The sequence below is a fragment of the Diplotaxodon limnothrissa genome, linkage group LG16, assembly GCF_057381915.1.
Source record: "Diplotaxodon limnothrissa isolate DT_005_m linkage group LG16, D_limnothrissa_male_GT1.1, whole genome shotgun sequence".
Taxonomy (NCBI): domain Eukaryota; kingdom Metazoa; phylum Chordata; class Actinopteri; order Cichliformes; family Cichlidae; genus Diplotaxodon; species Diplotaxodon limnothrissa.
The window spans coordinates 2,695,807-2,839,985 of record NC_140611.1 but is presented as its reverse complement, the minus strand read 5'-3'; the positions used below and the strand labels follow the sequence as shown (position 1 = coordinate 2,839,985).

Below are 144,179 nucleotides of genomic sequence, written 5' to 3'. Positions count from 1 at the left end.
TGGATGCAAGGGTGTGTGCCTGGAGTGTAGCTGCAGAATACCTAGCACAGAGACAAGCTGTCGAGCAGTGTAATGTTTTGGGCAATGCTCTACCATCAATTTGGATGTGACATTTCATGGGAATGGTATTCCCTGATGGATACCAACAGGATAATGTTCCCTGCCACAAAGCAAAAATAGTTCAGGAATGGTTGAAGGTGTGACCTGGCAGTGAAATTCCCCAGATCTTAATCCAGTTGAGCAGCTGTGGGATGTGCTGGACACACAAGCTCATCCTAGACAAGGCTTTTGTCCCGTCTTCCTTCTCTCACCCCAACCAATCACAGCAGATGGCCCCGCCCCTCCCTGAGCCTGGTTCTGCTGGAGGTTTCTTCCTGTTAAAAGGGAGTTTTTCCTTCCCACTGTCACCAAAGTGCTGCTCATAGGGGGTCATATGATTGTGGGTTTTTTCTCTGTATCTATTATTGTAGGGTCTACCTTACAATATAAAAGCACCTTGAGGCGACTGTTGTTGTGATTCAATGTATAAATAACATTGAATTGAACTGAATCCTTGGATGTTGGGTGTGGTTGTACCCGTAACACTCCAAAGACAGGAAGCAGAATATCTGTACTGAGGATGATGAGGGAATAAAGTAAACGACTCCTGCCACTTAGGGAAATCTTCTAAAGGAGAGGAAGTTAGAATAGAATAGAATAGAATAGAATAGAATTATCCTTTATTGTCCCTCACTGGGGACATTCAGGTGTTCCAGCAGTGACAGGCAGATGGAGCATGCAGATTCACCCAAAAGTAAAGACTAGAAAATTAAAAACAATAAAATAAGAGACTGTGCAGGGGACAATTACAGCATAAGAAACATTTATTAAAAAGAGCAAAGAGCATCCTTGCTCCTTTGTGCACCGAGGATGCAGCAGTGTGTCACTGAAGGAGCTTCATGTGTGGGCTGGGAGACATCGTCCATGACTGATGCTATGTTTGTTCTTCTGTCTTCTTCCACCTGCAGTGGGTCGACGGGGCATCCCAGAGCTGGCCTTCCTGATGAGTCTGCTCTGACCTTTCTTGTAAAGAGCATCAGTGTTGTAAGTTAAGGAGATTTTGGATCTCAAGCCCGTCATGTTCTGGCAATTGCGAGGTACACTCATCATAAGTTGATGAGAGGATGACCAGAGCGTGCTGAGGTGCATGAGATACTTTGCTGTTAATGGTGCCAAATAACACGCTGGGATTATTCTTCTCAAGATTGTTGAGATAAGAAGATCTAGCCTCTTTCTCTTTCTCACTGTAGGAATGGATGAGTCCTTTACAATATTTTCAATGGACAACCAAACGTGTGATCTTCCATAATCGTTCTGCTCTTCGACACTGAAGATATTTAAGAAGGGTGAACAAGAAACAACAGAGCAATGGCTAATTTTGTCCTTATTTGTCCTTTCCATAGATCAGGACAAGTACTACTATCAGAAGAAGATGGAAAATGAACGGAAGAAAAAACTCAGTAAAGTCAGAACTGATTTAAACAGCAGCCCTGACATCAGGCTGTCAAACACTGAGCATAAACTCTGACCCCTCTCAAAGTGCTTATAGTCAAGGTTCACCTGGCTCGAAGCTTCATTCACCCATGTAATGCATCTGTATCACACACACACACACACACACACACACACACACACACACACACACACACAGTGTCTTTTCATTCTTAAATTTGTTACGGATCAAAAACATCTATTATAACTATTACGATGTTACACCTTAACGTTAGCCCTTTAACTATCAGGTTATGCGTGTAGCTTTAGCTCACTGGGTGAGCAGGCGCCCACGTGCCACATGGCCAGCAGGGTGGCAGGTTTGAGTCTGACCCACGGACAATTTGTTGTCCAATAAAGGCAAAATGCCAAAAAAGAGTATTTTAAAAAATAAACGAGCTGATTAGTGGTCTGATATTATTAAGGTAGTTGCTAGTAATAATACCACAGCATAAAAGCCTGAAATAGACAGCATCAGTTATGCCCATCTATAATGTTAAACAGTTTGTAGTGTCTATAATTTTCTTGGCGTGGTTTATTATGCCTTGGTGGCGGCTCCACAGTTATCACTGATGATATCACTGTTAGGTAAAGGCTGCTTGCAACAAGTGGAAATGATCATGACGCACAAACTGTGAAGTGTGTCTATTAAAACAAAGAAACTTCCCGTTTCCTGGCATTACACACAATTCTGTGTGTACACTTCCAGCTCAACACTGAAAGGAACCATCTTGGTGCCGAGCAATTGTGCTAAAATGAATAATTTACTGAGATGCTCTCAAGGAGCAGACCAGTAAACTGGCAGAATCACACTGGAAGAGCTGAGGGAACCGTGTGGCTGTGAGGTGACAAAGCTAACCGCTGCTACATTATGCTATCTGTGATCTTACTGAAATTTCCAAGTGAACTTTGTTTGGAGCAGCTGCCACCCTTTATCGTTTCTAAACGTCTCCATGGCTACAGACAGATTAGCTGAGAAAATTAACTCTAATTACCTTCTCATGCATACAAGTGCTCGCTCGACTCCTCGCTTCTGGAATATGAGGAGCATAGTGGGAATGGGTCTGGTGTGAATAGGTAGAGTGTGTCAGCATGAAGAAGCAGACTTGACATAAAAACTGTCATTCAGCAAGAATGTTGTGCTGCTGCTTTTAACAACGTAGCTACAGAAGCTGGTCTTCATGTGCTTCATGTGTTTGTAAAACAAAGAGCAGAATGACGTCACAAGTTCTGCTGTTATGTTAATAAATACATACAAAGTTGCTATTATTCTGGTAGCATAGCAACAGTAGCAGCTATTGAGAGACAGCTGGCGTCAGATATCTGATAAACACTCAGACACTGCTCTCTGATTGCATGTGTGTAGGTATGAATGCATCTGTGTTACTTCCTGTTTCCGTCTGATAATTGAGCATCCTATTTATAAACTGCTGATTAGCATAACATTCCACTGTACTGTACGGCTGTGCCTTAGACTGTTAAAGATTCTTAATTCTTCATAATATTATTTTCTTTTTGTCCAGATACAAAGTTTAAGTCTCACAAAAACTATTTTCAAGCTATTTTCATATATGACATTTTTCTCTGTAAAAGCCAATGAATAGAAAAGCACCACAACACAACAGTGGACCGAGCTAGAAGCGGCATGGAACGGTAGTAGAAGTATGGCATGGTGGAAATAACCATGAGACAATGAAGAGTTAAATAGAAAATTAAACACACAGGACAAATAATCAGCAATGAAGCAAAGCAGAAGAAGCTGAGACCCACATGGAACAGGTAGAGGGGCTGAAGAGGGCCAAGCAACACAACCTTACTGATATAGTCAAGAAGAAACAGCACGTGTATTTTTGGAGCAGAGGAGGGGAGGTGGGAAACTTGGTGCTACAGTTCATTGAGACTTTCTTGAGCACTGAGCTCCAGCTACCACAGGACCCTGACCTAAAAATAAAATACCTCATGGTTTGTCCCCAGTAAACAAACCATGACCCAGTGCTCCCCCAAGAACAGTGTTAACCTTCAAGAGCTTACAGCCAAACACATGGTTCTGAAAGCAGCTTGGAATAAGGAGAAGATTCACGTGGGCAACTTCAGTCACGACTGCAAATCCCAAACTGTAGAAGACAGCAGAGAACACTCTGGTATAGAGAGAGCATTAAAGGAGGATCTGTTTCCAAATGCTGTGGAAAAATATGCACCGGTGCGCAGGAAGCATGCAAAGACGTGGGGTCCAGGTCAAGGAGCCACCGACGACTGCGCAAACAGAGAAGACCTCGAACGGCCACTTTGACTTCCTCTTCTCTTAACTTTGACGTGTTTAAGGAAACGTGAGGCAGGAAAAGTAGGACTGTCGACAGCTTGCATAGGCTCGTCACAGCTGTCAGAAAGTGACAGACAATCTTGGTCCTTCATTGACGAGCATGTTTCATTTTGGAGGCATGCTTTAGAAAAAAACTCCACTTGTTACTTAACTGAGTTCACTCAGAGTAAAGGGCCGCTCGTTTATGTAACGATTCATCCGAATAACATAAATAAAGGAGGCCTAATATTAGTATCCGAAACAACAAATTAGCTATAAAGGAAATCAAAGGTGGCATTAGGGAGAGTGAAATGGACAATATGTCCAAGTCTTGTGTGGGATACAGACAAAGCCACTAAGAGAAAAGAGCCTACACAGGAAGGTGAGGAGAGCAAAATATGACAAGCTGGTGAAAACATTAAGCAAAGTCACGAAAAAAAAGAGAAATTTAAAACAAATACTGGATTTTGAAACTGAGATTTGCAAAACAAACCTAGAAATCTGATCAAGATCCCAACGCAGACCAACAAGTAAGATTAGAGATGCTTTATTTAATCCATGAACCACAGGAAGTCGAATAAACCTTCAAAGATTATTCTGAAACATTATGAAGACAGCATTAAACACTTGTTACGTCCATCAGACCTCCCATCGATAGGATAGAAACAAAACAAAGGACCGATTATTATTATTGCCTCATTATGAGGAAAGAAGAGCTCCAGAATCCCAGTTCTGCCCATTAACTTTACACCCTACAAGGTTATCAGACCAGTGAAGTGAATCTAAATCAATACGATGGCCGGGTATCCTAATCACCCAAAAACTGAACTGAAATAAACTTCAAGTGAGTAAACAGAAATAAGCAGGAACTCTGTCATTGTTTACAGGGAGGAGATGATGTCTCGGTTCCTTTGGGCAGGAGGCAGACCTGGGGTCACATTTAACACACAGTGGGTTAGCTTTGCCTAATTTCACAGTTTATTATTATTCTGCCTAAATGAGACACGTGGCCTGCTGATGCTCTCCAGAGTATATGACTAGATGGAACAATAAGAAACTACATTTGGGAAAGGCTCAACCTCACACAAGATTAAAACCTGTGAGACCCCAAAGAGAGTCAGAGTGATTGGCACGTAGGAGACACAGCAATCATCAGATCATTACAAATGATGGACAGAATCACCTAATCTGCCTCCTTATTACACTGCACGGGAAAACTATTAGCTACGACCCGGCACAGGTAGAGACGGCGTGGGCGGACGTCAGGCGCTCTCACCTGCTTTGGTCATTTACAAAACTACAAAGACTCCGGGACAATGTTCTCTTAGAGGATGTATTTAGCTTCATATGTACTAGTACACATGCTTCATGGAAAAATGGCTTCATTCCTTGAGAACTCATTTTTGTCACAAACACAGACACACACAGTACAACCGGCAGCGAAATGCTTTTTCCAACCAGATACAAGAAAAGACTAAAGTTAAAAATCACATTTAAAACCTGTGAACGGTCAAAACAGTCATGAGTATTTTATTAAAGTACATTATTTTGTTATTAGCAGCGTGTACAGTGATGTGTAGAGATATGAGTTCAGCCTAGGTTGCTACTATGACATGCTCCATTTTCTCCTCCCTGTTTTGTTTCCGTCCCAAAGGAAAAATAATAAAACTGTCAATAAGTAACAGAAATGAGCCACTTTTCACATTTTTCTAATAATTTTGATGATCTCTAAATAGGAAGAGTTGCTAACTGGACTAATTATCTCCATAATTATATTTCCTGTGTGGTTTGTGACACATAATAGTACAATTATATTACAATTATTATTATACAATGTATAGAAACAGAAATACCCAATGGTGCTTCGGTGGTAATATCAGACCTTATATTTGGTCTTTAACTGAATGATGTTAACGTGAGAGCAGATGAATGTGTAATCTGACGTCAGTATTAATGTTTGCAAACAAAGCAGTCGTGTTTGTGCTGTTGCAGTTATCCCTGTGACAAGCTGTGCGCCCTGCAGCTCAGCCTGCGTACGACAGGCTCCAGCCGCCCTGCAACCCTGAGGTGTGCGTGTAACCGTTACACGTTACACTGTCGGGAACGGATGGACGGATGGACGAGTGCAGATGCAGCAAAGCCTCACATCACATCAGTGCAGCCGCACTTCTAATCTTTATAACAACACAAGCACTTACACTGTTTGTAATATGACTGGAAACTGTGTTGAACTTTCCCACTGGTGGATAATCATTCTCACTGTGGAGTGGTTTGGAAGCGACCGCACGAGCCCTCCCTGACTGATGGGCAGCTGTTGCACACCCTCTTAGTAAACTTTTATTTTTGTTTCCATTTTTGTTCAATAACAGCAGGATGTAATATGTCACTTGTTGTAAGAACTGGTCGTGTCAGGTGATTTTATTAAGTCTTGATACATAAAAACAGAATTTATTGAGGGTTTGTTTCATACTGTTCCCTCATTCAATAAACTAAACAAAGAAAAGCTGTAGAATCACCGTGAGGCTCACATGTCTGACAGCAGACTGAATCCAGCCCCCAACACGAAGCCATCATGGATGCAAAGGACATTTTAGACACGCGCCAGGTTTAAAGGATAATTTCTTGTTTTTTAGAGACAGAAACATGATGTACGAGCAGTTTACTGGTAGAATAAGAAGTGGAACTGGATTTAGAAATGAAGTGGAACAGCGCCATCTCTGATTTCGTCCTTGTCAGTCTAACAGTCTAACACCTACAGGACAAGGATCTTCACAACTGTTCAGACACAGAGATGCAGTTTAGCCCAAATACTTGTTTTTTATTGCTCACAAAAGAAAGGATGACTACGCTCTGATGTTTAAATAGTAAAAGCTAAATGAGTATCTAAGCAGTTTTAACTTTGTTGAGAAGTTAAACTGAGAAACCAATTTTTTAATTTTTCCCAAACTATTCCAGAAACGAGCCAATAAGGATCAGCGAGAGAGCCTCAACATCACGAAGAAGAAGGTTGTTCTGGCTCTGCCTGTGACCGTTTACACTTCACAACACAACATGCTGTATTATAGAAACAGGGATTTGAATCCAACACTGACAAAACACCAGGGCATCAGAAACAGCAGCTACTCAGTTTGTCAGCATCCAGAGTCCCAAACTCCTAAATTACACAATAAACTGTTTTAGTGCTTTTAGATTTTTACATCAGCCTCTTGTGTCGCCATGTGAGAAATGACATGTCGTGCTGTACAGCGGTGTCCTCCGTGGCTATGATGACTATGGATAATACAGAAAGCGGCACAGCACTATGCCTCTGGGGGCTCCGGTGCTCAGAGGGAGGATGGAGGATATGTACTTGCTCAGCCTGACAGTCTGAGGGCAGATGGTGAGAAAATCTAATATCCAGTGATGTATGGAGGGGGTCAGCCAGGAGTTTCGTTGGCATGCTGAACTGTAAACGAGCGCTCTGACATACGTGTTGTCTCTGTAAATAAGGCCAGTGTTGCCGCACAGCTGGCATCTTTACATGACTTGTTCTCTTGGTACCAAAACTGGTGTTCATTGAGTGCACCCCAGCATGTGTCACATCCCAGTGTGGGAAACTGTGTCACGCACCTGAAGCCACACAGTACTGTGCAAAAGTCTCAGCCAGCCCTCAGTTTACTTCCAAGACTTTCATTTTATAAAGTGGTCTGGAGCAATTATTGTCCGGGCTTTATGGATGTCTTTCAAACGTTTTCTTCGGACAGTCGCTCACAAAAATCCCATAATTGATTCCCATTTCTTTAATTGAATCTATAAAATATTCCAAAGATAACCCAGTTTGACAAGCACAAACTGCACACCAGGCAGATAAAAAAGGAAACAATAATGGTTGTTTCCTTCCTGTGCACTTCTAAAACAATCAGCTGAATTTAGTCCAGGTGCAGGAGAAGGAAAACTGTGGAGCGATACAGCTTTTCAGGAGCAGACATGAGCATTGGTTGGATTTCTATTGCATTAAAGGACAGGAGCACTATAGTAAATGCAATCTGCATCCAGGATGGAAACAACTGCATCATACTGCTAACAGAAGTTCAGCTCTTTGTGAGATTCTCCACAAACAGCATGCTAAGCGCCTTGTTGTGATTTGTTTGGTATAAAACTGAGTTCATGCAAAGCTAGCCAAGAAATTCAGAGTGATGAAAGCTGAGTTAATGGCCCAAACCCAGCAACCAGCACCTGAACTTTAACAGGTAACAAACGCAGCCTCCGTCAACAAGTCATTCTTTAGGAAAAGAAACAAGAAGAAAAGACTGCCACGGCAGCAGATCTCATGAAGGTTTAAATCCAGCGTGTTCGGCGTACAACAGCAAGTGTCTAACAACTAACTAAAACATGGTGGAGGGCTTGGAGCTGCAGTTCAGCCAGTGGTGTTGGAGATCTTGTCAAAGCTGAGCAGAGATCAGGATCAGGATCCACTATGTAATAATCAGAGGTGGCCATGGCGCTCTGCTAATATCTGCTTCAGCCTTTAGCGTCATAAAAGATACCAGAAATGATCTGCTGTCTGCTTTTGTAATGATCTTAAAACGCTTTGGAAGTATAATGTAATGACACCGTAATGAGCTGTCTCCATGATGACAGCATGTGCTTGCAGACCAGTGATTTGGACTCAGTCATCTTGTGCCTTCTGTCCATGTATCAGCACAAACACACAGTCTTCTCCCACAAACTGCCATTTGTAGCATGCTGGACATTTTTTCCTGAGCCTTTCAGCTGCTGATCTGATGTGATCCCACCATGATTCTTCCTTCTTTTGTAGACCCACAGCATCAGCTAACACACGCACGGAAATCAACACGACACTGTAGATCCGCGTAAAAGCCTCAAACAGCGCAACGTTTCTGCTTATTTGAAGCAGAATGTTTGCAGCTGCCTCCCATCTGCTAGTGCAGCTTCCAGCTGATTTTCTGCACATTTCTGCTCTCGCTCTCTTGCTTTCGTGCGCTTGCTCGGGCGGCTCTGGCTCAAATTGATCTCGGGTGTGATGCTTTTGTCTTAGATTTGGAGAGATCAGCTCCGATTCCTACCTGTTTTGTAGAAGGCATCAGTGTCGGGGTCGCTGGGCGCCTCCTCGGCCGCTTCTGCTGGGTTCATACCGGAATCCGTTTTACTATCCAGTGACAAAGAAAGACGGGAATAAAGCCCACCGCTCGGGAAAGATCCTCGCGTCTTTATTCCTCACATGTCCTTCGCTTAGCTCGCTTTCCCTCCATCACCCGATGTGGTTTGCTTTCTTTTTGTCGCCCTCTCGGTTTGTTTGGTGTTCAGGGTAGGCTTCGTTTCTCTCTATTGTTCCCGGTCCAACCTCCCTCTCTGCTTCTGTCCGCCAGGGTCTCTCTGCCTCCCTCCCTCTCCCCGTACGTCCCCTCCCTCCCTCCCTCTGTCTCTCCAGTTCAGTTCATTGACCTTTATTAACGGGTTCGTCTGCGCGTTCAAATGATTGAAATTAACACGGCGTGATCTATAAATCAAAAATCACATTTTCACTATTTTCCAAATAGCAGTGCGATGGTGATGCAGTAGTTCTAAACATATATGCTGCATTTTACATTATATACATGGAGCACGCAGGAGGAGGCGTGCACTGTTCACAAACACGCAGAGCGAGGGGTCGAAGTAATGGGCCACCCGCTGGACCTCCAGAGCCACAGCAGTAAAAGCAGCAATGAGCCAGCGGTGACCACTGTGGACCATTTCTAGCCTTAATGGCCAGTCTGAGCATTTATCCAGGCAATCGCGTGTTTACCAACGACACATCGTTGCATTGTGCCTGGCTGTCACTGACAGGAGAAGCAACTTTCCAGCATAAAGACACCGTATGTGTCTCTGCTGCATGTGTCAGACTCTTGCTGCACGCATCGTCTGCCTCACCCTCCATCTTCATCAGTTATATTTCACACCCTGTCTTCTGTTTGAATGGTCACTTCCATTGAAACTTACAAACACGTTTCTTTCTAAGTGATGAAATCAACAGCAGTATGTATATTTCTGATATATGTCTACAATTCTTCCATGAACAAAATTATATATTTGGGCTAAATTTCATTACATTTCAGACAGTGGAGACGGAGAGCACTGTGTAACATGCTGATAGATTTGGAATTATTTATAAAGATTTGTATGGGAACAGGTATGTGCAGGTCGAGCTCAACCACAGCATTACAGAGCCTGTGGATCCCCTCTCTGTCACGTGTTTCCCCCATACATATATAGAACTAATGAACATACGTGTAACAAACATGTACTGTAAGGCTTCTGGGGATAATATTCAGTGTAAAGCATGAGGAAGGCATACACTTCATGATCGTGCACAGATCTTTAACCACTTTGCCTCGTCCACCATCAATTCTTATGTTCCTGCCAATCTCTGCCTCTCATCCTCAAACACATCACATTAACAGTCCCAGCTGCTGGGAACTCTCACTGTGAGATAGCACCATCTAGTGGACAAAACCGTGTGTAACAGCTAGGCTGTTGTTTAATAGTCCTGTGGCATGAGTTGTGGTTACACTTGATTTCCCCAGAGGGGCCCTGACCGACCTCAGCCTTTTCCAAATAAGCAACTACAGCATATTGTGTTCAGTGACATCTCTGGTTGTTGGTAGGTCTGTATGAACATGTGAAAGCCTGTGGGTGAGTGTGAGTGAGCAGAGAGGTAGATAACTGCAGGAGTTTGAAGTCCACGGTGTCGTTTCAAGACCCTGTGATGATTTAGGGTGACATGACATATGCTGGTGTGTGTGTGTGTGTGTGTGTGTGTGTGTGTGTGTGTGTGTGTGTGTGTGTGTGTGTGTGTGTGTCCAGGATATTTTAGAGAACTTCATGCTTCCATCTGCTGACAAGCTTTTGGAGATGATTTCCTTTCCCAGTAGGACTTGCAGCACCTGGCTGCAGCCAATGTTCTGACCGTCCACCTTAAGAGAATCTGTGGAGTGTTTTCAGGAAGGAGACCACAAACAACTGACATAAGTCTGATTTCCAAGTAACCTTTGAAATGGTGCCACAATGCTTTGCCAACACCAGGCAGAATGTAATGAATCCATTTACTTGAGTACTTTATTCAAATAAAGGTTTAATGCGCTATATTATGCAAATTTCAGTCTTTATTATATTATATTTGAGTTTTTCAGATTTTGCAGATTCGTTGCATCATTAGCTCAAACTACTCTTTGAACATAAAGGAGTGTTGTAAATTATGTTATAATGTGAAAAAATGCACTGTCATTTATTGTATTTATTTATTTATTTTGACAAAGGAAACATGTTATAAGATAAAGACAAACAAAGAAGAAGACAGGACAGACAGCTGGGTAATGGGATGAAGTCAAAAGGCATAAAAAAGAATAATGGAAAATCTCTAGTAACAAACATTATCTTGATGTATATATCTACATTTATACATATGTGTGCCTGTGCATACACACACATCCATGTACTCATTAACAATCTGAAAATAAAAGAAATGAATGGGTGACTTCCAACACCTCAGACCCTGATCAGCTGGCTCCACAGTGGCATCAGACCCACAGACTGTGACAGAAAAATGTCATTTAATAGGAGTTATCTTCAGTTAGAACAGTAATAATGACTTTAATTACAAGTATTCCAGGATTTGAGAATTTTCCATGTGAAACTCTTGGATTTAATGTTGAAAAGTATCAAAAACATCATGTTGAAATAAATGTGGAAGCTTGGTTAATGGTTGTTAATGATGATAAGATCTGGGTTGTTGGCGACCTCGGGGATAGAGCGATTAGTCATTTGCACTGATTTCCACAAAGCTGTCAGAGGTGCAGTCGCTGGAAGCACTGATGTAGCAGCACTATGGTATATGACAACATCCCACATTAGATATGTTGATCTGAATTTTGGATGGGGGCATTACTGTTTTCTGATTAAGACAGATGTTACAGATGTTAACGCATTCTGGGTATTAGAAACAGTCTTTGGACACTTTGCGTTTGCAGCTTCCTGTTTTCCTTTTAAAACTACAATTTAATGCTAAGTGATCTGGAGGTCTCATGAGAGGAGAGAAAGTACACAAGTGTGACACACAAGGCAAGTCCTCAGGTAAGAGGTTGCTATGTGTTTGTTGCTAACACTAACAGATATGACCCAGGTCATAATGTTGTGTGTTGTATTAGTTCCTCCACAGCCTGAGGGGATGGTCTTCATTTCTCCTGCCGTTTTTTGCAGATGGAAGCTGACCATTGGTTGGAGACTGAATGGGACAGCTTTAAATTGGGACTTAAATTAGGAGAATAGAGCTGTTTTGGCTGCGCCCACTCAGATGTTTTCTACCCAAAATGAAAATAAACTATTCAGCTTTTGAAACTGCAAATCCTGCTGTGGCACTGGCCATTCTGTGGTCCCTTTGTTGGCCACGGTTCAAAATCAAATCAAATCAAATCACTTTTATTGTCACATCACATGTGCAGGTACATTGGTACAGCACATGTGAGTGAAATTCTTGTGTGCGAGCTTCACAAGCAACAGAGTTGTGCAAAATACAATAATGTAAACAAGCAAAATACAAGAATGGCTACATCTGAAACTAATAAATATATGTACAATATATAATAGTGTATGCATTTCTGGATGTGTATACTAAATATTTTTCTACGTGTGTGTGTGTGTGTGTACACATATTTTAAAAATTAAATAGAGTAAACAATAAATAGAATATATAAAATATACAGAGTGAGACATGTGCAAAACAGTGGCGTTACTGTACAGTATGGAGTGCATAATGTTGAAGTTCCAGTAGTGAAGCTGAGGTGTCTGTGACGTGTTCAGCAGTCTGATGGCCTGGTGGAAGAAGCTGTCTCTCAGTCTGCTGGTACGGGACCGGATGCTGCAGAACCTCCTTCCTGATGGAAGCAGTCTGAACAGTTTATGCTGGGGTGACTGGAGTCCTTGATGATCCTCCCCGCTTTCCTCAGGCAGCGCTTCCTGTAGATGTCTTGGAGGGAGGGAAGCTCACCTCCAATTATCCGTTCAGAGCACCGCACTACTCGCTGGAGAGCTTTGCAGTTGTAGGCGGTGCTGTTGCCATACCAGGTGGTGATGCATCCAGTGAGGATGCTCTCAATGGCACAGTGATAGAAGGTCCTGAGGATGCAGGGGCTCATGCCGAATCTTTTCAGTCTCCTGAGAAAGAAGAGGCGCTGCTGCGCCTTCTTCACTGTTTTGTTTGTGTGTACTGACCAGAGGTGTGGACTCGAGTCACATGACTTGGACTCGAGTCACATGACTTGGACTCGAGTCATTAATTTTATGACTTTAGACTTGACTTGAAAAAATGTTCTAAGACTTGTGACTTGACTTGGACTTTTACACCAATGACCTGGGACTTGAATTGGACTTGAACCGGTTTACTTGAAAAGACTTGATATTTCACCCCAAATATAAAATTTAACATGCATATTATATAGAGATTGAAAATGTGACGTCATTCAGGGGTAAAACCGCAAAGGATTCTGGGAACTCGTGGCAAGAGGTACTAGCGCACGCAGGCTTTCAATTGAACTCAGTCACACAGCGATAATAAGAAACCCAAAAAATGGCAAGAAGCTGTTGTATTATTAACTGCAATAGCCGGTCGCATGACAGCCACGGGAAGCCGACGGGTAAAGAGATCGGTTGTTATCGGATTACGTCGTTGAAGAGAAATTGTTCAGCCATGTTTCCGAAGTAACAAAGAGGCAACTGGATTGCAGCCATTCAAAGATCAAATATAACGTCCTAGAACACTCCAGCTCACAGGTTAATGCTCCAAGCATTTACACGAAGGTCAGTGTTTTTTAGTAGTTAATGCGTCATTTTCATAACATAATTGGTGATATAGGTTACAAGCAAGTCTGGCGCTGAACAGAAATTGTCGCGCTATGCTCCTTTGTTTATTGTGCATAAATAGTGAATTGTCCTGACACAATATTGTGTTTCGCTTCTGTTATTATGGTACATTGACAAAAACATATACTTTTATTCACAGGATAAAACAGTTTTTTGTATCACCAATTGCCCAGTACGATTACAGCATACAATATTATTGTCACTGCTACATTTCTGTGATGCTACCAGAAATTATTTCCACTGCTAATTAATTACCGTTGAGCTCAAAGGTCCTATTAATAAACGGTTAAGGAATGTGTATTTATGAAGACGATTTGTGAGACTGGTAAACTTATGATATGTACGATGGTCTTTCGTTCTACACGGTGCATTTCAAGGTCCTGCACCCATCCGTCGGTAAACTGTACCTGGGCTTGTTGCAGTGACCTGAAGTTACTAAACTTCATGAGTGTATGCACTCACTCCAAGAACCGTATGATTATAAATATGCATATAAATATGCTAAGATGAGATAGCTGACTTCATCTAACTAGCAAATGTTTTCCAGGCTACGTTAGTGATGCAGTTTTTTTAATATGTATGATATTTTTGTCATGCGATTTTAAAGCCGGTCCTACAACCGCATCCAAGAATAACATGCAGCTTATCTCAGAACTGTCGGTGGAAATTATTCTTGGAGCTAGGTTTAATTGAGCTGCATTTTAAAGAGGTGCAATTTCACAATTTGTGTATATTTTCTAAGTTCACTATTTTGTCATGTGTTGAGAAAAACACAGATTTAAAAATTACATGGTCTAACATTTACATTTAGCATAACTGCAACATTATTTTTTCGTTTTTGTTTTTTTTAAAGACTCGAAAGGACTTGAAATTCAAAATTTCAGACTTGTGACTTGACTCGGACTTTTACACCAGTGACTTGAGACTCGACTCTGACTTGCCTGACATTACTTGAGACTTGACTTGAGACTTGAGGATAAAGACTTGAGACTTACTTGAGACTTACTTGAGACTTGCAAAACAATGACTTGGTCCCACCTCTGGTACTGACCACGTAAGATCCTCAGCCAGATGTACACCAAGGAACCGGAAGCTGCTCACTCTCTCCACAGCAGCGCCGTTGATGGTGATGGGGGTGTGTACTTCTCTGCACCTCCGGAAGTCCACTATCAACTCCTTTGTCTTTGCGACGTTGAGGGTGAGATGGTTGTCTTGACACCAGTGGGTCAGGGCGCTGACCTCCTCCCTGTAAGCCGTCTCATCACCATTGGTGATAAGACCCACCACTGTAGTGTCGTCCGCAAACTTCACAATGATGTTGGAGTTGTTCAGGACATTTTGGATTGTCCTGTGCCGAGGAAATATCAACAACTCCGTGGGTTTCTGAGTATGTGTGGCTACTTCTCTGGCTTCTTTGTGGTAGCTAAGTTAGTTATTTCTGATGTAGAATTGGCTGTGCTCACCCTGATGTTTTCTAGTTTCTAGTTTCAACAGCAAATTAAACTATTTTGCTGTTGAAACTGCAAATCCTGCTGTGGCACTGGTCCTTCCTTGGGAGCAGGGAGCATGGGAGTCAATGGGCAATGGAAGAACATTTTTTTTTTTTTAAGAATAAACAACATTCCAGTCTCAAAATGAATCCAACAACTGGTCTCCTCAGCTCGCAAACCTGTACGAACTGTAGTTAAGAGGAGAGATGCTAAGCAGCAAAGGACATTTTTTGAGACATTCTGTTTCCATCAAATTCAAAATGACCTTGTGTTTATTAAAGGTTTAAACATTTTGTATGCTTTCTGTGTTCTATTGTGTATAAAACACGAGTTTATGAGATCTGCAGACCATCACATTCTGTTATTTCCATTTTACACAGCAGACTAACTTTATTTGAACTAGAGTTGTATCTACTGCATCATTCATCCAAGAAATGACACGTATCTCCACATAAAGGACAATCGACTAACCCTCCACCAGAGATTGTCCAACGCTGTCAGAGCACTAAGATCACAGTGAAGAACATAACATGCACAATGAGCTTTTTCCTTGTTTGCTCCATGTTATTTCATAATTCTGATGTCATCAGTTTGGATCTCCACTGTAGCAGTAATAATGGTTAAAATGGTGTTTTCCAACTTTGAACTGATTCTGCATTTGTATATTGAAAAATGTGTATAGAGGCATTTCAGTGTGTAAATGATTTCAGATACTCATACGTGTGAATTCATGGAAGATCTACAAAAGGTGTACATATTCTTGTCTTTACTGATTTTCCTGGTTTATTTTTGTGGCAGTGGTGGGGACAAAAATGTATTCTTAAATCCATCCATCCATCCATCCATCCATCCATCCAGCTTCTTCTGCATTATCCGGGGCCGGGTCGCGGGGGCAGCAGTCCAAGCAGAGAAGCCCAGACCTCCCTCTCCCCAGCCACCTCCTCCAGCTTATCCGGGGGAACACCAAGGCATTCCCAGGCCAGCCGAGAGATATAATCTCTCCAGCGTGTCCTGGGTCTGCCCCGGGGCCTCCTCCCAGTGGGACACGCCCAGAAAACCTCACCCAGGAGGCACCAAGGAGGCATCCTTGTCAGATGCCTGAACCACCTCAGCTGGCTCCTTTCGATGTGGAGGAACAGCGGCTCTACTTTGAGCCCCTCCCGGATGGCCGAACTTCTCACCCTATCTCTAAGGGAGAGGCCAGCCACCCTTCGGAGGAAGCTCATTTCCGCCGCTTGTATCCGCGATCTCGTTCTTTCGGTCACTACCCACAGCTCGTGACCATAGGTGAGGGTAGATGGGTAAATTGAGAGCTTTGCTTTTACACTCGTCTCTCTCTTCACCACAACAGACAGGTACAGCGTCCGCATCACTGCGGCCACAGCACCAATCCGTCTGTCGATCTCCCGCTCCCTTCTCCCGTCACTCATGAACAAGACCCGAGATACTTGAACTCCTCCACTTGGGGCAGAAACTCGTCACCGACCCGGAGTGGGCACTCCACCCTTTTCCGGCTGATGACCATGGCCTCAGATTCCTTCAATCCATGAAAAATGAATTATTAGATTTCAAGTGACCTTCACAAAAGGTTCTCAGTCCTCCAGGCCATCGTAGTCTAAGGGGTTTGGAAAGATCACTACTCTCCTCAGTGACAACAATACCTACGAAGCCTTAAAGCGAGACCCCACAAGGAGCTACAAAAAGAAAGTTATAGCTTGCCTTCAAGACTTTGAAAAGGACAAAATTATTGACCGCCTTACATATCACCGCCTTTACCCAGCGGATGCCATACCCTGCATCTATGGACTTCCTAAAATCCACAAGGAAGCTGTCCCACTCAGACCCATAGTCAGCAGCATAAACTCAGCCACTTATAACATTGCTAAACACCTTGCTACCATCCTTGCTCCTCTCGTGGGGAACACCCCACACCACATCAAGAACTCCACCGACTTCACCGACAAGGTCCAGAAACTTACCCTGGATCCAGATGAAACCATGGTGTCCTTTGATGTAGTCTCTCTCTTCACTTGCATACCCACCACGGAGGCCGTGGAGACTGTCAGAAAACGACTACAAGAAGACAGCTCCTTGGAGGAAAGGACCAACTTCACACCCGATCAGATCTGCACACTGTTAGACCTCTGCCTCACCACTACATATTTCAAATACAACGAAGGCTTTTACAGACAAAAGCATGGCTGTGCCATGGGCTCCCCCGTGTCACCTATAGGGCTTTGGAGTTGACGTCACGCCGCAATGCATTGTGGGAGCGCAGCTCCATTTTCGGGGTCTACGAATCAAAACAAACACACTGTGTTGGAACGACGACGACAAGAAACATGCTTAAAAGCAGCTCAAAAGAAAACGGACGGTATAGAGACCGATTGCGTCCAGAGGCGAAGCAGCGGTACTTGAAAAAAAATAGAGTGCATCGCAAATCTGGACCCATTTGAAATACGGCAGTGGAGTAAAGACCCAGACGACTTACCGCCACTGTCCTACCCCGATATCTTCACGTATCTTGTTTGTGGAGTAAGCGCTTACACAGCGAACCAGTTTCGTAATTACAGGTCACTGGAGGCGCACATCCAATTTACAAATGGCTGGGTGCAAGATTTGGCTATTTTCAAGCCGCCAAACTCTGAGTACGTCGTCAAAGTAAGTCAGCTGGAGTGCACCGAGTGAAATAGCCATTTTCCACCCCCCACCATAATTAATGTTACACATTTATCATTTAACTGCTAAAATATCGTTATCATATTATATGCCCATAATTGTAAAGTACATGCAAATTAACACATTGATAATCGGGTAAATTATTAACGCCAATTTGTGTCCTTCCTGTCTCATTTCATTTATTGTCTTTACATCAACCAATCAAGTCACTCCATTCTATGTTTGATCGCAATTTCTATAACTTCTGAGACCACCAACGATGATATTATTCAGCTATAAAGTGTGATGTGAACATATTTAGAACTTACCGGAATGAAAATGTCTTGAGCACACCAACTGATATCTGGAGACGTAACAGAACTTGATATCAGCTCGTCTCACGGCTGCTATCCAGGCTAGACGCCTTCGTTTGGTAATATCCGATACATGAGCTCCTTCATGTTGCTTCCAGGTTGGGAAAGCATAAAAAGACAATCCAAACTTATTCCCGTGCCGGTCGTAAGATCGAACATTGCAGCCGACCGCACAGCAAGTACGAACCATGGCTATGCTTTCGCTCCTTACTTAGACCCCCAAAATGGCGGATCGGGCCAAAATCCTTTCCACGCCCACCCCCGTGACATCACGCTCCAAAGCCCTATTGTAGCCAACCTTTACATGGAGGAAGTGGAAAGGAAGGCTCTTGTCTCTTTCAAAGTAAGAGTACCCAGCCACTGGTACAGATATGTGGACGACACCTGGGTCAAAATCAAGACACAAGAAGTGGAATCCTTCACTGCGCACATTAACGCTGTGGATAAGAACATCAAGTTCACCAGGGAAGACACAAAGGACAACTGTCTGCCTTTCCTGGACTGCGCTGTGCACATTGAAGAGAACGGCAACCTCAACATCGAAGTTTACCGGAAGCCCACACACACGGACCAGTACCTCCTCTTTGACTCCCATCACCCTCTGGAACACAAACTTGGAGTAATTAGGACCCTACACCACCGGGCAGAACATGTTCCCTCTAAGCCTTAAGGAAAAAAGAAGGAACACACACATGTAAAGGAAGCACTCATAACATGCGGCTATCCTAAATGGGCGTTCTTAAAGTCAGCAAAGAGGCACAGAAAAGAAGACCAGACACCAGCGAGGGAGGATAAGAAGGACAGACGCAACAACATTGTCATCCCCTATGTAGCCGGTGTATCAGAGAAACTCAGGAGGGTTTTCTCCAAGCATGACATCCCAGTGTATTTCAGACCCAGCAACACGCTCAGACAGAAACTGGTTCACCCGAAAGACAAAACACCAAAACACAAACTTAACAATGTGGTGTATGCTGTACAGTGCAGCGAGGAATGCTCAGACCTCTACATTGGAGAGACCAAACAGCCACTTCACAAGCGCATGGCACAACACAGAAGAGCCACCTCCACAGGACAAGACTCAGCAGTCCATCTGTATCTTAAGGATAAAGGACACTCTTTCGAGGATGCCAATGTTCACATTTTGGACAGAGAAGACAGATGGTTTGAAAGAGGAGTGAAAGAAGCATCTATGTCCACTGTGAGCGACCATCTTTGAACAGAGGCGGGGTTTACGACACCAACTCTCTGCCATCTATAATCCAGTTTTGAGATCCCTTCCCAGACGCCTTAACGCCCACTCACATCCTGGGCCATCTGACCTCAGGAATTCGCATGATAAGGTGGGGCCAGGTTTCACAATGAACTCACCCGAAACTCTGGCTGATTGGGACCCACGCCCAGTTTCACACCTTGGCTCAGGCGATTAGAGGATCATCAGGGGGTCCTTTGGTCCCTCTGTGGGGGGTCACTCCCACTAGGTTTATATCTGGGACTCTCCACCATTTGACCTTAGAACTGAAGAAGCTTCTCGGATGAGAGGTGAAACGTCTTCAAGCAACTTAAAGAAGTCCAGACGCTTTTCTTTGCAAGCTCCTTTGACTACGATGACCTGGATGACTGAGAACCTTCACAGACACTTGGAAAGAAGAGTGTCTGCTTAACTTAGCAGCCTGATCATCTACATCTAGGTGTTGATATTACAAAGCCTCGATGAGTCATCTCTGACGACATGCTATGCTGTTAGCTTTGGAGTTGAAGGAGCTGCTGTTATGAAAAGCTCAAACATAATCACAGCTAATCACTGAGTGCCTTAGCTGTCACATGATTAATGAGATGTTTGTGTAACTATGGTTGTCAATAAAAGGACTGTGAGGGGAGGCTGGAACTCGGAGTTGGCTGAGATCAGGTGAAGAGCTTACAACTCTAAGACCCTGACCGGACTCCCCTTGCAGCAAGTAAACGACAAAGAGCGCTGTGTGGTCTTGCTTTGTTCACAGTGATTGGTCTCTGAGTCAGTGGTAAATGGCCTGTATTTGTATAGCGCTTTTCTAGTCCCTAAGGACCCCAAAGCGCTTCACACTACATTCAGTCATTCACCCATTCACACACTGGTGATGGCAAGCTACATTGTAGCCACAGCTGCCCTGGGGCGCACTGACAGTGGGGTCTAATGTCTTTAAGGCCCAACAATTACTTAACTAAATCGGGGGAGGAGATGGCTCAGTAGGTAGAGCATTCGCCCCATGATTGGAAGAGTGGAGGTTCAAACGGCCACTCTGATGTACCCCTGAGCAAGGTACTGTGCATATGCACTGCTCCCCGGGCGCTGGACTGGCGGCTGTCCACTGCCTCACTGAGTGAATGGGTTACATGCAGAGAGGAATTTCCCTACAGGAGATTAATAAAGTATATAATTTCATTTTAAAAATAGAGAAATATGTTTGCAAATACAGTGGTTAAGTTCCAGCTATAAACTCCATTAGCTGTCATTCATAATAATTTCATAAACTTTTCAATGACGTTGTTTGTTTGAGGCGTAAGTAAGATGGTTTTTTAAATAAGATGTTCATACAATGTTCCTATGCTCTGATTATTTTTTTAAATGCACTTCTTTTAAGTATGCGAAATTAGGAGGATGGCCAGTGTTACCTGTAGAGAAATAAAATGTATTTATAGTAGAAAAAAATCAAAAAGACCAACATTTCCACATTCAGAATGAAAACATACATATAATGGTACCATTTAGTCTTGTGTTCGATTTGCCATGAAAATCCTGCTCCTCACATACAAGGTCTTAAATAATCAGGCCCCATCTTATCTCAATGACCTTGTAGTACCATATCACCCTATTAGAGCACTTCGCTCTCGCTCTGCAGGCCTACTTGTTGTTCCTAGAGTATTTAAAAGTAGAATGGGAGGCAGAGCCTTCAGTTTGCAGGCCCCTCTTCTGTGGAACCAGCTTCCAGTTTGGATTCAGGAGACAGACACTATCTCTACTTTCAAGATTAGGCTTCAAACTTTCCTTTTTGCTAAAGCATATAGTTAGGGCTGGACCAGGTGACCCTGAATCCTCCCTTAGTTATGCTGCAATAGACGTAGGCTGCCGGGGATTCCCATGATGCATTGAGTTTTTCCTTTCCAGTCACCTTTCTCACTCACTATGTATTAACAGACCTCTCTGCATTGAATCATATCTGTTATTAACCTCTGTCTCTCTTCCACAGCATGTCTTTATCCTGTCTTCCTTCTCTCACCCCAACCAATCACAGCAGATGGCCCCGCCCCTCCCTGAGCCTGGTTCTGCCGGAGGTTTCTTCCTGTTAAAAGGGAGTTTTTCCTTCCCACTGTCGCCAAAGTGCTTGCTCATGGTAAATGGTAAATGGCCTGCATTTGTATAGCGCTTTTCTAGTCCCTAAGGACCCCAAAGCGCTTCACACTACATTCAGTCATTCACCCATTCACACACACATTCACACACTGGCGATGGCAAGCTACATTGTAGCCACAGCTGCCCTGGGGCGCACTGCTCATAGGGGGTCATATGATTGTTGGGTTTTTCTCTGTATCTATGAAGCGCCTTGAGGCGACTTTTGTTGTGATTTGGCGATATATGAATAAAAATTGAAATTGAATTGAATTGAAAAGCACACTGAGCACTGAGAGGAGGGCCGCAGAGGGACCGGCACGATGCTGCCGTCTCACACTGAACATTATGTCCTGTAAGCACACACCACCCTGGTGTTCTTTCATTTCAATCCGGTCTTGAAGTGATGATGTGACGAATCCTGCTTCCAGGCCCGAACTACTCTGCGTTTAATGTTTAATAAATCAAAAAAATCAAATCAAAATGTATTTATATAGCACATATTAAAACAACAGTGTTGACCATAGTGCTTCACAGTCAGTAAAAACACGAGACAATTAAAACAAACAATAAAACAGGACAAACAATAGGTAACAACACAACAAGCTAGAACAGCCAACTAGTTAGAATCAAAAACCAAAGTAAAAAGATAAGTTGTAAGACGTGATTTAAAAGACTGGATCGACTCGGCAGTACGAACATGAACAGGGAGGTTATTCCAGAGTCTGGGTGCCACGGTTGCAAAGGCCCGGTCACCGCTCGACTTCATTCGAGACCAGGGTTGTGCTAGGAGCCTGTGATTGGACGATCTAAGTGCTCTGTTGGGATTGTATAAGTGGAGTAGTTCAGAGAGATAGCTGGGCGCTAAATTATTCAGAATTTTAAAAGTGAACAAAAGAATTTTAAAATCTATGCGATATTTAACAGGGAGCCAATGTAGATTGGCTAAAGTTGGAGTTATGTGTTCATAGATTCTCGTACCTGTTAAAAGATGCGCAGCTGCATTTTGAATTAGCTGAAGCCGGCAAAGAGAAGAGTGTTGGAGGCCCGAGTAGAGGCAGTTACAGTAGTCCAATCTGGATGTGATAAGTGGATAAGCTTTTCAAGGTCCTTTAAAGGAAGGAACGGCTTTGCTTTAATAAGACTTTTGTGTATTTAACATGTTTTAATACTTTGTATCTTTTTCTACTGAATCTCCACAAGCCCCTAAAAACAGTCAGTGATCAGTCGGCCTCTGAGTTTTTATTACCGCTGTTCATTTCAAAGCTTCGTTTTTAAACCCTTCTGGTGTAACTACAGCCCAGCCCATGCAGCAGTATATTAATGACTAACCTCGTATTGTGGATGGATTATCTCAGTTGTTCTCCTGGCTGAAGTTTGGTCCGTTTACAGCATCCTGCCATGCGATTGCATTTGTCTCTAACCATCAGGAACCCTCACATTAACTTTTATCAAGTGGAAAAAAAGTTAGCGTTCATCCTCCAGCTTCACTGTTTATGTTATGCTAACATAGCTGTGTCGCTAGCGATCACTTGGCACATCATTATATACCAGCTAGCCCAACTTCAGTAACCCTACAAACGTCACTGCTGTTTAGTTTCCAGTTTTTCAGCTCTACATCTTAATTTGTTTCGGAAATCTCTCAGTCAGGACATTGATTTCCCATGAAAAGCACACTGAGCACTGTGTTATATTTAGATAGAAGCTAGCGAGCTAACTTCCTGCTAACTTCTAACTCCGTTAAATTTCATAAATTCGGTTTTCATGGATGCCTGGATTTTAAACTTAATTGTTACACCTGGTAGAGCAGCAACGTGGTAGAAAGAATTTAGACAGTTTGTAACTCTCATTGATGCTGCAATGACCGAGTGACTTATGGACCTGCAGTGGAGTTTGGGACCGGACACGGCTAATGACGTCAGACTTAAAGACCAGATTTCATTTCATTGCACTTGGAGAACTACAGATTTGGGCCTTTGAGCCATGGCTTTATTTTTCTTACAAAGAGGTTGCCTGTCAGGGTCCTGGGTCTGAGCGACCCAGGATCCCTGAGCAGTTATGGACTAATATTATAATATATATTTTGTATTGCTGTCCCTCGTTATCCCTGCTTGTGTGTGTGTATGTGTTTCTGCGGGCGCCTTCAGGCCTGGTGGGTGTGGCCCTGCTGGCGGACTGACCACACCCGAAGCCACACACCTGCTGCTGATCAGGCCTCGTCGGGGGAGCTACTTAAGAGAGTCTTGGAGCTCCCACCGACGCGGGATCATTCCATGAAACTCCACGTTAGTCATCCAGTTGAACTGAGTTAGTGTGTGTATGCCCGCGGTTATATGTGTCCTGACGGCTGTGTCTATTGTGTCCCCAGGAGAAGTGTGGAGCGCCAGACAGCAGCCAGCACGAGGAGTGCTGAGACACGAGAGCGGAGAGCACTGAGACACGGACTATTCACGGAAAGACATGACACGGGAGTCAGGGAAAGCACGGGGATTTATTGTTGTTTTGTACCATACACTGTAAATAAACGCACTGTTTGTACATAGAGCGCCGCGCCTGGGTCCTCCTTCCCCACGCCTCCCACGGTTTGCCATGCCGAACCGTGACATTGCCACTTGTGGAGCACCTTGGTCAAATCCTGGCTACTTTGTTCTCTGTAATTAGGCTTCACAAATTAAATGTGGTACAGGTTTATTTATTGTTCAAATGCTACGTATAGCACCTTTAAATGTCAGGGGTCCACAATAAGAATTCATTGACAGACGTTAGACATCCCTACTGTTCATGTGAATACAAAACTAGAGGGCTGAAAGACAGAAATGTATGAGTGGTCATAGTTCCATGTCTGTAAGATGTTTGTGTGTTTGCAGAAAACCTTATTTTAAAGGAAAAAATGCTTCTGAAACAAAGGGCACAGGCCAAATAATCTACAGCACGTCATGTCTTGGTAACATTACCGTGGTTAGGTAAAGACAGAATAAAAGTTCAGTAATATGGCACCATTTTCAGGATGTCACAGAGTGCATTGTGATGAAAGTACTATTTACAATAGAAAATAACACAAAAACCAGCAAAGGGGTTGTTGGGTGTCTCAAAAATAGTGAAACAAGTGACTTGACATAAAACTATGTACATACCTGTTTGTTTGACTTTAAATACACATCTTTTCACACTAAGTCACATCAATCATATTAAATAGAGCAGACACTTTTGCTGTGGGAAAAAGAAAGATAAAGAAATGAGTCGCAAACATGTCAAAATAACAGCAGCTCTATCAATAATAACATTATTTGAACAATGGAAATCTCTTTTCAGCATCTTCTCTTGATGAAATAATCTGACTCATCTTCATTTCTGAGTAATTTTATGCTGTACACGAAACATTCAGAAGTGTGTCTGCCCACTAAAGATCTATCTTTAACTTTATTTGGTTTTCTTTCTTTTTTTTAACTGTGTAGACCTGAAATGACAGACCTCATGTTTCATCATTTTCTACCATTTCAAAGGTAAACACTGTGGGGAAAATATCAATAAGTGACAAATTAAAGGAAAATCTATATATGCCGTTTTGGCCTATCTGGTGCTACTTGAAGGGATGAATTCTAAAAATTGCTGGAAGAATACCACCTTCATTAAAACACAGTAGGCTTTAAATAATGATTGAGCCATTCAATGAATTAGGGCGCTGCCATGCAGGACGAGAGCACATTCATTAGGATATAAAACATAAAAGTGATCACTTCAAAAGTGGCTTCCCTTCATTGGCTTCCTATTAAATCCAGAATTCAAAATCCTGCTCCTCACATACAAGGTAGGGGTGCAACGATACTCGCATCGAGTGCTTTCGGTTCGGTACGCATATGTATCGAACAACACAAAATTTTTAAATTTATTTTATCAACTTTCCTTCTGACGATGCTGTCTGTGTTGAGCGCTCAGTGGATCTGCGCTCGACAGTGCAGCCTAGGCGGAGTAGTCGAACGCAGATCCACTGAGCGCAGGGCAAGCTAGCAGACAGAAGTTAAGCTCTCGTTGCAACATGGCAAATTGAACCTCCCCCACCCTCATTCAGATCTGGCGTTTGGAACTATTTTGGTTTTCATGTGACGAATGACCCTGAAGGTAAGCGCGTCATGGACTAAAGTAAAACAGTATGTTGGATGTGCCACGCAATACTCAATTACATGGGTGGGAGCTAGTGTGTTAGCGCAGTTAGCTCGTTAACGTGTTGCCGTCCAGCCCCACGCACGGGGCGATCCGCGGTAGCTCGTTAACGGAGATTTGCCGTGTTGTGGCATTAACGTCATTTCAGATTAACGCTGACAGCACTAGTGGGAACACAACGAATATGACTGCACATTTACTCTGACATCATCCTAGTGCAAAGACAAGTGGAAGCAGACAAAAACAACAAGCACGCATGCTACAAACTTTACCCGAGTCATTTAGACAGCTGTTAGCACATGATTCTCCTTATGCTGCTGAGAATATAGCCCAGAAGAAGCGTATAGTATAGCTTTTATTTTGGAAAGAGCCATTTCTCTGTAATAAACTCTCTTTTCCAAAGATGAGGGATTCCTCAATCAGATACAGGGCTTGCAAAATCGCTAGCCCGACGTCCCGGGGCTAGCGATTTTTCCAGTCGGGCTACCAAAATCTATCTCTGCCCTGCCCGTCGGCCTATCGTAGGAAGGAAAAATATATGTCAATGCTTTTGCATTCTTTCGGAAATGTAGCTGGGTAATTATGTCATTGGCATCGGCGAGCCACTGTCAATATGTGACATATTGAAATCGCGTTTGAATTTGCGCTTGTTTTTTGCTTTCACTTTGCAATCGCGCGAACTGTGTATAGAGAGCGACAGCACTGATCTGTGAGTGACGATAATTTGCGCACCAATTCCTCTGACATCGTCTTATCAATCGTTAGCTTACTATGCAAACATGACAAGTGAAATCTCCCGCAGCTTAAACATGTGAGAGGTTGATCGCGCAGAGAATCGCTGAGCTTATGTGAGTGTGTGTAAAAGCATTTCAGTTCTGCTGAGCCAAATAAGACAGGTCAGGGTGAAGAAGTGACAGCCAAAGAAAAGCTTACCACAAAACGGAGAAGTTATGACAAATCAGACTATAAGGCAAAAAGAAAGTGCAGCTTTATGGTTTCATGGACAAAAGAGTTTCTGTGGCTGCAATATGACGAGCTAAATAACCAGGGCTGCACATAAGTGGTCCGCAGGTGCGCATTCGCTGTCAAAACAAAAGACGCGCACAAGATAAGAAGTTGCAACGCGTGTTTGTGTACATAAGATTTTCAGGAGGAGGACAGACATTTGTTTAGAACTCTTAAAGATGTCGAAGAAGCTCCTTTAAGCAATTACTGTGATGTTCCTCCAAACCACAAAAGAAGCGCGTATTCTCGGAAAAGTGTTTGCAGGAGGTGAGCTGGCTTCAAACAAATGATGAACGCACAGAGATGTGGTGCAGAATGTGCCGTGAAAATTTAATAAATGACAAATTAAAAAGGCATGAACATTTTTTTTTTGTATCGAAAAAATATCGAACCGTGACACCAAAGTATTGAACCGAACCGAACCGTGAATTTTGTGTATCGTTGCACCCCTAATACAAGGTCTTAAATAATCAGGCCCCATCTTATCTTAATGACCTTGTAGTACCATATCACCCTATTAGAGCACTTCGCTCTCGCTCTGCAGGCCTACTTGTTGTTCCTAGAGTATTTAAAAGTAGAATGGGAGGCAGAGCCTTCAGTTTTCAGGCCCCTCTTCTGTGGAACCAGCTTCCAGTTTGGATTCGGGAGACAGACACTATCTCTACTTTCAAGATTAGGCTTCAAACTTTCCTTTTTGCTAAAGCATATAGTTAGGGCTGGACCAGGTGACCCTGAATCCTCCCTTAGTTATGCTGCAATAGATGTAGGCTGCCGGGGGATTCCCATGATGCATTGAGTTTTTCCTTTCCAGTCACCTTTCTCACTCACTATGTATTAACAGACCTCTCTGCATTGAATCATATCTGTTATTAACCTCTGTCTCTCTTCCACAGCATGTCTTTATCCTGTCTTCCTTCTCTCACCCCAACCGGTCGCAGCAGATGGCCCCGCCCCTCCCTGAGCCTGGTTCTGCCGGAGGTTTCTTCCTGTTAAAAGGGAGTTTTTCCTTCCCACTGTCGCCAAAGTGCTTGCTCATAGGGGGTCATATGATTGTTGGGTTATTATCTGTATTTATCTGTATCTTGAGGCGACTTTTGTTGTGATTTGGCGCTATATAAATAAAATTGAATTGAATCACTCAGAGCTACTTTGTATTCATCTGGTGGACTATGGCTTGATGGAAGCAGTCCATCCTATTTCTCTGATGTTTTTTTATTTTCTATTTCTACTACAGACCACGTATTTCTATTGTTGCATGTAGAGATTGTCACATACACACATACACAAAAGCAGCTTTACTGATGAGTTACAGTTTTTGCCTACCCGGTGAATAAAAGAGCATTTGTATCCATAATCTTTTTGCCAGTAGTTTAGCTTTATTCACTCTTATTTTATGTTTGCTGTTTTCTCCGGGGCCCCAGCTGACTCCTTGTGTCTTCACTATGTTATATGTAAATACCCCAAAAGCATGGTTGAATACTGATATAACTTCCACAGTCCAAACAGTCTAACGCAACAACAAAGTCTGTGAGCAGATTATGACGTGGCTCTGTTTACAGAAGATCTCTTACTGAAATTTGTTCACAATTTGGTGCTAATTATAGCAAATGCACATTTCAATGTAATTGTTCATGAATTGACTTGAATATAACCGTAACAACCACACCACACATGTACACTTCACATATAGACTACTATTAGCAGGATGGCAAATTTCTGAAACACACTAATCCATTTATATTCATCCATGTGTAAATTCTGTCTGATTTCATGCACAGTGAAGCCGTCTGTCTGGACTATCCAATGACAGCAGTGTCTGATTCACTTAGGATTGAAAAAGGGTTTAAGAGCAACAGGTTGTACATGTGAGGCTTCCCTTATGCCCGATAATCCCCACATTACAGGTGTCAATTTTTCCTTTAATTTGTCACCCATGTGACTATATTTCACATTTTAGGTTGGTTTGACAACAAGATGATATCAAGATGAAGATATCAGGCTCTGCCCTTAAAATCGTGAGTTTTCCATTTGTATATAGTATAGTATAGTAGATGTTATGGAGCAGGTGAGAGCAGGGAGGAAGGGGTAAGTGCAGCCTAGGTAGAGACAATATCTTACATATGGACGTCCAAACAATCAGGAACTTCCCATAGGACATTGATATATAGAGAAATACACAAGGGGTTTCTTCCAAATGAGTCAGGTAAACTTGTAACAGTGACCACATATAAAAAAACGAATCTTTGAGAGGTTCAATTCAATGTCAACATAATCAACAAGAGACAAACAATTCAAGTGGAGAAAAATAAAAATGATTACACTAACATGACATGTTTGTGCTTGTGAGGACTCATCATTTGAAGTGTATCGCAAAATAAGACCGTGTCAGAAATGGGAAGAACCCCATAAATCAGGGTTTTCACCCCCCAGTGTCCTTCACTACCAGTGTGCATCAGGTGGGTTTAAGAAATAAAGTGCAGGATAGTTCTAGAAATAATTCTCATGTTCTATACTTTTTTTCAAATGTATATGGATTAATCTCATTGTTGAAAATCATTCAACAAAGAAATCAATAAACACTTAACAATTACATTCCTGTAGCATGAGCAAAACTTAACTGTACCAACACCTGTAATCACGTGTTTGTATGGTGCATTCAGATACAAAGCAAAGCAAACCAGTCATATTAGGAAAGATCACACGAAACAATAAACATATCACCAGAAAAGAACTGCATTTATCAGAGATATAAAGGTTTCCAGAGCTCCTCTAGCTTTTCCTACATTCAAACAGATGATGTAAAACCTGTCTGATTGTGCATTCTACAACACAGCAATCATAGGTTAGACAGAAGAGGAAGGATGTGGGGGTCTGATCCCTGGTTACTGAAACTGGTTTTGAGTACATGGAACAGCTGTACCAGCAGGCTAACCAGAGTGCAGCTCTGACAGTAGCCAAGGCAAAAACTCAGTATGGGAGAAGAGAGGCCATGGAAGAAGCCTTTCGGTTGGCCTGGCAAACTGTCAGGGGAAAGCAGTTTCCGTCCACACTGTATATAATGGGGATGGGACTATAGTGGGGATGCTGACCTCAACAGAGGACAGTTGAACTAACACATCAAAGAATCTCCTCAATCCCACTGACATGGCTTCTTGTAGTATAAGAGGACTGGGAGTAAGGTCACTGAGGTAGTTTGTCAAGGCTCAGGCTCTGCTGTGGTGCTGTCATAGCTGACACACCTCTGCAACATTGTGTTGCAGTCAGAGACAGTGCCTCTGGACTGGGAGACTGGGGTGGTGGTGGTTCCCCTCTTCAAGGACTGGGTCCACAAAGTGTGGTCCAACTTTAGGATGCTCATGCTTCTCAGCCTCAGCCTGGGTACTTCGTCTGCCTGTTAGTGGAACCTTAGATTCATGAGGTGGTTTTCATCCTGATCATGGATCAGCTCTTTATTTTCTCAAGGATGTTTGAGGATGCATGGGAGTTCCCAAACAGTCTACATGAGTTCTGGGAACTTGAAGAAGGCATTCAACCGTGTGTTCTGTTGGAGATGCTTTGGGAGTATATGGTATCAGGCCCATTGCTGTGGCCTAACCAGTACAACCATTACCAGAGCCCAGTTCACATTGTTGGCTATAAGTCAGACTCGTTCTTTGTGACTGTTGAACAAAGGGACTGCTGTCGTTTGTCACGATTTCGTCCACAATTTCCATGGACAAAATTTCTAGGAGCAGCCAAGAGGTCTGGTGTGGTGGTCACAGGATCTTGAGATTCTCCAACTCACACTGGGATAAGAAATGGTGTTTCAAAATTCAAGACCATGGTCCTCAGACTGAAAAGGGCTCTCTGGGATGGGAACGAGTTACTACCCTTGGTAGAGCAGTTACAGATCTTGGGGTCTTGTTCATGATTTAGGGGGGAGTGGACCAAGAGATTGGATCGACAGGTTCGAGAAGCATCTACAGTGATGCAGATGCTGTACTGGTCTGTCATGGTAAGGGGAAAGCTGAGTGTAAAAGCAAAGCTGTTGAATTGTAGCTACGCCCTTACGTTCACCTAAGTCACAAGCTCTGTGACCTCATGTCCGTAAGAATGAGGTCACAGATACAACATAGAAATGAGCTTTCTCTGAAGGGAGCCTAGGCTCAGCCTTGGAGATAGAGTGAGGAACTCTGCCATTCAGGAAAAAGCAGGAATAGAGCCACTGCCCTCTTAAGGCATCTGACCAGGATGCTCAAGATGTTCAGTGCATGCCCCATTGGAAGGAGGCCCTGGGAAGATCCACGATGCTCTGGAGAAATTACATTTCTTGGAAACACCTTGGTGTCTCACCCTAACCGACCACAGCAGATGGCCCCGCCCCTCCCTGAGCCTGATTCTGCCGGAGGTTTCTTCCTGTTAAAAGGGAGTTTTTCCTTCCCACTGTTGCCAAAGCGCTTGCTTGTAGGGGGTCATATGATTGTTGGGGATTAGTATAAAGTGCACTGACTTGAATCTTGTTGTGATTTGAGGATGTATGAATAAAATTGAATTGAGGTGCTGGAGGAGGGTGGTCTGGGCAGAGATGGGCAGAAAATGGATGGATAGATGGATGGATCAGACCTTTTTTACATAACAGACTCTACATGGATACCCTAGTACTGGAGCACCTACACAGTAAACGTACAGGAGCCATGGAAACACATGCCACAGTTTTTGTGCTTACATTAATGCCGGAGTTACTGAGTAAGCAAATCAGTGACTTTTACACACTGTATGCCTTAGCACTGTAACGGCACATTAGTGGCTGACCTACTCCGGCTGCTAAAAGCTTCCACTTAATAATAATAATAACACTCCTTAAAATTGATTATAAAATATATGTAGGAAGGAGGGAAGAAATTGCACTAACCGACTTGCTGCAGTAGTAGCATCCTATTACAGTGCCATGCAAAAAATCAGTGTCTCCTTATAATGACCCATTCTTTCATAAATGGTTGTAAAGACAGACTGCATGGCTAGGTGCTTTATTTTATACACCCCTGGAAATGGGGCTGAAAACACCTGAATTCTAAGATTAGGAGATGTGGCCAAATTCTTGGTCCATATAACTGTAGATTCAGTCTGAATAATCTGTATGAAACGAATAGGCAAAGAATCACTGAGTGTAATGAAAGTGCAAACCACAGACTCCTGAAGAGGACATAAACCACAGACTGGCTGGCTAACTTGTAAATTCCTCTTGAAAACAGATTTCTTGGTTCTCAGTGTCTAATGAAGCCATGCTGGTGCATTAAAGTACCAATACTAAGACAGCACGGCAGAATCTGATGTCCTGGGACGAGAACACGTTGGTTTTACAGTGTATCTGAATGCAGATTTCTAAAACCCAGCCTCCAATGATTCATATTTACTTAAAACAAGCTAAGCGCTCTTAACTGCATTAGTGTAAACAAAGGACTCATATGATAATATGACTTAAAATATAACTCGGTGATCCCCTCCCCTGACACAACATTATAAAGTCAAAATGAAAAGACAAAAACAGACAACACAGATGTCGGCCTATGTTTCTCCAGCTTTGTTTGTTGTGGTGTGTAGATGTATAAGGCTGGTCCAGTCACTGGATGTTTCTGGCCATTCACAGTGTCCTGCTACATGACTGTCCCTGGTCAGATGGTCAGAGGTAGAAGCCGGTGGCTGGTGGGTCTGGAAGTGTAGGCAACGTCTCAGGGCTGGGTACCTGGATAGTAGGAGGCACAGATCCATTCCTGTTAGGCAGGGCACAACCTCCTGGGTAAGTACTGTTTAGCACGCAGCCATTTTCCATCTGCAAAGGACATAAAATATCATTAACATTAAACAGGATTGCCATTTGGCTCATAGTGGGTGTTTGTATAAAACAAAGATTATGATTCATAATCTTAAAATAATCTTAAAAGCAGAAACACAAACAAATAAATAAGGCAAAAACCTTATTGAGGAAGATGGTCCAATATTATGGAGCATGTTCTGAATATCAGAAAAATATCAGTTATAGGGTAAAGTCCCTACAACCTTCTTCTTTAATTCAATTCAATTTTATTGAGCAAGCACTTTGGCAACAGTGGGAAGGGAAAACAACAGAACCAGGCTCAGGGAGGGGCTTCAGGCTTCCCCCTTCAGGGGTAGCCACAGCGGAGCATGACTCCATTGCAGTCCGTTCCTACCGTCTCGTCTGTCACACTACATTCACGTTTCTACTCTGTGGTTTTCTTGAGAGCTTGAAAAAGAAGGCAACTGGACTTATTTTGTTTGTGAAGACATTTCAGCTCTCATCCGATGGACTTCTTCAGATATAAAAACAAATGGTGGAGAGTCCCAGCTGGAAGTGATCTTTAGAGTATTTGATAGGGGGCGTTGTGCCTGGTTGCTCACAGTGAATGGAGATGGAGTCCCTCTACATAAGAGTCAGTACATTTACCATTTACTCTACTCCCCTCTAAACCATCTGTGTCCTCAGTCCATATTGTGGACCCTGGCATCCTTGAAAGAGGGACCATTGTTCTTTAATGGCATCTGTACAGACGTGTACATCTATCCTGTTGAGGTGGCTCTTCTATAATGTGCCAAGTTTTTGTGGAGCAGCTGTTTGGTTTCTCCTGTGCAGAGGTCCAAGCACTGCTCACAGCACTGCACAGCATACACTATGCTGCTTAGGCTGTGTTTGAGTTTTGTGCTTGGGATGAACTACTCCATCCAAAGTTCTTCTGCCTTTTTTCCTGTCTTTTTCCACACCTTGGCTCATGTGATGACACACCTGATCAACAGTGGATCAACAACCCTCAGAAGCACCTTCACAACCTCAGTAAATACCTCAGATAAATAACTGGGACTCTCCACCAGCTGTTTTTATAAGGTCTCATCCAAGAAGAAGCTTCTTGGATGAGACCTGAAATGTCTTCACAAACCTAAAGAAGTCCAGTTTCCTTAGTTTGTTAAAATTCCAGACTACCACGACCTGCATGACTGAGAACTTACACAAACCCTCGGTAGTTTTCCCCTTTTCTTCCTCGTCTTCTTGTCAATGCCGCTGTTTCCAAACATAGATCATAGCAGGTCTTACTACCATCTTGTAAACCTACCTTTTCCCTAGCTTCTCCTAATCGCCGTCCTGTGTAGACTGTATATTGTCCTCTTGTCCTTTGTTAGAGTGTTAGTCCACGTCCTGTTTCTCACTCCTCGTGAGTTGAAAGTTTGCATTTGTTTTTGGTTTCGTTTTGTATTTTGCTTTATGCTGGTACGTATCCGCTCAGTAAAGCGCTTGCCTTTAGATAAACCTCCTCCTGCCTCTGAGTTCTCATCACACACACTATGACAGTCAGGGCTACTTGTCTCAAGCCAAAACTATCATGTGTGACTCGTCACACCCTCACGATGGACTGTTCTCCTTGCTGGCCTGTGGATAGAGGCTCTGCAGCTTTTTCACCAGGTCATCAGACTGCTCAACATGAAAATACCATGTTTGTGTACGTGTCCACAGCTTTCCACAGCTCACTTTTACCATTGCACGTGATAATATATTTTGCTGCTATACATATTTTAACATATTTGATTTATTTTAAATATTTTTTCATCTTACATTGAGTAACTGCAATGACATTTCATTCCTTGCACACTTATGCATGACAATAAGTCTGCTTGTCATTTTCTTCATTCACCAGTTGCTTAAAATACTCGTTCCCTTTTTTCCACTCAGCCATTTGTATGCTGTAGACAAAAACACTGGCACCTATCCTTTCACATTGCTTGTTCACGTTTGCACCATAGCTACCCAACACCACCTCAGTGTTTTTCACCCACGTGTGCAGTGACGTTTGCTTCAGCCACCCCTCTCTCTCATTCTTCCCTACCATCCCGAGGCTGTCTCAACTACTTCCTGAATTCTGAGTGACATTTTTTACTATAATATGAAATTCCATCCATCCATCAGCTTCCACTTATCCTTTTCAGGGTCGCGGGGGGCGCTAGAGCCTATCCCAGCTGTCATAGGGCGAGAGGCGGGGTACACCCTGGACAGGTCGCCAGTCTGTCGCAGGGCCAACACACAGAGACAGACAGCCACTCACGCTCACGTTCACTCCTGCATTCACACCTATGGGCAACTTAGATTGATCAATTAACCTATCCCCACAAACTGCTTGTCTTTGGACAGTGGGAGGAAGTCGGGGTACCCGTGGAAAACCCATGCAAACACGGGGAGAACATGCAAACTCCACACAGAAGGATGCCGGCCTGATGGTGGAATTGTACTCAGGACCTTCTTGCTGTGCGACAACAGTGCTGACCACTGTTAGGTTTATATTGTTGATTGTCATTTATGCTTAGAAATATTTACTCATATATAGAGTTTTATAATCGATTGCATAATGATAGGAGGTCTGATCCTTAGCAGTCTGCAAAGACTGTGAGCCTCCCAGAGCACTCTGGCATAAACACACATCTTAAAGTCGTGAGAGAGGTCGTACCTGCTCTTACTGATTTATACTACAGGAGGACACCTACTCTTATCTCTTTACGTATAAGTGCCTTTTGTTTAGGTGGACCGCTGGACTCCTGGCACAGCAGGTCTGAGGAGTCTTCACAGGGTCACATTTTGACCCCACACACACACACACACACACACGGCTACACGTACACACAGACAAGGTACTCTTTGTTCACATGTATGCTTGTGTAAGACGTCATATGTTAATGAACTTATGCATATTCACGTAACCTCAATAAAGAGCAGTGCTGCGGGGGAGCTGGCTGAGAGCGCCTGTCAGGAACGACGCTCGTCACAGTTCTCTCCCTCGTGCACGAGCAACACAAAGAGCTGTGAGGACTTGCGTCTTGCTTTTGCCGTTGTAGTAGAACTGTCTCGCTCGAGACAGACCCATCAACCACCGTTCCTCCTCTTTTAATCAAATTACTGAGTAACTGATGCACCTTCATGTCTAAATACATAGAATACAGACAGATAAAAGATGATTTCCTTAACCTTTGGTAGAACCTCAAAATCCCATCCTTTCGTGAACCTCGGGACCAAAAATGGTCCCGCCCCAAAAGTGCTCTAAAAATGTTATATATCAATATTTTTTTCTACTTTAAATTAGTCAGTCTTTTAAAACTACTTCTGCTTAAAATATCCATATCAACTTTTAATTATATTTTCATTGTTTTAACCCTTTAAATCCCAGTTTAGGTACATGAGCGCCCTGTTTTTAACAGAAAAAAAAAATTAAAAAATTAATATTTTCCATAAAATACATTTGAAGTAATATTTGATTGTTATTATAATTAGGCCTTTGGATAGGCCAAAGATTGGCACCAACATTCATTTTGATCCATTATTATTTTTTGTGCAGGAGCACATTTTTAAAAATCCATCCTTTCGTGACCCTCGGGACCAAAAATGGTCCCGCCAAAAAAAGTGCTCTAAAATGTTATATATCAATATTTTTTTCTACTTTAAATTAGTCAATCTTTTAAAACTACTTCTGCTTAAAATATCCATGTCAAGTTTTAATTATATTTTCATTGTTTTAACCCTTTAAATCCCAGTTTTATTACATGAGCGCCCTGTTTTTTTAGCCCCAAAAAACAAAAAAACTAAATATTTTCCAAAAAAAACATTTGAAGTAATATTTGTTTGTTATTATAATTAGGCCTTTAGATGGACTAAAGATTGGCACCAACAGTCATTTCGATCGCCTTTTATTTTTTTTCCAGGAGCGCATTTCATAAAATGCACACTATCGACCACGCCCAAAAAGTGCTATAAAAAATTTATATATTAATATTTTATTCCACTTTAAATTAGCCAATCTTTTAGACCTACTTCTCCTTGAAATATTCATGTCAAGTTTTAATTACATTTCGCGGATTTTAACCCTTTATATCCCGGTTTCGTCACATGAGTGCACTGCTTTTTTTGCCCCAAAAACATAAAACATAAAATATTTTCCAAAAAAAACATTTGAAGTAATATTTTATTGTTATTATAATTAGGCCTTTAGATGGACAAAAGATTGGCACCAACATTAATTTCGATCCGTTTTTAATTTTTTTTGCAGAAGCCGAAAATGTCCCCAGGCGGCGCTGCTGCTCCTGCTCCCCCGGGGAGGAGTGCCTCTGCCGCGGGTGTGTTTCGCGCAGCGCCGGAGCATATGGTTCGGTTCCCGTGTCTGCAGCACACACTTCCGCTACCACGTGAAAACAAATACGTCATTTCCTGTTGATTAAAAAAAATTAATGCACCCTCAAACGATCCTAAGGGCAGAAAATGGTCCGGAACGAGCAGCGGGCCAAGCTGCTGCGGCACGCGGGAAATTAGTCTGCCTTTTCCGGGTATCTGTCTCGAGCAGGCCGCTGGAGAAGGTGTGTATGTTCCAGCAGGCGTCACATGTGGAACAAGGGCGCCACCCGGTGGCCAAATAAAAAAATTACAATTCTAAGGCCCTGAGTCCAGAATGAAAGTGAAAGTTAAGCCATCGCCACAACGTTAATGGTAATAATTGTACAGTGAAAAATAGCGTTTATAATGGGTTTCAATGGGGCACAAATCGGCCACGAGGTTCGATAGTGGATGTATGCCTTTTATTCAGCCATTTAAGCTCATTTAAAAAACTCAGACTGAAATTTTAAAATAAAATGGGAAAAAAATACATGTTTGAAAATTTGGCTATACTCCATTAAACACAGTGGAAATGGCGTGGAATTAAAAAACGGAAAGGCCACGAAATGGTCCCAGGTTCTACCAATTAATAACAGATTTAAATGTAAAAGCTACTAAAAAGTTAAAACCTGGGTACACAGTCTGTATGCCCGGCTCAGGAAGGAACCTCCAAGCTGTGCAGCTAGTAATGATTTCAAAGTATGACAATGTTCAGCAACCTCACCTTGCTGTGATTGGGGTCGTCAAGGATCTCAGAGGTCACCAAGCCAAAGTGGTCGAGCTGGCAGCAGGGCTTACCCACTCTTAGAATCTGCTCCAGGGGGCTAGTGCAGGGAGGGCACTGCGACAGACTGGAGATGACCTCGAACAAGGGGCCTGGGATCTGCTCTGGGTGGCTTTTGTGGTTCATTCCACGAAAAGATGCAACTGTGCTCTCAGCGCCCCGCTGCTCTGCACTTCTCTCAAGCAAACCACCTCCACTGACTGTGTAATCCACACTGTCCATAGTGGGCTCCCTGCAAGACTCCAGTGAGGTGTTTGTAAGAGCGTTTTGGCTGTTGTCAATGCAGAAACTGCTGCCCAGGCTTTCGCTGAAGCTGTAGTTCTGCCATGGCATTTTTTCTGCTGAATGCTCTGGGCTCGACGGACCACATCGTCCGTCAAGGTTTGCTGCCGTCTGTTTGGCATGGCACTGTAGTGAGAGCTGCTTCTGGGTCCTTGGTTGCTGCTCCTGCTGAAGGTAGTGTTGGTGAAGCTTGCTATTCAAGTCTGAGGCCTTGTCATTGAAAGTAGTCTGCTGTGTGGTCAGTTGCTCCAACTCGATCTCTGCTGGGACTAGAATGTCTTGGGCTGTCCATTGTCCATTGGCAATAGACTGATTTTGCCCCAGCAGCTCTCCATTTACTATCCTGTGGGGGAAATGGTCACTCTGCTGGCCCCAGTTAGGTGGTACTTTAGTGGTTCGCATGTTGAGATGCTGTTGCATCTGCTGGGATAGCTGGACAATGGGAGTGTGCTCCATTATTGGAGGCTTGGAGGGACAAAACTGCATTTGCACACTTGTATCAAGATTATTTTCTGATAATGACACTGGTGTGGAGGTTGCTGCGGTAGTGCTAGGAGGTACCTGTCCTCCATGTACAGTGGAATCAGTCCTTCCTTCTATCGAGTCATAGATGTAAGAGAGAATCTCATCATTTGTCAGCAGATCATCCAAAGTGGGCACGTGTTCAGGGTCCATCTCAACTCTGATCATACGCTCATCTAGCAGCAGCAACTCCAGGTCCTCAGCACTCAGGCCCAGCCCTTCCAGAGCTCCAAACAGCTCGCTGTTTGAGTAACTCCTCTCTTCTGCATCCATCCCTTGGCCCTCCAAAGAGAGCGAGTCCAAAGTAGCCAGCAGTGGGTCAAAGCTGGTACCTGGTTCTGTGATGCCTGGACCTACGACACTATTAGCAGGTTCATTCCAGCTTCTGTGCAGGTTGGAGGGTTCACTTTCAGAGAAACTAACGTGCTCTGCAAAGAAGCTGCTGTGAAATGACAGCTTGGGCTCCACAGCTGGCTGGCAAACATACACTGACTCATCCTGACTCATGAGTGCCCCAAGAAGGGAGCCCGGGTCCAGGCCATCCGTCAGCAGCTTATCAGTCCGATTCTTCTTTGACTTGCTAAAATTTTTTACACAGCTGCCATCTCTAAAGCCTGCGATGGGATGATTGGACTGATAGAGCAGGGCTTCTCCTGTAGCATACGTAAAGGGTAGATGCATAGAGCGCTTACGCAAATGTTCTCCTCCTTCTTCATCCCTATAAACACAGAAGACATCATTGTCAGGACTTCTCTGTGCAGTTCTTTTAAACAACTAAGAAATACAAACGTATGGCATTGAAGGGAAGGAGGATGGATATCTTAATGGTTTGATTCAGTGTATTACTCGAGATAAATGACCAAATGAGATTTGTACACAGACAGGTACTTACAAAAGAGGCCTCTGGGTGGCGATGATGTAATCTGGTTTCCCATTCTTATACACCAGCCGGGCATTGGCCTGGACCCACTTCCACTGGTTTTCCTTAGTCAGGAGTCTGAACACAGTCAGACCACTCTCTCCAGTCTTCATCACTTTAAACATTGAACACAAACAACTGTTACTCAGAGATAACCTCTGTCCACTATGACAGTCTAAATCTGCATAACACTTTGAAATGAGTTTCCATCGAAAGTTGTCACAAATTATCCACAGCATCTGTGTCCTGCCAGGCTGGACAGGGTGGCAGTGGACTGACTCATTTCACCTTTACTAGTGGGTTATGGTCAAAGACCGTTAATCATGGTCAGGCTTCGTCACTTCTGACCACGTGCCCATCTGTCCACTGAAGTGCACGTGGTGGTGCTGCTCTCATCTCTGATGCTTTGCCTGATCCTCTCTTCAGGCAGCTCTGCAGCTTTGCTCAATCTGTTTACTAATCCCACAGGATTACTTACAAAAGCTGTCTGAACTCTTTGACCAGACCAAACGTCCTCAGCACAGGATTTCCTACATATACTCAGGTTGTTCAGTAGCAAAACCTTTTTGGGTGTGAATGTTGAGCCACCTGCTTTGGTTTAGTGTTTTTCACAGCCTGCTGAGTCGAGAGCTGTGTTTCAATCAAGTCTAAAATCCTGGACTCTTAAACGCACCTTAGAACACACATGCATCAACACTACAATGAGCGGGCGGAGGGAGGTTTGGAGTCTTCTCTCACCCCCGTTCTCTGCAGCCTGCTGGAGCGGGGGGGCTAGGAGGAGGAGTTGGCCGTCCGACTGCGGTCTGGAGTGTGGGGCCTCCCTGCTGCTGCGGAGTCGGGGCGGTCTGCCTCTCCCCACCGCAGGGAAAAGGGTAACACCACCTGGGTCTGGGTGCAGTTCCCCCCTCCAGGGGCAAGGGTACCTAGACCCGGTTCGTAGAGTACGCTTGGGGAGTGTGATCGTGTGTACAGCGTCTCTTTATGTCTGTCTCCACTAGGGATGGGTACCGGTGTTCTGACATAAACGGTAGTAACCAGACCGAAAAGCAGCGCACATTTCGGTGCTTTATTTCGGTGCTTTTTTTTTCCTGAGCTGTGATACACTTCTAGCCAATCATTTTACGTTTCCGAGGATAGTAGGCGGGCCCAGGTACGTACGTTCTTTTAGAGCAGAGCTACAGATTAAAAATGTCCAAGGCGAAGCGGTCAAAAGTCTGGCTGTACTTCACAGCAAAAGATACAAACTCAGCAGCAACAAGTGCTTTAAGCTGATACTGTGATGCTGTCAAAGGAGGTAACACCTCAAATCCGATCAAACACCTGGCGACGCATAGCGTTTTTTTTAAAAGCCCAGAAATGCGCCGTATTTGATAGCTTGCTGCGAGACCTCACACCGAGCACATCTACTGTGCGTGGGTTGCCAGTTATCGGATCCGGAGTCAGCAACATCCCCCAAGAACCCGAAGAGGAGAGTCCTGGCCCCTAGCCCTGCCAGTGTAGCAGAAATGATGAGGATGATGATGCAGCAGCAGCCGTTCTTCTCTGCGTGAGTAGCTTAATGTTGTTCGTGTGTAATTTACGTTGAGTAGGCTAACCACGTTATTACATTAATGCACGTAAGGTGAACTAGCAAACATCATCATAGCTACATGCGGCTGTCCTCTTGTTTGATGGCAGATGCTCCCTTCACCCTGGCCAAAAAGGCTAAAATGACCAAAGAAAAAGTGGAAAACAGTTAAACATGAGAGGTTTTTGGACAAAGTTTGTGTTTTTTCCATTGTTTAAGCACTGCTTCCAGCCAAGAGTGATACCATATATGCCCCATAGCTGCATCTTTTTACAAAAAACAGGTGAACGAGAGGTTTTTGGACCAATTTTGTGTTCTCCATTCTTTAAGCACCCGTTTGAGCACCGTTTGAGCACCGGCACCGTTTCAAAAGTACCGATTTGGCACTGGTATCGGATAAAACCTAAACGATACCCATCCCTAGTCTCCACGTTGGTTGAGTGTGGAGTAAGTGCATATGAGAGCGTGAGGGTGGGAACGGATGTTTGTATCTGTGTGTGCCTGTATGTCTGTGTCTATATGTCAGGTTGGTATCAGACGCCACCTCTCTGGGAAGACTCCAAACTCAATACTCCTACCAACATTAATGACTGTCTAGCTTCTGTTACTAATTGGATCTCTCAAAATTTGCTCCACCCCAACCTTGCCTGAGATCTGTGAGATTAGCTTTTCTGCTAAGGAGATCATTCCCTGCCAGCATCGGGCTGCCGTAATGAATTCTGGGATTGCTTTTCACCAGCACGTTAAATTTAATATAATAAGTCATTCAGTCTTTTACTTTAATTCATAAATATTGCAAACTATATTAAAAGTCGTTGTCCTTCTAGTGCAGAACATTTTCATAATTGGTCTAGTTCAACTCCCACTTCACGTTTATTACTCAGTGCTTCCAAAGTAACTGGCAGGGACCAGGCTGCTAACAAAAACGATTCATGTTGTCCTTGAGCTGCTTCTCTAGACTCCAGGTAGACTTAAAAATGAGAGGTTTAATTTGAATTGTTGTGTGTGTCACAACTGCTGAGAGCTTTTTTAGCTGCTGGCTTTTGTGATTTCCCTCTAGAGAGAACAAAGCTACACAACACGTGTGCAGCTTGGCTTTGCAAGTTACTGGTAGGGTTTCTATATTTCACAGTTTAGTACATTATTCATTTAGTGACATCTGATAATATTTTAGAATTTAGTTAAAAATTAAGTTATTTATTTATTTTTAGCATTTATTATTTTATGACAGTGCAGTGGAGCAGACAGCGGAGGAGGGGTAGAGGGGAAAACATGCAGTATATGGATCGCCTGCTCAGCCCACTGTGGTGTGCTGCTGACCTGATCCTAGAATCATTTTAGGAAGTCAGACTTTGGATCTGTATTCAAGCGGATCATCGATGTCCGGCTGCGAGAAATTGTCACAGTAACGCCCAACCAGTGTGGCTTCGTCAAAGGATGCGGCAGGAGCAGCAGGAGAAGCACCGGGAGAAGACCAAGACCATCCATATGGCCTTCCTCAACCTGGAGAAGGCTTTTGACAGAGTCCCTCATGACCTGATCTGGCACTCTCTGTGATCACACGGGGTCCCTGAGGCCTACGTCGATTTGATCAAGCTCGTGTACAGAAACGTGACCAGCACAGTCAGAAGCCCAGTGGGAACATCGCCACCTTTCAGCATCACCGTGGGCATGCACCAAGGCTCCGCGTTGTCCCCGCTTCTCTTCATCCTCTGCATGGACACCGTGACCGCTGACCTCCAAGCACCCTGCCCTTGGACACTCCTCTATGCCATTGATGTCTTCCTCGCAGATGAATCCCGAATGGAGCTGCAACGCCAAACGCAGCAATGGAAGACACGCCAGAGTGAGTACGGGCTGAGGTTGAACACCAAGAAGACTAAGTACTTAGAAGCCGACCCCCAAACCGACGGCACCATCAGCATCGATGGGGAAGACCTGGCAAAAGTATCTCACTTCAGGTACCTCAGATCGATGATCAGCAATGACGGCAACATCCTGCCAGACGTACGAGCCAGGATTAATGCGGCCTGGATGAAGTGGTGCCAAGTCACTGGTGTCCTGTGCGACCGACGAATACCTGACCACCTCAAGTCAAAGATCTACTTTATGGATCAGCGTGTTGGCCGTCCATCGTAAAGCACGAACAGGCCCTTCACACAATGGAAATGCGGATACTGCGATGGTGCCTGGGCCTGAAACTATGGGACCATGTCATGAACACCGACTTCCGAAAGCGGCTGGGCATCGCATCGATCACGGAGAAGATGCAAGGAGCGCGACTGTGATGGTATGTGGTATGGTATAAGTGACAAAAACTGCAGAAAAGCGGACCCTGCAGAGCGGGAATAACGCTAGGAGGAGGAAGACTTTGGATCTGTACGTGTTGAATGTTATGGGTTTTTTTAACTATTCTTTATCCAGTTTTGTAATCGTATACAGCAGTAATTGCAATAGTAGCACACATTAAGACCTTTTTAATTAATTTATGAAATGTCTGAAAGTAAATAAATAATAATTTTTGTAGTTTTAAAGGCTTTTGTAATTTGTTTTACCACATACAGGAAACAGAGCTCGCCAGGCTGCTGGGTTGTGGTAAAATGGAATTTGGGCAGGTGAAGGAGTGAAGTCACGGTCAGGTTTGTCAAGCTGGTAATTCTCTTCAGTATTAAAGCAGACATATAACAGCTCATGTAACCTGCTAAATGGGCTAAATCAGCCGCAGCAGTAGTGCAGGCATGGTAATAACAACATGCCTGCAAAGAACAAACACACCACAGCTTTTCACATCATGAGGGTAACACACAGACACATGCTGAGAGCTCAGGCTTCAGTCTGTTTTACACAATTTCATACAACTTGTTCTTTCCTACTGTTGTGTAATTCCTTTTTTTTTCCTGTCCCATTTGGTTCTTTAGCCGTCAGAATTGTTGTCTGAAGACCAACAAGGATACCCAATGGATTTACTTTGCCAAATGGATCATCGTGGCATTGCCGTATTGGTCCATTTGATCGACCTTTGTTTTTATTATTTATTATATTTTATTTTCAGATGTTACAGACGGGACAGACATGAGTGAGGGATAGGAAAGGGAGAAAGCCCCCCCGCCCCAATGGCTAGCAGAGAACGGGGGTGTGTGAAGACCCCATACCTCCCTCCTCCCGCTCATGTGTAGTGTTGCTGCATGTTGCTCTAAAGTGCATTTAAAACAAGGGAGAGCATGGTGCTGCTGCCAGAGAGCAGCAGGTGTTAGCACGGCCCCTCCCGAGAACCCTCAATGTCTACATGGATTTAATTCCTGATGTGTAATTCCTGATATTATCCTCGCAGTCACACAGCTCTGGTTATGACCACAGAAGCTCCACCCACCTGCTGATCAAAACTTGTGTTTACACGAGGCAACAAATCAGAAGAACGCCTCGCAGAGAATGGAAATGAGGGATTTTCAGGCACTGCACAGGGCACAAGTGTTCAGCCCCATCTTTGAATGAACTAGACTGTTTTGGTTGACAGCTGGTTTTTGGTTACTTACTTCGGACATGGTTCTCTGCACAGTACAACATATCTGCGGCGTGGATGAACTGATAGCCAGAGCCCCTCACCCGCAGCTCAGCCTCCGTGTACCCCAGCACTATCTTCCCCCTGTACAAAAAACGACCAGAGTTACCTCGGGCAGCTGTTTACAGTTCATTCCACATGTCACTGTAAAGAAAGCAAAAACAAAAAACTATAGTATTATATTTTAGTATAGTCACCCTGTGAAACTTCTACCAGTGTGATGTTGTTTTAGTTTTCTCCATTTTTCTAAAAAATAAAACAACTCCCACCCATCTGACACACCCATGGATCTCATGAAGGAGGATACATATGATCAAAACAGGTACAACACAACTTAACTTAACCTCCGACCTCGCGTCCACATATGTGGACGTCACATTTTGGGTTATTTGGACCAAAATACTCAATTGTGGTCTACAAGGGCCTGATAGCCACTCACGAGGACATTATACTGCTACTGTTCTATTGAAACAAATATCCTCATACGTGGCTCTCATTTTTCTTAGAAACAAAAATTAGATTAAAAAAAATCTGGTAATTCTTTATTTTTACATTCATCAGGTCCCAATCAGCCCAGATATCAAAGAGAAATGAAAAATGCTGCCGTGGAAGAGTTCAGGTCTTAGGAGGTTCAGCATAACTAGTCTGCAGTTTGTCAGCTAGATTTCTTTGTCTCACTTTGAAAATCATTCAACAGAAAATGAGCGATGGCACCTGAAATCTAACATCCAATGAAAATGCTCCACTTTAGCATGTGGCTAACACAAATCTCAAACCGAACTGTACCTCCTAACCCTAACAAACAAACAAACAAACAAACAAACAAACAAACAAACAAACAAACAAACAAACAAACAAACAAACAAACAAACAAACAAACAAACAGACGTGAGGTGTCTCAGTCGAATACAAAGTACTGAAATGTATTTTTACTTTGCGTCACAGGCCATGGGGGTGAAGTCCAGCTTGTGTTTGGTTCTAAAGATCATGTTCTTGGTTCTGATCTCTAGAATGGATGGAGGCTGAAGAGGAGTTGCAATAGCGAATAATGCAAGCAGCGGCGCAGCTTTCCCTCCATTTTCTTGCCACTGGTTCTGCCCATGCAAGAACTTGAGCCTTCCCTGGATATTCAAAGCCTGGAAGTAAGCAAAATAAGCAGTTATCCTTCTGGTAATGGATGTGACTTTGTATTTGTATTAGTAGATGTACTGTTTTTATAACCTGTGAGTACTACAGGTAACTGTAAAGATGGATCTTTGAGGGAAAACCTCAGTGAAGGTGGGCGTTAGCGGGCATGGGGACATGGAAACAGGTAGCAGACGACTCTGATAAAAGTTTGGATTCTTTTCTGGGAAAATGAAGCTCAGGAAACTGCTCGCCTATCAGTTTGAATATTAGTGATCCAGACTGTGAGTAGAAAGGGCTTTGAGGGTTCAGTTAGAGCTGAAAAGTACTACATAAATACCTGTTCATGTCTTTAACCCACCAGGTTTATAAGAATACACAGATACACTCCTACGATAGATGTCTACGTGCAGAGAACGGGAACGTCAAGTCCAGCGTGTTGATGTGTTAGCTCTGGTAAAAATAGAAAATGTCACGTACCAGGAAACCAGAAGAGTTGTCCAAGAGGCAGCGAAAGCGACACACAAAGCTTCTCTCCAGGAAGGACGAGTTCTCCGGGGGCAGTTGCTCCGGGTTGTAGCAGACCACAGATGAGCTACTGTCAAATTCCATCTCTATAAAAACCACAAAGAAAACTGTGGGCAGAGCCATACTTCCATGTGTCGGTGTGTTTGTAATGCAGTGATTCTTGAAGGTCTGAATGGGCATTAGATATTGATTTTCAACCGGGTCCCTTGGGCACAGAGATTTTTAAAATGACAGTAGGTACTCGGGATGATGAGATACTCAAACTTTATACTGGAGAACGTCCGCTCATCTTCTGAGAAACTCTACCTCCATAAGATACAACCTGTTCATTCAACAGGTTCATTTAAATGTTCCTCCAGCTTTGCTTTTTCCTGCCTCAACTTTTTGAGACACATCAAATTCAACATGAGTTGTTATAATGTAGCAAACTGTCCTGGTTTAAAGATTTGATGTTTTCAGAAATGTGTTCCTGAGATTTGCAAATGATTTAAAGAAGAGAGTGCAAACGGTTTCTCGGAGTCCGTCGGTTGTGTCAGGGCCACAGGTCTTAAACACAGTGCTAACACGTAACACATAAGCATTTTAAAACCCAAACACACTTCACCTCATAAGCCACAGTGAAGATCACAGGGTCATGTGATCTGACCCGAGGCTGTTCTTACAGCTTAAACCATCTGATACTGACATCCAAATGTTCATGGTTGTGTTCATGTGGACAGCAGTGGAAGGTCAAAAACAAAGACTTTCATATTTGAGTCTTTAAGAAGTTCACAAATAATATTCAGTTAGATGATGGCAAAGATAATATTGAAAGATTTGCAGAATCTGGGGAAATCTGCAAGTTTTGGGTCCAACATTGTAACAAACACAATGCCGTTGAAATAACTCTCACAGTTGCAAAGGTAAGTTAAAACTTTACCAAGCAAAGACAGAGTAAAAAAGAAAAACGAGGTTGAGAAACTGGGAAAAGCCTTTGAGGGTAAAGGGCTCTGTAGTAAAGGAGTGTGTGTGCTGAGCTGTCATACAGGAATGACAGCACGTGTGGGGTGAGATCACCTTTGGGGGATGTTGGATCAGGAGGATTCAAAGCCCAGTCCAGGTTTCTTCTGAGCTCCTGCTGGTCCTCCGTGTGGACCAGTTCATACACACTCTGGTGCATGACATCAGTCTGAGAGAGAAAAAGAGACATTTATAAGCTTTTTAAAAACGTAACCTGATTCTAATTCTTTATTTTCCTCAACCTCATTGTTTGTTGATCTGTTGACGTGCAACGGTGTTGGTAGTGTGTAAAGACTGTAGGTTGTGTGAGTCTGACTATGTGAAGTGATCTGAATGTGAATCTATGCTGCTGCTGTTGTAAACATCTGTTGTGCCTCGTCATAGTAGTTACATGGAGACTAGCATCTTCACTGAGTAACACACTTAATGCTACCAGTAAACTAAAAGCACACATTAGGTGATGTAATGGTTTCAACTTTAGTCTAAGAGAAGTTAAAGAATAAAACAAACCTGCTTACACTCTGTGTGCGGTCGACACAGCACTTCTTTTATTTTTATTTTTTGCAAATATTTTTATTGAAATAAGAAAACAGTACTTGCAGTTACCGAAATACAATTGACCTTTCTTCATTTTCCTAAGTAAATATACTTATATATACATTAGGGGTGCAACGATACACAAAATTCACGGTTCGGTTCGGTTCGATACTTTGGTGTCACGGTTCGATATTTTTTCGATACAAAAAAAATGTTCATGCCTTTTTAATTTGTCATTTATTAAAATTATAAATATATATTTTAACTCAAAAGTACAGTTTTTAAATTTAACCCTAACCCTTGTGCGTGTTTTTTATTTTGACAGCGAATGCGCACCTGCGGACCACTTATGTGCAGCCCTGGTTATTTAGCTCGTCATATTGCAGCCACAGAAATTCTTTTGTCCATGAAACCATGAAGCTGCACTTTCTTTTTGCCTTATAGTCTGATTTGTCATAACTTCTCCGTTTTGTGGTAAGCTTTTCTTTGGCTGTCACTTCTTCACCCTGACCTGTCTTATTTGGCTCAGCAGAACTGAAATGCTTTTACACACGCACTCACATAAGCTCAGCGATTCTCTGCGCGATCAACCTCTCACATGTTTAAGCTGCGGGAGATTTCACTTGTCATGTTTGCATAGTAAGCTAACAATTAATAAGACGATGTCAGAGGAATTGGTGCGCAAATTATCATCACTCACAGATCAGTGCTGTCGCTCTCTATACACAGTTCGCACGATTGCAAAGTGAAAGCAAAAAAACAAGCGCAAATTCAAACGCGATTTCAATATGTCACATATTGACAGTGGCTCACCGATGCCAATGACATAATTACTAGGGCTGAACGATTATGGAAAATAATCTAATTGCGATTTTTTGCCCCAATATTGCGATTGCGATGCGATATGCGATTATTTTTTAAGGTCTTTGTCTTCTGTATTATTAAACAAAGACAAGCAATACATCATATAGTATGGCCAATACTATATTACATTAATTTTAAACTGTTCTTTCCTGGAAGACAGACCTCTGTTATGATGACATGAGGTGATGCATGAATTGATGACTGACATTTTTATTTAACTTCTTCAATCACAACAGTATATTTGAACATACACAATAGTTTATTTTTAGCTTACAAACATCTGAGCATAAAGTGCTGACAAGGAACCCTGGTGTAAACATTAAAATGAAAGTCAGTACAATGTGCAGATTGCAGAAATATACATAAACAAAATCAGTGGCTTTACCACACTCAGTTTTTCGACATCTGTGAACTACTAGACAGTCATTCAATTAAAAAATAATATTAAATAAATAAAACTAATAAATAAAAAATACACACATCTTACTGATCTCTGCAGTCAGTAACATTACACATAAAGTGCAAACATAATAGCAATTGTATAAACACACACACAAACACGCCTTTAAAGTTTAAAGGCGTGAAATTGGACGGTCTAGTTCTGATTAGCGTCACCGCTGTCTCGGTGGAGTTTAATAAACTCGGCCGTCTGCTTCTTGCTATCTAAAATATAACCAGACACTGGTGTAAATTCTCGACTGTCTCATACTTCTGTTTAATAAGTTTTCTGTTTGACGTTTAGTCAGCTGTGTGAAAACCAAGGAGGAACCCACCCGGGGGATTAATAAAGTTTTATTTTATCTAATCTAATAACTTTAATCTCAGCCAAACCGATTTACTCACGAACAAACAAAACACTGAAAAAAGCCCAACAATAACATTTTTAGGTTGTCTAAGTGACTTATATATTATGTTTAACCCGAGCAGCGAAACTCCGCGGTGATCTGAAAATGATGTGCCGGGAGTTGTGCCGCTCTCGGCCGCATCAGTAACCCTCGAGCTCCCGGCTAGCTGTCGAGCTGGTGGGTAGCAGACGCCTCTGAAAACGTCGAAGCACTTTTGCAAATATGGGATATCTTGATAAACCGAGCAGATATTTGATGTTTACACAACTACTTTCTCGCCTGAAAATATGTTAAAAGTTTATTTTGTGACCCAGAAAGATTAGTATGAGTAATTTTAAAACTTAGTAGCGGCCGCCATTGCTGGAAACTGGAGTTTGGCTGGGCCGCGCTATGAATTCTGGGATATGGTAGTAATTTGGACAGCCTTCGGCACGTCGCTGTGACGTTCATCATACAAAATGTAATCAAATGGAAAAGTCTCTTTTTTAACTTGTTTTATTAGTTTTAATCTTTTAACTTTAGGCATCAAGCAAAAATTAAATTATATGCAACATTCTCTGACTGGAAGAAATTAGTTTAACATTTAAACCTATTTTCTGCACATTCCAGCACATAAAATAAAAAAAATTTTGTGTTTACACTCAGTCTTTCAAATAGATGCAAGTAAAACACAGCAGAAAATAAATAAAGTCAAAGACTCAGCGGTCCTGTTGCTCTATTTTCACCTGTAAAGCAGGAGTGGGGCAGGCGGAGGTTTACCCTGGTGCAGGTGTGCCACGGTCAGTGGAAGAATCCGCGAGTTTCTCTGTGAGTTTCCCATCACGTCGTAGCTACTCGGTGCTTGCTCAGAAGTTTAGGGGTTTTTTCTGTAAAAAGAAGTTTTCTTCCCACGCACAGCGGACAATAATGTTTTTGTCCCTTTTTATGGAATCAAACTCAAAGTAAGGTCAGTACTTCCACGCTTTAAACGCTGCACGCTCATACTCTCTCTGCACTCGATATATGATCCATTGTTGATCTGCACACAGCTGTTGTCACTAACGTCACACTCGCTTACGTCACTGTCGTGAGACATTCTCGCAAAAAGTCACGGTTTTAGTAACGCAGTAACGCAGCGTTCCTACGGGAAAGTAACGGTAATCTAATTACCGTTTTTGCAATAGTAATCCCTTACTTTACTCGTTACTTGAAAAAAGTAATCAGATTACAGTAACGCGTTACTTGTAACGCGTTACTGCCCATCTCTGTTTATCACATTTATTTTCCACTTCTGGATACAATTCAGAAAGTCTAGACTCAGAGAAATGCACCCTGTGTATGACCTTAAATTGAATAAGTCCAAGACGAGCGCAGGAGGTGGAAGATCGTACCCTCGCTATAGCCTGTTCCCAGGACTCCTCATGTATTTGAATTCCTAGTTCTCCTTCCCATGGACACTTAAGCTTAACATTAGAGTGGTTACTAAAAGACAGGATAGTATCATAGAGTTTCGAAATGGTTCCTCTGTGATGAGGAATAAATGATAACGTGGTTTCCCACTGCTGTTCTGGAGGTAAAGAGGGGAAATTTGGGAAACACTTGGCAACAAAATGTCGAATTTGAAAATAGCGAAACAAATGGGTGATACGGAGATCGTAACGAGAAGACAAGTTGGCAAAACTATCCAAGACACCATCCACATATAAATGTTTGAACTGTTTTATACTCTTGTCACACCACATTGAGAATGTCGAGTCCAAGAGTGAAGGGGGAAACAAATGGTTGTTGCTTAGACGAGCCGAGGAAGACGGCATTACAAAATTAAAGTGCCGTCTAAACTGAAACCAGATCTTGAGTGTGTTAAGAACCACCTGATTATCAGTGTACAGAGAGGGTCTTACGGGTAAAGAGCAAAGCTGGTAAAGAAGAGCCCTTACATGATGATAGCTCCAACTTACACCACGACGAACCAGAAGATTTTAGCCAGTAGCAAAGTTTAGGCCCAGTAGTGGGCTAGAAAATGAGGTAATGCAAGTCCTCCACTAAATCTGCATCTCTGCAGTGAAGTTTTAGAAACCCTGGGTGGCTTCCCTCCCCAAATGAAAGAACCAATAATCTTGTCCAGTGAAACAAAAAAATGTTTCAGCACAAATAATTGAATCGACTGAAATAAAAATTTTGGTAAGATGTTGGTTTTAACAGCATTAATCTTACCGATTAAAGGAAAGGGGGAGATTACCCTGTCTTTGAATATCAGATGTGATCCTTGTATAAGAGGAGACAAATTTGCTGATTTAAGGCCAGATAGAGAACGAATCACGTTAATCCCTAAGTACTTAAACCCAGATGACTGAGACGAAAGGGTAGATTGGACTGTTGAAGTTGACGTGCTGCCGTATTAACAGGAAAACACTCACTTTTCCCTAAATCTAATTTATAACCTGAAAACAAGCTGAAGTTCTCCAGAATACCTAAAACAGCAGGGATGGAGCGTGTGGGGTCAGTCATATATAATAACAAATCATCTGCATACAATGATACTTTATGTGTAATTCCATTACGGATGATACCCCTGAATACAGAAGAAGATCTCAATGTAATAGACAGAGGCTCGATGGCAACGGCAAAGAGTAAGGGAGACAAAGGGCAACCTTGACGACAACCACGACCCAGCGCAAAATAATCAGAGTAAACATCATCAGTATGAACACTGGCTTTAGGGGACGAATAAAGAAGCCGAATCCAGGAAATAAATTTATCGCCAAAACCAAATTTCTCTAAAACTGCAAACAAGTACTCCCACTCCACCCTATCGAAAGCCTTTTCAGCATCTAAAGAAATCACAAGTTCGGGAAATTCAGATAGATGCTTTGAGTAAATAACATTAAAGAGTGTACGGGTATTAAAAAACAGTTGCCGTCTCTTTATGAAGCCATTCTGCTCTTCAGAAGCACATTCATTCATTTTAGCTTTATCTGTGGGAAATTCGGACCTGTACAACGAAGAGTAAAATGTTTTAAAGGTAGAATTAATTTCCAAGGGATCTGTAGTGATATTGTCATAAGAGTTTTTAATACTGGGCATCACTTGTGAGGAGGCCTGACGTCGTAGCTGATGTGCCAACAAGCGACTAGCCTTGTCACCGTATTCATAATATGAGCCATGACTGCGTAGTAACAAGTGCTCAGCCTCTTTGGTTGACATAAGATCAAACTCTGCTTGCAAATCAAGGAGCTGCTTCAGTAATTCTGGAGAAGGGTTCAGTGATCAAGGTTACTAATTGCAATTGGAGGACGGGACTGGAGACAGGAGGACGGGCAGCAGGTGAGTAAGTGACGGAAGTGACGGACAAGGTAAGCGACTCATGTTGTAACTGACGTCAGACGCCGGAGATTTTGGCGGAAAATTAAAGCAAATGGTAGTTTAGATTTGAACAAATTCATTTAAGCTTCAGCATTACCAAATACACTTATCAATTGTCTTATAACTAACACTATTTGTCTAAATAATCTCCAACACCCTGGAGAACAACGAGGAGAGTTTAGAGACTCTCCAAGATTACATCGATCAGTGCTTTCAGGATCTCGTGATGAAGAAGACCCCGTGTGCAGCTTCCCCGGCCAAAGCTGAGACGCCGTCGTCGAAAAGACAACGCCCGGCAGATTCCCCCGGCTCAACATCGCCAGCCGGCAAAGATATTGCCGACATATTGGAGTCAATCGACAAGCGATTGTCCAGTTTCGATGCAAGGCTGTCCTTGGTGGAGATTCTTCACCGAGAATTTAAATGCTTGCGAGAATCCCTGGAGTACAGCCAGCAGCAGGTGGAAACGCTTGCTGCTGAAAATGCCACGCTAAGGGAGTCGGTGAAATGTCTCACAGATAATGTTACCCAGCTCAATAGAGAAAATAAAAAAATAAAAGAAACAGTTATCGATCTACAAGCTCGTAGCATGCGTGATAATCTGGTATTTTCTGGTATTCCAGAAGCCGCTGGAGAGGACGCGGAGACCACGGTAAAAAGCTTCATCAAAACCCACCTGAAGCTGCCGGAGGACACTGTGAAGAACATCGTCTTCGATCGGGTACATCGCCTCGGCCCCATTCGGGCTACGGCCGGGAGACCACGTCCTATCGTGGCCAAATTCGGCCACTTCAAACAAAAGCAACATGTGAAAAGCCGCGGCAGGGAATTAAAAGGAACGGACTTCAGCGTGAACGACCAGTTCCCCAAAGAGATCTTGGAACGACGCAGGGTCCTCTTCCCAATCCGACGCAGCTTCATCCAGAAGGGCTCCCGCGCTGTCATCGCTGTGGACCGGCTGTACGTGGACGGACAGCTCCACCGCGACCCCAACATCACTCCGTGGCTGTATTAACCTCACACCAGATAAGAATCAGCTACACCATTTCCCTATCCACTCACACTAACTTGCATTAACATCTGTTTAACTTACCAGTATCAAATCGCATCTTAAAGTGTGATTTCATAGCAGAATTAACACCGTCACTCTCCGTCAGTGATTTAATTGGAATGTTTACGTTTTGTTTCTGTTTTTTTTTCTTCTCGTTTTTTTTTTTTTTTTCCCCTCCTCTCTTTTCCCCCTCTTGGTTTTATGCTGCTCACCCCTGTCCTTGGTTTCTTTCTTTATTCCTTTCACTGCCTCGATCACCTGCTTCGACACTCATCCACAAACATCCTTTATTTCGACACATACGCACCATGCGCTCAACGGCAGCACATTTACATCAGTCAGACAGCGCACACAGTCATATAAGATACACACACACTTAAGCCAAGCCTACTCATATTAGTAACTATGCATACACAAAGTCAGACTCAGGGAGCATCTCGCCACACATTTTTTCTCTCTCTCCTTCTCTTTATTTATGAACAAGTGACGTATTCTCTCCACCTGTCTAAGCAACGCACACAGCATACATCCCTAGTTATACACAAACATCTATGGGTACACTGAGGTTCATTACATGGAATATAAATGGAGCTGGCTCCAGAGTAAAGAGGTTAAAAATATTTAACCAACTCAAAAAACTACAGGCGGATGTTGTCCTATTACAAGAGACCCACAGACCTCTTAGAGGTTCGAATGAACTTAAAACACCTGAGTTTCCCAATGTGTTCTCAGCTTGTTATAATTCTAGACAAAGGGGAGCAGCAATTTTAATACATAAAAATATTAATTTCACAGTACTCGATACAGTTATAGATCCAGAGGGCAGATTCTTAATCATTAAACTATCTATACGTGATAAAAAGCTATGTATTGCAAGTGTATATGGTCCAAATGTTGATGATCCCTCATTCTTTCACGGTTTTTTCAGTGCACTCTCTGAACACTTAGATGGCACACTTGTTCTTGGAGGTGACCTCAACCTTGGACTAAATGAAGACATGGATAGGCTCAATACAGCGGGAACTCAGCGTAATTGGCAGTCCACAAATATAATCAAACAGTATATGAGTGACTTTGGTCTTTGCGATGCATGGCGCTCCCTTCACCCCACCAGTAAGGAATATACTTTTTTCTCACATGTCCATCACTCCTACTCTCGTCTGGATTATTTTTTGGTCAGCAGCTCACTGCTGAACGACATTTCAGACACTGAGATTCACCCTATAGCTGTCAGCGATCATGCTCCTGTATCTTTAACACTAATGCACAAGAATAATACTACGCCAAGAAAAAACTGGAGATTTAATATATCACTACTTAAAGATGAAGACTTTATTAAATATTTTAAAAAAGAGTGGACTTCATATTTGGACTATAATGACACTCCCGAAACATCAGCTTCTGTTCTATGGGAAGCAGGGAAAGCTGTGATGAGAGGTAAAATAATTTCTTTCTCATCACATAAAAAGAAAAAAGAAAACAAAAATATTCAGGAATTAGAAAAAAACATCAAATCACTAGAAGAAGCCTACGCGTCCCACCAAGATCAGGAAACATTGAACAAAATACGCAAAACAAAACTAGAATTAAATGAGATAATTGATAAAAAAACAAAATTCTTAGTACAAAGACTACGCCTACAAAATTATGAACATGGTAATAAATCCGGTCAATTTCTAGCAAACCAGCTAAAAATAAATAAAGAAAAAACAACTATATGTGCTGTTCAAGATTCATCTGGGAACACAATATATGAACCGATACAAATAAACAACATTTTCAGGGATTTCTATAAAACGTTGTATTCACCACAAATAAACCCATCTAAAAAAGAAATTGATCAGTTTTTGGACAACATAACTCTTCCAAAATTATTGGACACTCAAGCAATGGCACTGGATTCACCACTGACACCAGGTGAACTCCAGGAAGCCCTGATAAGTATGCCCAATAATAAGGCTCCAGGTCCAGACGGCTTTCCTGCAGAATTCTACAAAGAATTCTGGTCGATTCTAGCACCAGTTTTCTACAGAACGTTGTTGGAAATTAAAGAAAAGGGCAGACTTCCATCAAATATGAATTCTGCAAACATTAATCTCCTGCTAAAACCAGGCAAAGACCCTGTATATCCCTCAAGCTATCGTCCAATATCCCTTATAAATGTAGACCTTAAAATAATCTGCAAAGCTCTCTCAAAGAGACTGGAGAAAATAACCCCCCTCTTAATTCATCCTGACCAAACTGGTTTCATAAAAGGTAGGCACTCATCAACAAATACACGTAGATTACTTAATTTGATAGACTACTCATACAGTAAAAACCTAGAAACTACAATATTCTCTTTAGACGCAGAAAAAGCATTTGACAGAGTTAACTGGAAATTTCTATTTGCAACTTTACACAAATTTGGTTTTGGATCCTCTTTCATAAACTGGTTAAAAATATTATATAATTCCCCAACAGCTTGTGTTAGAACAAATGACCAGACATCCTCCAGCTTCTGTCTCTTGAGGGGCACCAGGCAGGGATGCCCACTCTCCCCTTCACTATTTGCAATTTTTATTGAACCACTAGCAGCAGCAATTAGACAGAATTCAGTAATTAAGGGCATAAAATGCAAGAACGTGGAACATAAAATCAGCCTTTATGCGGATGATGTGTTACTCTTTCTCCAAAATTCACAAACCAATATCTCTGGGGTGATTGAATTGATAAACTCTTTTGCAAGAATATCAGATTACTCAATTAACTGGTCAAAATCTACAGTCCTACCGATTAATTGCTCCTTCCATAATTCCTCTTCTACACCACTGCAATCGGGAAATATAAAATATTTAGGTATTAATGTTTCTCCCAAGCTTGCAGATCTAACTAAATTAAACCATATCCCACTTTTAAAGAAGGTAGAAGATGATCTGGCTAGATGGAAATGTCTACCCATATCACTCATGGAAAGGGTTGCCGCTATAAAAATGATGGTCTTACCAAAAATAAATTATTTATTCTCAATGATCCCAACTAAACCGCCACAAGATTGGTTCAGATCTCTAGATTCATGTATGTCCAAATTCCTTTGGAAAAATAAACCCCCACGTATAAGCTTAAAAACACTACAAAAGACCAAGGATAAAGGAGGACTAGAACTGCCTAACTTTCAGCACTACTTCTTAGCCAACAGGCTTCAGTTTATCTCAGGATGGCTAAAACACACCCTCTTAGATGAACCTTGGCTAGATGTAGAACAAGCACTTTGCAATAATCTAGAGATCTCAGACCTACCATTTATCAGCTCAAACATCCAACGACATGAATGCTTTAAAAGCATCAACATCAGCTCTTCTCTGACAGCATGGTGGGAGTTTCTAAAATTGACGGCGTCTTCATTAATCCCATGCAAACGTACACCTATCTGGAACAACCCTGACATATTACAAAACAATAATATGATAAACTTTTCAGATTGGAGTGATAAAGGAATCAAATATTTAGAACATATACTAGAAGGAACAGAATTTATTTCATTTGACGGACTAGTTACACAATATGGGATCAACAAGAAAAGATTTTTAGAATATCAACAAATTAAATCCATAGTAAAAAAGAAATTTAAACCGGGTCAAGTTGAACTACAAACACCACCAAGTGTGGTTCAATTTCTTACTCTTAAACCCCCCAAATTACTATCCAAAATATACAGAATGCTTTCTAAAACAGATGAATCAATATCACTTCCTATTGCAAAATGGGAAGCGGATTTATCAGTTAACTTAGACCTAAACTTCTGGTCTCAGATTTGCTTAAAAACCTTTCATCTAATTAGAAATCCCAGTCTTCAATTAATTCAATACAAAATATTACATAGAGTGCACTATACAGGTCATCGGATGTTCAAGATGGGCTTTTCGTCTACCAACAACTGCTCACACTGCCAAACCAATTCACCGGACAATTATATCCACGCTCTTTGGTTCTGTCCACCAGTTCAGAAGTTTTGGCGCGAGATATGTGAAGACTTATCGAAGTGTCTGAAATGTAACATTCCAACTTCCCCCTTAGTGTGTTTGTTGGGCAGCTTAGATAATGTCACTTCAGAAAAGAATATAGCCCATATGGTTTTCACTGCCCTATGCATAGCCAAGAAAACAGTCCTCATGAACTGGAAAAATAAAAATAATCTTAATTCTAACCAATATAGAAATTATCTATTAGATTACATTAGTCTTGATACAGCCTCTGCCACCACATCAGATCAATTGCTCTGGGCTCCTTTGATCAGCTCCATCACCTAGTGGGGGTGGGGGGTCATAGTTTGGTCCCGCCTTCACTGTTGTGATTGGTGTGGGGGTAGGGACAGGCTTAGGGCGTCGGGGGGTTCCCCGGAGGCATCTTCCTTGGGGGGCTCAACCCGGGGTAGCGGTCATGTCCGGTTAGGGGCTCTGTTGGCTCTCAGGTGACTGTTTCCTCGCGGCTGCGTGCAGCGGGGCTAGGGGAGGGTCTGTGCTGACGGACGTGGGTTACTGACCTGGTAGCCTGGCTGCCCCTGGGTGGGTCCGGGATGGGCGTGAGGTTCTGGGGGCGCTCCGTCTCTGGGCTGGGACCCGGACCGGGCCTCGGGGGCTTGGGTCCTGGTTGGTGTGTTGCCGGGGTTGTGGGCGGGTGGGTGCATGGGGGCCCAGCCCTGGAGCAGGGTGCCGCCGGTGCGTCGAGCCACCTGGGGGGCTCTTCAACTGGTGGGGGAGATTGTCACATCTTGCAGGAGCTTTCCTCTCCTCAGGAGCTCCCTCTGCAGGAGGGGGAGATACAGGAGAGGTGGAGGAAGATCTCAGCCTGGGTGTTTATTGTCTTATGTAGTCTGGAAGATGAGTGGATGGTGGGGTGGGTGCAGTTTTCTCTGTGGTGGGGTTGGGTGGACTGTCCCGGGCTCTGTGGGGCCGGGCGGCGCTGCTGCACTGGGCCCGGTCTGGATGGGTCTTTCCCTGGCGGGTCGCGGAGTATGGGGGTGCCTACTGGGGTCAGCGGGGGAGCTGGCCCCAGGGAGGGGTCACTTGCCCCTCCCTTCCTTCCCTCCCCATCTCCAGCTGCCTCCCTCTTCCCGCTCCACCACAACCACCCACACATGCAGGGCCTTGGAGTAGGGGTATGTCACCAGGGTGCAGAGGAGGCTACCCCCCCCCTCTGTCCCCTTCTGGCTGCCTCTGCCTCAATTTTATCCCACAACTTAGACATTCACATTACTCACACTCTCATTACACATACATATAGGATCTTGGGGGTGGGCACGATACACGGAGTCCAAAGTACCATCAGGGTGTACACCCCACCCCTGGCATCGTTGCCCACCTCTCAATTTTAAATACACGTAGACATTGAGGGCTAGCAGGAGGGACCATGCGCTTACCTGCTGCTCTCTGGCAGGTAGCTCCAAGCCCTCCTGGGTTTTAAATGCACCTTAGAACACACATGCATCAACATTACAATGAGCGGGTGGAGGGAGGTTTGGAGTCTTCTCTCACCCCCATTCTCTGCGACCTGCTGGAGCAGGGGGGCTAGGACTAGGAGGAGGAGTTGGCCGTCCGACTGCGGTCTGGAGTGTGGAGCCTTCCTGCTGCTGCGGAGTCGGGGCGGTCTGCCTCCCCCCACCGCAGGGAAAAGGGAAACACCACCTGGGTCTGGGTGCAGTTCCCCCCTCCAGGGGCAAGGGTAACTAGACCCGGTTTGTAAAGTACGCTTGGGGAGTGTGATCGTGTGTGCAGCGTCTCTTTATGTCTGTCTCCAAGTTGGTTGAGTGTGGAGTAAGTGCATATGAGAGCATGAGGGTGGGAATGGATGTTTGTATCTGTGTGTGCCTGTATGTCTGTGTCTATATGTCAGGTTGGGTGTCAGGCGCCACCTCTCTGGGGACATCTCAGGCCCTCCAAGGTTTGGAGGCCTATCTCCCCCTACCACCACTTCCCCTGCCAGTGGCGGACCCCCTCAGACATCGGTGCGTTGGTGGTTCTTTGTGTCCGGGGATGGGCGTCCAGGTACACACCGGCTCACTCCTTGGCGGCCGCTTATCGGGGCCTGGAGCCTGGGGCTCGCTCGGGCCACTTCGGAGGTGGGGTGCCCCCAGCCTCTCGGCCTGGGGCTCGGTCACTCAGGCGCAGCTGGCTGCCGGCGGAGCTCACGGGCGCGTCACTGCAACTCCCCCTGGCTTCTGCTCCGCGGCTGCTGAGTGAGCCCTCATCTGGGACTCTCCTCAGCTCTTTCTGGGACAGTGGCGCGGCTGCCCCTCTGTTGGTCTTCCTTGGTCTCTTGTGTTCTGGGGGCCTCTGGATGTCTGGAGTTTTGATCTCCTCCACACCTGCTTCACGCCCTGGAGGACGGGGCTGTGGCCCCCCCACACCCTCTAGCAGATTATTACATGAAGGAACCTTTTAAAAAAAACAAAAAACAAGCGCGTCCATGCTCACAGGTGTACACACGGGTGATCACACCCACAAACTACACCCTTTTTGGCTCCTACCTCAAAGCACACTGTGTTCTGTTGATCTTATGTGCTGCACAATAATGTTTAACATTTAGTATTTACTGTCATATTCCCATATATCATTGTGATGTTGTTTATTCTATTACTCTTGTTCTCTTCTGCTTGCTTTCTTTTTTCTTTCTCAGCAGGTGATCCAGGTGATTGATATATGCATTTTTTTTTCTCTGCCCGTTCTGTTGGTTTTTGTCTTTTGCCCTTCTCCCCCGTCCCTCTTCTCAGCTGTTTCTCTTTCCCTCTTTCTTTCTCCCCTTCTTTCCCCCAGTCAAGTCTGTCCCGTATTCAGTAAGTGAAAATAAAATAAACAATAAAAGGTGAATCAAATGGACCATTACGGCAAGGCTGGGATGGTCAGTTTGGTAAAGTAAATCCGTTGGGCATCTTTCTTTACCTTTAGACAACAATTCTGATAGCAAAAGAGCCAAACGGGACAGGCAAAAAAAAAAAAAAAAAAAAAAAAAAAAAAAAAAAGGTTACTAATTGCAGCTATAAGTTCTTTAAGCCTGGCATTAATCTTTTTATTAGCACGAACAGAGTAAGAAATAATTTGACCTCTCAGGTAGCATTTAAGAGTCTCCCATAGCAGAGAATATGAAACTGAATCATCCTGATTGAAGGACAAGAACTCCTCAATAGAGCTTGAAATAAATTCAGAGTTAAACCTCCAAAGTGGAGGACTACGTTTATAGGTAGAAAGCTGAACATCCAATAGCAGAGGTGAAAGATCAGATATTACAATACCAGAATAGTCAGAAGAATTGACACATGAATTAAGAGTTCTGTCGATGAAAAAATAATCAATCCTGGAATAAGACTGGTGGACCTGAGAGAAAAATGAAAATTCTTTGAATGAAGGGTGCGAAATCTCCATGGATCAACAAGATCATTCTGTTTCATAAAATCTGAGAATGTTTTAGACATAGATGATTGCGTCAAATTACGAGGACTAGATCGATCCAAGGTTGGATCAAAAACACAATTCAGGTCTCCACCAAGGATCAGCAAATGAGTATTCAGAAAGGGGATGTTACTCAGCAATCTATTAGCGAATTCAGCACCATCAAAATTCAGGGCACATACCAACAAAACCTTTTTCTGCATTAGGGTACCAGCAACAATGATGTATCTGCCGTTCCTATCAGCGATATATTATTAATGTGAGTGAGAGATGTGTCACGTGCTAAAAGATGGCGCCTGTGTGTTTGGCATGCCGTCTATCGCTCTCTTCTATTTGTTTTATTTTATTGTTTTTAGTCAATTTTGTGCAACATGTCAGCCCTGCATTGTTTTATGATCGCCAGACATTATTGGAAATAGGCTCATCTACCCAAGCTTTAGCTCGGTTTGGAAATGACAACCAAGGCTTTCTGCCTCCCGATTTGGAAGTAACACCACCTCACTGGCGCTCCTTACCATTGCCACTGGATGTGCGGAAGCGACGCAGGAGACGAGGTAACCGTGGAGGTCGCCTTGTCAAACTGAGACTCAGGATCTCTTGTTTTCCTCATGAGCTTCGCTCAATTTGTCGATCCTGCCCGCTACTCTTGGTGCCGTTGCGTGCTTTGGACCCGGTGGACTCCTGCTTGGTTCCTGTTGTGGGATCTCTCGAGAAGGGTTCTGCAAAACCCTCTCCTCTCCGACATCTGCGTTGGCGTGGAGTGGACCAAACAAACCTCCGACCTGTGGATCTGGTTGTTGCTGCCTCGGAAGCTCCCGAGCCAATTCCTCTCAGGTTGGGATTAATTAACGCCAGATCGGTGGCAAATAAGACATTCATTTTGAAGGAATTTTTCGCTTCCCATGCACTGGATTTTCTTTGCTTGACTGAAACTTGGATTCCACCCGGTGAGTTAAGTGCCTTTTCTGAATTACTGCCGGCTGGTTGTGCCTTTTTTAGTGTTCCGAGAGTTTCTGGTCGCGGAGGAGGGCTAGCTGTTGTTTTTAAGGCACATCTTGACTTTAAGCAGCTATCCCCATCGACACGCCACACCAGAACTCTGTTTGTGCGAACTGGGCCACTCGTCTTCGCTGTTGTGTGCGATTGTTTATCGGCCCCCAAAATATAACAAGGAGTTTTTATCCGAGTTCTCAGAGTTTCTTGCTGACTGTGCATCACGGTATGACCAGATCCTTTTACTTGGTGATTTTAATATACACGTCTGCTGCCCGGGGAAGCCCCTGGCTAAGGACTTTCTGGACTTAGTGAACTCTTTTAACTTTATTCAGTCTGTTAAAGGTGCCACTCAAGAACGTGGTCACACACTGGACTTGGTTTTATCACATGGTTTATCTGTCCAAAACGTACTTGTCGAGGATGCGGTGTTCTCTGACCATATGCCTATTTTATGTGATATTGTTCTTTTTAATCCTGTTCTTAAGCGTGCTGTACCTGCTCGATGTTATCGTGCTTTTGGCTCAGATACTGCCGAGCGGTTTTCCATATTGTTTGACCAATTTATTTCTTATCCTCCTGAGTTGTCCATCTCAGATGGATTAGTTTCTTGTTTGGATTCTGCTTGTAAATCTGTCCTCGACGCTGTCGCTCCTTTTATATTCAGACAATGCAAGCCAAAGGCTAGTCCTTGGCTAACTGATTTTACCAGAGCCGCTAGAAAAGAATGTAGAAGATGTGAAAGACGGTGGAAAAAAGATAGGCTGTGCGTCTCTATGGAAGCTCTTAAGACTAGCTGGAAAGTCTATCAGAGAGCAGTAAAGGCTGCCAAGCACTCCTATTTTTCTCAACTTATTGCTGCCAGCTCGCATAACCCTCGTGTTCTATATAACACTATAAATTCTGTACTTAATCCGGAAGGCTATATTCTTTTGCACTCTTCTGCGGTTATGTGCAATAAGTTTCTTAATTATTTTGTGGAAAAGGTTGCTAGTTTGAGACCTCCGACTCTACCTATTGCTGACCCAGCCATGCATGGTTCTTGCTCAAGTCTGTTCTCTGCTTTTCTACCAATTGTTTTATCTGATTTAGAGAAACTTGTGTTGAATGCTAAACCGTGTGGCTCTCCAAATGACGTTGTTCCTCCCTGTTTTCTTAAAAAGGTATTTCCTATCATCGGACCACACATTCTGAACATTATTAATACTAGTCTTTTGTCTGGTCAAGTACCTAGGGAATTTAAGCAGTCATACATCCTTTACTTAAGAAACCAGGCTTAGATAGTTCAGTCATATCAAATTTTAGACCGATCTCTAAGCTTCCCTTTCTTAGTAAGATTCTGGAAAGGATTGTTTATACTCAGTTGATGGACTACTTGAATGACTCTAAATTGTCAGAAATCTTTCAGTCCGGCTTTAAGCCATTCCACAGCACGGAGACAGCCCTCGTAAAAGTTATGAATGACATCCTGATAGCGACAGACCGTGGTAAATATGCAGTGCTGGTCTTGTTGGACATGACAGCTGCATTTGACACTGTGGATCACGATTTGCTGATCTCCCGCTTACAGCACGGTGTGGGAATTACTGGTTCGGCACTTTTGTGGTTAAAGTCCTATCTTTTAAATAGGACATTTTGTGTTAAGTTGGGGTCGGCTTCATCCTCTGTGGCCCCTCTGCTTTGGGGTGTTCCACAGGGATCTATTCTTGGGCCGTTATTGTTTTCATTGTACCTCTTGCCCCTTGGCGCGATTTTCCGAAAGCATAAAGTGCCATTCCATCTATACGCAGATGACTGCCAGCTCTACTTACCTCTTAGTCATTCTGATAGTCTCCCAACTGGACCTCTGCTTGACTGCCTTACTGATGTCAAAGCATGGATGGCAAACAACTTTTTAAATTTTAATGATCGGAAGACAGAAGCAATTTTATTTGGCCCAAATCGTTCTTCTCATACTCTGGATGTTGATCTTGCAGCTTTGACTTCCCAACTAAAGAGTTCGATCACAAATCTCGGAGTTAAAATTGATTCTGCACTCACCTTTGATGACCATGTAAACGGGGTGGTAAAATCAGCATTTTATCACCTCAGACGTTTATCAAAGGTTAAGCCCTTTCTTTCCAAGCGTGACTTGGAAAGCGTTATTCATGCCTTTATTACCTCACGTTTAGATTATTGTAATTCTCTTTTAACAGGGGTTGGGCAGGGCACTTTGTCACGCCTGCAATTAGTGCAAAATGCTGCGGCACGATTTTTAACTGGTAGAAGAAAATTTGATCACATCACTCCGATTTTGGCCTCTTTACACTGGCTTCCAAATTGAATTCAGGATCCGTTTTAAAGTCCTTTTATTGGCTTTTAAATCTCTAAATGGTCTGGCACCTGTTTATTTGTCTGATTTGTTGAAGCCCCACGTCCCCACTCGTTCCCTTCGGTCAGCTGAGCAGTTGCTGCTTTCGGTCCCAAAGTCACGGCTGAAACTTAGAGGAGACCGAGCGTTCTCTGTTGCCGCGCCGATGCTTTGGAATAACCTTCCTCTCCATATTAGACAGGCTGCATCAGTGCCAGTTTTTAAGTCTTTATTAAAAACCTATTTTTATTCCCTGGCTTTTAACTCTGTGGGTAACTGACATTTTTATTTTATTTTCCATCCATCCATCCATCTTCATCCGCTTTGTCCGGGGCCGGGTCGCGGGGGCAGCAGCCTAAGCAAAGAGGCCCAGACCTCCCTCTCCCCAGCCACCTCCTCCAGCTTGTCCGGGGGAATACCAAGGCGTTCCCAGGCCAGCCGAGAGATATAATCTCTCCAGCGTGTCCTGGGTCTGCCCCGGAGCCTCCTCCCGGTGGGACATGCCTGGAACACCTCACCCAGGAGGCGCCCAGGGGGCATCCTTGTCAGATGCCCGAACCACCTCAGCTGGCTCCTTTCGATGTGGAGCAGCAGCTGCTCTACTCTGAGCCCCTCCCGGATGGCCGAACTTCTCACCCTATCTCTAAGGGAGAGGCCAGCCACCCTTCGGAGGAAGCTCATTTCTGCCGCTTGTATCCGCGATCTCGTTCTTTCGGTCACTACCCACAGCTCGTGGCCATAGGTGAGGGTAGGGACGTAGATCGACCGGTAAATTGAGAGCTTCGCTTTTATACTCAGCTCCCTCTTCACCACGACGGACCGGTGCAGCGTCCGCATTACTGCAGCTGCAGCCCCAATCCGTCTGTCGATCTCCGGCTCCCTTCTCCCATCACTCGCGAACAAGACCCCGAGATACTTGAACTCCTCCACTTGGGGCAGGAACTCATCCCCGACCCGGAGTGGGCACTCCACCCTTTTCCGGCTGAGAACCATGGCCTCAGATTTGGAGGTGCTGATCCTCATTCCCGCTGCTTCACACTCGGCTGCGAACCGTTCCAGTGCGAGCTGGAGGCCTTCACCCGATGAAGCCAACAGAACCACATCATCTGCAAAAATCAGAGATGAGATTCTGAGGCCACCAAAGCGAAAGCCCTCCGCCACTTGGCTGCGCCTAGAAATCCTGTCCATAAAAATTATGAACAGAACCGGAGACAAAGGGCAGCCCTGGCGAAGCCCATCACCCACCGGGAACGAGTCCGACTTATTGCCGGCAATGCGAACCAAGCTCTTGCAACGGTTGTATAGGGATCGAATGGCCCGTAGCAATGGGCCAGACACCCCGTCGACGTCAGCAGCGCTCCGCCAGCACTATACACAGTGCAGGTAGAGCACCGCTTTCCCCTCCTGAGACGTCTGACGGTTTGCCAGAATCTCTTCGAGGCAGTCCGAAAGTCTTTTTCCATGGCCTCTCCGAACTCCTCCCACACCCGAGTTTTTGCTTCAGCCACTGCCCGAGCCGCATTCCGCTTGGCCTGTCGATACCTGTCGGCTGCCTCCGGAGTCCCACAGGCTAACCAAGCCCGATAGGACTCCTTCTTCAGCCTGGTGGCTCCCTTCACCTCTGGTGTCCACCATTTGGTTCGGGGATTACCACCACGGCAGGCACCCACCACCTTGCGGCCGCAGCTCAATGCAGCAGCTTCGGCAATGGAGACTCTGAACATGGTCCATTCAGACTCAATGTCCCCAGTCTCCCTCGGAATGCTGTTGAAGCTCTGCCGGAGGTGTGCGTTGAAGATCTCGCGGACTGGGGCCTCTGCTAGATGTTCCCAGCACACCCTCACTACGCGTTTAGGTGCACCAGGTCTGTCCAGCGTCCTCCCCCGCCACCTGATCCAACTCACCACCAGGTGGTGATCAGTTGACAGCTCAGCCCCTCTCTTTACTCGAGTGTCCAGAACATATGGTCGCAGGTCTGCTGATACGATTACAAAATCGATCATCGACCTACGGCCTAGAGCGTCCTGGTGCCACGTGCACTTATGGACACTCTTATGTTCGAACAGGGTGTTCGTTATGGCCAAACTGTGATTAGCACAGAAGTCCAATAACAAAGCACCGCTCGGGTTCAGATCAGGGAGGCCGTTCCTCCCAATCACGCCCCTCCAGGTCTCGCTGTCGTTACCCACGTGAGCATTGAAGTCTCCCAGCAGGACAACAGAGTCTCCAGGTGGACCACCCTCCAGCACCCCCCCCAGGGACTCTAAGAAGGCTGGGTACTCTGAACTGCCACTCGGCGCATAAGCGCAGATAACAGTCAGGACCCGTTCCCCGACCCTAAGGCGCAGGGAACAAACCCTCTCGTCCACCGGGAAAAACCCCAACGTACCGGCAGCAAGCCGAGGGGATATTAGGATACCCACCCCAGCCCGCCGCCTCTCACCAGGGACAACTCCAGACTGAGACAGAGTCCAGCCCCTCTCCAGGAGACTGGTTCCAGAGCCCAAGCCATGTGTAGAGGTGAGCCCGACTATATCTAGCCGGTACCTCTCAACCTCATGCACTAACTCAGGCTCCTTCTCCACCAGAGAGGTGACATTCCATGTCCCTATTGCCAGTCTTGGCAGCCGGGGGTCAGTCCGCCAGGGCCTCCGCTCCTGGCCGCCACCCGGCACACAATATATTTTATTTTATTTTTTTATTTTTTTATTTTTTTTTCATTTTTTTTATTGTTTTTTAACTTTATTGCTATGTCTATTACTATGTGCATATTAGTATTGTACAGCACTTTGGTCTACCAGGTGTGTTTTTAAAGTGCTATATAAATAAATAAATGATGATGATGATGATGATGATGATTAATGAGAATGGCCACTCCTCTAGCCTTCGAATTAAAAATTGGGTGAAAGACCTGACCTACCCAAGGGCAATATAACCTATAATCATCCTTAATGCGAAGATGAGTCTCCTGTAAAAATGCTATGTCAGAATTTAGACGTATCAAGTGAGTAAAAACCTTAAATCTCTTAACAGGGCTACCCATACCTCTGATATTCCAACTAATGAACCTAAGAGGCATGCCTGACCCAGCAATGCTGGGGTCTATATTGCCATTAACCATTCATAAAAAGGAAGAAGAAAAAGACCAAACCAAAATGCCAGTGGCCATGAAGAGCCGAAATGGGACAGCCACCCCCCCCCCCCCAACCCCCCCAACCCCCCCCCCCCCCCCCCCCCAACCCAACCCAACCCTGAACACAAATACACAGCTTGGAGAAGATTGTGCCGGACTGGTCCGAAGTTCAAGTATATATTACATGATTCAGTTTCATTAATTAACAAAGAAAATAAAAGGAACCAGCACACCAACAGTACAATAACTAGCACAACGGCCTAAGAAAACAATGCACAGGTGGCGTTAAACCTAAGGAGAGCGTGAACCCTTAGCAGCATTACAGCATCAAACTGAGGGGCTATCGAGGCTCACCCAGAGATCAAAGTTTTGACATAATCACTGGCCTCCTCTGCTGAAACAAAGTCCTTCTCGACACCCTTATATGTGATGCGTAGTCGCGCTGGATGAAGCAGGCCATACCGAACACCTTCAATGCCACGGAGTTGCTGCCTGACCGAGCCCGTGCCACCCTGGCGGTGTAGTCGGGGAAGACTGAGATGGTCTCCAACTTTAATCTGTCGGCGTTCTCTAGCATGTCGTAAAATGTCAACACAGTCAGTGTGGTAATGAAACCTGCATACAATGGCTCGTGGACGGCGGGCTTAGGTGCGGGCTGGAGAGTCCTGTGCGAATGATCCAAAAGCGGCTCCTTTCCCAGATCAAATGCTTCTTTTAGCAGGGAGGCTACGGCAGCAGTGGTGCATGTGTCAGGGCCCTGCGGTACTCCCACTATCCTAACACTGTTGCGCCGCGACCTGGACTCCAAGTCTTCACACGTATTTTCCAGCTTGGCTACATGAGCTGTGAGGCCCTTGATAGTGTTTCTCATCTCAGCTATATCATCAGAGCAGACAGTAAGTGCGTGCTCCATCTCCTTCACCGTACCTTTTAGCTCAGACATGGTAGCGTCATTGGCAGCTTTATCGATCGCCAGCTGCGTCTTCACAGCCTGCAGGTCGAACTTAATGGTAGACAAAGCATCACCCAGAGTGTCCTGAAGTTCCTTTTTAAAGATGTCGGCGATATCTTTCCTCAGCCAGCAACTCGACCTTGAGAGCTTCAATACCAGGATTAGCTTGGCACGAGGGGGGCTTTGCAGGAGACGACGGCTCACTCGAGGGTGTGGTTGCGGTTTGCAAACTAGGCCTCAGTTGTGTTTGAATAGTACTGCGGGTTTTAACATTTTTTGCTGCCATTTTACGCAGGCCCGAGTAAAACTTCTCAACAAAACAATCCACAAACCAAAACAGGACTGGAAATATGGCCGAAAAGCGCGAATGAATAACAACTTAATCGAAATCGGCGGGAGCTCCCAGACTCGCGTCCCACTCCATCAAAGCTCAACCAGAAGTCCCACAGCACTTCTTTTAAACAGAGTTCCTTGTTTTCTATAATATAGAACCCTGATTATATGCCACAGATGCATTTTTATTACATTTTTGTTGTCACAGAAGTTCTACTATTAGATATAATAATGGTGCAAGCTCCACCTGTACATAGTGCTTAAAAGCTGGACGTAACACTGTGCGAGCAGTGGTGCAGAGACGTGCTGTGCACTGCAGGATGCTGTTGTGGCCGCTGGTTTCTACAAAAGGCCAAGCTATAAATAGGTCTTTCTGCAGCTGCCTGTGACCCTAGCATGCAGGGACTATACTAATGGATCGACGCAGACCCCCGTGTTGCTGCCGCCAGTTGTTGCACGCAAGCAACGCATTTATCAGCTGATGAAGCAGAGCCTCTAACACCTGTAAAATTACTACTTTTGTATTTCAATACAATATAAAATATTGAATAAATCGTTAGAACCCAGGACCTACTTAATGCCACCATGTCACAATGACACCCATTTAGAACCTGTCACCTCCCTAAATGCTAAGCTACTCTGGCTTCTGGTTCTCAGTAGTGAGGAATGACAATCAATGGATGTAATTAGAGTGAAAAACAGACTGATACCTGATGGAAGCCCAGATAGTCCTGAATGGTGTGAGAGGAGTAGAAGATGGTCCCACTGGCAGTGATAACCAGGATGAATCCATTGAGAGCCTGTTAAAGCAGATGCACAGACAGTGACACGGTTCATTACTGTGCTTTCATCCGTGTGCTGCAGCATCTGACTGTCATCAGCCAACATGATCATAATGATGTGACTTTAACTAGAGGATATACATTGACGAACAACAGGTACAACAATATGTTCTATTTTTCCCTTTTCGTTCATTTCCATTTAACAACATTTTAGTCAGACAGTGGGAGGTGGAATAAACGTGGATCTGAGGTTGTGGTTTGGGGGGGCCCTCTGTGAGGACTGGTGCTGGCTCTCTGGCTGTGCAGACCTCCAAAGAAACTGTCCTGCATGAGGAGCAATGACTGAGCGTGACAACAGTCTTGACGATTACAGTGAATGTACGCTGTATTGAAAAAAGTACAGTATTAGCTTGTCTGCATTCACAAACATTCAAACCTAAGATATGCTTTTGTTAATTGATCGTTTTTAATATGATGTTTGCAGCTACAACAGTGAGAGCTCCAGTTTTTGGCTCGCGGTATCCCAAAGGTGTTCTGGGTTGAGGTCATGACTTTTTTCTAGGGATAGACAGAATCCAATATACAGCATCGGTCCGATCCTGACCTAAATTACTGGATCGGATATCGGGGAGAAAAAAATATATAATCCGATCCATTAAATATCACAAAAGAGCCTCAAAAAACTTGCAACATGGCGTAACCCAGGTAGTGACCTCAGCACGTCGGAGCAGTATGCGTCACGTGACAGAGCGGCTGTTGTGTGCGAGACCTGTCAGCAGTCTGGAGTTCACACTGAAAGCATTTGGAGCCGCGCTACGTCCTGCCAAACCAGGTGTTGTACCAAGGTAGGGATTCCCGAGAAAACCTGCCCCGCCCCCGCTGCGAGCACCCGCCGGACACAGAGTGGGATCCAGTTCACTCCGCCTCCATTACAGACAATTAGACGTGGAAGTAGTGATGTTTGAGTTTTGTGAAAAAGTGAAAATGAGTGTCGTTATCTTACCATTCAGTTTGAGGGTTCACACGTGGTGAGGGATGGGGTTGTTTTAACAAACGCCTGATGATTATATTTATCCTCCTGTGACTTTGCTGTATAAAGAGCTAAAACCTCCAACGTTTCAGGAGGAGTTCGTCGTTATAAGAAGTCGGTTTATGTTCAGCTTTAAGAATAAAAGGGTCCATTTTTTCTAACGTTGTTGAATATAAATATTATTTTCTGCTGATATTGCACTTCTTTCTTTCAGAACCAAAGAGTTTGTGAAACCTGCATAAAATTGCATTTTAAATTCCTTTTTGAATATCACTTCGATTTCTGCTAAAAGTTTAAATGAAAAGATCAGTATCGTTATTCTAGTTGTTATTTCTTGAAACAACAAGAATAGCCAACACAAGACTGCCTGTAAAATGCTAGATAGTGCTTTTCTACTCGAGCAGTCAAAGTACTTTATACAACATGCCTCAGTCTCCCACTCACACAAGAACTTTTTCTACAGTTCATATTCGCCTCTCTGCATCAGGACTGTGATGGTTCGGTCCAACGTACCGCAACATTTCTTACTTTATGTTGGTGACTTCTTAGACCACATCAGGAAACCAGGATTTTTTTGGTCCCCACAAAGATACACACACACGCACACACACACGCACACACTCCTCTCTGATAGCACAGCGCTGATGCCCTCCCATGACCTGCTTCCTTCAGGGAGCATGAACAGCCACTGAAACTGGGCGACACAAACATGTCTGAACTCTTCCTGAATCATCCAGAATCAAACCAGTTAGCACCTCATGGTATCATTAACCTCCGAGCTGTCAGGGTTTACTTCAGGCATCATCTGTGTACGTCTTGGTTTCCAGACTAAAAGCAGGCAGCCTGTGTCCTGTGTTGTCGTAGCTGTTGTGTGAACCTTCACTGTGTTCATTATTAACATTACCTAAAAGGGAAAAGTAGCACAATTACTAAATTCTGCCATATTTCCTGCATTCTCTGTTTGAATAATTGACTGGCTCCTCTATAATTCACTACCATCTGATGTGAAGAACAGCAAAGGAAGAGGCTTCATACAAGAACTCCTTTTATGAAATCAAATTCAAATTCAAATTCAAATTCAAATTTTATTTGTCACGTACACAGTCATACACAGTACGATATGTAGTGAAATGCTTGGACAACTGCTCGTGACCTAAAGAGAACAAAAAAGGAAAAGGCTATGAATAAGATAGGAAATAAATATGAAAAATTAAAAAGGGTAAATTTAACTAGGAAGGAATAAAATATAAATTAAGGTTAAAAATGAAATAACTGTACAACACAAATTAGAATGAAGGGTAAATTTAACTGGGAAGAATAAGATAAAATATATAAATTAAAGTTGAAAATAAAATAACTGTACAACAAAATACACAATACACAATATAGAACTATATAAGAATGTATGAAGAAATCTAAATATAAATAAATATATACACAATAACAGCAGCTGTACAAGTATTAACCGGAAATGAAGAATATAGTGACCAGTGTTGTGCAAAAACAAAGTCCAGAAAGTCCAGTGTGTGTGTAAGAACCATATGTGTGGGTCAGTACTGTGTGGTGGTGTGATTGAGAGACCGTATCGCCTGCGGGAAGAAGCTCCTCCTCAGTCTCTCTGTGTTGGTCTTCAGGGAGCGGAATCGCTTTCCTGACCTCAGCAGAGAGAACAGTCTGTTGTTGGGATGGCTGAGGTCCTTCACGATCTTCCTGGCCTTGGTCCAGCACCGCCTGCTGTAGATTGAGTGCAGGTCAGGGAGCTCGGAGCGGATGGTGCGCTCAGCTGACCGCACAACCCTCTGTAGAGCTCGTCTGTCCTGCATGGTGCTGTTCGCGAACCAGGTTAAGATGTTTCCCGTCAGGATGCTCTCTATGGTGCACGAGTAAAAGTTCCTGAGCACCTTGGAGGGCAGTTGGAAGTCTCTCAAGCGTCTGAGGTGGTAGAGACGCTGTCGGGCCTTTTTCACCACGGTGTTGATGTGACAGGACCATGACAGGTCCTGCGTGATGTGAACTCCGAGGTATTTGAAGCTGTCCACTCTCTCCACTGGGCACTCGTTGATGACGGGGGTCTGGTAGTTCCTCTCCTGCTTAGTGCTGAAGTCCACTATCAGCTCCTTTGTCTTACTGACGTTTAGAAGGAGGTTGTTCCTCTGGCACCAGTTCTCCAGATTCCTAATCTCCTTCAGGTAGGCCGTCTCGTTGTTATCAGAGATCAGGCCCACCACGACGGTGTCGTCAGCAAACTTGATGATGGTGGTGGAGCTGGTAGTGGCCACACAGTCATATGTGTACAAAGAGTACAGCAGGGGGCTCAGAACACACCCCTGGGGGGCTCCAGTGCTGAGAGTGGTGGAGGCTGAGACATGTCCGCCCATCCTTACTGCCTGTGGTCTGCCAGTTAGGAAGTTGGAGATCCACTGACACATAGATGAGCTGAGTCCCAGATGCTCCAGCTTGGTGGTGAGTGTGGAGGGAATTATGGTATTAAATGCAGAGCTGTAGTCTATGAAGAGCATTTTAACATAATTCCCCCTTCTAGTGTCCAAGTGAGTGAGTGATGTGTGGAGGAGATGAGAAGCCTATTCTTTGGAGACAAACCATCATTGTTCATCTCCTCGCTTATTCTGAGGATCAGGAGCATGAGGAGCAAGTTCTCTGTGGAGCACCGCCTCCTGACTCATCTACAAATGACCTTTCATTTCTCACTTCGAACAGTTTGGGGAAACGTACAGTTATCATGTGAAAGAAGTCTGAATGTTGGAGAAAGGAGCCCGTTTCCTCAGCTCTCCTGGAATGCCAGTGTGATGCACATTGGAAGGAAGTGGGCTGGAAAATCAAAGACTGCAGCCGATCCCGAAAAGCTCCGGCAGCCAGCAAGCTTTCTTCACACACGCAGCACAGACGGCACAGAGCTCTTATCTTTCTGTTAGAAGTCAAACTGGATTTTTGATCAATAATTTCTACCTGAAATTCCAGAAAATATCCCATAACAGCATTTCTATCAGATTATCCTGTCACACTCTCCAGGTCACCTAATTTGTATTTGATTAGAGCTGAAGTCTGTGATATTTACAGTACATTTGCACAAACTGGTCCATAAAGAGGCCGTGGATTAACCAAACCAGTAACCTGGTGGATGTGAGTCCTGGGAACACTCCAGGCATTTACAGCCCGTTCTCACTCCTGAGGCGTAACATCCCGACGATTTGTCAAGTCCCAAGGCGTTCCTGAGGAACGAGTTCTTATGCTACGCGCTGGCTTATGGATGAAATCCAAATATAAACACTGACTTGATGAAGACTTGAGCAGTAACGTCGTTGAAGTAGCTCCAACAGACACTGAGCCTCCTGCTGTTCGTGGCTATGAGAATGACAGTAGCGCTGTTTTCACTCATGACCCAAAGACACAAAAGTGCAAATTACTGCTCCTTTACTCATCAGCTCGCTGGCTGCAGCTGAGCAGCTCAGGCGATGTTTAGTTGCACCAGTGTGAACCGATGTGAGGATGGCAGTGAATCATCCCTCACACACTTTGTGATTTTGTCATAAAGAGGTCACTGTCATTTTTTTACACATGTCTGCCACACAAACATTTATACAAGTGTGGTTTTAAAACTTCAGGTATTTTTAAGTATAAAGAAGCTAAATCGTATTATTCCTGCACAGATGGAGTCAAACATATTTGAACAACACTGAGACGAGCAACACAGCCGTTTTAATGCAGTTCTCAAATGTACAAAAATGAAACAATGAGTCACGTGAACAGAGTAAAATGTCAAAGACAGTCTCATCGAGAGCTGAGTCCCAGAGCCTGCATGATGCTCCCAGCTGGGAATCCCTGGAACTGAATCCTAACAGCAAACTAACACTAAAGACAACATGTTTGACTAATTAATAAATAATAATATAGACAAAGGCGTCACAGTTTTGTTGCACACGGTCAGTGATGATAAAGGGCTGCTCTGTTGTAGTCATGGTGCTTTTGGTGGTTCCCTGTTGGACAACGTCTCCCACCCCATGCAGCAGACTGTGACAGCACTGAGCAGCTCCTTCAGTGGGAGACTGCGGCACCCACGGTGTGGGACGGAGAGATTTCGCAGGTCTTTCCTCCCCACTGCTGTCAGACTCCACAACAAAGACTTTAACTGATCAAGCACACACATCCACACATGTGCAATAACACTAAGTGCAATAATCCTTTCTGGCATCGTTGTATTTATACTCAGTTGTATATAGCATTCGTATTCTATTTTTATCTTATTGTATATTTTTATTCTATTTTATTCTACTGTATATAGTATTTTATTTTATTCTATTCTGTACAGTTGTGTACTGTATTTATTCTTATTGTATTCTAATTTTTGCGTCATAACTTTTGCACTGTCCACTTCCTGCTGTGACAAAACAAATTTCCCACGTGTGGGACTAATAAAGGTTATCTTATCTTATCTTATCTTATCTTATAACTGACCTGCAGCAGAAGCTCACCCTCGGGCATCTTGGTATTTGTTCCTCCTGTTTTATTGTGACCATCCTTCCCTCCATTTCGATTGTTGAGGGCAACTGCAGAGAGAAACACACATGCTTCAGTCTTGTGATGCTTGCACAGCACTGCTGTTATTTTCTCCACATTAAAAGCAGGAAACACACTAACAAAGCACTGTATGCAGTTTCTATGCAATAAGCAGTTTCCTCAGGTTCAGAGCTTTTGAACTAAAATATACTGTTTTTACTTTAAAACAGAGAAGAAAGACGACAAATTCCTCCTCATCGTTGTGCAGGTGAAGCCAAAGGCAACACGTCACATCCCGACGCCGTGACAAATCGTCCGTCAGGCACTCGGAGACACGAGAGCCATTTGGAATGAATCTATACATGTAAATGTGTTTTATGTTCTGATCATGAAACACGGTTAAGGTGAGGGCTGGAGTACATGCTGGAGCGTGTTACCGCCACTAGCTGAATTCTATTGGATTCAACTGAGAATCCAAAGCATATCATCAGGACACTGAAGGGTACCTTTCGTGTTAATATGAGACACACATGACAAATCATCAGTATTACACGTTGGGAATGAGAATGCTAAACTTCATCATCTTTTCTAGTCTTTGGCTTAGAAAGAAGTTGGTGTGGAAGAATATTTGCCGATGCTTCATCCCCTGCTCTGTGTTTTTTGCGTTTGTCCATTATGCCAGCAGCGTCTAAGCATTTTTTAAAAAAATTTTATACCACACCCCCTGCAATGGCGTGCCCCCCAATTTGGGAACCACTGGCTTAGTGGGAAGTTGAAGGTTGTCAGGTCAACTACAGCTTTTCACCACGCCCCCTTTCTCTCTTTTCTTATGAACTTACAACATATTTATTAGAAACACACACATTTGATCATGTCCACCACTTTATTAACCTCACCTGTTTTCAAATGAGCAATTTATCTACAACGTTTTACTCCCATTGACTCCGATTAACCTGCCACTGTGACCACAGTTTTCACCCTACAGATGCAGCTACACTCGACTCTTTTCACAGAAGCCCTTCTTCAAAGCACACCTGGTTATCTTACCTGACGCTTCAATTTGGCTACTTGAACGTGGGAAGCTGTGGGAACATCACCAGGACTTGCTGCTTGAAGTTCACATGAAATGACTTTGGAGCGTTAAACTTTGATGTACTTTATTTCACGAAGAAATTATTTGTTAATTTGGGAGTGTTTTGGATGATAGAAAGGAGCTCTGTATGAACACTGCTGCTGCTAAACTACTGTGGTGGAAGCAGCGTGCTTGATCCCATCAGTGGGCCCCATGTCAGCACTGGCCAAATGTATCTGGCCCAGTAACTGATAGATTAAACCTGACAAACAAGCACTGACCCTGAAAATCAGGCACTCCCTCATACTTGGCGCTCTCTCTGCCGGCTCTGCAGGCAGTTTTTATTGTAATATGTTGGTGTACAAAACGCAGACGAGAAGCTGCAAACTAAAGGTTCATGAGCGTTCCTTCAAATGTCTGCACATATGACAGCGCCTTCAGCTTATGTACAGACTGCTGAAAGGGTTGGTCTCACTCTTCTTAAACATTTTCTTTTTTAATTAATAAAAAAAAGACTCAAACCAAAATAAAAATAGAAATAGGAGACTTAGACGCACAACTGAGAAACAAGGAACGAGTATGTCAGAGTCTACCCAAGACAAAGAAAACACATTTGAGTTCAATCATTTTCTAATCCAATTATTAAAATTAGCTGAAGTGCACATTACATACAGGAGGAGCAACTACTGACGACTAACTCTACATACAGCCGCTGTCATGGTAAGTGTGGATGTGCTGGGGTTGTACATTCTACTGTGTGCGCACCCTAACTTGGTTGTGGAAGATCTGAGGAAAACTAATGTGAAACGTCTTGATGACTTACTGCTGTAAGAAACGGATATAAAAATGACTCTTAAGTTGGACACATTTGTAACAGTTTCAGTGACAGCAGACAAGCTCGCAGCTGAACACATGAACAGTAGATGGCCCTTTATGAAGAATTTCAAGAGGTCAGTATAGCTGACCCCTTTTAACAACGCTGACCCCTCACCCAGCTGGTGTGCATGCTAGCATTAGCTGATAAACTGATGGAACACGAGAAGCTGGAGAAATACCAAGGGCTCAGAGAAGAGCTCGAGAGGATGTGGAGGGTGAAGGTGACGGTGGTCCCCGTGGTAATTGGAGCACTTGGTGCGGTGACTCCCAAGCTAGGCGAGTGGCTCCAGCAGATCCCGGGAACAACATCGGAGATCTCTGTCCAGAAGAGCGCAGTCCTGGGAACAGCTAAGATACTGCAGGACCCTCAAGCTCCCAGGCCTCTGGTAGAGGACCCGAGCTTGAAGGATAAACCGCCCGCAGGGGCGTGCTGGGTGTTTATTTTGCAACTCAGGATGCAACTCAGTATTCTTCTTCCTCCAAACACGACGAGTTGAGTTTATACCAAAAAGTTCTACTTTGGTTTCATCTGACCACATGACATTCTCCCAATCCTCTGCTGTATCATCCATGTGCTCTCTGGCAAACTTCAGACGGGCCTGGACATGCACTGGCTTCAGCAGCGGAACACGTCTGGCACTGCGGGATTTGATTCCCTGCCGTTGTAGTGTGTTACTGATGGTGACCTTTGTTACTTTGGTCCCAGCTCTCTGCAGGTCATTCACCAGGTCCCCCCGTGTGGTTCTGGGATCTTTGCTCACCGTTCTCATGATCATTTTGACCCCACGGGATGAGATCTTGCGTGGAGCCCCAGATCGAGGGAGATTATCAGTGGTCTTGTATGTCTTCCATTTTCTGATGATTGCTCCCACAGTTGATTTTTTCACACCAAGCTGCTTGCCTATTGTAGATTCACTCTTCCCAGTCTGGTGCAGGTCTACAATACTTTTCCTGGTGTCCTTCGAAAGCTCTTTGGTCTTGGCCATGGCGGAGTTTGGAGTCTGACTGTTTGAGGCTGTGGACAGGTGTCTTTTATACAGATGATGAGTTCAAACAGGTGCCATTCATACAGGTAACGAGTGGGGGACAGAAAAGCTTCTTACAGAAGACGTTACAGGTCTGTGAGAGCCAGAGATTTTCCTTGTTTGAGGTGACCAAATACTTATTTTCCACCCTAATTTACAAATAAATTCTTTACAAATCCTACCATGTGGATTCATGGATTTTTTTTTCACATTCTGTCTCTCACAGTTGAAGTGTACCTCTGGTGCAAATTACTGACCTCTGTCATCATTTTAAGTGGGGGAACTTGCACAATCGGTGGCTGACTAAATACTTTTTTGCCCCACTGTACATGACACAGCCCCACTAACCTGCCACAGCTCAGGAGTTTGGCTGCTAACAAAAACCAGTAAAAACTCACATCTTCTCTATTCTTGCTTCTCGTGAAATTTTTAACTGATTTAAATATTTTCATGAATCACACATAAAGCCCTACAGAGCCCAAATCCTTCTTACATAGCTCATGTTCTGAGCTTCCAGCTTCTCTAGTTATCCCATTAGAGACTACTGACTACTCCACTGCTTTACTTCAAATCCACGTTTCTGAGTTTGCAGCACCAAACCTTTGAAACGACATCCCTGAAGCTGTCGTTCATTTTGATTAGTACGCATACATATTAATATTTTATCACATTTTTGGCTATAATTTACAATAACATGCACTTTATAAAGTGCTACACAAATAAGGTTACAAGTTATCATAACAATAAAGTTCACATGAGTTTGACATTTTAAATAATGCACAATTTTCTGCTCTGATATTAATGTGTAATGTCAGTGAACCTTCTCCTTGTATAAATGGGCATGCAGTAATTACAATACAACCACATCCTCACAGCCTTCCTCTCTGTGCAAACAACCAAACGATCCTTTGCTTTGCATTGACAGCATTAACACAGCACAGAAAGAGTTAATGCAAAAATGAACAGTCAATGCAGCTGCCCCACTCCCACATCTACTAACACATGCTGTACACACCAGCACACATATTAGAGAAAACACGCACGCTGTGCCGCCTTCCTGGCATTAGCAGGGCTGGGGGATGGGGTTAAGCCAAGTAGGAGAAGGACAGAGGATGAGGCTGGCAGAGGGTGCTGACCCCACAGCTCTACCTTTCATTTGTGGTCAGAGAGATGACCTACAGGAAGGAGGGGGAAGCAGTGCACAGTGAAACAGGCATCATGACCTGTCACAAGACTTTGGGAATGGTCACACAGCTTACATAACAAATCCCAGAGCAGCAGTTCTGGGCTACAAAAGTGGGACAAACTGCAGATATTTGCAGCTGTGTGCCAGGTTTATGTGTTTTTCTCCTCATGGTTCATTTTTAATACAATATCAGAGGAATCCACAGGAAGACCCTGAACTTCTGTGGCCTTATCATCATGATCGTGGCTCAAGAGTTGGGAGTTCGCCTTGTAATCGGAAGGTTGCCGGTTCGAGCCCCGGCTTGGACAGTCTCGGTCGTTGTGTCCTTGGGCAAGACACTTCACCCGTTGCCTACTGGTGGTGGTCAGAGGGCCCGGTGGCGCCAGTGTCCGGCAGCCTCGCCTCTGTCAGTGCGCCCCAGGGTGGCTGTGGCTACATTGTAGCTGCCATCACCAGTGTGTGAATGTGTGTGTGAATGGGTGGATGACAGGTTGTGTAAAGCGCTTTGGGGTCCTTAGGGACTAGTAAAGCGCTATACAAATACAGGCCATTTACCAGGCCATGACAATTTTCATTCCTGCTTCCCTTTACTGCACCTGCCAGAAACAGCTCTTTAATAATGTTTTGCTCTCTTTATGAACATTATTCGTATTTGTTCATTTACAAATATAATCCACTAAAATTAAAATGACAATAGCGTGTTCCAAGAGCCGCAGCTTATCTGAACAACAAATACCCAGCTATGGATACAACAATAGGATTATTAATGTTAATGATGACAACAATAACCATGTCTGTGGTTACCTACAGGTCCAAACATGGATGGGACGACTCAGCAACACTGGAGTGAAATCAGGTTGGCTTCCTGTCTTTAAAAAAACTGCAGGAAGCTTTCCAGGACACTGGGTCAGTTAAAGGGGACAGGAAGAGGAAAAAGGACAGAGCGTCCGGCTGTAGGCACAGACGTTTCTAAGAAACCCAGAGGCGTCTTTATTGGCTCAGTTCTGTCATCTACAATCTTATCAACCCTTTGTTTGTTGTAAACACAGTAGCAGTTGCCTCCAAGGGGATATCTTCACTATGGTAGCACAGCTGATCTAACAATTTATCCAAAAAAACAAATGGATAAATGAATAAAACAGCTGCTATGGTCACACCTACTGTGCTGTACTATATGTAGAGCATGGCTAAATGTGTGCTCTAGCCATTTAAGGACAATAGTTATAGAATTGACATCATTTTCCACATTCTGGGATTAGCTTGGAGCTCTGATAAGGCAGAAATGGATCCCCATCAATCAGGATTTGTCCCAGAAGCTCACATCCAGTCAACTGCAGGAGTTTTAAAGTAGAAGGATCGACTAACAGTGACTCCTGGCATACATGGGATTTATTTGACAGTCTTTGAAACTTGTGAAACGTTTATGCTTGTTCTTTTCTATATCACAGAAACCTAGAAAATCGAAATAAAAAGTGGCAAAGTGAATTTGCTCCACTGCCCAAACTTCCAGTCACGTTTATGACTGTAATACTAAAAGGCATATCATGCATTTTAGTAAAGCTGTTGTTGGATGTTAGTAAAGCTGACATCCATCATGAACAACCCACATCACCCACTGCATGAGTCTGTGAGTGGGCTGAGCAGCTCCTTTAGTCAGAGACTGAAACACCCTCGCTGCAGGAAGGAGCGCTTTGGCAGATCATTCATCCCAACAGCAGTTAGACTCCATAACTCCTCAATCACGATGTCATGACTCACTGGACACTGTGAACATCCACGGTCACCACTTCATGCATAATGCTTCCATGTGTACGGACATGTGCAGGTATATATGTCTGTATATGAATACATATGTATATTTAGTGTGTACATGTGTGTGTGTGTACATGTCTATACATAGGAATAGTAGTGGTACAATAGTTATGTTAAGCTATATAGTTTGTGTCTTGCATATTTCCAACCATATCCATAATCACATACTGTGTATGCTACTGTTGTATATAGTGTGTTATCTTACTTTTTTCATTGGTTGTCCTTTTTGGATTTTTGGATTTCCTTCTGTACCTGAGCTGAGGTGACGCAAAAAATTCCCCGTTTGGGATCACTAAAGTCTTATCTCATCTTATCACTGCGTCTACACTGCACGTCATCTGTGACAGGACTGCTAGAAACATGTGATCTGAACTTTTTCAAACGTTAGCTCAGACTAACGGCTGAACCTGCAGCTCAGGTGGTCGAGCAGGTCATCTGCTGATTCAGCATCTCTAACAGTGCTTGGATCCAAATGCCAGACAGCAGCTGTGAATGTGTATTTTATAGCTGAGGATACGGGGGGCGGGGGGATCCACGTGTTTGCAGCGTTAACTCACCTCTCCTCAGACTGAATGAGCCCATTGTAGCTGCTGACAATAACAAAGATGGCAGCTGGCTCGGATAATGCTGTCAGCCAGATTAAATGGGCTCTGTCAGAGCTTTGTTCAGCTCCTGTGATGCATTCAATGCCCGCTCTCAGGAGATTTTTAAAGACACCTTATTGATGTTGAAAAAAACAATACTTAATGAAGTCATAGCTCTCTTAGTGTTTAAGAGTTCCTCTTAACATCCAAGCGGGGCAGAGTGCTGAAGAAGTGGCAGCATTCCCAGAGTGCTGCTAGCTCCATGCTGTCCAGGTCATCCAGCCTCGGAAGCTTCTGACAAGTGAATTTGTGCTGTTTACATACAGCAAATTACAGCTGACTGCAGAGGCAGCCTGGAGCACTGGAGCTGCTTCCTTTATGTAAGAGCCCTGAGCTTGTTAATTACTTAGAGACTGTCCAGGAAGTAGGCTAATGCAGTTAGACAAGAGGTTTTGTCTATAGGCTACACTTTGACCTAATGCTACGGCAATCCACGATCAATAATTCACTGTGACAGCTTGAGGAGATACCAAATGCTTCTGTATGTTGCTAAATGTAGCTCCTGAACATAATTAAGGAAATACGTAAGAAAAGCACTTTGCTTTCTTTTCTTAGCGTACAGCCACGTGGCAAAACTAAGCAAAGCATTTGTGCAAACACTTTAAACATGCTCTAATCACCACAGCTGTAACCTGTGTGTCTCTACCAAACAGCCATTTCAGAACGATGCTGCCTTAAACAAACACTGCTCTGCCTCCATTTCATAAATTCTTTAAACTCCAGGGTTTCTCTCAATTATTCATGTTTTGGGAGCCACTGCATTGCAGCATTCGCCTCGAAAGATCGCCACCTAAAATAACAATGTTTTTTATGCAACACATACCAAACACAGTTCTTAATCCCCATATATGTGAAGTCACACAGACACAGGTCTTAATGAAATAATGAGAACCTGTCGCTGTGATGAAGTCATCAGAAGAAGGCAGTGGGTTCTTGTTCTTGTGGTGCTCTGAGATGATCTGCGAGCTGTTGGGCAACACCAAAAGAGTAGCTTGACTGTTGTGACACAATCATCATGGCTGAAAATAACTGAGGACATTTAAAAACAGCTGCTGCTTTCTGTTCACAATAACGACACATAAAAACAAATTCCAGTTTGTTTCTATCTGGTCTTTAAGTCTGAAGTCATTAGCCGTTTTCAGGTCCAAACTCCGCTTCAGGTCCCAAAGTCAAACGAGCACGGCAACATCACTGACAGTCACAAACTGTCAATTCTTTCATCTGTAATAAAATCATCAGCATTGCTGCTTTACCAGGTGTAACAATGAAGTTTAACATCCAGACATCCATGAAAACAGGATTTATTACATTTAACAGAGATGAAGTTAGCAGGAAGTTAGCTCGCTAGCTTCCACCTAAACATGATATAGCATGTTCTGACAGAGAGATTTCTGTAAATACTCAAACATACAGCTCTGCTATCACTTCCAACATAAATGAAGACAGAAAACTAAACAGCAGTGACGTTTGTAGGGTTACTGAAGTTGGGCTAGCTGCTATATAACGATGTGCTAGCGACACAGCTACGTTAGCATAGCATAAACACAGTGAAGCTAGAGGATGAACGCTAACCTTTTTCCACTCGATAAAAGTTAACGTGAGGGATTCTGGTGGTTAGAGACAAATGTAATCGCATGGCAGGATGCTGTAAACGGACCAAACTCCAGTCAGGAGAACAACTGAGATAACCCATCCACAATACGAGGTTAGTCATTCATATACTGCTGCATGGGCTGTAGTTACATCGGAGGGGTTTAAAAACTGAGCTTTAAAATGAACAGTGGTAATTAATAAACACAGAGTAGTTTGGACCCAGAAGCAGAGTTCATATGTCATCAACAACCGGATTGGTTCACAGGGAAGCAGTGGTTAAGACAGCAAGAGGGTCCTGGTTCAAACTCCAGTCGCAGTTTGTAGTACCAAAAAGACATGAGTACAGATAGAAACAGCAGTCTTCTCTCAACTCTACTGGTTCTGAGTGAAAGACCCTTCAAAGAGGATATTACTGTTCTAACTTAAATAGATGCTATTTTTGATTTTTTTAAATATTAATATTTATTCCCCCTCCTCTTTACAATTTCAATAATATTCTACACTATCCGTTTCCACAGAAGTTGGCCTTATTTCCTTGGTGTTGTGGTGATGTAGTGAAGTGGAACAAGGTCCAAGGACCTAATCAGAACCAGCTCCAGGGATTTTCACCAAAACAAACAAACAAACAAACAAAGTGCAAAGCTGTTCTGCAAACCTTTCACCATCAGTTGCTGAGTAAAGGTCTAACTACAAGAAATCCACCAGTGACATTTCACATTTTTCTAACTTTTTTTATAGCTGTGAAACAACAACTGTATTTTTGATCAGTCCAGTTCATCTGTTACTTTTTTATCAGAGGATTTTACCATGCATACAGATTTCCATCAGCTCATTCTGCACTTTGCAAAATATTCACCTGTTTACAAATGTGCAGACTATTATACGCATTATTGTCATTGTGCAGTGCATACTATGGTTCTGTCTTTATTCCAGCACAGGATTAATACTATATCCATCTGTGAATGGATGAACATCTCACGGCCCATCTGTGCAGAGCTGTACATTGTTGTTATTTAGTGTATGTGTCTTTTCACGGCTGTTTTTACACAGCACCTGTCGTCCACCAGGTGTGGAGCCAGTTTTACCTTAATGCCTTATGAGAACTAGTCCATGAATGTTGCATAGCTTTACACAGCAGCAGCTGGACTCATTTTCATGGGAAGAAATCCACAGAGGAGAGAATGTGAAATTCTACCCATCAGTTTCTTGCAGTAGTCTCTCCCACAGCCACCAGCTTCAGTGGTTTTAGGGCCCAGACAGTTTCTGGTAATAGCATCAGGGAACCTCTTTTTACACTGGAAGTCGATATCCAAAGGTCCAAATATAAGGCAAGTGTTGGCTTTGGCATTTGTCCTGCTTTCAATCACTGCGCTGAGCTACGCTAACCGTTTAGGAATCATAAGTTTTATAGAGAAATACCAAAAACCTTTCACTTTCTGGGAGAAGAGTTTGTGACTTACAAAATGAATGTCTACTGCTTAATGCCATTGCTGCGATCAGAAGGTAACTTTACCAGAGAAGAAACTCTTGGCTCGTAGGTAGCTGACACTTAGGCGGAGGATGGACAGTTTATCCAGACTGGCAGTGACCTCTTCAGGAAACGGCAGCAGACTGGCCAGCCGCTCCAGCTCCCCGTTTAGCCTGTCTCTATGTCGTTTAGATGGATTGGACTTGGATCCCGCAGTTGGTGGTTGCTTCACCCTGATTAGAAAGCAAACAAGAACCATTGGTATTGCTGTAGGTAGATTAGATCTGGTTCTTCGTGTATGCAGCCTGTCTTCTGTATTATTTTTACGTGTAGACTCGCTGTGTATCAAAGACAGACATTGCTCTGGGTCTCAAAAGTGTGGTCAAGTAAAGAAGTCCCTTAAAAATCGACTTTCATTCCAATAATCAGCAGAGAGCGACCACTCCAACAAGACCTCGGGAAACTCTTTCTGACAGCAGATGTAAAATGTGCTTAATACAGATAATAAAGACATAAAAACCCTGCATATGTTTACAGTGCAGTAAGACAGTTTATTGTCTCAATCACTTGGTTAAACTCTAAACTAAGCAAAGTGAATCACATTCTGTGACTTCAAGTGACGATGGGTGAAATAAGTGCCTGTGGTGCGAAGCAGGCAGCCTGAGACCCACTTTTCTCTGCTTCCAAACGAGTGACAGACGTGACCTTGAAGCCGTCACCTTCAAAATGATGCACGACAAGTGATGTGTTTTTGGTGTGTTGGAGCTTTACTGACGACAACGTGCAAATAATATTGTACAGCGGAAAGATAAAGTAGGGTGTGATTGAAGGTAGGTCTACCTTCAATCATTACTATATAAGTGAATTGTGTACCTTGGCTTCTCAGTCCCCTGTCACATTTCAAAAAGCCAAGATGGTGGCCTAATGCACTCCTAGCCTGCTCAGGTTGTTCTTTTATGAACGGTCTATGGTTTTCCAGCCTGCACAGTAAGCAAACACTGGGATTTGTTGTGTGAAGTAATCCTTTAACAACACCCATCTTAATCTATCTGGCTGTGACTGAACCAACAAGCTTTCAGTTCAATCAGATTTGAATCGTTTCTTCCAAGTGACGTGTAACCCATATCATCTACTCCCTGTCACATGACCCACGTCAGCTGATTTGAGGTCCCTCTCCTGATTGGCTCCTTCCACGTCGCGGCAACTCTGAAAACCGGCTGTGGAGGGATACTTCCGGGTTCGACTCCTGCTGTGGCTGTAAGCTCGTGGCGTTTAGAACGGCGTTGGAAAACAAAGTGTTTTCTCCTCTCAATTCATCTATAAACTCATTTCACCTCAGCGGTAAGTGTCCTTAATATCTACCAAAAACAACCTTTTGGTTGTCAGTAACCAGTCGATCGTTTTCGCGATTAAAAAATGACTTTGTTCGGCGGCGTTCCCATCGCGAGCAGAACTCCGGTTCAAAAACCGCTGTTTTTGAACACTTTTATTTACTTAAGCATTTTAATTGGCTTACTTTAAAACAAAGTGTGATTGAATGATTATTGTTGTGTTGCCTTGAATTCGGCTATGCTGTCAGACAGTAGTTTCTTTATTGTTTTTGTATTTTTGTAGCGAACGCTACTGGAATGTATAGATTAAGCTACGTAGCCAAGATGATTAATAATTTAACTGTTGTACATTGGTGGATGATGATGATTCATGATTTGCATCGTTACATAGACTTGCAGAAAAATATATTTGTTTACCGGTAAACTGAATCGAACTTGATGTGCTAATGGACATTTTTCTGACCTACGTGTAACCCAGAGTAATTTCCTGCACTAATTTCCTGCCATTGAACGCATCACAAATAAATAACTCCAACCACATGACTTTGCTCAGCCAATCGGATGGCATGTAAGCCTGTCCCGGCTTCCTCCCGTCAGATGCGTGGAGGCAAGCCAGGTGACAGAGCTGTTGCAGGTGTGTATTGGCAAACATTTGCTTTTCCCGTTTTAATGCTTTTTTTTTTTTAACACAAACTAACTTAGATGCTGATTACTGTGAGCCAGAGCCATAATGTTGTTGTGCACTGAACAGAACGGAATTGGTGAGTTTGAACTTTTAATTGACTGTTTGTATTGCTACCAGCTGACGCTAATTGGCTGCTGCCGGTCCAAACAATTTGATTTTGATTTGACCGATAGTTGTTGAATAACGAATGTTGTGGAGCTACATAGTATGTATGTAGCAGTTGAAATGTTTCAGTTAAATCCTTATTGGTTATATTATATTTAACCAATATATTTATTTATAAATTGTGTGCACAGGAACAAGAATAACTTAATGTATTTAGCTTAATTGGCTGTGATTTCTTATTGGCCTTGTTTATTTAATGCAGGCCAGGTGAACCTTTGGGGTATGAAAGAGGATGGCGAGCCAATGAAGGGCTAGGAGCAGGACTCATTCTGCAATTGAAGCTTCCACTGGTTGGGTAGGAAGCTATCAAAGACAACGCTCTGTCCCCATTTTCCAAATGCACTGATTTCTGCAATCATACACACCATTCCCCTCATCTGGACAATAGCGCTTGGACATCTCTCATGGACATTCAGATAAAACTCATGGACTTCAGTGTGGATCAGTGGATTTGATATTAACATGTGGTGTTTATGGGGGAACCGTTTTTTGAAAATGTGTATTGCTTGGTATAAGCCAGAAGAATCTGCTTAGTTGTCTTTGTGCACCCTCACTGGGTTTTGATTAATTGGATAGCTGCAGCAGGAGTGATTATTTAAGTTTTTCTTTTGTTATTTTTCTTTGGGGTTTGGTTAAATACATGGTACCTGCAAAAACATTTTTGTGTTGTGTGTATTTATTAATTACTGCCCATCAGCTCCAGTAGCATTCCTAAATCTTCTGATTAATGATAACCATAATATTTCACTCAATCCCTAGCCTGTATTAATTCATTAGCACTTCATCAGTGTTACATACAGGTCAGGTTTTTTGTCCCCCTTTGAATTGATCTTCTTCATATTGAAGTGGCGAGCCGGTAGGACCATTTTGTTTTTTTGTTTTTTTTCCCCCCACTTTGCCGTCTTTGGATTACGGACATATTTCCCCATTGTATGAAGATGGACCCTAAGGAGGAATACCTTAAAAGTGAACTTTAAAAATAATATTTTGCCCTTTAAGTTACAAGAGTATTTTTAATGTGTTCAGGGGGAGAAGATAGTAGAAGGAAATTTTATTTTAAGCATCAGTTAGCTAGGACAACACAAAGATTAATGAGTGTAACGGTTAGGGGTATACGACTGTGGAACTCTCTTCATTATAATTTAAAGAATTGTATAAGTTTACATTGTTTTAAAAAGTGTTACATGCTTAAAACGATAACTCAATATGAAGAATGCGAATGAAATTGGAGTTCATTGAAAAAGGATCCTTTTATAATTTGTTTTATTTATTTTTATTTTATTTTTCTCCTTGTTACTATGTGGAGTGGTGTATATTCTCATTGTAAATTTGTAGTTTGGTTTGTGTTAGGACCGGAGAGAAATGTTAATATTACTTTGTTCCATGATTTTTGGTGTCCACTTGTAATCCGGTTGTTCAGTCTGACGTCACTAGCCGTGTCTGGGCCTAAACTCCGCTGCAGGTCCATAAATCAAACTATCACTGTGGCATTACTGAGAGTTGAAAAACTGTCTAAAGTCTTTCATCTTTAATAAAATGATCAGCGTTCTGCTCTACCAGGTGTAACAATTGAGTTTAACATCCAGGCATCCATGAAAACAGAATTTATGACATTAAACGGAGTTAGAAGTTAGAAGCTAGCGAGCTAACTCCCTGCTATCTAAATACAATATAGCATGTCCTGACTGCGGGGTTTTGGAAACAAATTCAAACATACAGCTCTGCTATCACTTCCAGCATAAATGAAGACAGAAAACTAAACAGCAGTGACGTTTGTAGGGTTACTGAAGTTGGGTTAGCTGGTATATAATGATGTGCTACGTGACCGCTAGCGACACAGCTATGTTAGCATAACATAAACAAGCTAACTTTTTTCCCACTCGATAAAAGCATGGCAGGATGCTGTAAAAGGACCAAACTTCAGCCAGGAGAACAACTGAGATAATCCATCCACAATACGAGGTTAGTCATTCATATACTGCTGCATGGGCTGGGCTGTAGTTACATCCTAAGGTTTTAAAAACTGAGCTTAAATAAATGATTAGTGGTAATAAAAGCCGAGGGAGGTCAACAGTGATCACTGACTGTTTTAGGAGCTTTTTGAGATCAAATAGAAGAAAATACAAAACATTAAACATGTTAACAACACAAAAGCCACATTAAACGCAGACTACTTTAGACCCGGAAGTAAGATTCGTCGCGTCATCACTGAACAACCGGATAGAAGTTGGATTGTAGATAGGGGGCGGGGTTTAATAAGAATATTTTCTTCTTCCTGCTCCTTTTCACACATGGTTGTAGTGCTTTATTGATAGAAAGTGTGTTGGTTTGTTTGATCTGTTGTACCAAGTGTGAAATAAATGAAAAGGACTCTTGCACAGAAATCACAGCTTTGATTTATTACTTAATTGTGGGCATTTGTTGTGTGTTGTATTTTTCTTCCATTTCCCCTTTCCCCTATTTAATATATTTTTGGTACAAGACATTGCAGTCTTTGGTCTCATCATTCACACCATCTAGGCTCCATAAAGAACTCTTTCTTCTGCGCGTCAGTCAGTAAACTCATCCATTGCAATAAAACGAGCCCTTCAATAACTTTGCGTTACAGACGTGTTTATTTGCGGCTGTAACTGGTGCTTTCAGACTTCAGTACAAACTGGATGATTAACCAGATGCAAAGAAAGAAAGCTGACAGATCCTAATGTGAGACAGAGCTCAAAGTAAAGAGTACTTTATCCTACATGCCTTCTTTCTATACTGTACTGTCATAAAGGAACATGGTAATACGTGACTTTATTGTTCTAATGTTAAAAAATCCAGTAACTGATAATGTGGATGGTCTTGTCAGTATATATACTACATACTTTTTTATAGTTTGCATTAAAAGAGCAGCCAATCGCATGCTCTGAACTTCAGTGCTGGGTGGGCCTCCCTGTCGGCCTACATTTAAAACACTGAACGTTTCTTTACTTCAATTCCAAATCAAAGCTGAAGTTTCACATGTTTTTGGTTTTTTCCACACTAGCATGGCAACGATGCGAGTATAATACGACTACAACGACCTCTCCTAACATCACAACACATGGATGGATGGAGATCTGTTTATCCCGCACATCAGCGATAGCAGCTTGATATGCAGGCTTGTCTTTTTCCTCTCCCCGTCTCTGTTCAGTGCTGCACCACGTTGTTATTTTCACTCAAATTCATTCTCTGATTTGATATTTTCTGAGTCACTTGAGTCAGATAAACATTCAGCGTTGCTCAGTCGGGAAATGTGTTTGCGTGGAATCATCACGCGTCATGTTCTCCGAGTTAAACAAGCTCGGGGAGTCAGGAAGTCTGTCCCTGTTTCAACACAAATGTAACCGAATGCTCATCTCAGTGACAGTACGTGTCAGCAAGAGGAGAATTATAGGCTGTGTTTAGGAACTTTACTGACACTGAGGCCGTTTTCAAGAATTATGCTGCACCACTGATCCGTTTCTGAGCTTGAGTTCTGTCACATTCATGGGAGTCAAAGTCATTTCAGTTCTTAGGCCTGACCAGCGAAACCACAGTAACCTAGAAGTGCTCAGTGTTCTCATCATTTGCTTCTGCAAAGAGGACTGGGCCACAGTTCCTCCACAGCAAAGTGAAACGGTCATTGCCACTTATCACAAACACTTGGTTCAGGGAACGATTACATTTTCCACACAGGGCCGGTTGGTTTGGTTCGCTACTTTCCCTTAATTCATGAAATCATCACCTAACAATTGCATTTTGTATTAACTGGATTCTGCAGTCAGATAAACATTCAGCCTGTTTAACCCTGACAACAAGTCCGGTTTGTCTGATATTAACATTTATTCGATAAACACGCTAAAAGCTGAGAAATGCGGAAGGGGGGAAATGGTTTTATAGCAGCGCATTAGCGGAGAACTGAACGCAGATGTAACGATTTTAGATATGATGACTAATTTTTAAATAATTCTCCCGCAGCTTTCCCAGAGTCGGATCACATCCGAGCAGAACAAAGGCCTGCGGAGGATGCAGATCATCTCGGTGCCGTTTCCCACAGTTTAGAGACTGAGCGTTTAAAGCTGGAGTGTGACCGTGACGCCACTGACCGCTTGGAATCTATTTTAAAAGATTATTATTTATTATTATTATTATATATTTATTTATTTTTTTTATTTTTTTTTGTACTGAAAGGTTCGTGAGTGTTTGAGTCGCGTTAATGCGATTAAAAACAGATTAGGGCCTCTTACCAAAGGCCTTTTTATAAAAAGATTTGAAATGAAATGAAGCCGAGTTTTACTGAAGCAACAACAAAAACCGAAGATATCTTCAATATCCCTGCAAAAGGAAACGAAAGGGGGAAAACGGCCCAGCTGGTTGTTTGAAGGGCGTTTGACAGAAAATAGCCGAGCAGTCGTCCCGTAAGCCTCGAGGCCTGGAAAACGTTGGGACAATAAAATAATTCATGTACAATAATTCACACAAGTGTGGCGTTATCATTAACAGACAGAAATCATGTTAAAGAATGAGGCCACAGCTGCAGGCCTGCGATAATCCGCACTGAACATCCACCGACCTGATTCAGCATCGTCAGCAAACACCGATTTGTTTCCATGAATTTAGGACGACAAAGAAACAAATCTTAATTACGAAACACAATAAATGTCACGTGGATGTTAGAATAGACGGAGGGAAACCTTCAAAGATGAAACGAGAGAAACTTACACTCGCTGAACGGGTTTTCTCCTCTTGCGTCCTGCATACATGGCTGTTACTCTTACGGAAGCCTCTGGAGAATCCGTCTTTCTGCGCTACATGTGCAGAAACTCTGCTTTTATCCTCCGCATCAACTGGAAAAGCAGGATCGTCAAATTAAAATATGTGATAAAGAATCCGACCTGCCATAAACGAGAACATTCAGCTCCGCCTAAACATCAACTTGTTATGAGTGAGAAAGCAACGCAGTTTTGCTCCTGAGGAAAAGGAGTGCGCACTCTGCTCCACTTTCCAACTGCAGCTCAAAGACGCGCTCCCGGTATTCCCATTTACTCAGCAGTGTCCTCCAATTAGGCTGGACAGCAGTTACGAGATGGACAGCGGGTGCGCGCATTCCACTGCAAATTTCTAACGGATGCGCGCTTCATGGGATTCGCCTTAAATGCAGTTTAGGAGAGCAGCGGGGATGCGTGTGGGAAACGTGCGCGTGCACATAGGAGAGTCTCCTGGAAACACTAGCACGGCGAGTTCACGCAAGCGCGTTCCTGAGCGAGTCCTGGCGTCCAATCAGCGCACAAAGCAGACGCGGAGGGTTATGCGGAGGCTGAATGTGGGACATGGGTCAGACTCATATATGTCAGGGAGTTTATGCGGACGTTGATAACGTCTGTGATGGGACAGAGGGACGAACGTGAGCGCAGAGACACAATATTACCGCAAAGAGATGGAAAGACTACAGAGAGGGGAAAAGGATTCAAATAAGAAAGACAACGTGGAAAACAGAGTGTTGGCAGACAATCAAATAATTACATCATTTCTGAAAGAAATAATTAATATACCTTAATGCTCGTTAATAGTGTCATTGTTTAAGTTACGTTGAGTAATTTGAAAAGAATTATTTTGTGGCTCATTTTCATTATTCTGTTTTCCATGATTTCATCATTTTGCTTGTTAACCTGCTGGTGCAGCTCAGGATGTGACGTTTTGTCAAAGCTGTCCAGATTTACCACTAACGAGAGAGCTTGAAAATTATGTGCAAAACAACATACGAAATCAAAATTGAGGGGAAGAACATTACCACTTATTTTGAAACTAAAGGAAAAAAAATATGTGCCAATAAACTCAACCCCTTCATTTAATTTGTTTTTGATTGAAATTGAATATTACTTAAACTCTCTTAAATTAACTTCATTCAGAAATGTTTAACGAATGAGCTGTCACGGATACAACTTTCAAGTACAAAGTTGTTATGTTTTCCCTCTCCTTTATTTATTTATCCTTCTTATTTCTTTGTACTCTATATTGTTACTCTTATTTGCCCTCTATGTTTACTGTACAAACTGAACTGGAATGACTGGCTGTTCACTTTATAATTTCAAATAAAGTTCGAGGAGGAAAAAAAAAAGATTTACCACTAACGTCCAATCAAATTCTCTCATTCTCAAGTGTTTTATTATAGAATATATAGTTACATAATTACAATGTGAAGAATTAAAATCGCTCTGACTTTGCAAATGTTTTTAAGACACTGTTAATAATAATTAAATGAAAAATGCTCTGATCTGTTTCCAAGCAAAATGTAATTTTAAATAAATTCAATTGAAATTTGATTAAAAGTATTTCATTGAGCTAATCCACCGTCAACCACAAAGATATATTGTTTTACCTTAAAGCTGTGCTCAGTTACTAATAACTCTGTGATGAACAGGTTTTTTCGCTCTCTCAGGGCCGCAGTAGGAATTGTATCTCCTCACAAACTGAGCCCTCAGACGGAGGCTGTGTCCCAATTGAGAGACCGCACGCTTCAAGTACGCATTTTGAGTGCGATTACGTCACCGCCACGCGACGACGGCTGTGCCAATTCAAAGTGTACTTCAAACAAAATGCGTACTGCAAATGCGCCGTCGATTTCCCGAAATATATAAAACGTGGGCTGTATCCCAATTCAGGGTCTGCAGCCTTAAAGGCTGCATTTTAAGGCCGATTACGTCACAGTTGCGCGCCGAAGGCTGTCCCAATTCAAAGGCTGCTCGAAATGCGGCCCTCAAATGCGTCCTTCATTTCCCTGAATTTTAAGGCTGTGGCGGTGTAGACTTCGTGGCCCAACATATCCCACAATTCATAGCACGGCAGTCGGTGTGGATAATTTTTCCGCAGACGGCAGAAGCGGAGCGGCCGAAGACTAAACTGTGAAAAGTAAGTACTAAATATGATGTCACTTATTTATGTGTAAATGTTTAATAATGAAGAACATTAAAACATTACTGTTGGCCACATGTCAGCAAAGTCATGTGACATTAGTGACGTTTGTACTAACTTGGTTTTAAAGCCTTTACTTTAAAATATACGCTGTTCAATAGCTGAGCTTAATCTCACAGAGAATGTAATGATTTATGGATAATTAAAGTCAGTCATATATCCACAAACACAACAAGCTGAAAGTCAGTGATGCTGCTCGGTTTGCAGTCCTGAACATCACGGCACCAGCAGGATCCACTGCACTGTTAATGTGAGCTGTGTTATATTGCTGCCTCTGTTCGGTGGTGTCGAGCCAAACGGACTTTAACGTGTGTTTGAACGAGCTGACGGTTCACTCGTTAAGCTGAAAGAAAGATGCTTTAATCACAGCAGTCACACATGTGTCCACTGCACCATCTTGTTTGTGTCTCTAGTATGAAGCGTTGGACAGCACCAGGCCCCGACATGGTTCGCACCTACTAGCTGAAGAAGCTGACTGCACTCCACGAGCGTCTGGCAGCACAAATGAACCAGCTGCTAGTTGACGAGAGACACCCGGAATGGCTAACCGAAGGTCGGACGGTCCTGATCCCCAAGGACCCCAAGGAGGGACCGGTCCCATCCAACTACCGACTAAAGGAGGGATATTAGGCCCCTTATGTCAAACAGAGTGATTTGTGGCCCCAATAAAATGATTTGTGACCCTAGGAAGTAAGTAACAAAAATATGATATTCATCCAAAATATGCTAGTTCATAGCTCATTGCTTCCCCCCCCCCCCAAAAAAAAGAACTAATTGATTAATTTAAAAAGGTTTTATATCTAATAGCATTATTTTATTTTTAAGCCATTAAAAAAAGTTTGTACTTTTCATGCTTAAAAAACGCCATCTGGTGGTGGGTCAGTGTGCCTGCACCTGTGTGTCTGTGTGCGCTCGTGCGCTTGCGTCTCGGGGTCCGTGCTTGTGTGTGTGAAAATGTGTTAAACCAGAGTAAAAGTGCTTAGTTAAACTTGTGCTTTTGTAGGCATTCGACCGTGTCCCTCGGGGTGTCCTGTGGAAGGTGTTGCGGGAGTACGGGGTGTCTGGCCCATTGCTACGGGCCATTCGATCCCTATACAACCGTTGCAAGAGCTTGGTTTGCATTGCCGGCAATAAGTCGGACTCGTTCCCGGTGGGTGATGGGCTTCGCCAGGGCTGCCCTTTGTCTCCGGTTCTGTTCATAATTTTTATGGACAGGATTTCTAGGCGCAGCCAAGTGGCGGAGGGCTTTCGCTTTGGTGGCCTCAGAATCTCATCTCTGATTTTTGCAGATGATGTGGTTCTGTTGGCTTCATCGGGTGAGGGCCTCCAGCTCGCACTGGAACGGTTCGCAGCCGAGTGTGAAGCAGCGGGAATGAGGATCAGCACCTCCAAATCTGAGGCCATGGTTCTCAGCCGGAAAAGGGTGGAGTGCCCACTCCGGGTCGGGGATGAGTTCCTGCCCCAAGTGGAGGAGTTCAAGTATCTCGGGGTCTTGTTCGCGAGTGATGGGAGAAGGGAGCCGGAGATCGACAGACGGATTGGGGCTGCAGCTGCAGTAATGCGGACGCTGCACCGGTCCGTCGTGGTGAAGAGGGAGCTGAGTGTAAAAGCGAAGCTCTCAATTTACCGGTCGATCTACGTCCCTACCCTCACCTATGGCCACGAGCTGTGGGTAGTGACCGAAAGAACGAGATCGCGGATACAAGCGGCAGAAATGAGCTTCCTCCGAAGGGTGGCTGGCCTCTCCCTTAGAGATAGGGTGAGAAGTTCAGCCATCCGGGAGGGGCTCAGAGTAGAGCAGCTGCTGCTCCACATCAAAAGGAGCCAGCTGAGGTGGTTCGGGCATCTGACAAGGATGCCCCCTGGGCGCCTCCTGGGTGAGGTGTTCCAGGCATGTCCCACCGGGAGGAGGCCCCGGGGCAGACCCAGGACACGCTGGAGAGATTATATCTCTCGGCTGGCCTGGGAACGCCTTGGTATTCCCCCGGATAAGCTGGAGGAGGTGGCTGGGGAGAGGGAGGTCTGGGCCTCTTTGCTTAGGCTGCTGCCCCCGCGACCCGGCCCCGGATAATGCAGAAGAAGATGGATGGATGGATGGATAGTGCCCGTGAAATAACAAACAGGATTTTCTCGCATGCAAGTCCAGGTGATCTTATACAATTAGAGTTTATAGGGCAACAGTTACAAAATAATGTTTCAGTCATTTTACGTGACTATGATTTGTCTGAATTTGAAGATTTATTCTTGAGAACTGTGCAATCAAATTGGTCGGTTATGTGTGAAGGCTCGCTTGAGCTCATAGCTCAGATCGTTTTACCGCTACCGGAAGGGGGTCTGAGGCATCTTAGTCAGATACTCAACAACGAAAAGGTGTGTTTTTTTTGTTTTTTTTTTGTATACGTAGTCCATAACCCCGTGAATAAGTTATGTTTTTCCATAAGTCTCGCCCACCTTCTGCACCCCGATTTTAACGACCTGCAGGCAGAAGCCTTTGGTGGAGAAATTCAACAAAAAGCTGGTCTAAATGATCAAACGCCTGTGGGCTTTAATCAGATAAATTATAGTATTTTACCGTAACGAGTATGATCGTAGCTTTTGTAAATTTCAAACTAGTACACCAAATACAGAAAAAACCCTGTGCTTACTTTTATTTGACAATCATTACTACGCTATTAAAAACTTAAAAGGATTTATGGGCACAGACTGTCTGTAATTACTGTTACACTGGGTATAATCACGTGTTATCTCATTTCTGCCCCGATCGCTGCTCTGTCTGTATGCAATCCACATGTAGTAGCGACATCCTGTCTCCGCTGTTATGCCCAGACTGTAATCGCACCTGCAGATCTCCCCTTTGTTTCCAGAACCATAAAAAGCCAATTGAGAGGCGTGAAAGACTCTCAAGCAACTGTCAGATCTTTAAAAAATGTCTCAAGTGCTCTCTTCTTTATTATATTGCTGTAAAAGGGTAAACCCCACAAATGCAAGAAGAGCAAATGCAGAGAAGTGATCAACAAACGCAGCTAGAAACAAAACCCCAGCTTATGCAGGTCCTTACCCTCCCCCCTCAGCCTATAGTCTGGAACGCATGACGACACAAGGCAGGCAGGAATTTTACGAATGGTATCATTCAGTCAGCTTCGGCACCTTTAATTTCATGAAAGAGGTCCTGTTATACTGTGAAAACGATGTTGAAATTCTAGCTCGGGGTTGCACATTGTTCAGAAACGGGTTTATTGAAGAGACAGGAGTAGATCCTTTCAGCCGCAGCACGCTTGCAAGCGCGTGCCTGAAAACTTATTTAACAAACTTCATGCCAGCGAAATCTTATCATTACCATGCCCTGTAAGTTACCGTAATCAGGTCAAATCATTTTCCTCATCCTCAATTCAATGGCTCGAATATCTCTGGTACACACAAGGTGTTTTTATCAGACATGGACTCAATCAAGGAGAAAAACAGCTCTGTTGTTATTATGTGGATGGGTATGGTCAGATTAAGGGTAAAACATACGTGTGGGGGATTTTTGGGCTGCTACTTCCACGGCTGTGTTAAGTGTTTTTCGAATCAGGCCGATGTTAATCCCCTGTTAGGTGCGTCTCTTGCACACATAAACAGCGCCACTCAAGACAGGCTCGCTAGATTGAGAGCTGAGCATAATGTGTGTCTTGTTATAATCTGGGAGCACGAGTGGACAGAGTTAAAACGTAGTGATGAGAGTGTAATCAGCTTTCTCAGACGTTACGATCCACCAGAGCCTTTGAACCCTCGCCATGCACTCTTTGGAGGCCGTACAAGCCCAGCACAGCTGCGTTGTAGTGCTGGGCCTGGTGAGAAAGTCAGGTATGTGGATGTCACCTCGCTGTATCCATTTGTAAATAGCACCTGTCGTTACCCCTTAGGTCATCCTCAAATAATCTTTCGAGATTTTCAGGACCCTAAAAACTACTTTGGGTTTATCAAAGCGGTTGTTTACCCACCCAGAGGGCTCTATTTTCCCGTTTTACCATATAAAACAAAATCAGGTAAGAGTCTCTTTACTCTCTGTCTCACTTGTGCTGAAATGAACAACCAACAGGGGGCGTGTAACCATAGCAACGAGGAGAGAGCTCTCAGAGGGGTGTGGACCACCCCTAAATTTAACCTGGCATTAGAAAAGGGCTATCAAATAAGTCGAATCACCGAGGTATGGCACTTTGAGAAACAGAGTAACACAATATTCACAGACTATGTACATCATTTCCTGCGTAAAAAAACAAGAGGCTTCAGGCTACCCATCAGATGCTGTAACTGAGGAGGCTAAACAGCTTCACATTAAAGACTACCAGGCTAAGCAAGGCATCACTTTAGACCCTGAAAACATAAAACTAAACCCCGCTAAAAGACAACTGGCCAAACTGTGTTTAAACTCCTTTTGGGGAGAATTCGGTCAGAGAAATAATCTCACGCAGAGCAAACTGGTGAGTGACCCCGAGGAATTCTTTAACCTCATGTTCTCTCCAAAATACAAAGTGAGCTATTTCTCTTTTGTCAGCGATGATGTGGCTCTTATTCAATGGTGTTATGTGACCTCTGCACTCCGCTCCCAAACTCCACAGATAACATCTTCATTGCGACTTCACTGCTTCATATGGGCGTATGAAACTCTACAGTTACTTGGATCAGCTGCAGGAAAGGGCTATTTACTACGATACTGACAGTGTTGTTTATCTCACAAAGCAAAATCAATCTGAACTAGAATTAGGTCGATATTTAGGCGATCTAACAAACGAGTTGGATCAGGATGATTTCATTAGAGTTTGTTGCAGCAGGACCTAAGAGTTATGGCTACATGACCAGAAAAGGTAAAGTTGTTTTGAAAGCAAAAGGCATCACACACACATGATGTCTGCGAAAGGGTCAACTTTGAATCTGTAAAGATTCTTGTTGACAATTACACTGATAACTGTGGAGGAGGGTCTACACTTGAGGCCCCTCAGCACAGTATCGTCCGTAATAAAGCAGCCTTTTCACTACAAAAGTCATCATTCCCCAAAAAATTCCGAGTTGTTTATGACAAGCGTAGATTGCTGCCAGGAGGTCTGACTTTATCCTTTGGTTATTGATTATTTTTGTTTGTTTTTAAAATGTTTCAGCCTGCTTTAATCCAGTTTGATCCCAGACTTCATGTGCCATTTTCTTGTATGGTTGTCGGGCCCAGTGGCTCTGGAAAGACCTTTTTTGTGAAATCTGTATTGGAAAACTGTTACATGTTTTGAGCAAGCTTGTTGACAATGTTGTGGGTTTATACATCCTTTCAACCTCTGTGTTCTGAGCTGCAAGAGAAAAACAAAAGCATTAAATTCATTGAAGGTCCAGAATCTTCATTCTGGACCAACCTTCTTACAGGTGACAAGGCTCTGCCCCGAACACGTTTCAGTTGTTAAAATTAACAGTGGTTACAGCGCCACCTAGTGGGAACAGGAAATGTCATGTTTTACACTTTGGAGTACAGTTTCAAGCCACTTCACCCCAGCAACCTCAGATTTATCCAGGAAAGCTTTGAGGATTTGGTCTTAGGTTCGATTGAAAACTGTGAGCGTTTCACAAACGGCGCGACCCCAGCAGCATGGTGAGTGTTGATGTTTTGCAATGAAGTAAAACTGCTATAACTCAAATCTAGTCCAGTATCTACCAAACTTCACAGGCACGATGAAAGTCCCGCCCTGAACAGATTGATGTACCCATTATCAGCAATAGAGCACCACCCAGTGGGAGCAGGTGGTGCAGTTGGTCATGGAATATTGCAAACTGGCTCCACAGCACAAAGTACAACATTTACAGAATACAACATTTCAAACAAGCAGCTCCTGCACTGTTTCATCTGTGACTGAAATTTGGTAGCCTAATGTATTATCTTAAGGTCTCTTGGAGTCATAACCTAAACCTAACAGGAAGTCAGCCATTTGGAGTTTAGACTGTAATTTTGGCAACATTTTTCACCATTTTCAGGCCTCGTACCTGAATGAACTCCTCCCAGGGATTTCATCAGATCAACAAGCTGTTCGGTGAGGGGAATCCTTGGTAGGACCTTCTATTGTCAAGCATTTGAGTTTTTGTGAAACAGCGTGGTCGTGGTGTCACGCTGAGTTCCCATCATTCACCGTGCAGCATGTTCACAGCAGATATATCAAACAATTATCTGGTAAGTTATTGGACAATGACACATTTTGTTGTGTAGCCTCTGTGGATGTGACTGAAGTGGAAACTTTCAGCTTTAATTCAAGGGATGTTCATCGGTTATGGACTTTAGGCAAAGGATAGATCCAAATGTCAAAAACAATACTCTTATTTAAAATTATGTTCTGAAAAGAAATGTGTCAAAATAAAATTCCTAAACAGATGAAGATATATTTTTGTTTAAACCCTTGAAATGAAAGTGATTAAAGCCTGTAGTTCAATCATTTCAACAGGTCTGTTCATAAGTAACCGTTCCTTTTGAGCAGGGGCTCGTCTGTAGCAGCACTGTAGACGTTGGTAAGCACTTGTCCTTCATGCTTTAGGTACTTGGGGTGTTCAGAGACAAGAAACACAGTGCATTTGTTTGGACACTCGGTGATCCCGGAACAGACCCCATCATAGCTGTAAATGGGTTCTTCATGCTCTGAGACCAGCACAAGAGAGCAGGAGACTCTTTTTGTACAGTGGATCAAGCAGCTATCACACGGGCTGGCATTTAATATGTATTCTGATGTTACCGAACTCTCCCCCACTTTCAGTAATGAAGACCAGCAAATTTACAACCAGCTCTGCTACAGCTCAAAAGTGAGAGAAAGGTGGGAGACAATACTGGTGTGTGGGGATCCTACATCCCTGTACACCAGTGTTAAGGAGAGGAATGCTTAATGACAGGTTATGGTGGATTTTGCAAAAAGGATTGAAATGGCTGTGGTGAAGTGCAGTGGTACAGGTATCAAGAACGAGGGTGATGCACAGAGCAGTTGTAAATACAGGGGGATGAAGTTGACGACAACGGGAAAGACTTGCTTAAGAAGCAACGTGACAGTGAGCAGCAGTATGGCTTCATGCTGAGAGAAAAGCAAGCGTACCAACAGAGAGCTGTGGAGAAGGTCTGAAGGAGTTACGCTGTCTCTTTGTGGAGAAAGGATGTGATGGTGACAGGAGGGGAACTGTGGTCCTGCACGACTGCAAGGTACATGAGGCTGGTGCAGGAACTATATATAGGACAGTGAGCCAGTGGTGAGGTGTGCAGCAGGAGTGACAGATGAGCTCAAGGCAGAGGTGGGATTGTATCAAGGATCTGCTCCCAGCGCCTTCTTGTTTGCTATGGATACACACATGGTCTGTTAGATGAGGTCAGGCAGGAGTGTCCATGGACTCTGATGTTTGCAGACGACATTGTGATCTGAAGTAAGAGTAGGGAGCAGGTAGAAGAAACTCTGGAGAGGTGGAGGTATGCACTGGAGAAAGAAGAAATCAAAGACTGGTAGGAAGGTGTACACACAAGGAGCAGAGACAGTGGAAGTAGATGAGTTCAAAGACCTGAGGTCAACCATCCAAAGCAACAGGCAGTGTGCAAAAGAGGTGACGATGCATGGTGGAGCAGGTGAAGATGAGCAACAGGGGCGACGGAGGAAAAGCAGTAGTGAAAGGGAAGCTTTACAATACAGTAGAGACTCTGAAGATGATGGCACTGACGAACAGGAGACTGGGCTGGAGCTATGCACGTTCAGTCCTCATGTAACTGCACTGTTAATGAACTTTAACATGCCACTCCACGCTTGGGTTTCTGAAAACTGAACAGTCTTAGCTGGTGAACAGGGAACAGGTCACAGTACTTTTCTCAGTCCTGTCCTGTCTTTGGAAACGTTTCACTGGGATTCCTTTAAAATGTTTTTGTTTGAAAGGATCCATCCATTCACAAGTACATCAGAGCAGTGAACATACAGGCAAAGAGCAGCTTTTTGGAGTCATGGACATGAATCACAGCGTTAATCCAACTATGGATGTGGTGACTTATCAACATGTTCATAGTTGTTTGAAAGATCAGACAAGAAACCCCTCAAACGTCTCCATCGAGTGGATGGAGATTAATGGGACATTACCCAAACATAAATTCTCCTCATTTCTAACAGCAAGTGTACTTTTACTGCCAAGAGCCATCACATCCATTAACAAGTTTGTTTAATAAATGACTAAAAGATTTTCCCTGTGGCGTTTATCTGCAAGTTTAAATGTTGGCTTTGTTTTCATGCAGTTTCCTCTCCTGATTTCTGGGCCACACGCTCGAGGACAGAAAGAAAGTCTGCTCTCCTTTCCCGTCTCTCTCAGGGCCTGTGGTCTCAAACTCTATTCCGATTAATTAAATAAGCAAGAAAATAACAGCAGTAAACATTTTACTACTAAGTATCATTTTATGGGTTGGAAACAAATGTATCTGGTAGACACTGGTGCTTCAACACCCAATTAACTAACCAGTTTCGTCTTCGTTTATTTTACATATAGTGTTACATTAAACGTGGCCAAAATTTGTCCATGAGCCAAGACGTCAGGCTTAAGACGACTATGTGGTTGCACAGAACCCCAATATGCTAACTAGCTGATCCCAGGCACACAGCTGTGGGTGTGAAAACACAAAAACTCAACCCACTTGCTGTTCAAGCCTCCAACCTCTGGCACGTGGCTTAAAGGCCAATGAGATCAAACAGTTGTAAATAAGCTGAACACAATGTTCGTACTTGCACACATATTTATGAACATTAGACAAAAGGTAATTATTTGTTAAACTTGCATATAGTATGATAAAATGAAAGTAGATTACATTGATTGTTTTTACAAAGAAGGCACGAGCAGAAAAGGTCAAAACTGCAGCACGACTGAGCCAAACATGTGGCTCCGGGTTTTTCATAGTGGCTTCAGTCCGCATCAAAGTCCAGCATCACAGGCCTCTCGTGGGCTCAAGGGCCTCGGTCTCCACAGTCAGTGCTTCACGCTGGGAGTGAATGTTTTCATCACGGCTCATTCGACACAACACAGGACGCAGGAAAGAGAAACTACAGACTTTTAGTGCGCTTTCAATTAACATTGTATGCTTTTCATATTTAAACACTGCAACAAAACTCACTTCCAAATATAAACATGACAGATTCCCGCTGTGCAGCAGGAATAAGAAGCTGCCTTGTTCATGCTGTTGCTGCTCAGGTGACTGGAGATGATGTTTCATGTAGTGTGAATATATTACAGATGCATCAGAGGAACACAATCAAATCAAAGAAGGAACAAAGTGGACGAAACAGTAAACATCTCCACGTTTCACTGAAAACACTGGCACATTTTCATTTTAGTTTCCCTGGTTTGCATTGAATGAACGTTGGATGCACTTAAAGATCAACCGTGTTCGATACAGTATCTCCTGTAGGCACGGCTTCCCTACCACCGAGGAACTTGGACAACAACCAGGAAGATTTATTTGATTTGATCTGCGTTCTACAACAAGGCAAAAAATAAAAATAGATAAGAGATGATTTCAGCTGCCTGTTCAGTGAGAAGGCACAGAGAATCTAAAGGGTTATACTGGATATGGCTCAGTTTTAATGTGTTTATTGTCCATGCTACATCACAATAATGGAAAGGGGAGCAAAGCTGCTGCATATCCAGCTGGACGCGTCTCATAAAGCATGTATGAATGAACTGCAGGTAGCACGTCCTTTGAACCAGGTCAGAAGTCCATTCTATTAATGAGCTGTGAGTCTAAGAAATACCTAAAACTGTCTCTAAAACTTAAGTTGTTCGCTACCTGTTGTCCAGGTGTGCAGCTCCCACAGGTTTGTAACACTTTGCAGTGATACATGCTTCGACTTGAACGTCCGTACAGTTACAGCGACTCTAATGTCCCCCGGTTCCCCTAGTCATTTCCCATACAACCACACCCACATCGACTCTGGTCCAGCAATGCTTGTTTTTTACGTTTTGGCGATGACTTCATGAAGTAATGTTTGAATTTCTGCAGCAGCCTCCAAACTCACAAAGCTCTGCGTCCTGGAACAAACTCTCCATCATTTACGCTGCACACAGCAACACACATGTATGACATAATAACATGTGCAGACCGTTTGTTAAACAAACACAACTAGTATCACGTTTATGCACTCAAGCCCTTTAAGGGTTTTATCTAAAGTATCCAGATTACATATTGGAAGGTACTGCTCGCTGACGTTTATGCTGTTTTATAATAAATTTGAAATTCATCCCAACTTTATCAGAATGAACATACTTAAACATCATGGCTCTAAATAACATCTTTGGCTGTTTGTGTCCTACCTGGTCCGAGCTCCACCATAGTAAATGCACTTGTGGCTTCATACTTCATTATTATCATAGTGTATCTTCACTAAAGCAACAGCTTTTAAAGACGACAGAGGCCGGACAAAGCGTATCTGATACAGAGGGATATAAAACACAGTAACAAGTGTACGTGTGTGGATGTGTGGATAAGCACTGATACAGGCAAAGATATGCTGGGGTTTGTCCTTCTCCAGCAACTGTAGCACCAGCAGCAGCGGCACGGAGGCGTGTCTCCATCCCATCAGGTGTGTGGCTGCATCAGAGAAAGTGTGAAGGAAGCTCTGTTGTGCTCAGCGGGGCTCGAGTCGTTCTGCTGGACAGACAACAGGATGCTCAACCATTACACCGACAAAGACACTCACAGCAGAGTCAGTCAGGTCGTTTTGGGTGGGACTCTCTGACCTTTAACACCAAAAACTACATTCTCTTGTTATATTTCTTTATCGCTGCACATATTAGCAGAAAAACACAAACTTTTTGGATAAAATAAAAATATAAAGATTGCAAATAGAGCAGATACCCAAGGCCTCACTTAGGAAACAGATACAGGTGATAATTTCTTCAGATGCAGAACATAGAATCATTAAAATGACGAAACATATTGTTTCTGTCTGACATTATGAACAGGACGTCGGTCCAGTTAAAAACAGGAAGTAAGAACACAACAAGAGTCACGTCCCAACAATGACTCTTCTCCTCTCAGAGCGAGCGCATCGAGGGAGATGCAGACGGATCATCTGCTCACAATTTAATTATAGGAAAGGTTTGCAGCTGGATTTTAAAATCAGGAGTATCAGAGGGCTCAGATCGCCACCTCAGCATGTTTACGTGGGGTTTGTGTGTCCCAGGCCTTATGTTGTCGGGTTGCTTTTCCCCCTGGGAGGGTCTCCCAAGGCAAAATGGTGAGGATGAGGTGAGTGTCTTTAGCCTATGTGACTCGGCCTGAAGAGGATTACATGCCCACCTGTAGACCCACAGCCTGCAGGAGGCACAGTGTGTGTCGGGCGACAGCCAGCGGCAGAAGCCCTAGGTGACCAATCCCCACTATCGAGACTGGCGACTGGGACTTGGAACCAGTTTGGTGGTGAAGGAGCCTGAGCTGGTGTGTGAGTTTGAGAGGTCCTAGCTAGTTACAGCAGGGTTTACCTCAACGCATGGTTTCACTCTGAAATCAGCCTCCTGAAAAGGGGCTGGACTCCAGTCTGGGGTTGCCCTCGATGAGAGGGGTCAGGTCCTGGAGCGAGGAGTTTAAGTATCTCTGGGTTCACGAGTGAGGGAAGAGAGGACAGAAGTAAGGCCGAATGTAGTTCATTTTACTGGAGCGAGACAAAATATAAACCAACAATCCAGAAACACTGATTGATTGCATTGATTTGCATGTCACTGACTGAAATAAGTCTTTGGCACCCACACACTGGTTGTGTGCCCAAGTGGCTCGCAGACTACAATCAATCAGTCAACCAATCTTACCCTACAGATACTCCCAATCTTAACTTGTTATGTGCATAGACACCTGTCCACAGAATCAGCTTCTTCCATCCCAACCTCTCCACTACCATGGGCAAGACAGACCATCCGGACTGGGCTACAAGACCATCAGCGAAACGCTTGGTGAGAAGGTGACAGCTGTTACTGTGATTACTAAATCAGGTCCCCTCCGTCTGGAGCTCAATGCAAAGTCATTTCCTGTGCAATGACTTGCATTGAGCAAAGTCATGGGATGAGGATGATCATGGAAACCGTGGTGGATCAGCATTAATCCACACTTGTTAAAATGTTATGTGAAGGCAGTTGGGACCACAGTTACCGTTGGTAACACAAACCTCTCACTGCCAATTATGCAGTTCCTCCAAAAAAGCCTCCTACATTCATACATTTGACATTTCGATGACGGGACTCAGGGCCACCTGCTAATGCTGTAGTACAAGCTGGGGGTGACTGTTCAGTTCTGAGTGCTTACCTGTATGTGCTTGTTGCTTTCTAGGTAGTGCTGAATGCTGTGTGAGTGCTCTGAGGAAGGCACATTGGGGGGAACAATTAGAGCCCTGAGGTTCTGCAGGTTGATGGCTGATGCGTCCACCGCAGGCTCACTGTGGTTCCACTGGGAGTAGCAGGAACCTTGAGGAGGACTCTGATCCAAAGATGTGCCAGGCACCTTGAGGCTTGAAGGCTCAGAGATGGACAGGATGTCTGGGTTGGAAGAAAACATGCAGCTGCTGGGTGCAGCTGCCTGGTAACCTGCCAGCCCTCCCTGCTGTGTGCCATTCAGTCTGGTGCCATTCCTCGGGAAAAAAGTAGCACGGGTTTGGTTTTGTGAATTTTGGCTCTGCAGTACTGGCATGGTCTTGTGTCCATTTTGCATCATGCTAGCATGAAGCAGCTTTTGCTGCTGGCTCTGTGGCCACTGCTGAAGAGGAAGGTTGTGCTTGTCAAATGGAAGACTTTCCTGCAGGCGAGGTGAGGAAAACTGAAAGGGAATATTAGGTGCATTGGAGGAAGTAAAGTCTTGGCAAGGAATCAGTGGTGGCACACTGTCCATAACAGTGGGTGGTGAACTGTTTGGTTGGGGAACAGAGCTCTGTATGTGACAACTTCCTGCCATTACAGGTGCCTGCAAACTGCTTTGGTGTGGCAGAAGATGGTTGGACTGCTGGACTTGACCAGAACTGTCCTGACGGAAGCCCATATGTGCGACAGACGCTTGGTCATGGGACTGAAAAGGAGCTAAAGAATTACCATCTGAGATGTCAGGGACAGTGAGATCAGGCAGCTCAATAGATGGGCTGAAGATGTCATGGAGCTGGAGCTGCTGAAGAGAAGGCAGGCTGGGGTCAGGCCGGGGACCCCGGTGAGACAGCATCTGGGCGCTTTGCCCTGATGCCACTGGTACACTGACCGCATCCTGTTGGTGAACGTAGGGGCCTTTCACCGGAGAGTAAGTGCAGTCGGGGCTGGGTGCCTGTAATAACTGTGGCTCGCAGAGATCAGAGGCTGAGACGAGGGCAGCCTGAGTGAAGGGCTCCTGCTGATGGTTGCTGATGGCGGTGAGGCAGCTGGGAGGGACGGTGTCCAGACAATCCTCGGCTTTCTCCTTGAACAAAATGCTGTCGATGTAGTCAAATACATCGCTGGCGACGATGCTGTCCAGATCAGAACTGACCTTACTCTGCGAACCCTCCTGTCCTAATCTCTTCAGAGCATTTTCCCACTCTAAGAGCTCGGCGTTATCCACCTCCAGTGTTTGCAAAGCTGAATAAAAATCCCCACTCTGCACCATTTTTTCAAAGCTGCCGATCACGGCCGTGACGGACTGCTTGGCCTCCTCTTTCACCACAACAGGCTCACTTGTTGTGACCGTTGCCTCGCTCCCCTGCCACGCATCACTGACAACGCTGACCAGGGCCCTGCTGTCCATGAACACTTGATCCACAGGCAGTGGGGTCTCCACAGTCTGGGTGTAAAGACTTTCATCCTGACTCAAGAAGCAGTCCAGCAAAGAGCCAGGCACCACGTCCTTCTTCATGTCATTGTTGCTGAACACTTTATTGGACTGATGTTGCAGGATGTCCATGGTGGGGCCGGTGTTATAGAGGGTGGCCTCTCCTTTGGTGAAGCTGAAGGGAAGCATCAGGCTCCTTTGGCGCAGATACTCCTCACCCTCAGCGTTACTGGAACAACCAGACACAACACAGTCCATCACCAGACAACCTCTTATTCTTACAGTGTCACGTGACTCTCTGATTTCATCCTTTAAACAACCAGTCGAGGGGACACTCACCTTATAGCTTTCTGATATGCAATGATAAATTCAGGTCTCCCTCCTTTGTAGATGATCTTGGCATTGGACTTCACCCACACCCAGCTGCCCGGTTTGCTGAGGAGCCTGAACACAGTCAGCCCAGACTCTCCTGTTTTAAGCACTGACACACAGGAGAGGGTTCACAGTGAGAGAGGAGGTGTGCTCGTATTCATGCTATATGAAATCCTATATTAGGCAAGAATGGGAAACCAAACAACAGCAGCTGGTCTCCTGCGTTCATGTTAAAAGAATGTTGTCCTGTCACAAAAATATAAAATTCATAATACAGTGGGGCAAAAAAGTATTTAGTCAGCCACCGATTGTGCAAGTTCCCCCACCTAAAATGATGACAGAGGTCAGTAATTTGCACCAGAGGTACACTTCAACTGTGAGAGACAGAATGTGAAAAAAAAATCCATGAATTCACATGGTAGGATTTGTAAAGAATTTATTGGTAAATCAGGGTGGAAAATAAGTATTTGGTCACCTCAAACAAGGAAAATCTCTGGCTCTCACAGGCCTGTAACGTCTTCTGTAAGAAGCTTTTCTGTCCCCCACTCGTTACCTGTATGAATGGCACCTGTTTGAACTCATCATCTGTATAAAAGACACCTGTCCACAGCCTCAAACAGTCAGACTCCAAACTCCGCCATGGCCAAGACCAAAGAGCTTTCGAAGGACACCAGGAAAAGTATTGTAGACCTGCACCAGACTGGGAAGAGTGAATCTACAATAGGCAAGCAGCTTGGTGTGAAAAAATCAACTGTGGGAGCAATCATCAGAAAATGGAAGACATACAAGACCACTGATAATCTCCCTCGATCTGGGGCTCCACGCAAGATCTCATCCCGTGGGGTCAAAATGATCATGAGAACGGTGAGCAAAGATCCCAGAACCACACGGGGGGACCTGGTGAATGACCTGCAGAGAGCTGGGACCAAAGTAACAAAGGTCACCATCAGTAACACACTACAACGGCAGGGAATCAAATCCCGCAGTGCCAGACGTGTTCCGCTGCTGAAGCCAGTGCATGTCCAGGCCCGTCTGAAGTTTGCCAGAGAGCACATGGATGATACAGCAGAGGATTGGGAGAATGTCATGTGGTCAGATGAAACCAAAGTAGAACTTTTTGGTATAAACTCAACTCGTTGTGTTTGGAGGAAGAAGAATACTGAGTTGCATCCCAAGAACACCATACCTACTGTGAAGCATGGGGGTGGAAACATCATGCTATGGGGCTGTTTTTCTGCCAAGGGGACAGGACGACTGATCCGTGTTAAGGACAGAATGAATGGGGCCATGTATCGTGAGATTTTGAGCCAAAACCTCCTTCCATCAGTGAGAACTTTGAAGATGAAACGAGGCTGGGTCTTCCAACATGACAATGATCCAAAACACACCGCCCGGGCAACAAAGGAGTGGCTCCGTAAGAAGCATTTGAAAGTCCTGGAGTGGCCTAGCCAGTCTCCAGACCTCAACCCCATAGAAAATCTGTGGCGGGAGTTGAAAGTCCGTGTTGCTCGGCGACAGCCCCAAAACATCACTGCTCTCGAGAGGATCTGCATGGAGGAATGGGCCAAAATACCAGCTACTGTGTGTGCAAACCTGGTAAAGACCTATAGTAAACGTTTGACCTCTGTTATTGCCAACAAAGGTTATGTTACAAAGTATTGAGTTGTATTTTTGTTATTGACCAAATACTTATTTTCCACCCTGATTTACGAATAAATTCTTTACAAATCCTACCATGTGGATTCATGGATTTTTTTTTCACATTCTGTCTCTCACAGTTGAAGTGTACCTCTGGTGCAAATTACTGACCTCTGTCATCATTTTAGGTGGGGGAACTTGCACAATCGGTGGCTGACTAAATACTTTTTTGCCCCACTGTAAATATGTTTTTAAAACACTGTAACATTTAAAAATGAGTCTTTTTTAGGTTTTTGTACTCATAAACATTGATTCATGTGTGTAGATGTCTTATGTCCGTGCCTAGAGAATCCCACAATCAAACCTAACCTATGTAACTGTTTAACATGTGTAGATGTCATTTTTAATCGTCTTTCGTCCTCCCGCCACTGCTCTCTCCTCCCTCCTCTCATCCTCTGAACTGAAGTCCGAGCTCTGTCACCCAAACGCGTATAAACATCCGCATTTATTCCAGATGTCACAATCACTTCGTTGTAATCTCCCGTCCCAGCACAGCTGACGATGCTCCAACTAAACGACCACACCAGGTTATAAAGTTTGTGTTCGGCTCAAGTCACAATCACACTTTCCCTCTGATACAAAGTTTGACTATATTCTTGCAAATGAGAGTTCATTCACTAAATATTTACGCCCAACAACGTCAGACACACGTCAAAGACAGTTTCAGACTAAGACGAGTCACGAGCAGCTTCACGGTCTAATGCACGATCTCAGTCTGCAGTAGCTGCGTTGCAGCATGTCATTTGAAGGCTGACTTTGAATTGCTAACATACTGCGGATGTGGTTGTCGGCACAGTGCATCATGTCAGCTGCGTGGATAAACTGGTATCCGGAGCCTTTCATGCACAGCTCAATCTCGGAATAGCCCAGCACGATCTTCCCCCTGGAAACAACAAATGGTGGAGTTATGGCCAGAGGAATAAAATTCGGTAAAGCTGACTCCACCGTGACTGAGGATGGTCTTCTGAGACTTTAAGTACTTTAAGAGCAAATATATGAAGAATATAAAAAACACACCAGCCCAGATAATTTGCTGTACCTGCTATCGATCCCTGTGGGGGTGAAGTCCAGCTTGTGCTTGGTTTGAAACAGGAGCATTTTAGCTCTGATCTCCACGATGGACGGAGGCTGCACGGGCATGGCGATGGCGAACAGGGCCAGCTGAGGTCTGTGACATGCCCCGTTGTCCCTCAGCAGACTCTGGCCGTGGAGGTACTTCAGTCGCCCCTGGAACTTGAGAGCCTGGTTAACACAAGGAAATGAGATGTATTTTTTCTTTTTTTTCTGAGCTGACCTTTAACCTTCAACCTTTAAACTAACCAGAAAGCCCGAGGAATTGTCCAGCAGGCAGCGGAAGCGACACACGAAGCTGCGCTCCAGGAAGGAAGAGTTCTCCGGCGGGAGGTGCTCCGGATTGTGCATGACTGTATTACCACAACTCTGCAAGACTGAGAAGGCAGGTGAAGCTGTTACTGCACGACAGAAGAGTCTGATGTGAAGCTCTGATCTACGCCATAACAGCAGAGTGACTCTGTAAACAGGAGCAAGGTCAGGCAGCGCATCAGGGTTTGTGCAGAATTGTTGCATGCATTGAAATTGTACTTGTGGAACCTTGTGATAGACAGGGTACATCCTGCCGCCTGTCCTATAACAGCTGGGACGAGCTCCAGCCCCACTTCAGCATGGATGGATCAATGACAGGGACGGCTGGAGGCCACGTGGTCATACGTGGTCATACGTGGTCATACGTGTGTCATTGGCCATAATTTGTACTTCAGGCACTCAAATGTTGTATAAAGCCAAACAAAAATAATACTGGGTCACACTGTGAGACGATTCCTTCCAATCAGAATCAACACTACTGAAGTGTATCTGTAATGGTATACGGCCTCAGTGCACATGTGTAACATGCACATCTGTCAAGGCACAACATACTTAGTGAATATAACACTAAATACACACACACACGTGTTTGGATTTAACAGGAAGCCAGTACAGGAGAAACCTGCTCTCTTTCTGTCAGGACTCCTGCTGCAGCATTTTGGATGAACTGGAGGCTTTTCAGGGAGTTTTTACTTCCTGATAATAATGAATTACAATAGAAGAAGTAATAAATGCATGAATTAGCTTGGATGTTTCTGATTATCTGTTTGAAAATGCTACACCGCTTTATTCTGAAGTTATCACATTCACAAGATTTTCAGAAATCTTGACCTCTGACCTTGAGGTCACAGGAATTCAAACTCGTCCCAGATGTTTAGCAGCTACACCTGTGGTATCTGTTTGAAACTTGCACGCTGCCTCGTTCCTGAGTTATTGCATCACTAACTTGGGTTCCACACCATCCACACCACCCGTGGGAGACGACAGCAGTGATACCTGATTGACCTTTTACGACGGAGAGGTAAAAAGGTTATCTGATAGGATGTTTGGAGCAAAGATGTTGATGCATGTACACGTTTGCTTGAAAAGCACTCACCATCCTTGTCGGCTGCAGCGGGTGGGTTCAGAGCAAAGTGCAGCTGCTCTCTGAACGTGCTGCGATCATCAGTGTGGATGAGATCAAACACACTCTGATGCACCACGTCTGACTGTTGGCAGAGGAGCACAGCGTCGGTCAGTCAAGCTGCACAGTTTAAATTTGGCTTATAAAACATGTGAACAAGGCATAAACACAATGGATGTCACCATCTGTACAGAGTAGGACTGTAATTCACATGCTTGGATTTATAAATGTTCCAAAGAGATTCAAAAATATTATTTTCACATGATTATTTTATTGTATACTGATGAACTCTAATATTGAATGAAGCATTTCTTTGAACTCGATGTGCTGTTCTCTTGGCTCGGCCTCCTTCAGCACTGCTCCAACAGTGAAACCTCACAGGATGGAGGTGGATACTAACTTCATCCACTGACGTCTGAAACTTCTGGCTGCTTCCTTTAGGGGTCGCCACAGCCTCGTCTGCCTCCCTGTCCTCAATATTCAGCATTCCCTGCTTGGTGCAGCCACTATTCCTGCCCTGCACACCTGAACCATCTCAGCCTTGACCTGGACTTGCCTGCTGTCCAGGATGCTGTCCATCCCGCTCCCTGTAAACCTTGTAAATCATCAACTGTTGCTGCTATCCTTCAGTGTGCCTGTAATCTCTTCTGTTGTTTTGGGTGGTGGACCCTCGATAACTAGACTCATCCAACGTTACTACCACTGCTCCTCGCATCTTTAATCAAACACAACATTTAAAGTAGGAGGTGTTTGTGTGACTTCTGCATTTTAAAGTGCAAGTTCACACTCAGACCAACTTATCCAAACACCAAAGTCATAAAATAAAATAATCCAAACCCCTCAGTCTGTGTTCTCCTTTGTCTCCACACGCCGTCAGCAGCAGCACATGAACACAGCCTCCACATACTGATTTGTCTCAGTTATCCATGGCAGTGTGTGGCTTAATGCTGGGCTCACACTGTGCGATTTTTGGCCCATTTTGAGCCGATTTTTGAGTCGTGCGACCGTTTTGGTGATTGGCCCGATTTTGGCCTTCATTGTGCGTCGTGCATTGTGTAGTATACGTGGGGTAACGAGACGCGATTAACCCCTCACGACCAGCTCCCGATCATCAATCGCTTGGTCGTGAGGGTGTGACCGCAGTTTGTCACACTGCGCACGCGCAAACACAAATGTCAGCGAAAAAGACGGCGTAGCACAGCAGTGCAGCGTGTGATCTGGACACAAGCGATGGAGGCACAACTTGTAGAACTTTGAAAAGCTCATCCGAGCCCTTTCGATGTGGCCTCACAAAATTATCACGACCACAACAACCGTGAAAATAGTTGGATCTACACTGCTGCTCAATCACAGCTGCCTGGTCAATGTTCTTCATTAGCAATTTAGCAAAGTTGATGGTGGTGGTGTGTCTGTGTGAGTGAAAGACGGAGAGGGAGAGCGAGCGACAGAATTTCTGTTATAACCTTCATGTTATGGAGGCACAGTGTGAGCACTCAGGTCGCATCAGAGCATCGGGCCGTATAGTGTGAGACCTGCATCGTGACCTGCAAACTTCTAACCCCTGCGAGTCAATCGTGCAGTTTGAGCAGGAGCTGAATCGCGCGACTGAAAAAGTCGTACAGTGTCTGCCCAGCATTAGCCTCTGTCTGTGCTTTGGTGTGTGCTCTCCTGCTGATTACAACAGCTACACACTGACAGCGGTCTGTTCTCAAACCACTCAGTCAAACGGTTTTATTTTTAACATCACAAAGAAATTTGTAAAGAAGTTTTCCTGCAAATATACAAAATCCATTTACCTCCTTCCTGAGAACTTTTAATCTCTTCATGAATGAAATCATCTTTGAAAACAGTATTTTGTATTTACGGGTTATTTAATATTCAAATGTGTTTGATGATGTGAAACAACTACTTTTTAATGGCACTGTGTGTGTGTGTGTGTGTGTGTGTGTGTGTGTGTGTGTGTGTGTGTGTGTGTGTGTGTGTGTGTGTGTGCAGTGACTCACCTGGTGGAAGCCCAGGTAGTCCTTGATTGTGGGGGAGGCGTAGAACACTAACCCAGCTGACGTGACCACCATGACGAACCCATTCAGAGCCTGTACAGACAACACAGTCGCTGATGACACAAACATCCTGCACAAGTTCAGAACATTCACTGTGTTCTTCAGCTAAATCTCTCAGCACATCGTACACACACTGTCACGCTGTGCAGCAGTATCTTTGTGTGAGGCTGGAATATGGGCTCACAATGTGGTCATAAATATTTTGTACTTGTAAAAAAGATTTGTGTGTGGACTTGTAACTTGTAACCCTGCAAGTTACAAGTTACAAGTACGAATTTTGACCCTATTTTTCTTCCTTTCATCTGATTGGCCAATGTCATGTCAATCACAAATGTAACTATCCAATCAGAGAACAGATGGGTTTGGCTGTCGGAGGGGCGCTTTTTTTGAACTGAAAAATAGGGTCAAAATTCGTACTTGTAACTTGTAACTTGCAGGGTTACAAGTTACAAGTCCACACACAAATCTTTTTTACACACAAATCTTTTTTACAAGTACAAAACCGATTTACAAGTACAAAATATTTATGACCACATTTTGAGCCCATACATCTGTTCTCTGATTGGATAGTTACATTTGTGATTGACATGACATTGGCCAATCAGATGAAAGGAAGAAAAACAGGGTCAAAATTCGTAGTTGTAACTTGAAACTTGAGTGCAGAGTTTCACACATATTCTTTGGCTCCACACACAAATTCTTTTTACACACACAAAACTGATTTACAAGTACAATTTGAGCCCATACTGGGAGAGTCTCATGTTGTGGGTTTTGTTTTGAATGCATCACAGAGCACAACGTTGTGTCGTTTCAACCGCTACAGTTTGCTCTACCAGATCTGCTGAAGTCGTGTTTGGGCCTTTTCAATAAGCTGACATGAATGTTAGCCTGCTGTTATTCCACATTACCTGGATTATATCAATATTCACACTATACAAAGATTAGCAGCATCACAGTGATGCATGTGTTTTACATGTCGTCACACTGATTTGTGTTTGTGTGTGGACTGAAGTCTACGTTTGTGAGTTCTCAGAAGTTCACAGGAGTTTATGCTTGTGGATCATACTCTAACATCTGGATGCTTTTGGAGAAAATCTCTATCCACGTCTTCTGTAAAAGACAAAGTGCTAATAAACACTGGTTTCTATCAGGAAGCACAAAGCGTAACACGTTTTGGCACGTTCACCTGTCATAACGTCCTCATGACTGGACAGACGTGGATTAGCTCCACACAAAACACAACTATGACACAAACAAACAGAGGCTGAGTGTGTTTGTGCACCTGCCAGCGGCTCACCGATCACTCAGGACCAACACTGTTACTGTGCTCGTCTGTTAGCGTCATGACTCTGGCTACAGAGCTGTTTATCTGAACCAGACTCACATGCTGCTCTGTAACACCACACGGGGTCGTCTAAAAAAAATTCACCTTCATTTGTGATAAAGTTATCAAAGCAGTTTTGTTGATTCTACGTGTGCACTGAAATGAAAATGATTCTAGCTTCAAAATTAAATGAAAAAACAAAAAACTGCTCAAGGTTTAAAGTTGGCATTACGTAGTAAAACTGGCATGCAGAGGGACGTTCATAATGAAAGCTCCTGAGTCTTACCTGGAGCAGCAGGTCGCCCTCAGAGAGGGCTGTAGCGTCCATGTTGTTGTGCCCGTTCAGCCCAGGAAACATCACGCTGCTTTTGCTGTTCTTCATGGTGGCTGCATCACAAAACATTGGCAAAGAACCGAGGGAAACAGGAATCAGCTGACCATCAACAGCACGACCAGTGACTTAATGCATTCATTTGAGCTGCTGTAAAAACCACGGCAGCAGCAGAGCTAGTTCGGACGACCATTTCCAGGTAGAGAAACTTGGCAATGTGTCCGTTGTGTTTTTGTGACATTAGGAGTGTGTGCGAGGCGCATGCATTGCAAACAGATAAACCAAAGTGAATCTGAACATGTCGTATCATGTTCAGATTCAGAGAAGTTCTCTTATTGTTCAATGAAATTTAAACATGTGCAGCTAAGCTTCCAATAGCTGATTGTGATGCAAGCTTTAAGCTATATCATGCTAATAACGTATGCAATTAAAAGTTCAAGTTGGTTCCACTCTGCATCATGAAACTAGACTCTTATACTACATTAACAGGCTAATGGTGACCTGTGGAGCCTGTCCTGGGTGTCACATCATGCTTTTGCAGCAGAAAAGGCAAAGCCACATTTTTGGCTTTAGCAGAGGTCCAGTTGCTGGTTTCTCTGCCAGAAAATCGGTTTTCCCATCACTGGAAAGCTGATCTGGCAGGCTGCATATCCACACACACAGACACATTTATGCATCTGCCTGGGGGACTTTTAGCAGGCAACAGCTACACTAATGCTTCCCTTTATCTGGACAGCCACTGCAGGATACGGCCTCTCTCACTCTGGTCGTCCAGTCCTGCTGCACAGATCTTTTGATGAGAGAAGCGGCCCTTGAGCGCCACCCCGTCGCCTCACGTGGACTCACGTAGCACATACACAAACACTCTGACCTGCACAGCCTGACTTTTACACAAAGCTCAAGACCTGACATGTAATGAAAGCCACACACACAACCGCTGCTAGCAGAAAATGTGAGTCTCACGTGTGGCTGTAGAAGCTATCAGACAGACAATCATGCTAACTGTATTAGAAATAAACAGACATAATTCATTTGTGCTTCTTCAGCCAAACATATACACAAACAGCACACTGTTGTCCAAATGTGGACCAGCCACCACATTCCTCCAACACTTTTTTCCTCCTAATTCAGTGTTTGCGTGAGTAAGTAGGCCTCTTTGTGGCGTCTGTTTGTTTTCATTCGAGCTGTGTGAACTCTGCGTTGGGTTCTCGTGTTTCCATCGCTAACAGCTCAACAGCTCATGGCACTGTGGAGCGTCCTGACAGCCCTGTGAGGTTGTGCAACAAGCATGTCTATAGATGCTTGACCACGTCTTAGGAAACACTTCTGAGGGGGCAGTGAAAGAAGAGAAACACAGATTAACATTAACATGCATGTACAGTCTGCATGTGTACAGCCACCTTGAGACTGTGCAGATATCTAACAGTCAGAGGTGCCCTGCAGTCGTGAGCAGTCTACGGTTTCTCAGCCTTCCTCTGAGCCCAGGCACAAAGGCAGCTGCAGGGCAGTGACAGGAGTTCTTTCACGCTGCCGGTGCTTCCACTGAAACCCTGAGAGCTCTTTGGACAGGTAACCTCAGCTTGCTCATTATACTTTAGCACTGGCCCTGGGCCATCGGGCTTTTGCTTAGACTGAACCCTGTGACCTGTGACGCGAGTGCACGTTTGAAATGTACTAAGCTGAATGATCACAGTATAGCTTTGCATTCTGAGCTGTAAAACCAAATGAAACGAGTGCTCTCTGTGGCGTCAGCTCCAGTTAGAAACAACAAACCAGCAACTGGCCCGAGCGAACCAGAAGGATCCGTCCTGCAGCTTCCCAAATAACACTGACTGTTATGTCCGTGACTCCGCCTTACTGCGAAAACCAAGACAGCACCAAGACAGAGCGAATGATAAACCATTTTATGGCTCTTCTTGTTTTCGCAGGCTACAGTGTAACGTGACACCATGACAGCGGCTGTTTCAACATCAAACTGCAGCTTCCTGTTTAACTAAACAGACTGGCTAAGGTCCACTGTACCTCTGATGGAAGATCCATGTCTGCCGTTCAGGGATGTGCTAGCCTTTCATGCCTTTGCTCCGTGTGGTAATTAAATAACTATGAAGTCTGAATATTCAGGACACAGAACACCTACATCAGTGAACAGTGACAGCTCTGGAAAGAACAGCAAAGAAAAGGCACTAAAATAAGCCAATAAGACTAAATAAACAACTGAATTGGATTGTTGAGCATGTAACGTGTACTTGAGAGTAACAGCATGAAGTGGAGGCACAGTGAGGCTAAGGGGAGAAAAGGGAAATGCAGTCACAGTTGGAGGTCTGCCAAACTCAGAGTAGTAGTATAAAGCATGCCAGCAATGCATATGGGAATATTATCTAGATTTGAAAACATTTAGTTCCAGTAGATCCTGTACAGAGATCTCTGTTCTCACGCAGATGTGCAGGAAAGGGCAGAGCTCGCTGCGAGGAAGCCAATTAGCTGGATCACTTGGTCCAAAGGTTCATCCTCCCATCACGCCTTCGATCAGTGCACCCATTTACCTCCCTGATTTTAGGGGGAACACCTGGCCTCTATCGCTCAGTATCAGACTTCAGTGTGATCCCAAAAATGAAGCTTTGGGTGGAAACAGGTTTGCTGAGCGCACTCACAGTTTAGAGTAAATTGTGGGATGTGCTAAATACCATCACGCCGCCATGAAGTTATGCAAATGTCACCATTTTCAGACCTGATAAAGTACAAACAGTAAAAATGTAAGAAGTGGAGAGCTTTGAATCTTCAATCAGCTGTTTGGGTTTATTAAAAATGCTTCACCCCAGCCAGGTGTTTGTGCTGACGGGTGCGTAACGCTTTCTTTAATACCTCAAACCACACAGAGAGAAAACAACCCTGAACATCTATAAACGAGGTACTCCACACTCAAATGACACAAATGAAATCAAACCCAACACCAGACTTAACAAGAGCGATATAGTGAAACAACAACAGCTCAGGATAGCCGGTGTAAGAATCTGGGGCCTCAGCTGTGCTGAGGTGTTCGTCAGCTCCACGATGCACTTTGGCCACAGCGCTCAAAACAGGGTTCACCACCATCACAAGGTCCCACAGCTGCAGTCTGGACGCTCCTTCTGCCACTTTGCACGGGTTTTAAGAGCAGAAGGGTTCACTTTCTTGGGGTAACTTTGCTAGGACGTCCACTCGTGGGAGAAACTGTCTCCAGAGTTCAGAAAACATAACACAACAGGACATTATGTTGACTGTGCCAGGTGTTTCCACCTCATTAAGTGCAATGAATCAACAGTTTGAGGCAACACAGCAACAGCAAATCAGATTGAAGCAGTTGGATGCTGCTAGAAGATAAATGCTTCAAGTATGGACACATGTTATGATCATTATGACCTCTGAAAGCTAACTGACGTTTACATTCTTGGCAGATTTGAATCACAGTGCTTAAATAAATGTAATAACACATGTTCTATGTTTCTGGTGTCCATCCAAACTCTGAGTGGGACAACAGCCGATGCTGGGGGAGGACATAAATAAGCAAATGTCCTCACAGAAAGCCTTGGTGAGCTCAGGCTGACCAGCAGAGACTCTTGTGGGTATGAAGAGAGATGTAGCGCTGCGCTCTGAAGAAGAGGACAAACCTTCAGAGAATGGAAAAGATGGAAACTGCTCTGCCAGAGCTGAACGAAGCACGGCCACAGACTTCCTCCTAATGTGCTGCATATTTGTCAGCAGCAGCGAGCCACAAGCCTTCCAAAACATCGAGCCCTGCTTCACGAAGTCACGCTATGAGGCCGGGGGCCCAGCTTGTTCAGGGAGATCTGCAATCACCAGGCAGCCTGATAATGTTTCATGATCATGTCATGGAAACGGCCCCTAAAACTGCCTGTTTCTTTTTCCTCTAGGCCCTTTTCTTTGAGCCAGTGTTTTACTTTGGTTTTACAGGATCCGTATCTTAAATCCTCGGCATGTCACCACTTGAACGCTCGGGCTCCGCGCTCATATTTTGACCAGGACAGTCCCCCTTGATGACCAGAAAAAACTGCTGCTGACTGAAAAATCTCTAAGGTCAAAACTCATGCAGGAGTCTTGGTTTCAAAGAGTAACACGTTTGAGTTTTCTTTCATGATGCAACCCAACACTTCTTCACACAGAGCTTAACTCTGAACTACGAGCTGTATACTCAGCACAACATCTGCCAGCGATGAAGAGCTCTGCATTCCTCTCAGATGTTGATCTGAGTCAGGTATCGACTCCGATCAACATCTGCATCAAACTGAAATCAAAATCAAACTGTGGAATACACCAGGCACAAACACACGCACACGCAGGTATGTACTGCCAAATTCCACATTTACTTGTTTGTTTACACAGCTGACTCAGTCGCACAGTCTGACAGCTCACGAGCCCAGCTGATCTCTCGCCGCTCCTCCCCGTCTCACTATAAACACAGCGGAGGGAGACCATCATTAGTACATAAACACCATCAGCTGTTCTTACCGGCCTCGCAGCGCCGCCCTGTTGAGCCTTCTGCTCCACTCCTCCCCGGCAGCTGCGCCCGGGGCCACGCCTCCGCCACACACCCCCACCGCCCGTTCGAGGCCGGGGAGCCGTCCGGCCGAGCCAACTCCCCCCCTCGCGAGCGAGAGAGGAAATCGGCCACCGCCATCTGTGCCCCTGGCCTATGGATCACCTTGAACTTAAAGGGCTGCAACGCCAGATACCACCGGGTGATCCGGGCGTTGGCATCCTTCATGCGGTGGAGCCACTGCAGCAGGGCGTGGTCCGAACAGAGGGTGAATGAGCGTCCCAGGAGGTAATAGCGCAGGGAGCCGACCGCCCACCGGATGGCCAGGCACTCCTTCTCCACGGTGCTGTACCGGCGCTCGCGCTCCGCTAGCTTCCGGCTGATGTACAGGACAGGGCGGTCAGCTCCCCTCACCTGCTGAGACAAAACGGCTCCCAGCCCTCTGTCCGAGGCGTCAGTCTGCAGAACAAACGGGAGGGAAAAGTTAGGAGTGTGAAGCAGCGGCTCCCCACAGAGAGCCTTTTTCACTCGCACAAACGCCGCCTGGCACGGCCCGTCCACTGGACCAGCTCCGGGGCACCCTTTCGAGTGAGATCGGTCAGGGGGCTGGTTAGCTGCGCAAACCCCGGCACGAAGCGACGATAGTAACCCGCCAACCCCAAGAACCGTCTCACCTCCTTTTTCGTCCTGGGGCGCGGGCAGGATGCGATAGCCGCCGTCTTCTCCACTTGTGGACGCACCTGCCCGCCCCCCAGGTGGTACCCCAGATACTGCACCTCCCTCCGTCCAACCGCGCACTTCTTCGGATTGGCCGTGAGCCCCGCCCCCCTCAGGGACTCCAGGACCGCGGCCACCCGCAGCACATGCTCCGCCCAGGTGCCGCTGTGGATGATCACGTCATCCAGGTAGGCGGCAGCATACGCCGCGTGCGGACGCAGTACCCGGTCCATGAGACGCTGGAAAGTGGCCGGGGCCCCGAACAGGCCGAACGGGAGTGTCACGAACTGGTACAAACCGTACGGAGTGGAGAAGGCCGTTTTCTCCTTGGACTCGGCAGACAAGGGAATCTGCCAGTAGCCCTTGGTTAAGTCCAGCGTCGTGAAAAAGCGGGCCGTGCCCAGCCGATCCAGGAGCTCGTCGACCCGAGGCATGGAGTAGGCATCAAAGCGTGACACTTCGTTCACCCTGCGATAGTCGACACAGAACCGTATAGACCCATCCTTCTTCGCCACCAGAACGATGGGGCTACACCAGGCGCTGTGCGACTCTTCTATTACTCCCATCCTCAGCATTTCCGCCAATTCCCTCTGCACGATTTTTCGCTTATGCTCCGGGAGCCTGTAGGGCCGTGAACGCACCGTCACGCCGGGCTGCGTCACGAAATGGTGCTCGATGAGGGACTTCCGGCCGGGCAGGGGGGAGAACACGTCCGGAAAGCGCTGTTGCAACGCGACAACGTCCACTCTCTGGGCCTGTGTGAGATGGTCATCACAAGGGAGGGAGGCGGGAATGATAGAATTTGGCACCTCAGGCCCCAACTCATCTCTCTCCTTCACCAGGCTCACCAGAGATGCGGTTTCAACCTCTCTCCACGCTTTAAGGAGATTGAGGTGATAAATCTGCGCGGCTCCTCCTCTGTCCGACCGAGCGACCTCATAGTCCACGTCCCCGACACGCCGTGTGACCACAAAGGGACCTTGCCACTTGGCGAGCAACTTCGAGCTGGAAGAAGGGAGTAACACAAGCACTTTATCTCCCGGTGAAAATTGCCTGAGTCTAGCCCCTCTGTCATACAGGCGTTGCTGACGCTGCTGAGCCTGGAGCAAATTCTCCCGTGACAACCTCCCCAAAGTGTGGAGTTTTGCTCTCAGGTCCAACACGTACTGAATCTCATTTTTGGCGGGGCTCGGACCTTCCTCCCAGCTTTCTTTAATCAGGTCGAGCACCCCACGTGGCCTCCTGCCGAACAGCAGTTCAAAGGGAGAAAATCCCGTGGAGGCCTGGGGCACCTCCCGCACTGCGAATAACAGAGGGTCTAGCCAGTGATCCCAATTGCGTTCATCCTCATTAATGAACTTACGAATCATGGACTTTAAAGTCTTATTCAGCCGCTCCACCAGCCCGTCAGTCTGAGGGTGGTAGACGCTGGTCCGAATAGATTTAATGCCCAGTAATTCGTACAGTTCCCGCAGTGTACGAGACATAAACGACGTGCCCTGGTCAGTCAGTATCTCTTTCGGGATTCTGACTCGGGAGATGACCTGAAACAGTGCCTGCGCCACACTCTTAGCCGAGATGGTGCGCAGCGGAACTGCTTCCGGGTACCGCGTTGCGTAATCCACCAGGACTAACACAAAGCGGTAGCCGCGTGCACTCCGGTGAAACGGCCCGATGAGGTCCATGCCGATGCGCTCAAACGGGACCTCAATGAGGGGGAGAGGGCGCAGAGGCGCTCTCGGTATGGCCGGTTGATTAACAAGTTGGCAGTCCGGGCAGGACGCGCACCAGCGGCGCACATCCGCTCGGATGCCAGGCCAATAAAATCGGGCCGTTATTCGCTCCAGAGTTTTCTCGTAGCCCATATGCCCTGCCATGGGGTTATAGTGGGCCGCCTGGAAAAGCGTTTCCCGGCGGCCCTGCGGCACCAACAACTGGGTGTGTGTTTCCTCAGTCTGAGTGTCACGACTCACTCGATATAATCGGTCATTTAATAAGATGAAACGCGGGTAGGTCTGCGCGGCCTCAGGGCGCACCACGTGACCATCAATGGCCATCACTTGGTCAAAGGCTGAGCGTAGGGTGCCGTCACGAGACTGCTCCAGTGGGAAATCACCCATGGGGGACACTTCCGGGGCCGGCGGGACGTCCCGTGAGGGACCCGCCGGCTCCTCCCCCCCGGAGTCGGTGTCGGACGACCCCGCGTCACCGCTGAATGCCGCGCACACGCTACACCCCGCTTCCGGTCGTGATCGCACCCCCGCGTACTGCCCCAGTAGCTGATGAAACCCCGGCCAATTGGTACCCAGAATCAGGGGGTGCGACAGGCGCGGGCTAACCGCCGCCGTTACCCTATGTGTATGGCCCTTGTATTTTAGCAGCAGCGGCACTATGGGGTACCGGTGCACATCACCATGAACACACCTCACCTCCACCCACTCGGCCTCCAATAATGCCCCGGGGCGAACCAAGCCTTGGTGCACGAGGGTCTGTGTGCAGCCCGTGTCCACCAACGCTTGGCGTATACCCCCTCGAGTCCTTACCGGAATACTGTATGTCCCTCCTGGACCGGGGGAGGGTGCTGGGGCGCCAGCAACGCGGAACACCTGCCCCACTTCCATAAGCGGACAATCCCTCCTCAGGTGTCCCGGCTGCCCGCACTTCCAACACTCCGGCCCCGGCGTTTGTGCTGCCCTCCGTGGCTCGGGGGCGGCTCCACTCGGCTCGGTTCCCCTGGACGGCACCATCGCCGCGAAAGGGTTAGTGGGGCTCAGCGCCGGCAGCCGCTCTGCCTGCCCTGGTGCCGGCACACGGCGCCTCGGGGCCGGCACTGGGGCCTGTTTGTTCGGCCTCCGTCCGGCGTCCCCGGACTCCCCTGCTCCAGCGGCAAGGTGGTCCTCCGCCAGCGTCACCGCTACCTCCAAGCTTGCGGGCCGGTGGCACCGGACCCATCTCGCCGTCTCCGCTGGCAATCCCTCCGTGAACTGCTCCAGCACCACCTTGTCCACCAGCTTCGTCTCGCCCTCCGATGTTCCCGGCTGCAGCCAGCGCACCGCCGCGTCGCGCAGCTGTCGGGCCCAGGCGAATGTTCGGTCCGATGTAGCCAGCCGACAGGCCCGGAACCGCCGGCGATGGTCTTCGGCGGTGAGCCCCAGCCTGTCCACCACCGCCCGGCTCACATCCGGGAAGCTGCTCCTGGACGCCGGAGGCAGACTCAGGGCCGCTGTTTGTGCTTCCCCAGACAGCAGGGGGAGCAGCCGCGGAGCCCACTCCTCCCGCGGCCATTGGCACGCCTCCGCCGTGGCACGGAAGGTCTCCAGAAAAATCTGTGGGTCGTCCCCGTCCCCCATCCGGGGCACCGTCACAGACAGTGGCGAGGGCTTCGGCGTGGCAGCGGCCCCGACCAGCCGCTCCAGAACTTGTGTCTGTCGGTCCGTCTGCTCCCGCAGCGCGGCCAGGTGGGCACGCTGGTCGGCCGCCTGATCCCGGCTCATCGCCGCCATCTCCGCCAGCATCTGCGCCAAGAATTGCAGGGGCTGGGCGGGTGGCGCGGCCTGTGGGTCGGACATTTCCCCACCGGCACTTTCCTGGGTTTCGGCACCACTTGTGGAATACACCAGGCACAAACACACGCACACGCAGGTATGTACTGCCAAATTCCACATTTATTTGTTTGTTTACACAGCTGACTCAGTCGCACAGCCTGACAGCTCACGAGCCCAGCTGATCTCTCGCCGCTCCTCCCCGTCTCACTATAAACACAGCGGAGGGAGACCATCATTAGTACATAAACACCATCAGCTGTTCTTACCGGCCTCGCAGCGCCGCCCTGTTGAGCCTTCTGCTCCACTCCTCCCCGGCAGCTGCGCCCGGGGCCACGCCTCCGCCACACAAACATCAAAGCTCCTTCACGTGATCAGGGCTGTCTGCAGACACCTCAATGCATTTTGCCACAGCAATATAAAGAAACGCACAAACACTCTTAGAACATGCAGTGAATGCACTGTTTGTAGTCTCAGTATAAACATGCCACAGTCACTTCCAGCTGCACCATGCAAGAACCGCATTAGCTGCTCAAATGGATGCTTTTCAGAACGACTCAGATTTACCGCTCAATGATTGAATAATAAACCATACAACACAGCAATCCGTGCTTTTGGCCTCATGATAATAAAATAGTTCAATGTAAGCTTCATATGGACTTTTCTATTACAGGAGTAGCTGCAGCAAAAGCAGGATATTCTGTGTTTGTGGCTGAAACACATTAAAGTCCGTGGATTCAACGCCTTGTTTGGAGATATAACTGTTGACTTGAATAAATGCTGCGGCGCCTGACGGTCTAATCTGATGTTTCCCCGACAAACATCTTTTTTGGCTACAATGTGAACAGCAGCATTTTAAAGCAGCAGCATGGAGCAGTGACCTCATGCTGTAGTACTTAAGCATTTTGCCTTACATGAAAAAGATCTGAGACCGGAACGAAACACAAGCCCACCCTCAGAGGGTCGAGACAGTGTGCTGGTCCTAAACAAACATCAACAGGAGGCTTCGATTCAGACTGATCTATTTCAATGTTAGTTTTAGAGAAGAAGAAGAAAGTTGTACGGTAAAATCTGAAGTCCTCAAACTCTTGATCGTCTTAGTGCTTAGCTAACTGTGAATGCACTGGGAAAGTCTCCTACAGACACGGGAGCCTGTCTCACCTGTACAGACAGAAAGGTGGAAGAGGAATGCCAGCGCTCATGTGATAACATGTAATATCCATTCACACTGCAAACAGCTGGGCTGACAACAAGCACGCACACTTTTCACACACTGTCTGTTTAAAGTTGCACAGCATTCATAATTTCACTTGGTTTCAAAGATGTCTGTTACTGATAAAATCCGTCTTTGGAATTCACTTTGTGCATTTTTACCTCTACTTCTGTACGACTCCTGAACCAAGAGACGCAGACACCTGGAGATAAGACACTTCATGTCTATTGTTAGAGACAGCAACTTACTCAGCAGTCTGTCAGGAAACAACTCGGCTAAAACGTCTGTCGTACTTAAAGACAGGGATCCTCTGCAGCTGTGTACGACTCACATGTCATTGACTTTCTTCTGACTCATCAGCTTTTCAAAGCCTGCACGTTTAATTAAGGTGCAGCAACTCTTAAAAAGCATTTGAGAAATATTTGAGGCTGTTGTGGGTGTTGCTCGGAGGCAAGGTGGGGTCAGGTTAGCGGCAGTGAGGATGTGCCGTTTCCTAAAACTGGATTCCTGCGTGCTTCTCATTCCTGCCTCAGCTGTCAGATGTAGTTCAGTCACTTCCAGTGCTGGCTTCACTGCGCCCAGTTATCAAGCTTTGTCTACCTTCACTCCCACCTTAGTCTACATTACCTCATTCATACAAGTGTTTGCTTGTATTCATTATCAGTATTTTGGACTTTTGTGTCATTATTACGGTTGAATTAAAAACTCTAGCCTCTATACTGATTTATCTCTCATATATACCTTTCACTGCGTCCACTGTTTCATGCCTACTGAGTCCTACACGTCCCCCTGTTGGACTGACAGGGTTCTAGTGACACAGTGCACCTACATCTGCAGGGAGCTGCAGACAGCCTATCTGCAGAGAGCATCTGCTGCCAAACGGAGGCAGTGTCCAAAGTATGTGGTCGAACCGGTCTGTGGGCTGCTCTTCCTCGTGCTGTTGTTGGTCTCTGAGAGCCGCAGAGAACAACTAAATCATATCATGCAAAGAACAGAAGGGAAACTGAGTGTTAAAGACAATGTAAAGTGTGCACTGCAGCCACTGCAGCTGCATTTCATACTGCACTCTTTATCTTTGATGCCTCTTGCATTTCTCCTGATGCTAAGCTTCTTCTCTGTTCAGGTCGGCTTGTCAACCAGCCAGCGTCTGCTCAGTGCAAGGTCGAGGTATGCGCTGTTGGCTTTGTGTGGTTAAACACATTTCTCAACCACAGTATTACTCAACACAAGAGTCGGTAAGACCAGACATATTATCGTTTACTCTGTGGTACAAAGAGCAGGCTGTCATGTGTTTGTGGCAGCGAATGTGGAGGTCAGAGTGGGCTTATCATCATTTCATTTCACCACACAGCACTGACATTTCAACAAATCTTTGGATATGCACTTGTGGCTGGTCTTTACCTTTGAAGAAGCTCTTAACCCTCAGATATCCCACGCTGAGACGGAGGACTGACAGCTTGTCCAGGCGAGAGCGCACCTCCTCAGGAAACGGCAGCAGGTCCATCAGCCTGTCAAGCTCCCCGTTCAGCCGATCCCGGTGGCGCTTTGACGGGTTGGATTTAACCACTGCATTGCCCTCACTGACCTTCTTTCTGAGGAATTACAAGAAAAAAATCTGGTTAGTGATTTCATGGCAAAATATGAATGAGCCTGGCTAACCGGGGTGCAGCACGGCACATGGATGCACTGAGTCAGCCGTGCATCAGAGCTGCATGTGTTACTAAACCGTGACGAGACAAACTCAGAGCGAGAAATCCAACTCTGATGCTAACATGACACCAGAGGAACATATCTATTGTTCTAAACACCAGAACAAAGCAGACTGGCTGTTTTTTCCCAAGGAAACAATCTTCAGCTCAGGATAAATAGTACAGACAGCAGTTTACACAACACACGTTTCCACAAGTCATTCGATCAGGAGGAAGACCAGTTTTTAACCACGACACCCGCGGACATCTGTTTGACCACCCATGCTCAAATGCAAAGGGGGAACTCATGAGGCTCACTGGAGATACATGTCATTACTCACAAATCACAAACACATGCTGAACTGGGAGGAAGACCAAGTGTCAGTGAAAGTGAGCGATCAGCACTGTTATCATTCCTTCAGTGAACACCTGCAAACTCACCGCACGAGGAGAAATACCGCCAAATGTTCAGAAAACAACCACCTGCTTAAGTCTACACGGCAGCTCACTCGTGCCAGGATCACCAGATGGAGCAAAAGCGTGAGAAGTCTCAGGAATGACAATCCTGCAGTTCAGACAGTAAACATGAAACCAAATTTGTGACAGATGCTGTTTCAGGTTCCAGCAGCGTAAGCCCAACATGGCCTACGTCACGAAACTACGAGTTATAGTCAGTCATGAATGCTACAAAGCTTTTGCTTTATTTATGTGGAAATGATCAAAGACCCTACTCTTATATTTTGTCTTCTTCTACAACACTTTAAACTTGTAACATCCAGAATTAAGATTTTAGATCGTTATATATGTTCACTATTTAAAAACAGCTGTATAATCTCTACATACATGTTTATGTCAGAAAATAAATAACAGCTGAATATCCAGTAATAAAACAGAAACTGTCAGCTTGACAGAAACAATCACTTGATTTATGTTGTGACCATTGAAGCACACACTGACTGATATGGAAACAAATGATCAGGATGACTTCTTCCATGTTCTCCCTCCTACTTCTGTGCTGAACAATAACCTGGGATTTAACTAACCAATGTATTTTAGAGATTGTTCTAAACGGTCTTTCTTGTGATAAATCACATATTTCAGCCATGGATTAATTCTTATAACTGACACCAGCGTAGTGTCAACTGACCCCCAGCAACTCAAGCCATGAACCATGACTTGATGTGAGTCTGTCTGAAAACCTTAAACTGAGCAGGATTCATTATTAATGAGTAAAAAAATCATGTGTGTGATTGTGTGGATGACTGAATGTAGTGTAAAGTGCTACACAAATGCAGGCCATTTACCATTTTACAAAACTTCCACAATAATATTACGACAGGTTAAACTAGGGTTTGCCTTAAGCTGCATCCACACTCATGGCAACAGACTCATGGCGAGTCACATTTCAGGCTCTGGTTGCCCGGTTTGCTACCAGGTCATGTCTCAATCAGTGGTATTCATTACTCTCATTACTCGTCACTTTTTTCAGCTTCCCGTCCACTTCCTGATGCCGGCAGTTATTCACTTGGAGTTGTGCTGTCTACCAACCGAGGTTATCTCTTCTGCTGATTCAACAGTTTCTACATCTCCTACAGGAAATGGTAAATGTGTTGATTCTTTCTACCCTCCCGGAGCATTCAAAGCACTTTATACATTCATACAAGCACCATTTCTATCTAACAGTCACACTCGGCATTGGAGAGCAGCTTGGGGTTAGTATCTGACCCAAGGATATTTGACTGGATTAGCCAGGGATTTAACCATCAACCTTCCGATTAGCAGATGACCTGCTCTAGCAGCTCTCCCAGTGTATCTTTGCACTGTGGTAGTCATGCGTCCTCCTTTTCTTATTCTTTTCTGTGCTTTATGGTGGATGGCGCCACCAAAAAGGACCAGGATGGAGCGCCAACCAGATAATTACTGTTGCTTTACATTTTTATAATATGTATATTATCGACATATTATTTGTAATTAATTTTGCAGTTACGGTCATTATCCGGTTGTTCAGTCTGACGTCACTAGCCGTGTCTGGGCCTAAACTCCGCTGCAGGTCCATATATCAAACGATCACTGTGGCATTACTGAGAGTTGAAAAACTGTCTAAAGTCTTTCATCTTTAATAAAATGATCAGCGTTCTGCTCTACCAGGTGTAACAATTGAGTTTAACATCCAGGCATCCATGAAAACGGAATTTATGACATTTAACGGAGTTAGAAGTTAGCAGGGAGTTAGCTCGCTAGCTTCTATCTAAATACAATATAGCATGTCCTGACTGCGGGGTTTTGGAAACAAATTCAAACGTACAGCTCTGTTATCACTTCCAGCATAAATGAAGACAGAAAACTAAACAGCAGTGACGTTTGTAGGGTTACTGAAGTTGGGCTAGCTGGTATATAATGATGTGCTACGTGACCGCTAGCGACACAGCTATGTTAGCACAATATAAACAAGCTAACTTTTTTTCCACTCGATAAAAGTTAATGTGAGTGTTCTCGGTGGTCAGGAACAAATGTAATCGCATGGCAGGATGCTGTAAAAGGACCAAACTTCAGCCAGGAGAACAACTGAGATAATCCATCCACAATACGAGGTTAGTCATTCATATACTGCTGCATGGGCTGGGCTGTAGCTACATCCTAAGGTTTTAAAAACTGAGCTTAAATAAATGATTAGCGGTAATAAAAGCCGAGGGAGGTCAACAGTGATCACTGACTGTTTTAGGAGCTTTTTGAGATCAAATAGAAGAAAATGCATACAACACAACACAAAAGCCATATTAAACTACTTTAGGCCCGGAAGCAGGATTCGTCACGTCATCACTTAACGACCGGATACTGTGACACCTCAACATGAAAGAGTTCAATTCATATGAACAGACTCGTCAGTTTTTCCACTTTGCTTTGCCATGGATCACAGGGTTGAAGACATCTGGGGACTCGCTGTATAAAAGGAAGATGTTTTAGCATATCTGTTAGGATTCCTCATCTCAACAGGGCAAAGCAGGGATATGAACCCAGAGTCCTCCGTCTCAGCTGTAAGGCAGCGCTGATGCTCATTTGTCTGCTCTGAACAGGCAGCGCGTCTGCCAGATGCAGAAGGATGACTCGGTGGTGCAAAAGTATGAAACACATGCTGACAAACACAGGTGGCAAAACTGGAAGCAGAAGAGTGTCCTCGACAGAGGAAAAAGAATACTTACACTAAATCCCACGTGTTCTACATACATGTGAAAAAAGACAGAGACATGACAAATGAGTGACAGTGACAATACTGGAGTCAGGACCACGAGAGCTGAAAGAACATGGTTATTCCCATCTGCGGCTGTGCGTTGTGACCTGTCTGTATCCACTGAATCACACGAGGAGATCCCCAGCACAGAAAAGCTCAAACATTAGTGACAACAAGATGTAACATTAAGTCAGAAACAGCATGAAAGGATGAGCTGTGGTAGAGGTGGGTTGCAAAATGGCTTGCAGATGCACAGAAACAGCTTGAGTAGCATGGCCTGCATGAAATAACCATTTAGGTACGTTGGAGGGCATCAGCTGAGATCTGAGGACTGTGTGAGCTAAAGTAGCCTGAATGAACTAGTACTATGCCCGACATCGCTATAAAGAGAAACGATAGAATCAGAGGAAACCTCTTCAGTAATAATTTCATCTTCAGCATTAATCCTGTGTTTAAGTCATAATCAGTGGGAACACTGTGTTTTTGGTGGTGGAAGGAACAGGAGGAGTTTTTGAAGATTAATTATGTGTCAGTTCAAATAGTTTTGCTCCCTGATTGCAAAGTTTTAGGAGAACATTTTAAAAGCTTTTTATAGAAATGTGACATTAACGCACTGAATGTTGGTAGGGATTTGGATGAAAAGTTTCCTCAGGCCAGACCTGTGCAGGAGCTTTAAAAGGCTCCAGGGTGGGACTGCTTTCCCACTTTGAGCCCTCGTCTTTCACTCTGGGAGTAAAGCACGGAGGCAGGCAGCTGCTCTGAAGGCACACGGGACGCAGAAATGACTCTGCAGCTCTCTGACCTGCACCCTGCTGGTTATATTTGATGCACTCCACATTTATTGTGCATATTTTCTGTACACACATTGGTATTTCTGCTGAATGGTAGTGTTGACAGCATACATATTATTTGCACTTTATCTTGTGACACCTCAACATGAAACAGACGTGAGTCATTAGGGAACACTTCTCTGTGTGTGTTTGGTGGCTACATCCTTTCCTTTCGGGGAAAATAATAAAAAAAGGTTAAAAGCGTGCACTGTTTGTGTACAAGTGAAAATCGAAACAAAGGCCACAGAACAAAGGGTAACGTCCTGCCACACCTCTTATCAGCATGTCTCTGTGTTTTTCACAATCCCTTTAGATTACAAGTCAAAAGAAATGTTTGCACTGCAAGTATATTATCCCCATTAATAAGGACACAACTGCTCACTGCAGCGAACGCATGCTGATGCTATAAAGCGCACACCTTTAATCCATCGTCACTCACTGGAACCACCACACTGAACCTTTAATCCACTTAGTCTGTGTTGAGTACACATTCACACACAGAGAGAGCAGCAGGTAAGGAGCCCTACACACTACCATGGAACCAGACTCATCTCAGTGCTCGTGTTTCACCTGCTCTGTCAGGATGCCTCTGGCCCGTCTCCTGTTCAAACACACAGAGCCAATCACAGAGCTTTGCCTAATATGGCTCAACTTTGATTGGTACTAGCAGCACTTGTAATTAGGGCTGAACGATTATGGAAAATAATCTAATTGCGATTTTTTGCCCCAATATTGCGATTGCGATGCGATATGCGATTATTTTTTAAGGTCTTTGTCTTCTGTATTATTAAACAAAGACAAGCAATACATCATATAGTATGGCCAATACTATATTACATTAATTTTAAACTGTTCTTTCCTGGAAGACAGACCTCTGTTATGATGACATGAGGTGATGCATGAATTGATGACTGACATTTTTATTTAACTTCTTCAATCACAACAGTATATTTGAACATACACAATAGTTTATTTTTAGCTTACAAACATCTGAGCATAAAGTGCTGACAAGGAACCCTGGTGTAAACATTAAAATGAAAGTCAGTACAATGTGCAGATTGCAGAAATATACATAAAAAAAATCAGTGGCTTTACCACACTCAGTTTTTCGACATCTGTGAACTACTAGACAGTCATTCAATTAAAAAATAATATTAAATAAATCAAACTAATAAATAAAAAATACACACATCTTACTGATCTCTGCAGTCAGTAACATTACACATAAAGTGCAAACATAATAGCAATTGTATAAACACACACACAAACACGCCTTTAAAGTTTAAAGGCGTGAAATTGGACGGTCTAGTTCTGATTAGCGTCACCGCTGTCTCGGTGGAGTTTAATAAACTCGGCCGTCTGCTTCTTGCTATCTAAAATATAACCAGACACTGGTGTAAATTCTCGACTGTCTCATATTTCTGTTTAATAAGTTTTCTGTTTGACGTTTAGTCAGCTGTGTGAAAACCAAGGAGGAACCCACCCGGGGGATTAATAAAGTTTTATTTTATCTAATCTAATAACTTTAATCTCAGCCAAACCGATTTACTCACGAACAAACAAAACACTGAAAAAAGCCCAACAATAACATTTTTAGGTTGTCTAAGTGACTTATATATTACGTTTAACCCGAGCAGCAAAACTCCGCGGTGATCTGAAAATGATGTGCCGGGAGTTGTGCCGTTCTCGGCCGCATCAGTAACCCTCGAGCTCCCGGCTAGCTGTCGAGCTGGTGGGTAGCAGACGCCTCTGAAAACGTCGAAGCACTTTTGCAAATATGGGATATCTTGATAAACCGAGCAGATATTTGATGTTTACACAACTACTTTCTCGCCTGAAAATATGTTAAAAGTTTATTTTGTGACCCAGAAAGATTAGTATGAGTAATTTTAAAACTTAGTAGCGGCCGCCATTGCTGGAAACTGGAGTTTGGCTGGGCCGCGCTATGAATTCTGGGATATGGTAGTAATTTGGACAGCCTTCGGCGCGTCGCTGTGACGTAATCGGTCTACAAATGCGGCCTCAGGAGGATGCAGCCCATGAATTGTATAATATAATCGCAGTATAATCGCAGCCTTTGCGGTTAGAAAATTGCACTTGATCATGTCGCGATATTATCGCAAATGCGATATATCGTTCAGCCCTACTTGTAATCTAGTCAAGAGCTCCACCTTTTTGGACCAATCTGATAAGGGACACCTGTAAGATAGTCCAGGATGGAGCTGTGGATATAAATGTACATTTCTTCGTGTTAATATTCTTAGTCTGTAAAGGCTCATTTTGTGTTTGATAGATGTGATAAACAATGAATTCAGTTCTGTTTTCAGACGTTTTACAGGTTTTGATTACCCTGAGCGCCCTGAGCCACTTTACAGCATGAGCCAGCCTCATGTATCTCCGTACCACTCTGCCCTCCCCAAGCACACCTCACTTCTTTACTAACAAAAATGACCAGCGGTGAAAAAAGTAAAGGACACACACACACACACACACACACACACACACACAGAAGAATGTCCAATCATCAGTTTGTGTCCTGAACCTCAAGTGCGTTCAGTTTATGCAGCAGGACAATGAAACACACTAGGGCTGGGCGATATGACCCAAAATTCATATCTCGATATTTTTTAGCTGGATGGCGATATAAGATATATATCTCGATTTTTTTTTTAAAGCTATAAGTTAAGAACAAAAAGAGAGTTCTTAGTCACACTGTGTCCCAGATGTCACACGGGCACTTTTATTTACATACAGCATAGATGTACATGAAGAAATTACTCAAAAATAAATTATCAGCATTTATTAAATAATCATGGTCCATAAATAAAAGAAAACAATGTTGTTTTTGTGCATAACAAAAAGCTCGCAATTGTGCAGTCAAAATGTAAACTAATAGACGCTGAGTGTGGTGTAATTGCATTGTACAGTAGATGTTAATGCAGCCGGTCAGTGTAGTTAGGCTGATGGCAGCTAGAGGGCGAGACCGGTGTGTTTCTGTATAGAATGTTATGTTATGTGGGGCAGAGCAAGAACAAGAAAATAAAGTGTGGTTATGAATCGTACAGTGGACCCGCGTATAATTGAATAATACGACATGGTGTCAGAAGTCCTGTACTGATCCATATAACCTCGACTGAACGAACCTGTCTGGCGGAGCTCGCGGGATAACGAGGGGAGAATATGGCGGATGAGACTGCACAGAGAGCACCGGCGGGGCCGAGCGCGACATTCAGCATCCAGCCACCGGAATCCTTCGACTTTTCAAAACCGCAGGAGTGGTCCAAATGGATACGGAGGTTCGAGAGATTCCGTCTCGCCAGTAATTTGAACGTCAGCTCGGAGGAAAACCAAGTCAACACGTTGATTTACTGCATGGGAGATGAGGCGGACGATGTGCTTCGCGGTCTGAGTTTAACAGCGGAGCAAAGGACAACATACGAGGGGGTACGTGATGGTTTCCAGGCTTTTTTCATTGTGAAGAAAAATGTGATCTATGAGCGCGCCAAATTCAATATGCGCCGACAGGGAGACAATGAGACAGTGGATGCTTTTGTGACAGCACTGTATGCGCTAGCAGAACATTGCAACTATGGAGTGCTACATGATGAGCTGATACGGGATAGGCTCGTTGTCGGTCTCACGGACAAACGGCTGTCAGAACGCATGCAGCTTGACCCAGATTTGACTTTGCAGAGGGCTATCAACATGGCGAGGCAAAGTGAAGAGGTAAAGCGACAACAATCCTCCTTGCGAGGTGACTCTAGAGGTGAGGCTAGCGATGCTAAGTCAGTAGATAGAGTGCATAAAATCAGTCGTAAGCCTGTTAGAACCAAACTGCTCCAGACTGATAGTCGTCAAGCTAAAACACGTGGATTCCGAGAAGATGGCAGAAAAGGGCCAACCTGTCAGAAATGTGGTGGCGCTCCATCCCATTCAAAGCAGGATTGTCCAGCGAATGAAGTGAAATGCCATGCATGTGGAAAGAAAGGACATTACAGGCGTGTATGCAGGGCACCAAAAACAGTGCATGAGGTTGAAGAGGATGAACATGGTTTGTTCCTGGGCAGTGTTAAGTGTGAGGGTGAGCCGTGGACTGTCGACTTAAGCATAAACAACAAAAACGTGTCATTTAAAATTGATACAGGAGCCGATGTGACAGTCCTACCCCTTAAGGTGTTTAAGGAGCTCTACAGACACAACCACCCCCCCAGTCTCCACAAATCAACCAAGGCTCTGCTGGGTCCCGGGAGGAGTCGTTTGGATGTCGTTGGTGTCAGTGAGCTTGCACTGAGGAAGGGAGACAAAGAAATACTTGAGGATGTCTTTGTCATCAGACACCTGCACACTGCTTTGCTGGGGAGACCTGCTATTAGCAAGCTGGAGCTTGTGGCTCGTCTGGAGAGCATAACTATAGAGACGCTTAAAAAGTGCTACCCAAAGCTGTGCAGTGGTCTCGGTGAAGTACGTCAGCCGTACGACATCAAACTGAAACCTGGAGCTCAACCTTTTTCCTTGAAGACGCCACGGAGAATCCCGTTGCCTCTGATGGACAAAGTTAAGCAGGAGCTGGCCCGTATGGAAGAACTAGGGGTGATCAGCAGGATTGAGGAGCCAACTGATTGGTGCTCAGGCATGGTGGTGGTACCGAAGAAGACAGAAGATGTACGCATATGTGTCGACCTTACACACCTCAATGAGTCTGTGTGTCGAGAGAAGTACATACTGCCATCGGTGGAGGAAACATTGGGCAGATTGGCTGGTGCCAGCATATTCAGCAAGCTGGACGCTAACATGGGGTTTTGGCAGATACCTCTGACGGAAAACTCAGCCAAATACACCACTTTCATCACACCGTTTGGGCGTTATTACTTCAAGAGACTGCCCTTCGGGATTGCTTCAGCACTGGAGCATTTCCAGAACAGGATGGTCACAGAGGTCACAGATGGTATGGAAGGGGTGGTTTGCCACATGGACGACGTGCTGGTCTGGGGCAGAACGCAGTAAGAGCATGACTCTCGCCTACACGCTGTGCTGGGCAGGATCCAAAAAGCTGGCATCACCCTGAACATTAACAAGTGCGACATCGCGAAACAGCAGGTGACGTTTTTAGGGCATGTTCTCTCAGCCAGCGGTATCAGCCCTGACCCAAGCAAGACCCAGGCTGTGAGGGAGATGAAGGAGCCACAAAGTGTGAGTGAGTTAAGGAGCTCTCTGGGAATGGTTAACAAGCTTGGAAAGTTTACCCCACAGCTCGCAGAGAAGGACAAACCTCTAAGAGACTTACTGTCTAAGAAAAACTGCTGGAGATGGGACATTGACCAGGCTAGAGCATTTCAGAACCTGAAAGATGCGCTCACATCACCGCCAGTGTTGGCCATGTATGACCCAAGCCGTGACTGCAAGGTGTCAGCGGACGCATCATCGTATGGCTTAGGGGGTGTGCTGCTTCAAAGATGGGACGAGGAGTGGAGACCCGTTGCCTACGCGTCACGCTCCCTCACTGCAACAGAACAGAGATACGCTCAGGTTGAAAAGGAGGCTTTAGGTCTGACCTGGGCTTGTGAGCGGTTCCGCAACTTTCTTATTGGCAAACACTTTCAAATGGAGACAGACCATAAGCCGCTGCTAAGTCTGCTGGGGGCACAAACTCTGGATGCGCTCCCTCCCAGAATTCAACGCTTTAGGATGCGCCTCATGCGATATTCCTACTCGATTTCGCATGTACCAGGCAAACACCTGTGGACAGCTGACACGCTCTCACGATCTCCAGTGAAAGCAAAAGAAACACTTCAAGACAAGGAGTTGTTGGAGAGCACAAATATTTACGTGGACATGTTGATGGACAATCTGCCAGCTAGCAACAATTTCTTGGAGCAGCTGAGAGAAGAGCTGGAGAGGGACAGCGTATGTGCTCGCGTGATGCAGCTGTGTGAGGAAGGATGGCCCACACATTTCAACAGCGAACCAGCGCTAAGACTGTACTGGGCAGAACGGGCGTTCCTCACCGTACATGATGGTCTGCTAATCAAAGGGGACAGGTTGGTTATACCTGCAACTATGAGAATTGATGTGCTCACCAGACTGCACGAAGGTCACCAGGGAGTGGTTAAGTGCAGACAGCGAGCACGACAGTCGGTTTGGTGGCCAGGGCTAAGCCAGCAGATAAATGAGCTTGTCCTTAACTGTCGGACATGTTGCCAAGTGAGAGAAAACCACACAGAACCGCTGATGCCATCACAGTATCCGGGGCGGCCGTGGCAAAAGCTAGGAGCCGATCTGTTTATGCTGAGAGGGAAAACCTACCTTCTTGTCGTGGATTATGCCTCAAGATTTGTTGAGATTGCCCCTCTCACACCTTCAAGGTCAGAGGACGCGATCCATCATCTCAAAGGGATTTTTGCACGACATGGGATCCCCGAGCAGCTGGTAACAGATAATGGGCCACAGTTTTCAGGGGCAGCTTTTGAGACATTTGCAAAAGTGTATGGCTTCCGTCACATCACAAGCAGCCCGAAATATCCCCAAAGCAATGGCGAAGCCGAACGAGCAGTTAAGACTGTCAAGAATCTATTGCGGAAAGCTGTTGATCCACACTTGGCTCTGCTCGCTTACAGAGCCACCCCACTGCAGAATGACTATAGTCCAGCCCAACTCTTGATGGGGAGACGGCTTCGCACCACAGTGCCAATACTGCCATCTCTGCTAGACCCCGCACTTCCTGATAGTGTGGCTGTCACCCGGAGGGAAAAGGAGAGGAGGACTAAAGAGGCACAGTCATATAACCTTCGTCATCGCGCACGCAGCCTCAACAGGCTCACTCCAGGCCAAGAAGTGTGGATAACAGACCAGAGAGCCAGCGGCACAGTTATTGGCAGCCACTCCACACCACGATCATATCTCGTGGAGGGACCTCGTGGGACAATTAGGCGGAATTGTCGGCATCTTGTTCCCATGAAACACTCTCCAGACCAAACTGAGAGCAATAATGGGGAGCCAGAATCTGCAGAAGCCGGGGAGCAGTGCTCCACGGACATGCCAGAGACAGTTTCTCCAGAGCTTCCATCTACACCCAGAACCAGATCCGGAAGAGTGGTTGTGAGACCAACCAGATTGGACTTATAACGGATAAGATGGAAAGGACTGTTTTATACAAGAATACCCCTCTTTCGTAGTATTGTTTGCACAATATGGGTAAAAGTGTAAAAGCTAAAAGGTTGTCATTTTCAAATATGCATGTTCAGAAGTTGGGAAATGCAGGGGGTGTGACAAGTTAGCATGTAAGAATTTGTGTTACTTAACGGGTTAATTAGAGTTAAGATTTTCATTATATAGTATTCCTTACAGGTAAGCGCAGGACCAGACCTTCCAGCCACAGAGGCAGAATAACCCTCTAAGGTCTGGTGAGTCAATGGTAGTCTACCCATTGATTCTAGAAAGGGGAGATGTGGTGTAATTGCATTGTACAGTAGATGTTAATGCAGCCGGTCAGTGTAGTTAGGCTGATGGCAGCTAGAGGGCGAGACCGGTGTGTTTCTGTATAGAATGTTATGTTATGTGGGGCAGAGCAAGAACAAGAAAATAAAGTGTGGTTATGAATCGTACAGTGGACCCGCGTATAATTGAATAATACGACACTGAGCACAATAACAAAGACAGACAGATTTCACAGCTGCACCACGTCTCTGAACAGGTGCCGTTTGTGCTCCTTATACACGCACAGTACGTATCACTCCGCGAGGCTCAGCCGTAATCCTCCAACAATCCATCAAGCGGTGCAGCTCCGTAGCTTAGCAAAGTCATATTAAAACATTTTTTGACAGATTGCTGAGCGCTGTGTTCCACATAAAATCGGTTCGCGGCCATCAAGCACAACCAGAATTCATACATAAGGCGCACTGTCGATTTTTGAGAAAATGAAAGGATTTTAGGCCGTGCAGCTCCTCCGGGCTGCATGTCGTTAGCGTGGTTAGCTCGCTAACACGTTGACGCCGTCCAGCCCCACGCACGGTAACTCGCTAATGGAGATTTTCCGCTTTCATCTTGTTATTGCCTGCAGGTGAAGTTATGGGGGAGGCGGAGTTGTGTTCAGTGAAGGAGAGGCGAGGCCGAGTACCGTTGCGTAGAGACAAAAGTGGACGAAAGAGAGGCAAACCTGCGGCTCCACAAGTATAATTATAACGTAACATAGACTATATCGATATAAACGATATTGTCACATCTTATATCTCGTATGAAAATATATCGATATTTTTAAAAAACTCGATATATCGCCCAGCCCTAAAACACACCAAAAAGAAGCTCCACAGGTAGAGCAGGTCATCTGCTAACTGGAAGGTTACTGGCTCAGTCCCTGGCTACTCCAGTCTGCATGCCAACGTATCCTTGGCCAAGATGTTGAATCCCAAGTTTCTCTGTGATGCATCTGTTGGTGTGTGAATGTGTTTGATAGAATGCACAGAAAAATGTGCTTGGAGGTTTTAAAGTGGCCAATCAAAGTCTGGACCCAACTCTGACTGAGATGCTCAAACATGACCATCCATGCTTGGAAATCCTCCGTGTGGCTTCCTCTTCCACACCGCTGTGAAAGGCTCGTTGGCAGTTATCATTAAAGCCTGACTACAGTTCACACAACCAGGTGTCAGGTTTAGGGAGCAACTACTTTCACATGTGGCCAGGTAGGTTATGATTCCTTTTTTTCTATAATAAATGTATAATATTAATATTTATTAGATGAAATGACATCTAAGTGTGACAAACAAAACAAAAGAAATCAGGAAGCGTGTGAACAATGTTGCTTTCACACAGAATAAACTTGGAAAATGCAGAATATTTAACATAATAGACAATGGCAAAGGAGACTGGCAACATACATGGTAAGAATATGGATGATAAAACAGATTGTGGATGGACAGATCTGCCGTGGAATGTCCCTGTGCACTGACCACAGCTTTTTACAGTCAGGCTCAATGGGTCCTTTGTGCAGCTGAGCACAGCTGGCCGTCCAGGAAACCTCAGTCCTCACTGCACAGCCCACACTTTCAGAAACACAGACGTCTACACACAGGCCGACTCTTTATTTTGGGATTTACACCGGGAACAGCCCATACACAATAAACCAGATCGGTATAATCAGACACATCAAACCCACAGTGTTCACTCTCAGCATCTGTGTTTAACAGTTTATGGAGCTGACTCCGTTTGCACAGGAGTCCCAGAGCTGCAGACAGAAGATTTTACTATAGTCTGAATACTTAAAGCAGAGCTGAAACACTTTCCCTACACTAGGAAGGGTTAGCATTGCAGTTTTTTGAAAAGCATCTTATTTGAATACAACTACAGCTGCTGAACATAACTGCAGTTCTATGAATATTTGTGCAGCCCTCTAATTTTCCTCTTGGTTACGGGCACACTCCCAAAACACAGTTATAACCAGGAGGTAGGGGAGGTTACATACAAACACATAAAAATGTCACTTTCAGTAGCATTTGTTCAATTCAATGTCTTTTTCTACAAATGTCTGCTATTTATGTAAAATGATGTTTCATGCATCTTTATTACTGTAACTTAGAGCAACACACTTATCACTATTTAAGTAACCGGCTTTTGTTAGTGACCAAATACAATGTAAGAAGAAATAAATCCAGTTTTACTGTTTGTGTATTCCAACATATTTATCCTTCTGATGTATTAAGATAATTCAGCCCAACCGTGTTACAGTGAAATTAACAGGATTCTAACTCTAAAAGCATAAGTGTCACCAACGTCCCCTCACAAATACAGTTAGAGTAAAAGTCATAAACAAGGCTAGTCGATGACTCTAGTATTACCACCTCATTATTAGACTAAACCTGAGTTGGCCAATGTCTGAAAACATGTCGGTGGTTAATGTATCGATGGGTCCACAGCCAGCTGCTATTGTGCACGTTTTGAATTTGCATGGAAGTCTTGGAAGTTGGTATTTAGGAAATTAGACTATATAGGTCACGCTAGTGTAACAATCTGCTGTATAATAAGGTTCACAAGAAAAAAACTAAACAGAAAAGGCCATAGTACCCAGAGTTAACCCCCCCTACACACACACAGACACACACACAGAAGCCCGTTCAGCTATCTTAGTCAGGACCTTCATTGACACAATGCTTTATCTAGCCCCTTCCCCTGACCATAACCTAACTGTAACCCTGACACTAAAACCACATTTTGAGCCTCAAAAATGCTTCAAACTTGTGAGGACCGTGGGTGTGTCCTCACAAGTGACTGTTGGTTCTCAAGTATAGTAGAATGCAGATTTCGGTGCTCACAAAGATAGACAGGAACACACACACACAGGGCCTATCACAGCACAATAACCTGCAGGCAGAAACTTTAATACACAGACGCAGATTTTCATCAGTGCTAAACCATCAAAAGCTTACACTAAAAGACTCTCTCGCGTATGTAATTTGTAACGCACAGAAAGTCACAATAAACAAAAGTAACTGAAAGTAAGAAAACTCGCAATGAAATGATCAGAGGCGGTGGCCTACTTTTCATACATCTGGTTAACAAAAACAGAAGTATGTCAAAGTAATTTAAGTACCCGCGTGTTCGTGTAACTGAGCATTAAAAGCTAGAAACGCCAAACAATAGTGTGGAAAAGAGCGAGAAAGACGCACACGGCGCGAGGCCGTATCACATTACAATAACATCAGAGGCTCGCGCTCCCCTTCCTCCACCCCGCCCTCCCCGGAGCATCGCGTGAGAGCAGCAGCCGACTCTCAAACTTGATTGTGATTAATGCGCGAGGGCAAGATATCCATGCCAGATCCAGCATGGAGGCGCATTCTTAAGGTGGTCCTAAAGGAGGAACCCTCACACGCCGTCTCAGAAACACAGCACCACATTTCAGCAAACCTTACAAGTATACGGCTTTATAATTACACACAGCTGACTTGGCGATAACGGGAGAACACAGTCCACCTTAACTGGTTTAATCTGTCATTTCCACCACAGGTTAATTTCATAACTTGACAGCGAAGTAACCGAGAGTGTCGCACTTATAAAAGCAAAGCAGTGTTGAACTTCAGTCACCTTTCTATACTGCACAGAGATTTAAAGTGAACTACAAGTTAGTTCCTGCTTACGGCTTTTTGCCCAAAGTGAAGCCTACCGTCACCCTAACGCTAACACGTGTGCTCATAATGTTGTTATCAACAGCGGTAACTGCTATTATTATAAGGTAAACAGTAAAACAGTAAAAAGTCTTACTGTTTGAGGGCGGGCTTCTTCCTTTTCTTGTTCGCATAGGTCCCCGGGTTTCTCAGCATGGTGTCACCTAGTTCTCACAGCCTTTACGTTAGAATAACTTCAGCTCGTTCACTCCTCCACTCCGGGGCTTTCATCCATCCGACAGTCCTTTATTTAGCCTGTTGATCCTAATCCCAGGTTATAGACCTGCCGGGGTCCTCGGAGGGCTGCTGCCGCCTTGACAGCTCCCGTTGGCGGTCACTGTTGCTGACCTTGGTCGGCAGCGCAGTGAGGGTACGCGGGGTAGTGCTGGTAGGTTTACTGAGAGGGGAGCAAATGGAAAAATGTTTGGCACAGAAGTCTTGTGCCGATGTCCAACCCCTCTCCTTTGGATAAACAACGCCGCCTTATCATTATTATTATTATTCAGAGTCACTCGAGTTTTCGTTCTCGCCCTTACACGGGGCGTTTTCAGGAAACGTGTGTACAGTCTGTCGAGACAGCTTTTTAAGGTGGAATGGACTGATTGTGGATGTCGAGAACGTTTGCTTTTGTAACATCCACCATATTTGCGTCTTTTGAGTTGAAAAAAAAGTTATTTATTTGAGGTGTCTGACCAAAGCAGGTCGTGACGTCATGGCCATGGTGGCAGCAATCTGTCCTGGGGACTGTGTCCCCCTATCGCTCTCTCCCTCCCTCACTCATTCACACACACACACACACACACACACACACACACACACTGTCCGACGTTTTATTCTGTGAACACAGAGGTGTGTATATTTCATGTGAGCCAGCCTGTTTGGACCTTGATTCTTTGTATTGTGCAAGTCTGAGTAACCATTCCTGGTTTTCACTCTAAGAACTCGGGCAGCACATATCACTTTGATTTTATTAAAATTGAAC

The 144,179-nt window shown here is 44.5% G+C and overlaps 4 protein-coding genes across 6 annotated transcripts in view; all 4 read right to left on the bottom strand.

Moving 5' to 3' along the window:
- Positions 1-9,143, bottom strand: part of kalrna (kalirin RhoGEF kinase a) — a 150,884-nt gene extending 141,741 nt beyond the window's left edge. For both annotated transcript variants that reach the window (XM_085374813.1, XM_085374815.1), the window contains exon 1: positions 8,896-9,143. In XM_085374813.1, coding sequence (XP_085230939.1) covers positions 8,896-8,962 — 67 coding nt within the window. In that variant the 5' untranslated portion in view covers positions 8,963-9,143. The remainder of the gene's footprint in view (positions 1-8,895) is intronic.
- A 23,119-nt stretch (positions 9,144-32,262) lies between these two features.
- On the bottom strand, positions 32,263-92,020 carry LOC146615563 (aryl hydrocarbon receptor-like). The gene is made up of 11 exons (XM_085373694.1): positions 91,971-92,020; positions 85,113-85,300; positions 75,350-75,441; positions 69,775-69,864; positions 47,298-47,409; positions 46,194-46,327; positions 45,522-45,724; positions 44,563-44,672; positions 39,436-39,577; positions 37,680-39,261; positions 32,263-32,587 (listed from the first exon to the last, which is right to left on the bottom strand). The coding sequence occupies exons 1-11, from the start codon at positions 92,009-92,011 to the stop codon at positions 32,438-32,440; spliced, it is 2,844 nt and encodes a 947-aa protein (XP_085229820.1). The 5' UTR covers positions 92,012-92,020; the 3' UTR covers positions 32,263-32,437.
- A 10,122-nt stretch (positions 92,021-102,142) lies between these two features.
- On the bottom strand, positions 102,143-143,769 carry LOC146615561 (aryl hydrocarbon receptor-like). 2 transcript variants are annotated; one of them, XM_085374001.1, is made up of 11 exons: positions 143,295-143,769; positions 127,702-127,892; positions 116,250-116,350; positions 114,583-114,672; positions 112,553-112,664; positions 111,394-111,521; positions 111,113-111,315; positions 110,847-110,956; positions 108,343-108,484; positions 106,525-108,232; positions 102,143-104,877 (listed from the first exon to the last, which is right to left on the bottom strand). In XM_085374001.1, the coding sequence occupies exons 1-11, from the start codon at positions 143,351-143,353 to the stop codon at positions 104,806-104,808; spliced, it is 2,916 nt and encodes a 971-aa protein (XP_085230127.1). In that variant the 5' UTR covers positions 143,354-143,769; the 3' UTR covers positions 102,143-104,805. The 2 variants fall into 2 exon arrangements, with proteins under 2 accessions (XP_085230127.1, XP_085230128.1); XM_085374002.1 differs by having other exon boundaries at positions 102,143-104,874.
- On the bottom strand, positions 120,971-127,633 carry LOC146615562 (uncharacterized). The gene has a single exon (XM_085374000.1). The coding sequence runs from the start codon at positions 125,208-125,210 to the stop codon at positions 121,353-121,355; it is 3,858 nt and encodes a 1,285-aa protein (XP_085230126.1). The 5' UTR covers positions 125,211-127,633; the 3' UTR covers positions 120,971-121,352.
- Positions 143,770-144,179: the final 410 nt, after the last annotated feature.

Excerpts from the sequence above, each read along its gene's own strand:
- LOC146615563 (XM_085373694.1), bottom strand. The coding sequence starts at position 92,011 with ATGTATGCAGGACGCAAGAGGAGAAAACCCGTTCAGCGAGT. Across the intron at positions 45,725-46,193 it reads ACAACTCTTCTGGTTTCCTG|GCTTTGAATATCCAGGGAAG; the intron begins GTACGTGACATT and ends GCTTACTTCCAG. Across the intron at positions 39,578-44,562 it reads TGCAGAGAACCATGTCCGAA|TGATGAAGACTGGAGAGAGT; the intron begins GTAAGTAACCAA and ends CAATGTTTAAAG.
- LOC146615562 (XM_085374000.1), bottom strand. The coding sequence starts at position 125,210 with ATGTGGAATTTGGCAGTACATACCTGCGTGTGCGTGTGTTTGTGCCTG.
- LOC146615561 (XM_085374001.1), bottom strand. The coding sequence starts at position 143,353 with ATGCTGAGAAACCCGGGGACCTATGCGAACAAGAAAAGGAAGAAGCCC. Across the intron at positions 111,316-111,393 it reads ACAATTCCTCGGGCTTTCTG|GCTCTCAAGTTCCAGGGGCG; the intron begins GTTAGTTTAAAG and ends TGTGTTAACCAG. Across the intron at positions 110,957-111,112 it reads CCCACAGGGATCGATAGCAG|GGGGAAGATCGTGCTGGGCT; the intron begins GTACAGCAAATT and ends TGTTGTTTCCAG.